Here is a 144,179-nt window from a genome sequence, read left to right as displayed (position 1 = left end):
TTTACACCTGGTATTAAGATGTGTTTTGGTGGATCGGATCACAAGTGGACGACGCTAAATCCAGGTGTAAACGATGCCTAAAACCACAGGTGGAAAGAGTAACAAAATATTCTACTCAAGTAAAAGTACTGTTACATCAATGAAATTTTACTTTTAAGTACAAGTAAAATTACTGGTCTAAAAATGTACTCAAGGAAAAGTAAAAAGTAGCTAATTTAAAATGTACTCAGAGTAAAAGTTACTTAGTTACTTTTTTTAACAGTGGGGTGGGGGACTCTCCCCTGTAGGGTTGGGATAGAATGTGATTTTCACGATATGACAACTATCTCAGAAAACATCACAGTATTAAACAATTATTTAATAAATGAACTGTACCTATTATTAAAATATGGTTATATTACTAGTTAAAATGATGTTAAATGAATGAAGATGATTGGTCTTTTGGGGAGGGGGGGGGGTGAACAAATGCTTTAACAAACTTAAAACTATTTGTTTGTTTTGTTCATTAAAATTTCAATAAAACATGCCTAATAAACTAAATTCAATAAATGATTATGAATAAGATTAACAACTTATTTTTATCATTAATTGGTTACATTTTTTAAGAATAGTGTCCATGTGTATAGTAGACGGAGCAGCTCATTCACAGAGACAGAACAAGCAGATCATATTCATATAGCAATGTTTTGTGCTTTAATATTCACAGACCATGTCACGATTTGATTTATTCTAGGCCAGTGTTTCCAACCTTTTTTCAGTCATGGCACCCTTTGAAAATGTTAAAAATTTTGTGGCACCCCCTCGCATACAGATTGCTCACTGTTCGGTTTGTATAACGTTTTAGGTTCACGGTCATTCGGTATGTGCTATGTTCAGAGAATAAAGGACTAATAAAAATAAAGAAAATAAGAACAAATAACTTAAAGCTACACTGTGTAACTTTTTTAGTTTATTCTTAGCTAAAATCACTTAGTTCTTTCAAAAATATATGTGCTCATTAATGTATATTTACTTCTTTTAAGTAATAACGCATTCTCGTAATTTTATAATATACCATTGAAAATACATACGTGTTGAGGGTTCGGATGGCGGTCGCCATGTTGCTCCTCCATCTTGAAAGTACATTTGCCAAAGAGGGACATACCCGCAAATTCAAGCTTCGCTTTTCGCGTTTTTACACTCGATGGCACCGTGTCGAATGTGAAGAGGGGGATTGCTTGAGGCTGCTTTATGATGATGGAGGATCACTCTTAAGCCCCTTTCACACTGCACGTCGGACCCGCAATATTCCCGGAACATTGCCGGGTCACCTTCTGTGTGAAAGCAACCACGTCCCGGAATTGATTACCGAATTCGACCCGGGTCGGGGGCCTAGTAACATTGCGGGATATGTATCAGAGTCGCCAAGGAAGCGGAAAAGAGAATTAAGACGGCAACGCGACAGGCAAATCAACAAGACAAAAGTAAGGAAATAGATAAAGATAAAGAGCTCATGAGGAGCAACGATTTTAAAAAGGACGCCGACGTTGCCTGCTTTCTTCTCGACAGGTAATATTAATTCAGCCTATTTGTGTATATTGTAAGTTTTATTGTTGCTTGGCTAATTCTATCATGGTGTGCTGTGCATAACACTAGAACGACGTCTAGGATAGTTTTCCTCGCGCCAATGATGAAAAAGTATTGTTTACCTTATAACATAAATCCGTGTTCTATGACGGATAACATGAGATTAATATTTTAATTGCATTATAATTTGTTTGCCTTACGCTAGTGATGTCGTACCAGAATAACGATAGCACTGATAAAAGTTACTTTACGAAGATTAGCTTGCATTCGTCTGGGAACCTGATAGCTGATGTTAGCAATGAACTGGTTAAAAATAACGAAAACGTAAAACTATTATTCATTTTACATAGATTAATTTGATCATAGATCATTTGGTAAATTAAATAACTGCAAATTATAATAGCTTTCAAAAATTAGCTCATCACTTGAGTTGAAGCAACACTCACCGAGGTCGAACTGGAAGCCATGACTAAATCGGCCACCGTAGGAGTTGAAACGAAATCGAAATTGAGAGGAGCAGAAACTATTATTCACTGGATGGTCATATACCTTTACACCACTAGATGGGGGAAAATATCACACAGTGTAGCTTTAAATACAAGCAGCCGCACAAATAAATACTATTGAGCAAAGATACTGATAAAATTAACAATGCATTTCATGTTTTTTAGGTCGGTCTAACATTAGTTTTTAGGTAGAGAAATTGAATAAATAATCAAATGTAAAATAACTGCATATTTAACTGTTTAAATTAAAGATTAATCCTTATTAAACTTACACAAGCTATTCAATCAAGAGCAGTGAGTGATGTGCTGATATTTTCTTTGACATTAAAGGTTGCTGCCCTTTAAGACCTAATACAGGGATATGTGTCGTCTTTCTCAACTGTATAAAGTTCTCTTAAGGCATATTCAAAATATGTCTGCTTGGATTCTCAACAAGATGGACATGTTGACATACTTTTTGTGTGAGTTTGTCCATTTAAGCGCAAGACTTGAAAGAGAACTCAATATTTGCACGCTGTGAGACGTGTGCGCGCTCTCGGATGAGTGCAGAGACAGATCTTCACACAGCGCGCGCACTCTCATTCGTGTCTTCTGGCGAATATAACTTACCCGGGTGAGGACGGCAAAATGACTAGTCATACGGCAGTACTCGCATGCATTGAACACAGTTTACAAAGAGAGACCGTTTTGCCCGTTTTTCTTTTATTATCGCTGTTGTAGTGTAGCCTATCACTGAGGAGCCAGCAAGTGTATCCATCGACAGAAACATACATAAAAGCATTATTTCCAAGTTACAACCCATATTAAAGACGCGTCATCATCAGATGTGAGATGAACTGCGGTGCAAGTGCGTACCGGCACCTTTTTCCGTTTTTTCCGAACGTTTTCCGTTCATCCAGTTTGCGTGTATTACGTGAATTCTACGTTTTAATGTAAAGTTAATGTTCATGACTGGATACCGGGATTCCCTCTGCGTCACAGATATCAATCGGCCTTAAGTTATAAACATAGGTCTACCTTTATCTGCACAGAGGGATGTGTTCCCGAACATGTTCTATTTGTTTCTTCATTTGCATCCATATTTTGTGCAAATTTGATATCCTCCAGGACAACACCACATTATTTTTTTTCTATATCCAAAGTATTTCCATACTAGCCAGGGGTTAACGACGGCGTTTTGCTTTCACCCATAGCTTCCACCTGGGTCTGTGTCACTGACGTCGGTCTTGTTCGTCTCCATCTGATATTTGCGCTCTTGTTTCTCTCCCGCATCCCGCGCCCTCTATTCAATATAGTCGTTTCAAAGATCGCGTTTTTTTCCCTCCCCTCTTTGCAATAATGATTTATTTTTACTCAGTAACGGGTGTGGTTTAAAATGTAGCGAACTACAATACTTTAATCAAAATGTACTTAAGTAAAATTACAGATTTTTAAGTACGTACACAGAAAACCTACTCAATTACGATAACGCGAGTAAATATAATTCGTTACTTTCCACCTCTGCCTAAAACATATTTGAGCTTGTCCACTTTCGGCAGGACTGCTTTCGTAGTGTAAACGCTCAGGAGGTTGAATGCATTCAAACAGCCTGACCACCTTCTCTCCACATACTGACCTGATGCGTAAACATTAGAAGAAGTGCTCTGGCCAGACGGGATTTAAACTTTGTCGTCTGAAGACCCACATTTGGTTTGAAGGTGAAAAATGAACAACGCACAATTTTCTCTCAACATTTCTGAATTCTATTACGCACTCTCAGTGTTCAGCACGGCCTGTGGCTTTTAGAGCACAAACGAAAGCTAATGCTCTCAGTATGTTTTTCTGATGTTTCCGGACCTATAAGTAAATTGCATGAGCTTAGATTGAAAGATCTGGAAAAAACACATCGATTAACCTACCCATAGACCCTCCACTCGAAGAAATCTGGACAAAAGTGGTTGAAAGTGGACAAAAGAGATAGATTAAAACACCAGGTGCAAAGGAGCATGTCTCCCTTGTCTACTTGTGTTCTGATTGACCAAAATGCATCTTAATACCAGGTGTAAACATGGCGACAGACAGACAGACAGACAGACAGACAGACAGACAGACAGACAGACAGATAGATAGATAGATAGATAGATAGATAGATAGATAGATAGATAGATAGATATAGACAGACAGACAGACAGACAGACAGACAGACAGACAGATATATAGATAGATAGATAGATAGATAGATAGATAGATAGATAGATAGATAGATAGATAGATAGATAGATAGATAGATAGATAGATAGATAGATAGATAGATAGATAGATAGATAGATAGATAGATTACCGTGAGGTACTCTATGGTTCCCGCTCAGAGGACACATCTCCGTCGGCGCCGCTGCTGGCGCTGGGATCTGCTTTAGAGCGCACCGCTGCCTTCTCTCTGCTGGACTCTGAGGGACCTTTTGACCGGGTTTTTTCTTTTCGCTGCTGTTGCTTCTCTTGTTTGGAGAGCTAAAGCATGCAAGAAGGAAGAGAGGCAAACTGTTTTATGGGTTCATAAAGTCCCAAAATAAGTCATGCAGTATTAGTATATAACTACTAAAGAATTTACAATTTATCAAGGAGATAATATTAAGGCATTCGTTGCAGCAAAAATCAAAGCTAGATACCTGTTTAGGGTCTTTGGGGCCCGGAGGAGACTCCAGCTGAATGGTCACTGGCCCATCATTCTGAATGAGTACCTGCATTTTAGCACCAAACTGTCCATCTACAAGACAAAGCTGCCTGTTTTTAACCTATTTTCAACCTATTTGTTGGAGCCATTTATTTATTTATTTATTTATGGTGTTTATTCCTTTTAATTTAAGTAATATATTTAACTTTTTTTTAAATGAATATCTTTATTTAATTAATCTTTTGTTTTTATAACAATTTATGTTGATTTGAGTTTGTGCTCCCTCTGTAGGTGAACTCTATATGGTAATGACGCACAGGTGCACTATGAGTTAATGAAGGAGTTCAGATCAAGCAGCCGGGAGGGAGCGAGCAGAAACAATCATTGACCGTGCTTGCACTCAAATGAACACATGGACTTTGTTTTCAATTTATTTTGGCAAGTTTTCATGTATTGTTTTGTTCAAAGTAAAGAGAAACTTTAAAGGAACAAAACGGGGTGGTGTGATCATGAGTCAAGAGGAAGCTCCCGACCGTCTCGTATTTGAAGTTTGCCAGAACAATAGTATTGGTATATTAATTAACAGCAATTTATTTTGGGATTCCAGAAATTTCAAAAACTGCATATAATTTTTTTTTTTTAAATCACTACTTATTGGCAATATAGTTGTCACATTAGTTATTGAGGGGGAAAAAGTAATTTCTGTTCACATTTTGAGTGCAATTTGAATGGTTTTACTTTTCAGCGTTTCAATTAAGTGGATGATTATACTTAATACTTAAATGATTTGTTATTATTTAAAACATTTCTTATTAAGTAACAAAGCAGAAATACTAACACTGAAAGAAAAATAAATTAAGCTTAAATAAAGCAATATTTTTAAATTACAAAAAAAACATAAAATTACAAAAATAGACATAAAGATAACAAAATGATTAAAAATCAAACATATATTTTATATAGCTTTTATTATATATGAAATAATTTAGCACTTTTAATGATTAATACAATTATTAAATCAATTAATGATATATTTGTTTATTAAATGTATCATTATAATAAAAGAATAAATGAATTACTGCTCTACCACTGCTCCGTCCTTTTACAGTAAAATTGCAATATCTGAGTTATGGGTTGATTATTTATTCAGTGACATAGAATTAAAGGAAAAGTACATTTTTCATAATTTACTCACCCCAAAACAGTTAAAACATTCTTCAGCGGAAGGTAAAATAGGTTTGGAATGACATGCCAGTAATGTAAATGTACTTTTTAAGGTGAACTATCCCTTTAATGCAGCAAAAACCTTAAACAACAAGCTAATCTGGAGCAGAAGAATAACATCTTCAAGGTCTGGCAGGTCTAGTCTCACCTTTGATGAGTTCTGGTTTATATGCTTCCCTCATTTGCTCCAGCATTCTGTTGTAGAAGGGCTGAGCCAGTTCGGCCGGCATGGCAGAGTGGAAGTCAGGTTTATTTGCCTTGAGGATACACTGCAGAGTGAACTGACTCACACACAACACCTCCAGCCCTTCGTCCATCACGCTGCGGCTCCAAGCACGGCCGTTCTCATCCTCAAACAGACGTAAGTTAAGAATCTTACGTACCCTGATAACCAACATTACACTGATCATTCCCTGGTCACTGTAGGCTAAAATGGCAAAGAGCAGCATGAATGTGCATTAAAACAACATTAGTGTTCTAAGGAAGAAGGAAACCAATTTAAAAAACAGGGTGAGATAATGGCAAACATTTTTGGCCCAATTGTTCCTTTAAGGCACACATTTGTTTCTATTTTTGACCCCCAAAAGGAGAGTAAAGAAGTGCATTTACTCAAGTATTATTTTGGGGTTTGTACTATACTACTATTGATACTATTGCACACTTTTACTCAATTACATAACATTACAAAAGTTTGGAGTCAGTAATTAATGAATATGTTTATTCAGCAAGGATGATCAAAACTGATCGAAAGTGACAGTAAAGCACTTATAATGTTACAAAAGATTTCTATTTTCAATAAACGCTGTTCTTTTGAGCTTTATATTTATTTAAAACTCTTGCAAAAAATCTATCATGCTTTTCAACATTTGATTATAATATTATTATCAGCAGAAAATAAACATTAGAATAATTTCTGAAGCATCATGTCTCTAATGATGCTGAGAATTCAGCGGTGCCATCACAGGAATAATGGCAGTTTAAAATATTAACAAAAACATTTTAAAAAATCTAATCCACCCCAAAACTTTTAACTATATTTTTTACTCTTTTTTTTGCCTCTCAAAGTTAAGTTTTTGCAGGTCATCATGACTTAAATCTTTCCTCCTTTTGTCAATTTTTACTGAGCTTACATGTCAATCAAATTACACTCCCTGCAGAACATTTGGTTTATGGTCATGTGTTGCATTAGCCACAGCAACACAATCATTGCCCTAAAGCTTTTATGTATTGATGGATGCTGAGCAGAACACAGCTGTCAATACAAACAACAACAGTCAAGATCAGGTAACACATATCAGGACAAAAGTGTCAATGTAACCTTTGGGATACAGCAAAAACATCAGATCTATTATTATTAGATATGATCTCATTTTGACCAGACTTCAGTACTTACATGTATTCAGCATCCTTCTGTGTGTCCTCCACTGAGAGGCCAAGTAAGACACAGAGTCCTCTGCCTATGGAGCTGATCTGCTCCTCCCCAACTGTTTCATAAAGTGCATGAATGACGTCACCGTACAGTAAAGTGAAGGCAACACGAGCTGCGTCCTAAAAATAATACTTGGTGCAAATAAGAACAGTTCTATCTAACGCACATGGATACAGATTTAAATGTCTGTGTATAGTTGTTATTAAGTTACTAACGTTAAGTTGGGCACACAGTGTATGGTGTACATCTTTCAGTTTCATTTCAATAAATTAACCTAATTTTTTTTTTTTTACAAGGAGCGTCTAGCTGACAACAGCACTCGCAATGAAATAAGGAGCTTTGTGCCGTACCTGTCACGCTTGCCTTCGTTACTCTTTGAATGATCGCCTTCATTGTTTAGGTCTCCAATCATGTGTAACACTCGTTCGCTTTTGCTCTTCCGGTTTCTACGAAGCCCCGCCCCTCTGAGCGGCTGCGCGCACTGACGCTTCTGTCCATAGATATCTATGCTTCTGTCCCCCTGTGGACTAAAAGCGCAACGCCTTGAATTATTTCAGTTATACAGGCGTTAGACAAGCATTTGGCATTATTGCTTTTGAACACCTAAAGGATTATTAGGAACAACCTACTAATACTGTGTTTGACCCTCTTTTGCCTTCAGAACTGCCTTAATTCTACGTGGCATTGATTCAACAAGGTGCTGAAAGCATTCTTTAGAAATGTTGGCCCATATTGATAGGATAGCATCTTGCAGTTGATGGAGATTTGTGGGATGCACGTGCAGGGCACGAAGCCCCCGTTCCACCACATCCCAAAGATGCTCTATTGGGTTGAGATCCGGTGACTGTGGGGGCCATTTTAGTACAGTGAACTCATTGTAATTTGAAATGATTCAAGCTTTGTGACATGATGCATTACCCTGCTGGAAGCAGCCATCAGAGGATGGGTACATGGTGGTCATAAAGGGATGGACATGGCCAGAAACAATGCTCAGGTATTTAAACGGTGCGTAATTTGCACTAAGGTGCCTAAAGTGTGGCAAGAAAACATTCCTCACACCATTACACCACCACCACCTGCCGGCACACTGGTAACAAGGCATGATGGATCCATGTTCTCATTCTGTTTACGCCAAACTCTGACTCTACCAACTGAATGTCGCAACAGAAATCAAGACTCATCACACCATGCAACATTTTTACAGTCTTCAACTGTTCAAGTTTGGTGAGCTCACGCAAATTGCAGCCTCTGTTTCCTATTTTAAGAGATGAGTGGTACCCGGTGGGGTCTTCTGCTGTTGTATCCCATCTGCCTCAAGGTTGTGTGTGTTGTGGCTTTGGGAAAATCGTGCTTTGGAAATGCATGATTCGTCAAATAGGTGTCACGTTTGTAAATGCAGCATATTATTATGAAAAACGGCTTTTTGAAAAAGCACTTGTTATTTTTAAACATAATAGTGTGTGTGGAAGAGGTAATTGTGAAATATATTAAACAATAAATGTTGTTTTCATGTAATTTTACAAAATAAATAGACATTTATTTATTTAATAATGTAATTAATATTTAATTAAATTATTAAATTAATAAATTATTTAATTATTTCAGAATAAACTGGTACATTTAATTGTTGTTTTATATTAAATACAAAATTAAATAATTTATTTAATTATTTAATTTTGAGTATCTTTCTGACATTCAGTTTGGAGTTCAGGCGATTGTCTTGACCAGGACCACACCCTAAATGCATTTAAGCAACTGCCATGTGATTGGTTGATTAGATAATTGCATTAATGAGACATGGAAATGGTGTTCCTAATAATCCTTTAGGTGAATATATATCTATATATATATTGTGCCTTTTAATCTTGCTTTTTTTTCTGTGCATCTTGAGACAAAACAATGGCACTGACATATTTTTAGATATGTCAGTCCAATTAGCTTTCAGTTAAAGGTGTAGTTACCTTGAAATAAAATGTAAATATGTAAATAAGTAAAATGAAAATAACTCCTATGATTTACTCACTCTCAAGTCCTCCTAGGTGTATATGACTTTTTTTTCTTTCTGAAGAACACAATCTGAGTTATATTAACAAGTATCCTGATGCTTCCAAATTGATAATCACAGTGACTGGGTCCGTTGAGCTCAAAAAAGTGCATCCATCCATCATAAACGTACTCCAGGCTCAAGGGGGTTAATAAAGGCCTTCTGAAGTGAATCGGTGGGGTTTTGTAAGAAAAATATAAATAATTAAAACTTTATTTAAAAAAATAAAAAAAAAGTTAAAAAAATATCAAGCTCCTGCCAGACCAGTTTCTGTATTCAACTTATGAAAAATTGTAACTGACACTACATATTTTGAACTGCGAGATGAGCAAAACTTGGGGCAATTTTCATTTTAAAGTGAACTAACATTGTCTTCCATGATGTTCAACACACATACTTCAGTTAAAATCTCAGAAAATTCGGTTTAGGGTTTCATGACCCTTTAAGACTGCTTAAACGTGCATTTTAGTCTGGGACTAGATCTAGATTTACGGATTGAAAACAAACATGGAAGAGAAGACAATGCTGAATAAAGTCGTAGTTTTTATTTTTGGACCAAAATGTATTTTCGATGCTTCTAAAGATTCCAATTAACCAACTGATGTCACATATGGACTACTTTGAAGATGTTTGTTTTTAATACCTTTCTGGACATGGACATAAGGGTGAATCATTAATGACAATTAACATTATTGGGTGAACTAACCCTTTAAAGGGATAGTTAACCCAAAAATGGGGGGACAAATACTATTGAATATGTTGTGTTCAACAGAAGAAAGAAACTTATACAGGTTTGGAACAACATGACATTTTCCTTTTTGGGTGAACTATCCATTTAAATCTCATCTGTGAAACCAAACATGCATCAAAGTTAAAACCAAAACACAGCCCAAGCATAAGCTTGTTTTGCTCTCTGTTAGTAAGTGCAAATCACCATCACGCAAAATCAAAATCCCACTAATAGAACATAAACTGAAAATACATTTCAATAAACACACCAACAAATGTTTAGAAAAAAGTTTATCATCCATTGTTTTCTAGTTTCTGCAAAGTTTTATATTCCAACTATATTTCCAGCATTTTTTTTATTTTTATTAACTTGGGATTTTGTGTGACAGTTAACAGATGTTGTGAACATTTATTCCTGTAGAGGTGTTTGACTGATCCAAAAGATGACCAATGCATAGGCATGGTTGCCAGTTTGGTTGCCGGGGAGCTTGATTGTCTTCATTTGAGCTGCAGTTGCATTGAATTGTTCCAAAATTATCTCATTTTAAAACATGACAGTTAAAAAATGGACAGGGAAAAAATGCCAGTTTATTTTTCTTCTTCATGTTTATCACTTTCATTTGTAGGTCTGAAGAGGTTTAAAAACCTTGTGGAAAATGGCACAAAATTCTCCTTATGGACAATTTTGGTTTTCGAGTGTGTCGTTTCATATATTTTCACATTAGGTCTTTTGTCTTCCTCTTCAACGGGCACTTCAACTTCAACTAAAACAACAACAGTATATTATGATTATGCGCAATAACATGCAGTTTTGAAATTGACTCAACGTTGTAATTTCTTCAGTATAATAATGCCCGTGATTATTTAGCTTATAATAATAATAATAATAATAATAAAAGAGAACAACATGTACATTACTGAAACATAAGTAAACATGTCTGTAGATGAATTTAATACTCTGATGTAAATGACAGCTGATCTATAAGTTAACACTCTAGTGTCCTGTTATATTCACCTGGAAGATCGGTTCTGAACGTGTATTTGTAATATCCGTAACCAAACAGGGTCCAAATGCCAACAGCATAGATAATCGACGCACGTCGGTTCCATAATACAGGATCCATCTGCAATAATGTCAATTTTTTAAATTCAAGCTACTGGTAACATTTACAAGGACGCTGCCATATTAAAACACGCTACGCCTGCGTGTTGTCACTTCCCTGGAAAATGGCCAATCAGAACGAGTGCCTTACAACGGGCGGGGTTGAAGGCTTTAACGCTTGCTGACGTTTTTTAAAACTGAATTAATTAAACTATTATTTAAAAGCGCAATCCAATGTAAATTATTGTACAGACCCCTTGCATAAGTAGCTAAATAAATAAATAAACAAATAAAAGCAATTCCACGTGGTATCTGTTACTTTTCTCCGCTCTTACAAGGAGGACCCAATCGCAGCTGTTGGTGGTTAATGTTTAAACAGATTTTCATACAGATTTATTTGCATGTCAAATATCAAAAAATAGTAACCAAAACGTCTTTAGATTTGCATGTAATATTCTAATATTCCGTTTGATAGCAGGCCACGCGACCCCTTGAGGGCGCTAGATTCCACTAATCGGCCTGGAGCAAAGAAGTTTTGTGTCATGAAAGGAAATAAAAAAGCAGTTAAAATTGACCAGATATTAAATAAGATAAAAGTAATCTGTAACAAGATACAATGTTTAGTTGAGATTTTTCTATCCCCTCCACCTGATTAAAAAAAGCTAAAGCATACATAGATACATTTGTCATAGCTGTCTCTATGCGTTTTTAATACTCTGTTGAATCATTGTTAGATTACCTTTTTACCTGCAAAATGTTATTAATAAAAAAAAACCTCTCCTGTCCATTAGCCTAAAACATTTTATAATGCAGAATATGGCATTGTTATATAATAACAATGGTAATAATTATTGAACAATTAAAAAAAAGGTTTAGAACTAATTGATATGCCAAATTATCAAGAAATCGTTAAAGTTAAATGAACGATATGCAGTACAGTGATTTTTTATTATTATTTTAATGCCACATTTCATAAGTACGGATGCCTCAGTCATGTTGATTTGTAATGTTTTATTGTACATGAAGATAAGAGTTTGAACATTCAAGGTGCTCAAATTCATCTTTATCTTTTGAAATGAAATAAACCTAAAATATATTCTCACTATAAATATTATGCATAGCATTAGTTCATAATTGTTGATCAAGGAAAAACTGGAATGTGGGTCACAGGTCAGTTCAATTCTTTACATACAACAGTCATTTAATTACAGAACTAGAGGAACAAGACTATAAAACACTGTTTCTCCTCACACATGAGATCACAGGTACAGTGAATGAGAAGCCCATCGATATGTGCAACACAAAAAACAAAAACAAACAAACAAGAGGACACTCGCAAACAAGCCTTAATAAATTTCAGTCTGAACATGCTTGGAAAAGATAACACAAGCAACATGATGGCAGAAGACATCCACTCTTGTGCGAAAATCAGAGGTTACAGAGGGAACAAATGAAGCGTAACACTTTCTGTTTTAAACAAAAAACAAACTAAATTAATTAAATAAGCAAACAAACATGACAGACAATTCATAATTACTTGTGTAGATGAGAATTAGAAAACAGCTAAAAACCGTTTCTCTGGAGGAACAAACAGAAACAGAAGTATCAGGGTTGGATACGGAAGTTTCTCCAGATAATTGGGTCAAAAGTTCTTCGCCACTCTAAATGTACATCCTTAATTTATCCTCAGCAGAAAGTTTAGGCTGAACTCGAAACAGCCAGTTTCTTGAGATGGTCCATGAAAACCTGCAGACTGACGTCATCTGTGAGGATGGGTGCTCCGGACTCCTACAAGAAAGATGAGCAATATTAGAGGTCAGACATTCTTGAAAGACCATTTATTTCAAGCATCTAAGAGAAGAACATGAAAGGGAGTGTACCTGGCCCCAGGCGTAAAGGTTGTTGTGTGTCTGGGAAGGGTTGACTTTAGAGAGGAGGAAGCGGGCCTGTGAACCTCCGTGCTCGGTGTCGATGTATCTGGGCATTGGGAAGCGTGTCTGCAGAATCTCCTGAGCGTCGTCCAGAGGAGCTTGAAGAAGCTGCTTAAAGTTCTCATACTCTGGCATCTCCTGGTATCCAGCCTTCCTCCACTGAGCAATGGTCTGTGAAGATGACAATAACATCATTACTAAACTGAACCATTAACCAACACTGCAAAGCCTGACATATGAAATAGTATTTTTTTTTTTTTAAATGCAACAATTTATTGAATCTTAAGACATAACCTAAAAAAATTCTGCATGTGTGTTTTTTTAAATCAAGCTTTTATGGCTCAAGTAGTATGATATAGCAGAATATGGAGCACATATTGAGAAAAAAAAAAACAATATTATTTAGAGGCCCAAAAATATGTAATTTGGTGCAGTTGCTGATATATACAGCCCAAAACAAAAAGCCAAAGATGACCTTCTGATTCTGCTTGTAATGTAAATCAATGAGATATCTATAACAGTATAGAGGCTACTGACTGAAATAAAATACATATACATATCAGTTACCACTCTATATCTCCCAATAATATGCCTTAAGATGAGATTTAAATACATAGTTTCATGTTCAAAGCTCTGTAGTTTTTATTTTGGGGGCAAAAGTTATAATGCAACACAACATCATGATGATCGAGAGATGAAGAGATTCCTCTAAAGCTTGATGCATCATATTTTATCACAATTTAACAAGTGTAAGCCCAAGTGTTCATCTTGAAATATTGCTAACAATAAGTCATTCTTGCATTTACTTCATAAAAATCAAAGATTCCACAGCTGAAGACACGTGTACCACAACCTAAAGGTAGACGTGTTTTGAATGATAGAAAATGGCCTTCTACTTGCTAAAAAAAGTTTCACTACCAATCAGTCAGCAGAAGCCCTGATCAGGCTTTTCAACAAAGTTTTGATCATGTTGATAATTTAGCAGCTTTAGACATTGCACTTTATAGGGTCAACTTTTGAGAAACCTCCTAAAACTAGTAAGCTGCCTACAAAGACAGCATCATACGTGCAATTCCAACAGGAAATGACATGACATTTTGCCCAGATTCTGATGTAGCATGTTTCAGGAATACACTGCAACTGGCTCAGTTTTTTTGGACAGAGACACTGATTTTTCAAGAAATCATTATCTAAAGAGTCTTGACATTATGCAAGCGTTTGAATTTGTACCTCTCCATGGTAAATCACCAACTGGAAGAAGGTGTCCATCAACAGAATGCGATCAGGAAGGATGCTGCTGCTGTCCAGAAGCACAGGCTACAAAACCAAACACACAGAGGATGAGTACAAGCTGAACTGCACTGCTCCATTGTTTCTGCTCTATAACACTGCATGGAGGGATTTATAATTACCTCTGGAGGGCCGTAGAAAGAGTAAGAGTAGAGGATGGGCTGTATCATTATGAGAGACTGTGTCAGATCCTGACGCACAAAATGATGTCTGTAGTAGGACGACTCGTCCGGACTGTTGTTGAACACCTGCAGGAATGGGGATCTCCTCAAGTGGAACATGAACTGTCAAGAGAAAATTGACAACTTTTAATATCAGAAATGTGATATCCTCCAATAATTTCTCTATATCTGCAGAGTTTAAAAAAAAATCAAATTCAACACCAAGACCTGCACCAGTAAAAATAAACATGTATTAACAGTAACCTAAACAGGCAAACATTCAACTACAAAACTGCCCATTTAAAACACTCACGTCATGTTTTCTTCGATAATATACGTACTGAAATTGGGTTATGTACTAATATATCAAAACATACAAAGAACTGAGAACTTCATATTGCTGAACTGTCCCAGCATGCATAGCAGCATTGTAGGGTTTACTCTTATGGGGATTATTGTTACGCTGACTTCATTTGCATTGTTCATGTTATTTTGTCACTATTGTTAGTTATTGCTTTTTTTTTTTTTGCATCATTTGCTGATTGTCAGCATTATTGAGGTTGTGTCACATGTGTGAGGTTGTCACATGTTGAGGCCTACAGATTTGAACCATTTAAAACTACATTCTGGACATATTTGTTTTGTACGATAATTGTTCCTTTACAAATAAATATATAATAGTTCACCAAGCAGATTAAATGTTTATAAGACTGTATATACACAATTTCAAAATAATACAATTACTGAATTAGAATTTGCTAAACAAGAAATCTGTTGTTGTCTTGATGAATTAATTGGCTGAATGAGGAATTTTGCATTTAGTGAACAAACAAATTAAATTTGACAAAATTTTACTAAGTAACATTATTTTAAGACAATAGTTGAGAGAACTTAAAAATCCAAAGCAACTTGATGCGGTCAGGTTTAAGTTCAACATTTTTTTTTTACAGTGAATAAACTCCATAATAATCCATTTTTATATATGCTTTACTACATCCCATTAAAATATGACAATGATAGTTGGGAGAGTGCATAATTTATTATGTAAGCAATCGCTTGGCATAAATGCACAGTATTCATCAATTGCAAACTTTTGCCGCATTTTGACTTTGAACATGCAACGTCAAATCAACCAATTTAAATCATCGTATCCCTTTTTCCTGTTCTTAAAATTAGGGGTGGAAAAAAATAAATTATTTTGAAACCATTTAAGACTTTTTTTTAAGCCTTCAACAAATTGACTTTTTAAGCATCCGTGTAAACATCTATCGCAAATATAAGTCTAACCGAAGGATTCACCGAAGGAGTGTTTTACCTGTGGGTAGAGTGAGAGGCATTCAGACAGTTTGAAGGAGTTTGGATCATCTTTACTGAACTGGCCAAACTTCTGACACTGAAACCAAAAAACAAACACAAAACTTGAATGTGACGCAAATTTTACATTCATAATTATAACAACGGCTTATGATTTGTCATACTGCTGGTTATGAATGGAGGCATTGACCTAGATTTCCTTCTGAATAGCTGTGACACTCACCAAGCGGATGAGCTGCCTGTCCAGCCAGCGGAGAACGTCAGGCCCCTCCTCTGACTCCGCCCTGAAAACGCCGAGCCGGGCCATGAGAACGGCAGAGGCTTCCTGATCAAATGACGACTCAATGTGTTGGATCTGGGACTGTGCGTCAGCCCAACTGGGTGTGACAAAAGAAAGAACCGGTTTGTTGAGAACGAATGACGCACAAATAGAGCACGCAATAATTTGGCCATTTGAAGAGCTATTCAGGGCTTAAACTACAAATGTTAAGTCTATTTTGAGCCGCAGCAAATACAAATAGCACATGGAAACATGATATATGCTGATTGTAGATAACACCTCAAACGAATATATCAACAAAAGAAACAACCAAGTCACTGATAATACGATATTGACTGATATCAGAATTTCATGAGGTTGTAAGCTGAAACCCAGACTCACTTCCTGGCAATGGTGGTGACACGGATCCGCCGCTGTGTGTTTGAGTGCTGGTACTGCGTGACAAACTGAATAGCTCCTCTTCCACCCTGAGGAATAGGGGCGTTGTGCTATAAAAATATAACATACCAGTGTTATTTTAACATCAATGTAAATTTAAGCTATCACGCCTAAGTGCATATACAATAGATAGCAATTATATAATAACATACCTGATTTACTACTTCAAAGTACATGGCCAGGGTGGTGGCAGGCGTCAGACTACAAATCTTCCACTGACATGTTCCTCCGACGCCCATTTCCTGTGAAAAAAAAAAAAGACATATCTTACATATCTTACAATGTATACATGGGTGAAGTCTTATTGGAATGCATTGCAAAATTAGCATGTCTCATTTCATGCAAGCTTGTTTCATTGTTGTGACTTACAGTGTCTGAAACACAAGGTCCTTTGGAGTTCAGAGACACACATGGCCCAATCGCACCTGATACCTTCAGCTCTCTTGAGGTCTGATAAGGAAAAGGTAAATAGGTTTAAGAGGTTGAAAAAACAAGGAAGCATTACCTAATAGAATAAATTACTGTTCAAAAGTTTGGGGTTGGCTAGATTTTTTTGAAAGAATAAATTTTGTGTGCTCACCAAGGCTGGATTTATTTGTTTAGTAAGAACAGTAAAATTGTGAAATGATTACAATTTTAAAATGTAATTTATTAAAATGTAATTTATTGATACAAAGATTAATTTTCAGCATCACTACTCCAGTCTTCAGTGTCGCATGATCACAGAAATCATTCTAATATATTTTGGTGCTCAAGAAACATTACTTATTTATATCCATGTTAAAATTAGTTAAAAAAGATTATTTAATGAATAGAAAGTGCGAAAGAACAGTATTTATTTTAAATTTATACATACATATATTTTTAACATTATAATGTCTTTACTGTCAATTTGGATCAATTTAATGCACCATAGCTAAATAAAAGTATGAATTTATTTTAGAGAAAATTCTCTCTTACAGGCCCCAAAACATTTAAACAGTAGTTTAAGGCCAACTATGCTACCTTCACTTCCAAAGTACCGCCAAAAGCCATGCGGAACTCTCCGTTGTAGTCTTTGCTGAAGACTCTTTGGAAGGTCTGCTTGAACAGAGATGTGTTGAAGGAATCACCCATGACAATGTGGCCCCTAAAACAAAACAAGAAATTATTTCAGCCATATATTACATTTCACTGGAACTGTCTGGCTTTAAAGAAAGAATCTGCTGATATTGAGGGCAATAATGACATGTAAGATTATTAAGATCAATAATCTTCAATCAATGCTCACCCTGTGAGGTTGGACAGACATTTCATCTCTAGCAGCCCCGTCTGATCCAGCGCACAGGCGTAGATATCGACGCTGTGTCCGTTTACTGCTGTGCGGTTAGCCAGAGTCTCGTAATACTAAATAGATGACAACAGAAATACTTATTTAACTTTTGAGGAATAAAACAGATATATACATACACATACACACATTATACATTACTATATATCCTTTAAAATCTGTAAGCACCTTGGTGGCCTTCTTCAGATGGCGAGCGTTGTCTTTTTGGATGTCGTGCCAGGAGCGGATAGGAGTCTTCAGTTCATCTCCCACCACCATGCCAGGCCCCTGTGTTGGGGGGCCACCGGTGAACAGCATCACACGGGCCCCTGTGTTAGGAAAAGTTCCCTACAAGCAGAATGATAGCGAGAGCCAATGAATGAAATGCATACTTATTTTTAATGTTTTTAAAACTGAATCTTAGGGCGCGTTCACACATGGTTCATTTGGTCCGGACAAAAAAAATACAATTATACATTTAGTCTATGTTCGCTTAGCGTTCACACTGTCATTTTTAACACTGAACCCTAAGATCGTAAACAAAAAAAAGCATCTTTTGAGAGATATTTTGTGAAGGAACTTAACGAACATCCACAAAAATGCTTTGTGCTAGGCTAAATGAGTTCTTCGCGTGCGTCCATATGGCGGAGTTTCCAACCTGCTGAAATCATGTGACATTGGCAATCCAAATCTTTGATCGATTCTCTGATTCATGGCCGTTTGAATCTTTATTTGAGGTTTGAAAAGAAGACTGATGCTGAATAAAGTTGTAGTTTTTGTTATTTTTGGACCAAAATGTATTTTCGATGCTTCAAGAGATTCTAATCAACCAACTGATGTTACATTTGGACTACTTTGATGATGGTTTTATTACCTTTCTGGACATGGACAGTACAGCGTGCATAGACTGCATATGCTCTGGGACTAAAATATAAAATATCTTAAAATGTGTTCTGAAGATGAACGGAGGTCTTACGGCTGTGGAACAACATTAGGGTGAGTCATTAATGACATCAATTTCATTTTTGGGTGGACTAATCCTTTAAGCATTCGATCCTTTATAGGGTTGCATTTTGGTTTGTTTAGATGTCTTTGGTCTGAACCGCAACAGAGATAAAGTGGATCAAGACCCCCTGAAAATATCTCAATCCATTATTTGGTGCACACCAAGGCTCGGATGACAACGTTTACACTAGTTCAAATTAACTGCAATAACAGAGCAAATCGCACAAGATTTAGTTTTAATCGAACCAAACCTGTCATGTGTGAACAGACCCTAAATAGATTCAATGAATTGTCACAGTATATGCATTCTAGTCTAAACTATTTTAAGCAACATTTTTCACACATTACACACACTATTGTTGTCTTTCAAAGAGAAATAATGAATGCTAAAGTTAAATCTGTCATGCTAGATGTATTATCAAACAAACCCAGAAGTGCAGTTGGTAGTCTGAATCTTATCTTGAGAGTTATGTAAGAATAATGATTGGGTTGAGTACAAGTACAACTGTTCTGATATGACATGACAGCTGAAGTAGACTTTGAACCTCACAGCCAGCATTACTGATAACTCACAGCTAGAACAGTTACAAATTACAATACAAGGGGAAAAAATCTCTGCAGGACATCTCTCCCACACAGTAGTGAACGTTAGTTCAGTGACGACGTGCAAATGCAGCAGGGACCCATTTCTGAATATAAATCAACTAAAACATACTGAACATTCTACATTTTTACATTCAATCTCTTTTCGGTCAAATAAAGATTTTATTATGCCATACAAGATGAGCTTTTTAAATAATAATGTGCTGGCTGTACCTCTAATAGTCCAATAGCAATGGAAAGGGCGATGCCTGTGGAACGCAGAGGTCTCTTCCCCTGAGGAACAGGCCATGGGTCTCTCTGTAACTCCCCAAGAAGGTCGGTCAGGTTCATGTCGACCGCTTGCACAGGCTGAAGAAATCTAAAACAGATGAAAAGAAAATAGAAAATGAGCACAACTATTTTCATATACATGGTTTTCTTGCATGCTGAGGAGAGTGCTGGGTTTCACAAAGTAAAATGATGATAATCATCTCATACCTGCAGGAAGCAGCAGCGTCGTGAGGGGCTAGTGGTTTGCCTTGCTGTCCAGAGGTGGCTGGCTTCATCAGTCCCAGCATCTCCTACACAACACATGACGCACCTGATAAATTTCACTGACAACTCTACTTTTATACACTCGCTTGTTGGCTCAATAAATCAAACAAAAATAAAGAAAGATCTCTGACCTGTATCTGTTTAGGTGTTAGCTCCTTTGTGCCACGAAAGACGAAGCTCTTGGCAATACCTTCACAACTGAGCTCATGGACCTGAACCATACGGCCGAAGGTGATGAGACCCACCAGGGCGTTGGGTGGCAAGAGACTCAGAGACATCTGTAGGGATTCTTTCAAGGCCTGAAGGTCTTCCTCCTCCAGACATGTGTCCACCACATACAGGAAGATGAGAGGGGTTGGAGGTCCACGCTAAAGAGAAATGCATCAGTGACTATTTGTAATAATTATGAAACCTACATATTGTTATTAGTGCTGTCAAATCGAATAAATCGCATATAACTCAGCACATGCTCACACACACCATATGTTTTTATATATAAAACACACATACATTATAAAAACACAAACTTTTATGTTAGATGTGACTGAGATTTGACAGTACTAATCATAATTTATAAATAAATTATTTGATTTAATTCATTATTTTACTTTACATTACATTATAATGTACATTATATTACTCATAATAATATACACTATTTAAAGTTCAAAAGTTTGGGCTCAGTAAGATTTAAAAATAATAATAATAATAATAATAATAATAATAGCTTAACTCAGAAAGGACAAACACAACTGGTGAAAAGTGAGCATTTTCAATTTTACAAAAGATTTCCATTTCAAATAAATGCTTTTCTGATTAACTTTCTATTAATTAAAGTATACTGAAAAAAAGTATCACGATTCCACAAAACAAAAATGATTACGCTGCATAACCATCAACAACACTGATAATAATACGAAATGTTTCTTAAGCAGAAAATCAGCATATTAGAATTATTTCTAAAGGATCATATGACAGTGAAGATTGGCATAATGATGCTGAAAATTCAGTTTCAATACATAGACATAGAAAACACTATTAATTGGTAATAATAAATGCACAGTATTACTGTTTCACTATATTTCTGATCAAATAAATGCATGAGACTTCCTTCAAAAACATTTAACACAACTTACTTGACCCCAAACTTTTAAACTGTGTGTATACATTGACAGGAATTTTTAAATTCACAATCGTTTATAATTCAGTATCGTCACACAGAACGACAACGTGGCTTTTGACAAGCAGCTGTCTGTGAGCTAAAGGAGTTGTAGTTAATCTATATGTTTGTACAGTGCAGATGTCTGTGTACAGTACAGAGTACACGGAGTAAATGTAAATTTACCTGCACTATGTACTCAATGGTGGAGAACTGAGGCATTAGTTCTGCGGGCTGATTCACTTCAGAAATGCCGGCGTATGATGGAGGAAACTGTGAAGAAACATGAATATTAACTTGCAGTGTTCGGTGTGACTGATGTTAGAGAATCACACGGAGCAAAGATTGAGATGAAAATGAGTATATTCAGTAATGTACACTTACAGAGTTTCTCTGGAAGCAGAAGTTGCAGGCCCATATCTTAGCTCTAAAGTCCACTTGACTACAAAAAGAAATCAAGTGTTAAAGTTGTCAATGACAACCTTTCATAAGTCATTAGCACACGAATAGAAACAATTGGCTTCCTTTATTCACAGCAATTAGCAGTTCACTAACCTGACCCAATTAACATACACGGTGACAATGTGAGTAAATAACTCTAAGGTCTTTTAATATTTAAAAAAAAGGTCTGGAATAATGTAATTAGCGAGTCTGTGGAAACCTAGAGGAAAGGACAAAATCTCCACTTGAGCAAAGCACTATTTTACTAGCCCTAAATTAAAAAAGAAAAATTCAATCTAATCCAGGCAACATCAGGTTCAACTTAATAAAATCCCCAAAACCATGTTATGTTATGATTTATTGTGTTGGCAAACAGAGTATGATAAGACACCATGTTCATTTAACAAAATCAGAATGAAATGTTCTTCTGCTTACTGTAAGCTTAATTCATACCAACTCCACCAACTAATTAGATATCATAATTCAGATATCATAAAGAAATGTTCCCAAGATAGGCCTATCTATCTGTAATGGCCACACACAGCACAAACAAACAGAACTGAACGCTGTTTGGAAAAGTGATTCATTCCTTACCAGAGTGGGTTGAGAACGGCTTTGCAATTGGCACGGCTGCACAATACTGGCTCGTACTGGACGGGAGGCAGGTCCGGTTTCTCTTTGAGAGGAGTGTAAAGGCAGGACACAGGAACCACGAGCCGTGTGGCCTCCAGGCGGCTGGAAGGCCAGAGGTTCCAACTGCAGCGTATTCCATCCCGATCTTCGTTCTGTTGGATAAACTCTTGGAAGGTCGCCATGACAGTGTGTACAACTGTGAACGACCAGAAATAGTGAAATTAGCAAACAGTGAGCAGTGAAGTCTTTTTAACCCTAAACCACACCTAATGGGATGTGTCTTTAAACTAGACGAGTAGGATGCCAGAGCCTAAAATTAAACGCAAATACCTGAGTGACAAGTGTGATTTCGCCCATGTCAGCAATGTGAACGCAAATGGCATTCTTTTATATTCTTCCGACAGAAGGAATTCTTTCACGCAACTGTCACTTGACACGAGTGGTTATCGTTGCCAAACCCAAAACGTCATCAAGAACATGTTGATCAGAGATCTGCGTAGATAATTTGAGGAGCAAAACCAGATGCTATTTTTAAGCTATGTGTACTATTATGAGGACACACCTGTCCCAGAATACCTACACTCTCAGAATTTTTCAAAAGGTAGCCAACTAATATGTACCATTTAGGTATGCATCATTAAGGGGTAAATAAAGAAGAAAGGTGTACCCAACATGTCCCAGAGAATTACTTGCATACTTCCCAGAATACCTACACCCTTTATTTATTTTTGTACAAAAGCTAAGGAATAAAGTTGTACCCAACTCAAGCCACATGTTTGCTGACTAAACACAAAACCAAGTATTAGAAAAGACTTTACCCTCTGATAACCCTAAACCAGAGATCACTGGAAATGCCTGTCCTCAAGACTAAATCATGGTCCAATTCCTGTATTGACTGTTTGGTTACACAATGATAGAGTTTCCAGCCAGGCATTAACCCAATGTTCCATGACACTAGACATGTCAAAAATCACAAAATAAATAAATAAAACAACTAATAGTATACAATACTAAACGAGTACAACAAATGTTCAGCAAACCAGACACATTAATAACGACTGGTCGGAGGTTCTTAAATGTATTGTACTGGTATTACTATTTTACAATATTTGAGTAACAATATTGAAACAATATAACAATATTTGAAACAAAAACATATGCATGTTGTCAGGCGTGCACTTTAGTGGTCAAGCTCGCGCTAAATAATTCCATCACACTTTCATTAAACCACGTAAAACGGAAAATCAAGATTTATACCAGCAATATAATTTAAAAAATAGCTTATCCTGAACATTAATGTCGAAACACACTGCTAAATGTATCCGTATAGCCGGTTAACACACTAACATTACTGACTTCCGCTACCCTAATCCGGGGTCTGCGATTTAAATCGAACACATCAACGGGCCCCGATTCCATTGGTAAAACACAGCGACAGACGTACCTTATTAATAGACGAAGATTTTGATCCAGGCTGTAATAAATAATATATAATAACCGCGATCACACCACCATTGACAAGTGAAAATGACTTCGTCGAGTAGGATTCGCCCCGGCCGGTGTTCCTGGAGCTCAGAAGAGTGACGTGTTACTACACACTCGGGGCGCCACGATTGGCTGCTTCCACATGACGTCAGGAGAACGTTTCCGCCGCAGTGTCGCATTTCTGTGCGTAAATGCGCCGGCCGGTAGCGTTGGATGCAAATAAGTTCTGCGTAAACACCTGTGACCACAAATTTCTCGCATACTTTCAATACCATGAAATAAAAAGGGCTAGGCAATGTTTTGAGGGTTTGTGAGGCATAACAATGTTTATTGTATAAGGAACATTATAATAGGCTATAATAGGCTATAATAGGCTATAATATAATATAATATAATATAATATAATATAATATAATATAATATAATATAATATAATATAATATAATATAATATAATATAATATAATATAATATAATGTAATGTTATGTTATGTTATGTTATGTTATGTTATGTTATGTTATGTTATGTTATGTTATGTTATGTTAGGCTATATTAGGCTATGTTATATTATTATTTAATTAGGCTTGAATATCTATTTATGAATACTAAATTTAAGAATACAATATGCAAAACATGTGCATTTTAATTAGATGTGCCTAATTTTATTGTTTTAGAAGTTTCGCTGGATAAAGCCATGATACAAATAATCTTGTGTAATGTGTAATTTAATAGCCTATAGTTTTGATTAATATGTTTTTTCCATCAGTTAATATTAGTATAGGCCTAATCTTTTCTTTCTTAATCTTTTCTTTTCTATTCTATTTTCTATTGAGTAATTCTATATATAATATAGCAATATGAACTAGTTAAAAAAAAAAAACATACAAATCATCTTTGAAAACACACTCTAAAAACTAAAACTATGTACTGCATATTTAAGTGAAATATTTTTACACTTAAAAATATTTTGTGTAAACAAGTGTGACCAAAACATTCTCATTTACTTTCAATGCTAAGAAATAAAAAGGTATAGGCAATGTTTTGATGGTTTGTGAGTTGTAACAAAGTTTGTAGGAACACTTTATTATATTATATTATATTATATTATATTATATTATATTATATTATATTATATTATATTATATTATATTATATTATATTATATTATATTATATTATATTATATTATATTAGGCCTATATCATATTATAGGCTATTGTATTATGCTATAGGCTAATAATATAAAAACTAGTAATAATTGCTGAATTCTGTTTATGAATATTGATGGCTTCATATAATATACAACTATGTCCATCCAACTCAAACAATCACTTGATATTTAGAGGTTTTATTAAGGTCGCATAGATAAATATTATTGTCACATTTACAAAGCCATAACATTATTTTATAAAGTGCACTGAATGCAAAAAATAAAAACATAAACAAAATAGCCTATATGAAATCTAAAAGGTTTACATCAAAATATACAATAAAGTTAGACAGTAGATGTGTATTATCGTACATAACTGTTCTAAGTTATGGCCTAAAAGTAATTACATAATTCTTTCATAATTTCTGACACTGTTTCAAAGAAAGGACCATAATCTGTAGTACACCAATGTGTCCATAGATGGCGTGTAGATACAAGCTGAAATGAAACATTAACAACAGCATCGCCTCTTGGCAACTCACACACACAGACAGAGAGAGAGAGAGAGAGAGAGAGAGAGAGAGAGAGAGAGAGAGAGAGAGAGAGAGAGAGAGAGAGAGAGAGAGAGAGAGAGAGAGAGAGAGAGAGAGAGAGAGAGAGAGAGAGAGAGAGAGAGAGAGAGAGAGAGAGAGAGAGAGAGAGAGAGAGATTTACCCAGTCTCTGCAGTCACGCTCATTTCTCCGGAGCTCTGGCTGAGGATGCTGCCGTCTCTCCTCCATCCTCCATCTCCATGAGGATGGTGAAGCGCGCAGAGGCAGACGAAGGCGAGCGCATCGGGCCGCCTGAAACCGCCCACATCTCTCCGGCTATCCTATATCGTTACTTTTCTAAACTTACAAGAACTATGAAAAGGAGTCGATGCTGAATAATCTGGGCGGACTTGTTCTGTATGCCGCCCTTCCTTCCACTCGTCAGCTGCATCAGCTGTTGCTTTGGGAAAAGTCGAGGCGACTCCCACTCTAAGGGCATCGGATACGGGCATCACTCCACGATGCGTCCTCTGTCTCCCTGACTCCTCCTAACACAGCGGATGCTGCCTGCCTCATTAATATTTGATCAGCACCTGCTACCACAGCAGCAGCTCACCTCTTCTGATGGAGAAAGCGCAATTTTTACAAGCACAGCCTGGATCTAAGGCGTCAGAAAGTCCAGCGGAAGACATCTCCAACCTCACGGATGAAGAGCTCCTCCAATGGAGTAAAGATGAGCTGGTGCAGCGACTCCGAAGGTCTGAAGCCGATAAAATGAGCGTCATTCTGGATCACAGTAATCTGATTCGGGAGGTGAACCGCAGCCTCCAGCTGCATCTGAACGAGATCCGGGGGCTGAAGGTGAGCAGATGAGATCATGGGTGTCTGGAGCACACCTGCGCTCTCCGAGGATGCGCAAGAACCCCTTAGGTGCACATCATTCTTGTAGGAATATATTCTCTAACTTCTGATTAAAACAACTTTGCAAAAAAGCCCTGATATAAGCAAAGCAATGAGAAACGTCTTCGTTTCTTTGCCAAACCAGAATCATATTTTCGTTAGGGTTACCTGTTATATGCAAATGTGAGCATTTCCCAAATAATATGAACAGATTATAAAAAATAAAAAAAAAATCTATATTTTTTTCACTATATTATTAAACTGTCTTTTCAAAAGAGTACACTGTTGTTGTTTTTCTGTAAAACACAAAATGGGAACTTTTAAAGATTTTTTTTAGCTTCATTCCACAATTCATCATAAGTGACCCTAGACACAAAACCACGGGTCACTTTTTTTTTAAACTGAGATTTACATCACATTAATTTTGAATAAATAATATACTGATGTATGGTAATACATCAGTACATTAATGGACAATATTTGGCTGAGATTAAATAATTTGAAAATCTGGTATCTGAGGGTGCAAAAAAATTGAAATATTGAGAAAATCACCTAATATTGAAAATCGCCTAACATATTACTAATAAATAATACATTTTCGATATATTTACAGTACAAAATATCTTAATGGAACATGATCTTTATTTAATATCTTGATCTTTTTTGGGATAAAAGTTATTTGTAAAAGGACATTGTATTTATTGGTGTAACTTATGTGTAACTTATGACTGCATGGTTTTGTGGTGCAGGGTCACATATGGAGGATTCCATACAACAACAATTCCACATTTTTATGGAGCTTGACCACATATGTCAAGCTCCATAAAAATAGTAGGCTACACACAACACTTGCACTAAGTCTTTTGAAGCCATATGATATCTTAGTTGTCATTCATTACAAATATTTGTAAATCTTAGTTAATCAAGTTCAATCATCACTCGAGAAAAAAAATGTAACACTTCAGTTTGTGAAACACATTACCATTTACCTACAACTTTTGCCTCAATTAACTCCTAATTTACTGTTTTTAAATAGTTACTAAGGGCATTTTTACTGTTTAATTTAGGTATTGGGTATAAATTGAGAGATGTAGAATATGGTCATGCAAAATAAGGCATTAATATGTGCTGTATTAGTATAATAAAGAGCCAGTATTAGTAATAAGCATGCTAATAAGCAAGAGAATTAACCCATAAAATAAAGTGTTACCATACTTCTCATGTGTGTTGGGTGAACTATTGCTTTAATTGAACTCAGGCAGATGTTTGTCAAATGTGGCACCTAAGAAGATCATACCTTTAGACTGTTCTATCTATGAATGATGAACTTTGCTTGAACAAATCCTTTCAACCACACTTCTGAACTCGTAATAATGATTGATTAAATCAGAGTTTGTGTGGCCTCAAAATGTCCATATCTTTTATTCTTTGTCTTTAAATCGAAACTTTCTATGTTCAAACTCTTTGTAAACACTTTATTTTGTGTTCCCTATCATGATAAAGGAGGTAAACCAAAAGCTGCAGGACGACAATCGGGAACTGCGAGACCTTTGCTGTTTCCTGGACGATGACCGGCAGAAGGGCAAGCGAGTTTCGCGTGAGTGGCAGCGTCTGGGCCGTTTCAGTGCCAGTGTCATGCGTAAAGAGGTGGCACTGTACCTTCAGAAGCTGACAGAACTAGAGCGCAAGCAGGAGGAGGTCGTTCGGGAGAACCTGGAGCTTAGGGAACTTTGTCTTCTGATAGATGACGGGAAAGTTGGCAGTGGAGGGGAAGGAGTCCAAGGTGGGGCAGGGTCTATCGGATGTCGCAATTCCATTGACAGCCAGAGTGGGCTCCTGGTACCTGGCTCGATGCGGGATGTGGGCGATGGAAGCAGCACTTCTAGTGCTGGAAGTGCTGACAGCTCTGAGCATCCGCACCATAAGCAGCCGCAGCCACCATCTAGTGGAGGAATTGGGAATAAAAGCCCGGATCTCCAGAAGTCTCGCCCTGGAAAAAGAGGGGATGAGGAACGGGGGGAGATCTCCAGCCCTGACCCTCCTGTCCGGCACAGAAGCACCAGCCTGGAGTATCCCTTCATTCTGCCCCAGCCCTGCCGACCTCGCTGTGGCTCCATATCTGTGCCTGACCATCGGCTGATTAGAGGGCTAAGTCCAGAAAAGTACAGTCGATCTCTGGGCCACCGGAGTCCGGAGACTCATCCGAAGCACCATCTGGCTCCGGGGCAGCTCATGAATCCCGAGCTGTATATCCAGAGGCACAGGGGCAGCTTAGGAAGTGGCCCGGGGAGTCCAGAGTCTAGACACATGCTGCTAGGAACGTCAGAGCTCCACCATGACAAAAGCAAGCTGGGAGGAAGTAGTCCGGAGATGCTGAGGCACCAGTACAGCATGAGCCCTGACCATGGGAAGTTTGGCAGTCCTGGTAGAGAGACGTCACCACGTAGACTGGCAGGAGACGAGTTGTCACCACACCATCGGAGCCTTTACAACGGTGTGAATGGTGGGTCTGACTTTGAAACATTGAATGTGTGTTTTTATGCCTTTATCTTGTTTTCACCTAGCTTAGTATTTGCCAAATATGATATGTTCTGATAAATGGCATAATGAGAAACATTAGGAGATCCGATCAAATCATGTACATTCTTTTGCTGCCTTCATGTGCTATTCAAATTTTCATAATTCTCACTGCTTAAGTCGTTATTACGAGTTCATCGCGTTTAAGTGCTTTATTGTTGAAAATAATAGGAATCATCCAGGTTTATTCTTGCCTATTTCTTGGGGAAATGGAATTAAGCCAAAATGCATTGCTATTTAGTTAATATCCAATGGATTTTAAAGGAAGTGTATGTAAGATTGTGGCCAAACTGCAATTACTTTGCAATGACTGTAGAGCGGTGTATCCCCTCTCACCCTCCCCCTGACTCAAGGTTGGCAGATAGGCTGCAGGATCCAGCAGGAACTTTTGTAGCTGCAGCTGTGGTATCTAGATCAGATCTAGCAACCTGGATGTGGAAAAACGACTGACTTTGTGATTGGTCGACAGGTGGAGGGCGGAGCTTCAGGCCAAAACACAACATTACAACAACAACATCAGTTGAGGGCTGCAACAACAACTTTTAAATGACAATATCCTGGCCGGACTACTGTCAGTACTACTGGCCAGACTACTGTCAGTAATATAAGTATTTGAAATTAACATGTATTTCTCAATATCTAGTGATATATCACAGTCATTGTATGATTAATTGAAATACATTTCTTACATACAGTTCCTTTAAATAAAATGTTGCATCCCATTTTTTTTGGCAACCATCTAAACATTACCCATATCTAGATCAAGAGTGTCCAGTCCTGCACTGTCCTGAAGAGTTTAATTAAGCACTTCTATTGTTAATATACATACTGCAAGTATACATGAGTGTAATTGCAAAAGAGAGCAATATAGATAGGAAGGGAAGTAGGAAAAAACAAAAGAGAAATAACATTTAGCAATCACCATAATACAATGGGTCTCTCCTCTATATTTAAAGTTTATAGCCTACCCAACTCTGAAACTTTGGTATAAAAAACATTTCTGAGGTTCCCAATCGTATATATACGATTTGAAAGGCCTTTCACGATCAATTTCTGACTAGGAAACTCATATTTATGATAATTCTGATAGCATATGAAGACTGAAAATAACACTTTTTTGTCACCTGTTGCTGTTGTCGAGGTCTATACAGTTTCCTTTAAACTAGCCTACCACCCACAGTCAGATTGCCAAGGACAATATTTGTGCAAATTAACACATAGCCCTATTTATTACAAAAATATTCTATAGCATGATATTAGCATTGTTATTACTAACACAACTAACACAAACAAGGGCGTAGGTTTGGTCTCAGCTTTGGTGGGGACATCCCACCAGGTTTGCCCAGATTATATAGTCTATTATTTACTACTGAGTATGGAAATGCACCATAGTTTAGGAATGAATACGATTATTAATTTATGAGGCTTTTCGGCCCAATCCAGTACCATAATAATAATAAAACAAAATACTCTTTACTTGTCAAGTTCTTAAATGATTTTCAAAACTGATTTGGAAAAAAACACAACATGCACACAAAATTACTTATTTTCAATATAAAAAATGATTGTGGACTGGATATTTTTTTTACCTCATCACATTATTGAGCATGTCAAAGATTAGTAACAACTTTAGATTTGATGCATTGTTAGTTTTTGTACAGGATCAGTTTTTGTTTTTCCCTCATTTACTGTTCGTGGCTGTTTTTGCCCCATTGACTTCCATTATAACCACAATTTTTGATTGTAAAGCCATAATGCTATATAATCATGCACAATCACTTTTTATATTGAAAATAAGTTATTTTGTGTGTAAGTTTTTTTTTTTTCAAAATCAGTTTTGAATCAGTTTTTGAAAATCATTTATGAACTTGGCATTTAAAGAGTGATAGTAGTGATAAGAGTGACAATTAAACAATGACAACAGCTCAACAATAAACATGGAATCAAGTAGGCCTATGCAAGCTTGCAACAGAACACATTTTATATTATTTTACATTTGATTATTTTATTTATTTCTAAATAACTCTTTAGTAGCCTATATTGGTGCACTTTAAAGGGATGGCTCGCCCACAAATAAAAATCCTGTCATCATTTACTCTCCATCATGATGTTCCAAACCTGTATGAGTTTCTTTGTTCTGCTGAACACAAAAGAAGATATTTTGAAGAAATTTTGTAACCAGGCTGCTTTGGGGGCACCATTTCCTTCCATGGTAGGAATTCAACATAACAGAAATGCATACAGGTTTGGAACAACTTGAGGGTGAGGAAATTGACAGATTTTTAGTTTTTTGGTGCACTGTCTCTTTAAGCAGTCATTTTGAACAAGTAACCACTTTACTGACAAAAATGTTCTGAAATTCAAAAATTAAATTAGATTTTCTTTAATAATTTACTATTATGACTATATTATTATGCAATTATTTGTCCCATTTTTATCTAAATATTTTTTAAAATGTCAAACTTTATATGACAGGATTATTTATAATTAATATAGCCTATAGCTAAATGATAAAAATTAATAACATTAATTAGGCTATAATCTATTAATTAACCGGTCTAATGTCTAGAAAAATAAGTCTGCCAAGCTTTGATAATGTATGGAATATTATATTAATATATTATCTATTAAATGGCCTACCTAGAAGCACGGATGTGTCCGTCATCAGTCAGACAGTCTGAGACACTGAAATGCTTCTCTGCAAAGGGGACAGACCCACTGATACCTTTGTTTTCTATTCAGCCCTATATCTGGAAATCCTCTTGCGTCTAAACGTTGGACGCGAGATCGACATGTTTTTTTAAAAAACGCGCAAGTTTACAGCGCATGTTCTCGAGACTCCGTCGCTATGCAGCAGCAAAGCCGCTAAAACCCAATCTTGTGCATCGCGTCCCGGTTTGATACGGCGGGACGCGTCGTTTTGCTTGTAAATACGGGACCATATATAGCAGCACAAAGGAGTTTCCTAAAATATTGGTGGGGACAATTTTGCCGTCTTAAAATGTTGATTGGGACTAGTACCTAGCGTCCCCCCCTAAACCTACGCCCATGAACACAAACACCTCACACTATAAACCTGAATGTGGGCAAAACAACCAATTTTAAGTTAAGACATTCAAAGTTTAAGTAGCCTAAGCAGAACTGGCAGATTTTTATTTTGTACTCATGCTATTTAATTGTTTTTGAGAATATTTGAGTAAGATAACATACATTTCACAAAAAAGTATCATGCCAACTTAAATATTTTTAGTAGTGGAAACTTAGCTAATTTAATAAATGCTAACTTGTTTATTGGTAACACAATGCTTTGATAACATTAGCATAGCTTAGCAATTGAAGAATGAGGACTGAAATTTAGAACGTTCAACTTACCTGTTCTCAAACTAAGCTCATGCTCCACCTGTCACCATGACTCTAACCCTCCAAAAATCCCCAAATAACTGAAACTCTTCTAAAATAGCATAGCTAAAGATTAAACACTTCCAAATCTCCCAATAATCTTGCAAAAAAACAAAAACATTATAACTGCTAATTTTAGCATTTACTCTCCCTTCCGAGTGTCATGACAAAGCATGCTGGGAAATGGAAATCCCAGCCCAATTGCAGTTTAATTTAAAGGGGTACTTCAGCGCTGGTAAGATGAATCTGTATTTAAACTGGGTCATCAATGTAGTAGAAATGTGAAATTATTTTTGAATTTGGCGCCTTCTAGACTGAGAAAAGACAGAAAATGTATTTTTGTCTCACGGGGATGAAAGATTACAATTCCCAGAATGCTTTGCTGCCCTGTGAGGCCATTCCCAAAGCCACCGACTGGATTACTGTGACTGAGTTGGAGAAGACACTACGATTAAAAACTGAACGTGTCTGTTCAATATAATGAGTGAGTCACCGCGCGAGTATCACAGCACTGAGCACTAACTGCAGGAGTCAGATAAATGAGCTGATAATCTCTCGTGATGAGAGCTGAGGTAATCGCGACTACACTCGTGGCATACATTCACAACGCGAGTTCAGTCTGGCGCGTTTCAGTTCATACCTTTGCAAGCTTAACTTTCTTAGAAATTAATTTGAGAAGTTAAAAGACTTACATTGCTCAACATAGCTCAGTTTAAATGAGTGCCTGTAGCTGCGAGCTGAGCTCTGAGTGTGATCTCCATCCCCCATGCGCGGGTTCAAAACATGCAGAAATGGCTCCCTCTGCTGGCTGTAGTCTTTAGCCTTTGGCCAAACATTCCTCCTATGATGCAAATATCGTCAATTTGCATCATAAGAGGAATTTTTCCAGAAATAAAATGCATAAATCTCTTGTCTCAGGGGGATATGAGGGGGGAAAGCAATCATTTGAATACACTCCAGGGTTTCTACTGATACAAAGCCATATGCTAATCGCTGAAGTAACCCTTTAAGTTAGTCTAAAGCCAGGTGCACACTGTGCGATTTTGGCCACGATTTGGCCGTCTGAGACAAATTTAGCAAATCCTAAAAGATTCCTCTGATCCTACGCTATAATCTGACGTCTTTGGTCGTTAGTTTGACATGTTCACCGGCAGCCGATTAATGAGCACTGCGATCAAATTTTACCTCAGACGAAATTCTGAATATACTCCAGGGTTTCTACTGATACAAAGCCATATGCTAATCGCTGAAGTAACCCTTTAAGTTAGTCTAAGTTAAAAGAAAAACATTCATAAAACTCAAAACAATTAAACAATTCAGATGACATAAAATGTGTTTGCTTTGTGAACTCAAAAGAGAAATTAAGTTCTAAATATTCATAAAAGTTAATATGACTGAACTAATTTGTTTAATTTAAGTTTACCCTACTTGATCCAATTAATTATTTTGAGAATTAGGGTTCACAGTGCAGCACACAAAAAAATAATATAGGCTAGTGAAATGCTAAAAAAAAGAAATGATAAGTCAAATTCTGTCTGAAATCGCATAGGGTACAACGAGGCTTAAAGTACACCCTAAGAAGACTGTTAATATTTGTTGAAAACAATCACTTTAGCAAAGTTTGCACTCTTTTCAGTTTATTCTGTTAAATAAAATAATATTTTTTTTGTTCGATAAATATACAGTACAAGTAACAATAGAGAAACAAAGTTATTTAAAAAAAGTAAAGATTCTTAATACATTGAATGAGATAGTAACAAATAAATGTGACATTTTATTGTATGATATCAATCAATCAATCAATCAACTTTTATTTATATAGCGCTTTTACAATGATGATTGTTTCACAGCTTCACAGTGTTCAACAGGACAATACTGCAACAAAATCTGATTCGGCTGTACAGTTGTTCTGGAGAAAACGGTGATGTTATTATCAGCTTATTTTAATTTATCATATAGAGACAATGTTGGCAGATCAGTATTATAGCTTATAGAATTATATAAGACCTAATTAATTAATTTTATTTGTATATTTAGTTGAATAACTTGGATCATAATTTTAGTGTCCCCAACTGAGCAAGCCAAGCCAAAGGCGACAGTGGCAAGGAACCAAAACTCCATCAGGGCATGATGGAGAAAAATAAACCTTGGGAGAAACCAGACTCAGTCGGGTGCCAGTTCTCCTTTGGCCTATTAACACACATTATTCTGGCAACCTTACAGGGCAGAAATCATATTAGATTGGAACATTCAAAATTTCTTGGTATCACGCAAGAGACAGGTTTATTTAGGATGGTGCGTTGATTACACAAGAGTATGAATACTTGAAAGATCTGAGTTATTGCGCCGTAGACAGGTTTATTGAGGATGACGAGCCAGTGAGGCAAATTCAGAGACACCAATTGACACGGCTCAGCAGACACTCCAGGATGTATTGGTCATGTCCAGGCGTAGGTCCACCATCCGATCCAGACACGGCCCGGCCGACTGCAGTAAACCTCGGGATAAACAGAGAGAATAACGTTAGTGTGGATGCCACTCTTTTTATGATGTAATGAGTACATCAGGTGTTATGGGAAGTGTTCCCAATTCCGGCAGAACAATCAGTCATTCTTCAAATTGATTTGAAGAATGAAAGTTGCTTTGTAAGTAATAAGCAAGATTTTAAAATGTATGCAATGTTTAATAGGGAGCCAGTGCAGTGTTGAACTGGGCTAATATGATTGTACTTCCTGGTTCTAGTAAGAACTCGAGCTGCTGCATTTTGGACTAGCTGGAGTTTATTTATTAAGCGAGCAGGGCAACCACCCAGTAGAGCATTACAATCATCTAGCCTTGAGCTCATGAACGCATGTACTAACTGTTCAGCATTTTGCATTGAAAGCATGTGCCGTAATTTAGATACATTTTTAAGATGGTAGAATGCGGTTTTACAGATGCTAGAAACATGGCTTTCAAATGAAAGATTGGTATCAAAGAGCACACCCAGGTTCCTCACTGACAACGAGGGCTTGACAGAGCAATCATCAAGTGTTAGACAGTATTCTAGGTTACTACTTGTGGAGCTTTTCTGTCCAATAATTAAAAAATCAGTTGCAGGAAATTACTATTCATCCAATATTTTTATATCAGCTATGCATTCCGTTAATCTTGTGAATTGGTACGTTTTGTCAGGGCGTGAAGAAATATTAAGCTGAGTATTGTCAGCATAACAATGAAAACTAACGCCATGTTTCCTAATGATATCTCCCAGTGGTAGCATATTCAGGGTAAAAAGCAACGGTCCTAACACTGAGCCTTGCTGTACTCCATACTGAACTTGTGATCGGTGTGACATCTCTTCATTTACTGCTACATACTAATAACAGTCAGATAAGTACGATTTAAACCCTGCCAATGCAATTCCACTAATGCCAAAATAATTTTCATGTCTATTCAGAAAAGAATATTGTGATCAATAGCATTGAATGCAGCGCTAAGATTGAGTAACACTAATAGAGAGATAAAACCACGATCAGATGATAAGAGTAAATCATTTGTAACTAATTAGAGCAGTCTCAGTACTACAGTCTAAATCCTGACTGGAAATCCTCACATATACCATTTTTTTTCTAAAAAGGAACATAATTATGAAGACACAGCCTTTTCTAGTATTTTTGATAAAAAAGGGTAGATTTAAAATTTGGCCTGTAATTGACTAATTCTTAAGGATCAAGTTGAGTTTTTAAAAATAAGTGGTTTAATTAGAGCTAACTTAAAAGTTTTCGGTACATATCCTAATGTCAAAGATGAATTAATAATATTAAGCAGAGGATCTATAACCTCTGGAACATCTCTTTTAATAGCCTAGCCCTAGTCGGTATAGGGTCAAGCATACATGTTGTTGATTTTGATGATTTAACAAGTTTAGCCAATTCTTCTCCTCCTATAGTAGTGAATGAGTGTATTTTTTCCTCAGTGACACTACAATGCTCTGTCTGAAGGGATACTGTAGTAGATTGCTGCATTGTTATAATTTTATTCCTAATATTATCAATCTTACTAGTAAAGAAGTTCATAAAGTCATTACTGCTGTGCTGTTTACAAATGTCAGAAGTTGAAGCTTTATTTTTTGTTAATTTAGACACATTATCGAATAAATACCTAGGGTTGTGTTTGTTTTCTTCTAAAAGAGTTGAGAAATAAGCAGATCTAGCAGTTTTCATGGCCTTTCTGTATGCAATCATGCTCTCTTTCCACAAATTGCGAAAAACCTCCAGTTTTGTTTTCCTCTGGCTCGGCTCCATTTTTCTGGCTGCTGTTTCAAGGGCTCGAGTGTGCTCGTTGTCCCACGGCGTTGGATTATTTTCTTTAAATATGTCTTAAATTAATCTAATATGATTAATATCATATTTCTAAATATGGTTTCATTATAAATATGGTGATTATCTCCATCTGATTATCTGAACCATGTAATTTCAACAAATAAAAAGTCCCCTGCTGTTTATTATCATGTTAATTAGTGTGTCTTTCACCCCAACAGCAGGGGTGCCTTTTACCCCAAAAACCATACTTTGACATATTCTTCCGTTATTGAACAAAACTGTTACAAAAGTGTGTTCCATGTAGTAAGATTAATGTGTGTGTATGAATGAATAATCTACTGCCGGTATGTTGGTTTCCCTCATTCAGTGTTCTTAGTAGGACATAGAAGGCCATTTAAGTACTTTTCACCTAGTGTTTTCGATGTGTTTTTGGACACACCGTGCCGTATTGCACTATGAGGTATAGGCTCATTCAGTTGCAGCTCATGTTTTGTGTTTTTACTACTTTACGGAAGTTCTTTATGAAATAGTATAGCTTATGAGATGAAAGACGTATGCACTGTAAAAAATCCTACATGAATTTGAATAAACACACACAAAAACGCATATATGTAACTTAGCTTATAAGAAATGGTGCAAATCAAAGGCGTTAGGCAGCTATGTGCATATCCCACAGCTGCAGATAACGATTTCTACAGGAGAACATGCTGAGTAGCCTTTAGTTCACACCGCCCATAAAACACTCACCTCAAGGTGAAAGATGTGACTCACTTTGCATTCATTAGCTTCAAGAAATGCCCCCTTAAGATGAAATAAGAACCACGAAAGACCAGATGGATGTCCTAATTTAAATAACTCAAAATACCAGAACTTCTTTCGCTGACTTTTGACGGTGTTGAATTAGCTTCCCTCATCTTTGCAGATGAGATTTATTTGTTGCGTTTAAGATGGAAACCTCCCTCTTGGCGAAATAGCATTGTCTCATTTGACAAGGTCAAAAGGAAATCAATAATAGTCATTGAAAGATGTTAGCTTTACAAATTGCAAAAACACTCAAGAATGGCTTTCAGCTATGCACCAACAATGAAAGGTAATTGCTAACAAGATGACCGTTGTTGTCGGATGTTGTGGTTTCAGCACTGTTCTACGTGTCTGTCAGGCTGCTGTAGACATTTGTCACTGTCACAGCCTGTTCTGGTGTTGGTCCCAAAGGGAAAACCAATGTCTACTGACCCTGTACACATCCAGATCATCCCTATCTTCCCCTAGTCAACCCTAATGTTGCTCTGAAATGCTCTGTGGGTCCCTATTTTAACAATCTGAGCGCATCGTCTGAAGCACATGGCGCAGGTGCCCTGCAGGTGTGTCCAAATCCACTTTTTCTAATTTAATGACAGAAAAAACGGTTGCCGCAGGCGCATGGAGCAAAAGGGTCGTACCGAGTCATTGGTGTGTTTTGGGCGTAACATGCAATGTCTCATCTCCCATTCCCTTTAAAAGCCAGTTGCTCTTTCACCATAGTGGATTCGTTATTTACATGGCGGAATTTACGACCAGAATGACTGAACACTTCTACAGAGAGGAATCCTTTTATTTTTAAAATAAACAAATGTTTGTTTGCTGCTGCGCATCTCTGCGCGTGTAATGAGCAGAGTTTACATGCATTGTGCCCCCATATAAGTGCATATTACTAGCCTGACGTGGTCATACTCAATTCTAGTCAGAATATGAGTCTGAAACTGCTCCATTGGGCTGTGATTATGGGGTGTATTTCAACCGAACCAGGAAAGACATCAATTGGATAAACCAACAACCAATCAGAGCAACGAAGCGATGCATTGTCAAACGTCAACATAGTTCAACCGCACTGTGTTGCCAAGTCTGCGTTGTTTTTTATTTTATGTCTGCGGGTCGAAGTGACTATTATGTGATATATAGACCCATGAGTGCGAATTTTAGCAGGCAACCTTGCCAAAATAACACACATTTTACCTCCCAAACACCATTTTTCCCCGGAGAACCCCCCGAGAAGCTATTGTTTAGGGCTAGTAGTTGGCGGGTTTTGTTGTAAAAACTTGGCAACCCTATGTGCACGCGCACTGGAATACACAATCTTTGCCGGTGTTGTAAAACAATAAAATAATTTAATGATATACAGAGTACTTATCCAACATGATCATCATTTCTGCGAGAAATTGTGAAGGTAAATGCAAATACAAACAAGCCCTCCGTTTAGGATTCGAAAAAATATAATCCAAGCCCATTTGATGACGTGCATGATTACATTACTGTTGATCATCTGTCCGTCATCGTCTAAAGCCCGCCCTGATGATTTCTTTGGTCCGAACAGTTTCTGTTCGGGGATAATTACTCCTCTGTGGAACAAGGACAGACCGAACTGCCCGACCTAAAAAATGTGTGGGCGGGGCTAAGTTCGGCTGGCATCCAGGCTAGCATATTACTAACGCGCCTTTAAATAACACAAAATACTGTCTATTGACTTTAGACCAGGATTTGTCTAAAACAACATGAAAATGATAACTGCGTCTGGCTGAAATTAGCAAAAAGCACTTGCATCACGCCTGGAGTCGGATTGCACCGGGTGTATTATAGGGCCTGTGGTGTTGATGAACTAATACAGTATGTGTAAAGTATTGTGTTTCAAGGGAAATTTCACCCCCAAAATGAAACTTGGTCAACATTTACTCACCCTCATGTCAAACCTTCAGAACATGTCCATACAGTAATAGTCAATGGGGTCCAATGTAGTTTGGACCCTGATGTTTCGTATTTCACAAATGAAAGAAATGCACAGGTTTGAAATAACATGAGGATGACTAAGATCATTTTTGATGGAACAATCCCTTTAAAGTCAATCCGTTTACTTTAGAATCTGTGTTTATTGCAGAGAATCTATATATCAGCATATACTATCGCAGTCATGGAGCCTTGTTTTTTCACTCAACAGCGCTAGCTGTAGTGAATATAAAGTTAACTTTATAAACTGAGTTATATCATAGTTATATCACAGTTTAACCAGGATTATATCACAATTTGTCACATAAGAGATTTGGTTGTCTATTTGCAGACCAGCATGATGGGAATGGTTCCGGTTGACAGTATTGAATTGTGTAGCTATTAAAAGAAATAATACAGTGTTAGCAGTCACTACAACTCATAAATGTAGCATTTGTTGTGGGAATTAAAGTTCTGCATAGATGTAGACTAGGGATGTAGTGAGGTTGGAGCTCTGGATAATCCTAAGAGGTTTTCAGAGAATTATTATTTTTGAGCTTTCTTAGCGTGTGGCTCTTATTCAAAAAGCCGAATCACATGATTATAAACATCACAGTGCTTTAGTCAACAAAGTTCAGATAAATGAGCATCTAAATAATAATGGCGTCACAATACAATCCCTCAGCTTTTTTCAGTGAAATCCAGCATGAAAACAAGCATCATGTTGCTGTTTTTTTTTTTCTGGTTAAGATGCAGGGAGGTTTTATTTAGATTTTGCATTAGAATCACGTTGTACAGTAGCTAATGCTGTCAGCTCATTCCAGAAACTAGGTTTGGTTTTGGATTTTTTCATGAAAGCTATTTTCATATGCAGCACAGTATGGGGCTACATGAGCTGACAATGACTGTTAATATAAGAAAACGTGTCTTGAAAATATGTCCACACTAAAATGAGGACATTGTTGGATAGGCAGAGAAAAATGGGCACTCTGTTCTCTGTCTCGCTCTCTATCTCTTGGCTCAGATTTGTATTTTTTTTATTTTTTGCTGACCCCGCACTGTGAGCAGATGGAGGTACCAAAGTGTTTTTTTTTAACAGTGCAAGGTTAAATGACCAGTTCATCCAAAAATAAAAAATCCGTCATTTACTCACCAATATGTCATGTCAACCCCTTATGTCCTGGAGAAATACATTTTTAATAAGGCAGTGGCTATTTAAGTGCAAATTCTAATGCAGATACAATTTGCGCCTCAGTGTTGTTGCACATTAAACAGTATGCCAATTAATATATTTGTTAAAATTACTAAATGAATGCTATCCTATTGGCACAATAAAGCCACCCCTAAACATGATAAACACATTATACACTTTATTTCGACGTTTCAAATATTTTCTTCATTTTTATTGAAAATAAATACCTTTCTGATCTGATATGTGATGGGAAAAGGGATCAGAGAAAATTCAGCAAAATGCGGATTTGAACTTTGGGTCTACACTGCTGCGGCTGTACGCAAACCCCAGTCTTCTGTCATCCGACGTCAAAACAGACGCGGGTCAATCTTTTCCATCCAACTGCAATGAATAAGGACTGGCACATTCAAACTTCTAATGGACATTAAAGGTGCTGTATGGATGTTTTTGTCTGTACTAAAGCATACAAATACTATAATATGTTTGCAGATATTTTGGAAACATGCTGATTTCACATACTCGTTTCTCTGAAAAACAATACTACTGCCAGTCATTTTACTTTGAAATGTGCGTTCCGTGTCAGAATATCCATTTTTTGTTTTGGTCTGTGTGATAACGCACGCTGCCAGTTTACCCAATAGAGTTCTGACACCACAGGTTGCCAGTTGGCGGAAAACACAGCGTATTGCTGCCATGGAAGCCAGCGAACAAACCGGGTGAGAGATTGCAGATTCTACCTGACCTAAAAAGCGTCGGCATCCATCTAAAAATCCCTATGAACAGGAGCATATTAAACCGCGGATAAATCAACTCATCAACTTACAGTGCGTAAGTTTCCTCGCCTTCAATTGTGAATTGCGCTCGTTCCTGTTGGATGTCCTCAAAACGGCAACCTGCGTGAGGAGGAGGGGGCGGGGCAAACAATAGTTTGAATTTGGGCTGCAGTATCTATTTCAACCACTAGCTGTCATTCTTACATACTGCATCTTTAAAGCGTCATAAAAATATAAAAGTAATCCATGTGACTATATTCCAGGTCTTAAAGCCATACAATGGCACTGTGTGATTGTGACAGAAGGCTGAATTTGACTGATAATCTTACCCTTCATTGAGTCAGAAATGTATTAACCAAATCAGTTTACAAACGAAAAAATCCTGATTTTGTTCTTGAATTTACTTCTCATTATCATGTTTTTTAGCATGTTAAATGACATTAAACATGCGGGTCTAAGTTCTTTTCTTAAAAACTGAAACTCTTGAGCATGTGAGATTTTTTTCTCAGGTACTTTCACTTTAGTTTAAACCGTGGCAAATCTGGGACCTTCCTAATACCACTGATAAAGGCTTTTAGAGAGGAGACAAAGCGGCCATTACACAACTCCTGAAAAAAAAAGCCATTTCCTGATAATACAGAAGTCAGACCTCTTCAGACTCAAACTCTCCAGGGAGGCCTTTGGTTTAGGTATGTGTGTGTCTCAATTGCTGTATATGTGTGGGTGTGTGTTAGTGTGAGCATGAATGGTGTTGTGTGCTCCTCTGTGACCTTGGGAGATACCCCCCTCTGACTCCAGCTCTAAATTTAGCCCTGAAGCTGATGCTTTCTCAGTGTTTACCTCCCCACATACAGTAGGCAATACCTTTCCCCTACTTCCATTAATACAGTCTTACAAGTGTCCTGCTGAATCATATTATTATAATATATATATATAAAAAAAAAAAAAATCAGAATAAGTTGTATACTGAAGCATACATTTAAGTTTGTTTTATGTTATTTTATTTTAATAAAGCTTTGTAAAGTTTATACTCTTTAACAAATTACTGTACATATGCATTTAATTTTGTATTATTTTATTGTATGTACTTTATTATTTTATTTTAGTCAAATTTACACTAACAAAAGTCCTGTATACTGAAGCCTATTTTAATTTTAATTTGAGTTAAGTTTAGTAGAGTTTACACTACACAAATGGCTGTAAATATGCATTTTATTTTATTTGAGTAAAATTTAAAATGTTCAAAAAATCTGATAAAATGTTAGTAGAGTTTGCACTTTTCAACAAATTACAGTATATATATATATATATATATATATATATATATATATATATATATATATATATATATATATATATATATACTGTAATGCATTTTATTTTAATTTACTTTATTTTAAATTCAAGTTACACTAATACAATTATTAGTTTTTAACATTTTAGTTTTTTAAAATAAAGTTTACACTCTTTAAGAGATTACTGTATATGTGCATTTTATTTAATAATTTATTTTAGTAAAATTTTACAATAAAACAAAACTATATTATCGTACTGAAGCCTACATTTTAGTTTATATTTTATTTTGTGGTATTTTATTTTAATACAATTTTAGTGAAATTTAATAAAGTTTGGTAGCCTAAAGTTTACACAAGGTTTACAATTACTGTATATATGCATTTTAGTTTATTTTTTATGTTATTTTTATTATTTTATTTTAATACAATTTTTACTATCAAAATTCTTTTACTGAAGGTTACAATTTATATATATATATATTTTTTTTTTCTTTTCTTTAAATTGTTAAATATTGTAAACTCAACAATTTAAAGAAAAAAAAGATATATAATTTTATTTTGGGACTAAATAAAAATAGAAAACAAGGGAAAAAATAGGCAATAACAAATTATCTGCATTTTAACAAAAATATCAGTTACAAATATAAGTGATAAAAATATGTTAATATGGGGTACCTTTTGCGTCTTTATTGTGACGCGGAAGGCACTTGACCATGCTTCGGTTTTTGACGCCTTGGGAGTGAGAATGGGTTGGAACTGATCACATGTGAAATGTATTGAATGATATGTGGCTTCCTTGTACCTTGCAGTGTTTGACCAGTGCACAAAAATGCTATAAAGATGAACTGAACAAAAACAGGATCTGGCAAGTGAGAAAATGTTCTTTAATTCTTGCCCTGTGCACCATTTGAGTATTTTTATTTCCCTGAGAAAGAATATTAAAGTGAGCTCTTAGTCACGGGCCCCCTAATGGATTTTCATGACGGGCTCAGCTTAGAGTGTTGAGTCATGGCTTTATGTGAGGATTGTGCGTTTCACAAAAAAAAAAAAAAAAAAAAAAAAAAACCCTGCTTTGCATTTTTATCTCTATTTTTTTTCATCTTGCATTGCTGAATGAAATTCCAAAAATAACTGTTTTCGAACAGGTTTCCCAAACACAGAACCTATATCATTGCAGTGTTTAAATGGTCTTTTTAAAAGCCTTAGTCATATTACCCCAACCCTTAAAATCCCCAAAGAATGAATGAATGCCTTTAAATGTTGTGTTTATTGAAAATTATAAGCAATGCGTGATATTAAGACAACAAACTCTGCACTACAATGAGGCCAGCAGCTGGGTGAAGCAGGCTGAGCCGAGCATGACTCTGCCTGAAGGGATATGGGTTAACACTGGCATGAGATGCACAAATGTGCAGTGAGCTTCATTAGGCGATGACCTTCAGTTAGCATGCTCTGTGAGGGGCATTGTGGGTATTCTTTAGATCATACAGTATGACAGCATATAAAGACATTATTTTAATGTGTTTAAAGGTGTTGGAAGCTGTTCTTTTAACTTCAACTGTTTAAATAGCAAATGCACTCGCTCCCATCTGTTCACCCATCCGGTCTGAAAACGAAGTGTGTTCAGGCGCATTGTTCGCGTGTTGCTATTTTGAGGCAACTGAAAACGACTGAGCCATTGACCAACAAAAACCTTGTCTAAAGTCAGTAGTGCAGTATTTTTAGTGCTATTTAAAGAGTACGTTATTAATTTGTTCTATAGATGGGTGCAAAATGAGTGTACACTATTATTATACTTATTACACACACAGGGACACGCAGCAGCACACAAACACACACCAACTGTTTTTTCCGCCGTTAACAAAATGGAATTCAGACACGCCCTGAGTGCACCCGCTCCATGTGCTTCAGACCATACGCTCAGAATGTTAAAATAGGGCCCTAAGACTTTATTCAGACTTGCAGCAAAAAAACTAAAAAAAAACTAAAATTAGATTTTGGTCGTTTTTTTGGTTTCTGTTTGTCTGGCTATCACCAGACCAAGCTCAATTTAAAGCTACACTGTGTGATATTTTCCCTCATCTAGTGGTGTAAAGGTATATGACAATCCAGTGAATATTAGTTTCTGTTCCTCTCGATTCCGATTTCGTTTTAACTCCTACGGTTGATTGAACATTGGTCTGGGGAGTCTGCTCTGTATTTTTTACTGCACAAGAGGCATGATCAATGAGCATTATTTGATGTTCTCTGTATGCAATTGGATAGTCCTTCAACCAATCAGACCACAGGAGATGATCAACGGGCAACGACCCATCGTTTCTCTATCCGTCATCGTGTTAAAGGGTTAGTTCACCCAAAAATGAAAATTATGTCCCTAATGTCACATGATTTCAGCAGTTTGGCAGTTTGACACACGATCCGAATCATGAATCGATACGCTGATTCATAACGTTTCAAAACTTTGTTTTGAAATCGGCAAGTCGGCCCATCACTATATAAGTCGTTATTTTGTTTTTTTGCCCACAAAATCTATTTTCGTCGCTTCATAAAATGATTGTAGAAACCCTGTAGTGAGATGGGCTTTTTAGCGACGTCTTCAGTGCCTTTATGGGTCTTGAGAGAGGAAATGACATTGGTGTCAATGAAGGCCTGTCTGAGCCATCAGATTTTACCAAAAGTATCTTCATTTGTGTTCCAAAGATGAACGGAGGTCTTACGGGTGTCGAACGGCATTAGGGTAAGTAATTAATGAGAGAATTTTTGGGTGAACTAACCCTTTAAACCCGCCAATAGCGTGCCAGGTGGATAAGCCAGTCTGTGATTGGTTCCCGCAAAGGTGTAACAGCAGCAGTAGAAATTAATGTACTGGTTTCCAGACTGAGTTGCCGGGCAAAATCAAATCAGGCTGAGTTCAGTCTAGGTTTCTGTTACATCTATTGATAAAGTCTTACAAATTGTGAATGAGCATTTGCATCGTTACTATAACATCAAATGTGGAACTGCAAGCACAATTGACTTCCAAAATCCATATCTGACCACATAGAACTTTTAGTTTTTAGTCTACGAAATTAGATTAGAAGACAAAAAAAATAAAAATAATCTTTCCTCTGTAGTGTGAACAGAGCCCAAGGCTGTCAGAAAGGTGATTTTTTCAGCTATACTGTATCTTGTAGGTAGTAAGATACTTTATACATGGTATTAAAAATATTTAGGGCAGGGATAAGCTGTATTTTTATAGTACAGAATCTACAACTAGGAGTGCAGATGTGTGAAAATGATAAACTGACTACATAAAAGACAACATCTGTGTTTTTATAGGCAAGCATTTAATAAACTACTTGGAATTACAAATATGATGCAGGGAGATGTCATTGTATGACAGTTGTGATCATGGACTTTGTTTGCGAAAAGAACACAAAGGTGAACATTTACATAACGGCGATGTTTACAGACGCTTGCATCTATTTAACTAGATCTAACTATTTAATTAATAATTCCAAACAACTCAGAGGAGAGCAGGTTGATGCTCTTCTCCCCGAAAAGAGAATTTTGTGGCCTCCTCCCCCTGTCAGAGCTTAAGCGTTCCCATGATCTCTGAAATATAGGACATTCTCTTGTAATCCCTGTTTTACGATGATGGAAATGTGTAAGTCTGTCTGCGTCTGTGGTAGCTGTGTGTGTGTGTTATAAAGGAGGACAAAAACAGATATTCATCTTGACAAATGTTTTGAACTTGCACAAATATGAAATCACACATCTTGACCTTAGCACCGCTCCTCTCAGGATAGTCTGTATCTGACAGATCTGAGTCGCCACACATGGCATAAATATCTGACCGTGAGCTCTCAGGGCAAATTGAATGTTATAAGCTACCAGCCAAGAAGCAGAGTGACATTATAAAAGCCTACACAATGCAATTTCAATATTCAAGCTCAAGAGCTAAAAGCATGCTTAGGCTATTATTATAATGTAAAGCCTATGATTGTTAATGTTAATGGTAGGATACAACAAGAGATTTAGATCTCCTGCCATGTTTCAAATGACTGATCTAAGAATTCAGTAACCCATGTAAAATAACGTTTTATTTTAACCCTATACTTTATCGTTTTAGTCGTTATACTGTTGTAAAGATTTTACTGATTTACATGACAAGCTATTAATGTTACTTTTTGACCATATTTTCAGTGAAGCAACTGCACGAACAGTTCTAAGAATGAAAAGTTCACTTGTTCAGTTGGCAGGAAGGACTGAGGTGTGAGCGTTGTCTATAGGAAATAAAAGGCTCCCAACATAAATGGTTATTTTCTTTGTTTATGTTTTAGTTGCACACTGGAGTCCACAGGCAAATCCTCATTTAATTGTTTTACTGAGCCCAGCAACATTTTCTCCAGACTAAAGCAACTGTGAACCTTCCTGCTTTTCTCATATGCCACCCTGTTAAGAACACACAAACACTAGGAGACACAGACTCTGTTTACACCTGTATTAAGATTTTGGTCAGTTGGATCAAAAGTGGACAATGCTAAGTACAGGTGTAAACGGGGTCTAAAATGAACGTGTCCACTTTAAACCACTTCCAGAGGGCTGATATCAGTATAGAAAAAAATTTATTTTATTTCTAAATTATGACATTTTTTGATGTAAAAACCATACTAACAATATAAGCACACCCCAGGAAACATTATAAAACAATAAAACAACCCATGCCATGGGACCTTTAATTAATTTGCGTTAAAACTACATGAAATATTTATGCTGACATAACTAACTGGACAGTGGATCAGTAGTTCCCAGCATGCTTTGCAAGTGACGGCGCTAGGAGAGAAAATGTATTAAATGTGTTATTTTATGTGTTTTTCAGTAAAGGGAAAGATGTTATTAGTTTATGTTAGTGTTTAATGTTCAGTTATGTTGGACATTGAGGAGTTTCTGTAATTTTGTGGTTACCATTATGCAGAAGTGTGTGTGTGTGTGTGTGTGTGTGTGTGTGTGTGTGTGTGTGTGTGTGTGTGTGTGTGTGTGTGTGTGTGTGTGTGTGTGTGTGTGTGTGTGTGTGTGTGTGTGTGTGTGTGTGTGTGTGTGTGTGTGTGTGTGTGTGTGTGTGTGTGTGTGTGTGTGTGTGTGTGTGTGTGTGTGTGTGTGTGTGTGTGTTTGTGTTTGTGTTTAGGCTTCGGACACTTATATACAAATTCATTGGATGGAATTCCTGACCTCAATTAAATATTTTTAGTTTGTATAATGAGTTATTTTTGCATTTTATTTTTAAAAATATGCTTGTTGTTATTTAAAAGTTTTAAAGGCAAAGTAAATGAATAACAGTGTTCACCTCGATCATCCCAAGGAACTGGTGAAGAACCGCTGAAGAACCACTGAATCACCAAGATTTGGTTCTATAGAGCACTTAAAGTGGTTCCCCTATGATTACAAGCCAAGTCCCCACTTTTAGTACTATATAGCACAGTTTCTTTTGAAAGTGTAGATGCTCATACTCATGTTGAAACACCTAACTCTCCACCTACTGACTTAATACGTAAACATCATGGGAAGCACGCTAGCAAGAAAGGATTTAAACTTTGTCGGCTGAAGACCCAAGATTGGTTTGAAGATGAAAAACGTACCAAGCACAATGTTCTCTCACCTTTCCTATTTTTTATTTATTTTGTCCATTAGATCGAAAGATCTAAAATAAAACAACAACATACATTTACCTGCCCATAGACCCTTCCCTTGAAGAAATCAGGACACAAGCGGTTGAAAGTAGACAAAAGAGATGTATTAAAACACCAGGTGTAAACAGGAATGTGTCTCCTTCGTCTACTCATGATCTGGTCAACATTCGGAAATACATTTCGACATTCGGACAGTGGGCTTTAGTAATTATTTGCAAAAAGCAAACGTAAAGTCTGCACACTTTGAAGACCTGTTGGTCGAAACATTACAGCAATCAACCCTTTCTGAAACAGTCATATCAGTGTGTGGACATTACGAGTGTTTTTAGCTTCAGTGTGTCTCCTTTGTCCTGCACCTGAGCTGTGTTTGAGTTTGAGGATTGTGCACACCTTTTTTGTGTTTTTTGACATAAAGTAATTATTACCAGAGATTCTCAGTGATTTTAGCCCTTCAGTAAAAATCACCTGTAATGCCAATCCCATGCGAATAAACCAGTTGTAAATATGTATGTAAATATTGCATAATTTCCTGCTGAAAAGTAGTTTTCTACGTTTTTTTTTCCAAGTATGGAGTTTTTTTTTGTTGTTGTCATGATTTGAGCATTTAGAAACAAGATTTATGAGACAGTTGTTGTCAGATTTTATTGGTGATTTCAAATATGAAATTTAATCGTAATCACGGCGAACAGATTTGGAGAATTTGATGTTGCCCCATTCAAGGAGATATAGGAGCATGCCAGAGAGGTGTTTCAAAGATGGCCGCCAAGTGAAATGATTCAAGGAAGTGGGACAAGTCTATGGCAAACTTAAAGTTAAAAAAGTTTTAAAAAATTTAAAAAAAAAAATTGTCAAAAGCACTTTTTAGAGGCACAAAACGTCTCAGGTTACGTATGTAACCCTAGTTCCCTGAGGGAACGAGACGCTGCGTCGAAACGCTGTGAGAACGCCTCTGTTTAAATGCGTCGTGAAGCGCCTGTAGAACCATTCCATCGGAAAAAAGATCGATCGTCGGCGTGATGACGTCATCGACCGGAAGCTATAAAACGTCCGTGAAAACAAACAGGAACTAACTTCTGATAAAGCCTGAAGTAAGTGATCACGGACACGCCGGGAGTATGGCAAAGCGACGCAGCGTCTCGTTCCCTCAGGGAACTAGGGTTACATACGTAACCTGAGACGTTCCCTTTCGGGGAACTCGAGCTGCGTCGAAACGCTTTGAGAACGCTTATACCCACATCGCCATAGGACCAAGTGTCTCGTATGTGTGAAGCCGAAGCGCACACGGTTACGAGAGTACCTGTGCCCCTACTGTAGATGCCAGGTCTAGTTCGTAGAACCTGACGAAGGTAGAAGGAGACGACCAACCGGCCGCGTTACAGATATCATGGAGGGAAGCCCCCGACAAAAGTGCTTTAGAAGCAGCCATACCCCTGGTTGAGTGCGCCCGGACAGCCAGTGGAGATGGCTGCCCGGTAGCTTCATAAGCAAGTGAGATGGCCTCGACCACCCACTTGCTCATCCTCTGCTTGGATACTGGGGCCCCCTTCTTAGGGGGTCCAAAGCAAACAAACAATTGTTCAGTTTTTCTCCACAGGGCAGCTCTGTGGACATAAGTATCCAGTGCCCTCACAGGACACAGCAGATTTAATCTTTCCTGGTCTGACGTCATAAATGGAGGAGGACAGAACGCCTGAAGAGTGATGGGGCCCCGTGGGCTCGTAGGAACCTTGGGGACATAACCCGGCCTGGGATGCAGAAATGCTTTCACCATCCCTGGCGCAAACTCTAGACATGAGGGCTCTACCGACAGAGACTGAATATCTCCTATCCTTTTAAGAGATGATATGGCCAAAAGGAAGATGGTTTTTAGAGTGAGGAACTTATCCGAAACCTCCTCCAGAGGTTCGAACGGAGGTCCGGACAAGCCCCTCAAAACAATGGCCAAGTCCCATGCCGGGACCCTCGAGTGCATAACTGGCCTCAACCTTAATGTGCCACGAAGGAAGCGTGTAATTAGAGGGTGTCTTCCCAAAGACACTCCACTGCAAGGGACGTGGACAGCACCCAAGGCCGCCACGTACACCTTAAGTGTGGAGGGGGTCAACCCTGCAGAGAACCTCTCCTGCAGGAACTCCAGCACTGTACCAACCGGGCAGTTAACTGGATCCCACTGGCGTTCTCTGCACCATGCTGAGAAAAGTCTCCATTTCAAAGCGTACAGCTTCCTTGTGGACGGAGCTCTGGAGTGTAGGATGGTCTCTACGACCTCGGCCGAGAGACCCTCCTCTATGAGCCTAGCCCCCTCAGAGGCCAGGCCCACAGTTTCCACATCTCTGGGCGTGGGTGCAGGAATCTCCCGCCCGCCTGAGAGAGTAGATCCCTCCTGGTCGGAATCTCCATCGGAGAGCCTTCCAGGAGAGATATCAGGTCCGAAAACCATACTCGGGTCGGCCAGTTCGGAGCCACTAGAAGTACCTGGGCCCCGTCCCGGCGTACCCTCTCCAGAACTCCTGGAAGCAGGACAATCGGGGGGAAGGCGTACAGAGGCAGCCTCGGCCACTCCTGTACCATGGCATCCAGCCCCAGCGGGGCCGGATGGGTCAGAGAAAACCACTGCGGGCAGTGAGAATTCTCCACCGAAGCGAACAGGTCTATCTCTGCCTTCCCATAAACCTTCCAAAGGAGCTCCACCACCTCTGGGTGGAGTCTCCATTCCCCGGGCCTCGGCCCCTGTCTCGACAGGCTGTCTGCTTCCTGATTCAGGGCCCCCGGGATATATACTGCCCTGACTGACAGCAATTTCCCTTGGGCCCACAGGAGGATCCGATGTGCCAATTTGTCCAACGGACGAGACTTCAGACCCCCCTGGTGGTTTATGTAGGCCACCACGGACGTGTTGTCTGTTCTGACTAGTACATGGTGGCCCCTGAGGTCGGGCAGGAACTGTTTCAATGCAAGAAACACTGCGAGCATCTCTAGCCGATTTATGTGCCAGTGCCGCTGATGCTCCTGCCATAGACCCTGGGACGAGCGACCACTCATGGTCTCCCCCCAGCCCGTGAGAGAGGCGTCTGTCGTTAGCGTTACGCGACGAACATGAGCCCCCAACACGGGACCCTGAGATAAAAACCCCGGGTTTTTCCACATGACCAGAGCACGTAGGCATCGCCGCGTGACTTTGATCGTGCGGAGCGGATTTCCCCTCGGGGAGAACCCTTTTGTCTTGAGCCACCACTGCAGTGGCCTCATGTACAGTAGGCCAAAAGGTATCACGTTGGACGCTGCTGCCATGAGACCTAACAGTTTCTGGAACTGTTTCACAGTGACGGCTCAGCCCAGCTTCTGTTCTTTGGCGGCTGCCAGGATCGATGCTATGCGTGTTGGCGATAATTGCGCCCGCATAATTACCGAGTCCCAGTTCACACCCAGAAAAGTGGTTCTCTGAGCCGGAGAAAGCACACTCTTCTTGGCGTTCAGCCTCAACCCCAGCTTCGACATATGGGCGAGAACAGCATCTCGATGCTGAACCGCCATCTGCTCTGTATTCGCTAGAATCAGCCAGTCGTCGATATAGTTCAGTATGCGGATGCCCTGTAGACGCAGCGGCGCCAGAGCTGCATCCACACACTTGGTGAACGTGCGGGGTGACAGTGCTAGACCGAAGGGAAGTACACGATATCGGTATGCCTCTCCCCCGAAGGCAAACCTCAGGAACTTCCTGTGATGTGGAAGGATGGAGACATGAAAATACGCATCTTTGAGGTCTATGGTGACAAACCAATCCTCCGATTTGACCTGCGCTACAATCTGTCTGAGTGTAAGCATCTTGAATTTTAGCTTGGCCACCGAGCGATTCAATAGCCGCAGATCTAATATCGGGCGTAAGCCCCCATCCTTCTTCGGCACGATGAAGTAACGGCTGTAAAAGCCAGACTCCCTGCTGGGAGGGGGAACCCTCTCTATAGCCCCTTTTTGCAGGAGTGTCTCTACTTCCTGTGCCATTACCAGAGCCTGCTCCGGGCCCACCTCTGTAGGCAGGACACCGCAGAAAGGAGGTGGCCGACTTCTGAATTGAATGGCGTACCCCCTTTCTATTATCTGCAGGACCCAACGAGATATATTTGGTAGACGTTTCCACTCGTCTAGAAAATCTACTAAGGGAACCAGCCTCTCGAGGCTGGCCTCTGGTGTACTTTGAGCAACAAGCGCAGTGCCCTGAAGCGGCGGACCGGCAGGGAACAACTGACTTGACTGCTCGGGGACCCCCCGAAGGGGGTGCGGACCACCCTCGGGTGGCCCGCGGAGACCGACTGCGCCCCGGCATTGCGGCAGGGTTGGCAGCGCGGCCCCCCGAGGGTGCCGTAGGGAAACGGGTACCGTAGGCAGGGGTAAGCACCGTTTCCCTACGGGGGGAACCACCCTCAGCGTCCTGATGCTTCTGGCGTCAGGAACGCTTCGACGAGGCCTTCTTGGTCCTTTTTTTCGAAGGCCTCGTCTGAGAGCGCCGCCCCTCGTCCCCACGCTGAGGGGGAGCTCGGGCAGCGACGCTCTGTTTCTGCTGAGCCCTGTAGGAGGAGCTCGTACTCGGCCTGGGCTGCTTGGTGGTATCAGCAGCAGCCCCAGGGACCTGGACCCGGAGAGGGAGGAACTGCTTGAGCGCCGCAGCTTGCTTTTTCGACTCCTGGAACCTCTCGGTGACAGTGTGAACTGCGTCACCGAAGAGGCCTCCAGGAGAAAGCGGCGCATCAAGCAGAAAGGCTTTCTCCCTCTCCTTGATGTCTGTGGGGTTTAACCATAAATGCATCTCCGTAGCCACCAATGCTGCCATGGAGCGGCCAACACATCTGGCCGTCTCCTTGGTGGCCCGGAGAGCTAGATCGGCTGATGATCTTAATTCAGCGATAATATCACCCCCCACAGCATCACTACCGTCCAAATCCCTTAGCAGGTCAGCCTGGTATGCCTGCACGATAGCCATCGTGTGCAGGCATGCAGCCGCTTGACCCGCCGCCGAGTACGCTTTACCCACCATCGCCGACGTTGTTTTTAGAGGTCTGGTGGGTAAAGTCGGGGCCTTCAGGGACGATGCCGAGGAAGGCGAGAGATGGCTCGCAAGCGTCTCTTCAACCTTTGGCATCGCCCCATAACCATACTGTCTCAGCCCGCAAATGTTGCTGTAGACCGAAGTCTGCGGGCTGAAGACACGATATGAAGCCGGTCTCTTCCACGATCTTGCCACCTCGGTGTGCAAATCGTGGAAGAACGGCAGGCCCCGTCGCTGAGGTTCTGAAGCGCGAGACGGCAGGAAGCGTTCGTCTAGCTTACTATGACGTTTTCTTCCTGCCTCAGATCTTTCAGTGGGCCAGTCGATGTTTAATCTGGCCACTGCTCGCGTCAAAACCTCAACTAGCTCCTCACTAGCAGGGGACTGAAGTGGCGAATCTTCAGTATCGATACTTTCAACGTCCACCTCCTCAGAGCTGGACAGATGAAGTACCGGCGGCTCTCTCGGGGGGGAAGAAACCGCCATGCGTGCTTCCATGCCCCGAGAAGAACCGCTGGATGGAGCAGGTGAGGGCAGAGATAAGGCAGCGCCCGTCTCTAACCCCTCTGCAACATCCAATTGTGATCCCCACGACTGCAGCCTCCGCTCCGCCTCGGCGGCAGCGGGACCAGAGCCGCGGGGAACACGAGCCGAGGCACCCTCCTCGAAGAGTGCCCGGCGGGAGCGCAGCGTTCTCAGTGGCATACGCTCACAGTGCTCGCAAGCAGCCCCCTCGAGGGCTGCCTGGGCATGCTGCGCTCCCAAGCATGCAACACAGAGAAGATGTGTGTCCCCGCCCGTGATGTAGCGTGGGCAGGGAGGAACACACTTTCTGAAATTGCTGCTTTCACTCGCCATTTCTATCTATTTTATTTTCTCTTTTTTCTGTTAATATATGGAATATTTAACAAAAAGGGTGGAAAATCTCTGCTTTTTTTATATAATAGACAGACAAAACACCAAATAGACAGACAGGTTCACACAGATCGCTTGCTGAAGGCTCAGAAGCTAGTTCCTGTTTGTTTTCACGGACGTTTTATAGCTTCCGGTCGATGACGTCATCACGCCGACGATCGATCTTTTTTCCGATGGAATGGTTCTACAGGCGCTTCACGACGCATTTAAACAGAGGCGTTCTCACAGCGTTTCGACGCAGCTCGAGTTCCCCGAAAGGGAAATGCCTTTTAGCTTTACGTGGTATCAGGAAGCAACATAATACACATTAGGTCAAGGCATAAATCTAGGTAACTCTCCCCCTTCTGCCAGTTTTCTGAGATTTTTTATCCCATATGAATTAGCCATTAATATTGCAGATGTCATGTGGTGAAATTACATTACTCCATCTAAAATTGTTTAGGGCTTTAATACCGGGTGTAAACAGGGCCAGTCCCTGATAAACCTCATGCTGTATAGAGGATGTAATCTGCCAGTGTAACAACATAGAGTACTATTCACAGTGTCATGTCTACATTCTCAGATTGCTTTATGAGCAAAATCTGACATGCAACATACATGTACATGAACACACCTTTCATTGGCAGGCTAATCTTAGGTTATCCAGCTTTCCTGCACTCTGACTGTTCAGTCATTCGATATTCATTCAGATAGAGTGACGACACATTCTGTCTGAGCTCGCCTCCATTAAGCGGGCATCAATAGTGCTCTATGTTTCATTCACCCCTTCTCTTTTTTTCATCTCGTTATCATATTTGCTTCAGGCGTGCGCTCACAGTCGGCCATTAAAGATTCATGCTAGTCTGTGGACTTCTAAGAAACACTTTAGGAGGTTTTAGCAGACTTCCTGGCCGGTTTACCCGGCAACATTCACAACGTGAAAGCAGATAAAGCATGAAACAGTGCAGGAACAGCCATGAACACAAACTAAATCTGATGTCCAGGGGAGAGATAAGGCCTCTGCTTTGATCAAACAGCAGATAATAAGAACGACAAAGAGGTTTAGGAATCTGCTCCCCAAATGCTCAAAGGATGATCAAGGATAAGCATCCAATCAATATTTGTTGATGAAACAAATAATAAACAAGGATTCCCAATATCACATAATCAAGACTGAGATTTCCATCCATTTAAGCACAAGATGCTCTTTGAAACAATCTCAAATAATAAATGCAACTTCAGCTTTGGCATGAATTGAAAATGTATTTTACAGTGTCCTTGTTATAATTTTTTTTTACATTTTACTCTAGTACATTCACTGTAGTAATAACTAAATTATGCATAACATGCAACTAACCCTAAACCCTATACATGTAGTAATATTCAGTATTAAATATATAATTAAACAATGAAAACTTTAAATAAAGTGTAACCAAAACTCACTTTATTTTCTAAATGTATGTTAGAGATCTTATTGTGAAAAATTCGCTCTTGCATGCTTAATTTCTGAAAATAAGTTTAGACCATATCATTCTTCATCAAAAAGACATAACTGGATCTTCTGGTGAAAACAACCATCTCTCCGGGTTTGTAATAAACTTGTAATTAAAAAAATGTATTAGCATTTTCACTTCGAACTTTTCACATACATATTTTTCAACCTCAATCAATATAATTAACAATGTAAAGCCTGACACACACACACACACACACACACACACACACACACACACACACACACACACACACACACACACACACACACACACACACACACACACACACACACACACACACACACACACACACACACACACACACACACACACACACACACGTCGTGTTTCCATGTTTTATGGGGACTTTCCATAGGCGTAATGGATTTCATACTGTACAAACTGTACATCCTATCCCCTACACTGCCCCTGCCCCTAAACCTACCCATCACAGGAAACATTCAGCATTTTTACTTTCTCAAAAAAACTCCCTCTGTGTGATTTATAAGATGTTTTCCTCATGGGGACATAAAAATGTCCCCACAAGGACAAGGATTTCGGATATTGCCATCTTTGTGGGGACATTTTGTCCCCATAACATAGGGATTACCAGGCTACACACACACACACACACACACACACACACACACACACACACACACACACACACACACACACACACACACACACACACACACACACACACACACACACACACACACACACACACACACACACACACACACACACACACACACACACACACACACACTTTAATGGAACAGTTAATTTAATCTTAGACAAAATAAATAATACAAAAACAAAAAAATCCTTAAAAAGTGTTTTTTTGTTGAGTATCATATTTAATACATTAGGCTTTTATGGCTCATAGTAATTTCTTCTTCATTTAACCGAGACAAATCACCTTCGACTCATAGTACAAAAGTAGGTTTATAATGATGTAACTGGACCAGAAATGGTGGTACAATATTAAACTATTCAACAGATTGGTAATAAACGCAAAATCAATATATTTTCAGTATATTGCAAAATTTTCCATGGTAGCTTTTACAGAAACATATACTGTATCATTACTTAATGATCTCTAAGCCCTTTGTCTGTCTTGGAAAGTTTACACAATATTAAAAATAAAGAAAATTGTTTCCAGACCCGACTACTGTAAACTAAAATTCACAAGATTCTTCTTTATCTTCACAGCTTTGATATCAGCAGGATGTTGCAGCAACAACTGCAGAAATGTGAAGCTCTGGGACAGGTGAGTTCTGCTTCAGTGTCTTCGGCTCTGTTCCAAACCCTAATGAGCTGCCTACCTGGACAGCGTTTTCAGGCCTCACTGGTGTGCTCCTGTTTATTGCAAAACAGTAGGCAGCTAAATCATGCTGCCTTATAAGAAACCTTATTTTGAACAAGGCAGCATTATACTATGCAGATGCATCGCAACAAGCTTAGTGCAGAGTGTCGTCTAGCAACTCTCAATACCCTTCTGAGCTGTAAACGCCAAACTCTTGCCGGGCCAATCACATCATGTATAGAGTCGGTGGGCGGGGCCATAATGACGACGGCCGAGTTGCGTTTGCATGCTTCTAGTAAACACAGAAACTGGCGAACGGCGGTCTTTCGAATCAGCTTTGACCGCGACTCTAGAAGACTTGGAGTTAAGCTTTTCTCTGAGAAAAGAACAAAGAACGGCACTGAAGTCATTCTTAAAAAGGGAAGATGTGTTTGAAGTTTTGCCGACCGGATACGGCGAATGTTTAATCTATCAACGAGCTCTGTTTCCCCTTCGTTGCTCTGGTTGGTGTAGCGCTATCCTATCACGTGCAGAGGTAGTTTGAAAGACAACCGTTTATCCCGCCCCTCGGATTGAGCCCTGTCTATGGTGAGTTTCCAGACCAAACATCTTGATGTGGGTCTGGCTTGTCAGGCTAGTAAGATGTCCGTTCATCTTCAGAACACAAATGAAGACATTTTTGTTGAAATCGATGGCTCAGAAAGGCTTTGATTGACACCAATGTCATTTCCTCTCTCAAGACCCATAAAGGCACTAAAGATGTCGTTACAAAGCCCATCTCACTACAGTGACTCTATAATCATTTTATGAAGCGACGAGAATAGTTTTTGTGCGCAAAAAAACAACAACTAAATAACAACTTATATAGTGATGGGCCGATTTCAAAACAAAGATTTGAACCATTATGAATCAGTGTATCGATTCATGATTCGGATAGCCAATGTCACATGATTTCAGCAGTTTGACACGCGATCCGAATCATGAATCAGTATACGCTGATTCATAACGGTTCGAAACTTTGTTTTGAAATTGGCCCATCACTATATAAGTTATTTAGTTTTTTTGAGCACAAAAACTATTCTTGTCGCTTCATAAAATTATTGTAGAACAACTAGTGAGATAGTGAGCTTTGTAACAACATCTTTAGTGCCTTTTAAGAGAAGAAATGTCAGTGTTGCCAATGGAGGCCTTTTTGAGCCATCAGATTTCAACAAAGATCTCTTCATTTGTGTTCCGAAGATGAACGGAGGTCTTACGGGTGTCGAACGACATTAGCGTAAGTAATTAATGACATAATTTTCATTTTTGGGTGAACTAACCCTTTAAAACATGCAAGTGTCACCATTATCAATGCATGTATGCGTCCTTGTATGAATACAACAGTAGAGGTGACCCTGTCTATATGTGATCTCGTAAAGCTGCCCAGCAGGGGCAGAAAATGGCTTTGTTAATATTTAATAGCTCAAAGGCAGACATTTATCCTTAGGGATTACTTTACCAATCCCATCAAGATTTCACTACGGTCACAGGAATGCAGATTTTTTCCACCGTACGATTTTCTATTTATTGTTGTTTGTGGTTATTAAGGACACTAACTTCCATGCCAATACAAAGATTGTTTCTGTAATCCTCTCGTAACACCTGTGTTTAAAGGAAGAGTTTTGTCATTTTGCTAGAAAAAAACTTTGTCATCATTTACTCGCCTTCATGACATGTTAAGGTGCCTGTAGTATATTCTTTCCTCTGTAAAACAAAAAAAATAATGATATAAACTGCTTAGCTCGGCAATTGTTCCCCTTTGCAGGAGTTCTAAAATCTTTTTTATGGTTGCATTCAACAACATGCGGTCAACAAAAGCAAGTTTGAAAAACACTGCACATGATATTTGTGAATTATGGTAGAGGTGAACAATACCGTAATGACTTCAGAAGATTTGAAATATAGAGCACAAGGAGCATGGACTGCATTTATGGTGCTATGGTGCCTTTATATATATCCATTTATTTATGGTGCCTTTATATATATCCACCATCCATTTTTACTTGTTTCAATAAAGCTCTCCTGAAGATATCTCTTTTTTTTTGTTTCACAGAAGAAAGAAAATAATACAGGGTTGGAACAAAACAGAGGTTAGTAAGTGATGACACATTTATGGGTGAACTGTTTAAAATCGCTCAATAGGCACAGTTTTAAATTCAAATTGGCTATCTGTGAACCCATGAACCAGTGTCTGATTTTTACCTGATCTCAGATCAATTTTATAAATCTGTAGACATTTGATGACTCATTTTTATAATACAAAGTTGTAGTTGCAAGTCTCTTATCGGTCTGATTAACCAGGCTCCCCATAAAACAAACTAAATGTCACAGTTATCTGGACTTATTTATCTTTAGTTTCATATTCGTGGATTTTGAGTTTTGTTTTCAGTCACATGTGTTCCTTTGTTTGAGTTTTCCCACCAGTTTAAGTTCCCACGGACACTCATCCGATCATTATATCTCCTTATTATCACTGCCCATTTAAGCTACTCACCTTCACTTTGTTTGTCGGTTTTTGTTTGTGTGTGCATGTTACACACGTGCTGTTCCATTTCCATTAAAAAACCTTTTTGAGCTCTCCTTCAGCCACATGTTGTGACACAAAAGCCTTATGACTTAATAAATAACATATTATAAAGACACTTCATATTTAATGCTATCAGATGACTTGTTAATTGCATTTAATAAACTATACCTTCAATAAATCTTTTGCAACTGATTTGTAAAAGTTGTTTTAATGCATGTTTGGGCAATGTTCTGACCAGCCAGTGGCGTTTCAAATGCTTCGAAACATTAAATCATTCTGGCAAGCAATTGGTTGATTCAAAATTTCAAAAAGCTTAGCTTCTCCCAGAGCCATATAGAGAGAGAGTTGCGACAACTCCATAGACTCCAATGGAACGTTTTTTTACAGCAATGGTGGCTCGTGGAGACTCTCAATAGTTCCCGGAAGTAGCAGCCACGCCATTGAGTTACAGCAGAACAGACTGTTCGTGATGCACTTTTAAAGGGTAAGACGTTTAATTAGGAAGATTTTAAATTATCAGCACATCTTAATTCCGTTTCATTCATCGTTATGGAATTAGAGAAAAAAATATATATATTTTTTTGCAAGGTATGGAAAGTTACATATTAGTTAAGTATAACATGTCGATGTGTTCGAAAATTATTGAAAATCAATGCATTTATTGACTATTAATTACCAAAAATTGCAGTTCTGTCACTGTGACTGACAATTTGAATTGCCCGCCAAAGCACTTCCTGGAACTATTCGAGGTCTATACATGAATCACGTGACTATCAAGCGTTTTGAACCTCCGTTGTCGCAACTCACTTTCTGTATGGCTCTGGCTTCTCCCATCACTACAGCCAACAGGGTGGAAAAACAAACAAAAGACCCGTGTAGAGCAAAAACATTGAGGGATAACAAATATAGGTTTAACAAACCAACCAACAGGAACAAGAGAATTGTCACAAATAAATAGCACTCAAGGGATAGGAAATGAGGAGAGTATCAAGGGAAAAGCAGGTGGGGTAAATATAACAAGGAAGCGGGGAAAAGACATGAGACAAGAGAGCACATGGCACATTGAAAAAAACATGACTGGAAAGTAGCATATTGAAACAAAATAATAACTGTAAATCCACGTCTCGCTTCTGGAGTCATTTGTTTCTGTGAATTGCAGCGATCCATTTGCTCCTCTTTTCTGTAGCTTTCGGCAGTCTGTAAACATATACCTCAGATTTCTTGTCAAATCTATTTACACAGTCAATCTAAAAGCTCTTTCCAGTTCTAGATGTGTTTTTCGCGGCATTCACACTGAAAACCAGTGCTCACCAATTGCAAACCACAAACATCCAACCAATTCCTAAAGGACAAAATCAAGTCCCGCCCAACATCTTTTCTTGTTTGAGAAGCCGTTTCACTCAGATATACAGGAAAGAAAAGATCGCATCTTCCGTTTCATTCTGAATTTATTGGGTCAAAAAGCACTCCAACGTTCAATTAATTGCATTTAATTTAAACTATAATACATTTTCAGTTCATTGTATATAACATGCAATTAAAGGGATACTTCAGCGATTAGCATTAAGCTTTGTATCAGTAGAAATCCGGTAGTATATTCAAATGATCGTGCTTCCTCCCCTCATGTCCCCCTGAGATGAGAGATTTATGTATTTTATTTCTGGAAAAAATCCTCAGATTGGCCAGAGGCTACAGCCAGTAGAGGGAGATATTTCTGCATGTTTTCATCCTGTGCATGGGGGGTGGGATCACACTCACAGCACTCAGCTCACATCTGTGAGCATTCATGTAAATGGAGCGGCCGGCAGAGCAAAGTGAGTGTTTCAACAAATTAATTCCTATCAAAACTTAAGCTCCCATAGGCATGAACTGAAAACGCGCCAGAGCTCGTTGATAGATTAAACTTTCGCCGTATCCGGTCAGCAAAACTCCGAACACATCTTCCCTTTTTAAGAATGACTTCAGTGCCGCTCTTTGTTCTTTTCTCAGAGAAAAGCTTAACTCCAAGTCTTCCAGAGATGCGGCCAAAGCCGATTTGAAAGGCCGCCATTCGCCAGCTTCTGTGTTTACTTGTAGCCCGCAAGCGCAACTCTCCCGTCATTATGTTAAGTCCCGCCCACCGACTCTATACACAATGTTATTGTCCTGACCCAAGTTTGGTTTTTCTAGCTTAGAAGTCTATTGAGAGTTGCTAGACTTCACTCGCAGCAAAATAGATTTGCTGCCACTAGGGTGCGTCTAGATTTCTAGGCTAAGTCTAGAAGGCACCAAATTCAAAAATAATTTCACATTTCTACTACATAAATAAGCCAATTTAAATACACATTCGTCTTCCCAGTGCTGAAGTACCCCTTTAAGTATAGGTATATATAAGTATTAACTATAACATGCATTTTTTATTATTTTAAAGTAGATTTCTGTAATAAGTGTTACTTTTTAAAAGTATGCTCAAATGTACTTTTTCCCCAAAGGTGGTCATCAGTATTTTAATGAAAGGCTGAATAATGTAATTGTGCATGGGCTAAAAGTTTATTTTGTCCATTTTAAAGAATATGCAGATGCTTCAAACACTAAATGCTGCAAAACTTTATTTTAAAAATAAAATAAAATAAAATCAGCATAAAAAGGAAGTTGCGATAGTCTTATGTTCCATATTGCGACAGCTTCTAATGTAGGGCGGTGCATGATTATGTCCATTGGGAATTGATTGGATGGTTGTGGTTTGCTATTGGTGGATTTTATGTGAGTAAAAGTTTACCCCGTCCTCGCACCAGTAAATACCTCATCAGAGAAGTAATTGCAAGATGGAGGGGAAGTTACTTTGTTTAACGGTTAACATGGATTTAGCGCATGGATTTTTGATGTCATGATTTTTACTGCTTTAAATTGTAACCACTTAATGTAAAACTTCTGTCTCCACAGTTTTGATGGCTCCTCTTGACCACGCCCTTGCTTGGCGGTTTGGGGTGACGCAGAGGCCCCTGGAGCCCCACTCTCACCAGGCAGAGATTCCATCCTTTCACCTTGTACGCGATGGGCCGAGCAGTCTTGCCCCATTTCAGTTGTCATAACAGCACTTCGCTTTGTGGACCCTCTGGTGCAATCATTTCAAAGGGGACTAGAAGTGAGACGCAGGATGTTTTCCCCACCCGTTCTGGTGTAAGAAGACGCTCACACAAACCACAGAAACAGACACACCCACACACAGCTATGAGAATCGAAATGTCTCCTGTGGTTTTCAGATGTTTAACAGCACTGCATTTGGGTAATCAAACACTCGAGCCGTCCCTCTCTCTATATCGGTGTCTCTCTGTATCATTCTGAGTAGCAATAGGACACATGAAACACGACGCTGTGGCTTCTCTGAAGGTGCTTCCCTGTCCTTGATGTTTATTTATGCAGTTTTTTTGTCAACCAAAGCTATTTGAAATATCTTTAATGTTCATTTTTCATCCAGGCATCCATGAAGGAATATCAGTATCATGTTTGCTAGTTTTTCCGTATCTTGGATTGTTTTTTATTACATGACTGACACCAGTGCAAGATGTTTGTGTACGGTTCATGGTCATCAACGAAAGCAGAATGGACTCTGTACATGTTGTCAGTGACTGAATAACCTTATCAGTGTTTTGCACTGATTCCGTGTGTGTATGTATGCGTGATTATTGGCTTTATTATTCCTTCCCTCCAAGCTCCTGTATATAAGCTAATGAGGTGTTTCTTCATGTTGTTTTATATACAGAAGTACAGCATAGTATAGTAAATTAATGGATTAGTTTTATATGCATATAATGACTATTATTTTTGACTTACAGTTATTACTATAACAATAATAATATGAATATATCTATGTGCAAAATATTAAAGGATTTTCATTATGTATGCATGCATGGAATTTATTATTTACTAATACTAAAGCACAAAGCTTTAATCAGCAATCTGCAGGAGCAGCTAGATTCCCAGGTTGCCAATTGAGTTTAACCATCCAATCTGTTTTAACATCAAACATCTCTATATGAAGCAGAACTCTTTATTGTGCCATAACATCAGTGAGGACTTTATTACAAGCCTTTATTTTTGTGTGTCATGAATAAATTCATATTTTCTCAACTGTTATACCATGAAATCAGAAGCTTTTCGCTTTGGGTTTGAGATCCGGCTTCTGAGCCGACCTCAATCCGTTTCATCATTGCTCAAGCAGGGAGGCTCCGGACGGATTTTAGTTTCTGAGTATTTGCCTGTGATGAAATCAATTGATCCTCTTATCGACGACAGAAACACTGTTTAGATAAGAACTGGTGCTTTAAGGTCCCTTAAAAAGGCCCTTTATCATAGCGCTGCATATACCTTTGTGTTTTCTGCAGATACTTTCTCTTAGTTTCTTTGAGTTTCTCAAATTACAGCTAAAATCAAATCCCTTGTACACTAGTTTTGGCTAGGAAATGTAGTTAAATATTCACTGAATATTATGCAGTACATGCTGCCTATTCTTTAGTGCAAACGTGCATCAAGCCATGATAAATATTTCAAACAGCAGTATGCTATGCTGTTGTCAAATTTGCGTATGGGAATTGTTTTTATTTTTGCGTTTTTAATTTTAGTTTTGTTTAAATGAACTGTATGTAAGAAATTTATTTCAATGAATCATAAAAGGGCCCTGATATGTCACTAGACATTGAGAAATCATGTTAATTTCAAATATTTATATCACTGACAACAGTAGTCCGGCCAGGATATTGTCATTTAAAAGTTGTTGTTGCAGCCCTCAACTGATGTTGATGTTGACATGATGTGTGTTGGCCTGTAGCTCCGCCCTCCACCTATCGACCAATCACAGAGTCAGAATTAACCATCCAGGTTGCCAGATCTGCTCTAGTTACCACAGCTGCAGCTACAAATATTTCTGCTGGATCCTGCAGCCTATCTGGCAACCTCGAGTCAGGGGGGAGGGGGAGAGGGATACACCTGCAGCACCTGTTTCGGCCACAATCTAAGGGTGCTTTCACATCTCTAGTTCGGTTCGTTGGGTCCGAACCAAGGGCAAACAATTGTACATTGTTGCATTTTTCAGATTTTTTGGTTCCTTTTCACACCACACTGATTGCTTTGGTCCGAACCAGTTGAAACGAACCAAAACGCAGGCAGGTGACAACATCCACATCACTCATTGGCCATGGCGTATTTCCTAAACTGCTTTTCGATTGGTCAGAATTTACATGTGGGAAAATTCCAACAGGCGAGGCAAAGCCAGCAAACTATAATAACACTATGGAGAGACGACTGCGCGGGCCAGTTTTGTCCCTGGCCATAATCTACTAAACGGTGTGTATTTACCACAGTATGCAAACAAAACATTTCTATAATGAAGCGCGGAGGTCACTTCAAGAGGAGGCGTGCATTAATTATTAACTCTTGACATGCTTCCATCTTCCGAAAAAATTGCCAACGATCTATCAGGTAATAATATCATGCACACAATGTCAGCGCAGCTAACTACGGCAGCTGGTTCAGTCCAAAAATGATCAGTACTTTTGCAGTTGGTTCTGTTCGAGGTCGGATCACGTTCTCACCACAAACAAACCGCTCCAGAGTTCGTTTGAAATCGTACCGAGACCACCTCTTTAAGGAGGTCTCGGTACGCTTGTTTGGTCCGATTTTAGTGCGCACCCGAGTGCGATTGCTGCTTTCAGACCTGACCAAACGAACCGCACCAAAGAGGGAAACGAACTCTAGTACACTGTAAAAAAAATACCCGTAAAAAAACGGAAATATTCCGGCAGCTGGGGCGCCAGAAAAAAACTGTAAAATAACAGAAAATAACCAACACGTAAAAAAACGGAAATATTCCGGCAGCTGGGGCGCCAGAAAAAAACTGTAAAATAACAGAAAATAACCAACACGTAAAAAAACGGAAATATTCCGGCAGCTGGGGCGCCAGAAAAAAACTGTAAAATAACAGAAAATAACCAACACGTAAAAAAACGGAAATATTCCGGCAGCTGGGGCGCCAGAAAAAAACTGTAAAATAACAGAAAATAACCAACCCGTAAAAAAACGGAAATATTCCGGCAGCTGGGGCGCCAGAAAAAAACTGTAAAATAACAGAAAATAACCAACCCGTAAAAAAACGGAAATATTCCGGCAGCTAGGGCGCCAGAAAAAAACTGTGTAAAATAACAGAAAATAACCAACCCGTAAAAAAACGGAAATATTCCAGCAGCTGGGGCGCCAGAAAAAAACTGTAATATAACAGAAAATAACCAACACGTAAAAAAACGGAAATATTCCGGCAGCTGGGGCGCCAGAAAAAAACTGTAAAATAACCAACACGTAAAATTACAGTAATTTTCCATAGTTCAAAATACAGGTTTTATCTGTCATTTATATGAGTTTCTATATTTAAACAAGAAAATTATGTAAAAAAATAAGGATTACAAATTGTGGAAAATTATGTAAAAACTATGAAATTACCAATTAGATTGAACATTGCTACAACTCAAATAACCACCCTAGAGTGCAAAAGATTGTTTTTGTAGTTTTTATTTAAAAAATTGAACTTTAAAGTTGTTTTAAAATAGTAATGTGATCACAATATAGTTTGTTCATAATGACCACAATATACCTATATAAAAAGTTATATCATAACTGCAAAAATATTAAAAAAAACAAAGCAGCATACCAATAATAAAATTAGTTCATGACTTCAACACTTTAACAATATAACAATTAGTTCATAACTACAACAATACAATTTTTTTTATAATAACTGCAACAATGTAAGATATTGTACAATAGCAATTTGTTATACACATATATGGCGAAAAAGTGGATTTGTCTCATCAACAGATGAGTCATGAAAATAAAATAATTAAATCACGAAAACAAAGTCTGTAACACTCAAGAATTTCTCTATTGTAATAAAGAGAGATTTGACACGCTTACGAAAGTTTTTACTCCATCCATCCATAATCCACAATTTTGCTCATCAACGAAAGAACCTTTAGACTGACTGCCAGTTCCTTTCTTGGCGTGTTCTTCTATCTCGACTTTTGATCCCGTCTCGGGGTTTATCTTGAAAAGGCATCTGTGAGAGAGAAAAGAAACCTCAGTAATAAATCATTGAGTGTATGTGAGGATGCGCGAGTCTAAGTGAGGATGCGCATGTGAGTGTATGTGAGGATGCGGGTGAGTGTATGTGAGGATGCGCGTGTGAGTGTATGTGAGGATGCGCCTGAGTGTAAGTGAGGATGCGCGGGAGTGTATGTGAGGATGCGCGTGAGTGTATGTGAGGATGCGGGTGAGTGTAAGTGAGGATGCGCATGTGAGTGTATGTGAGGATGCGGGTGAGTGTATGTGAGGATGCGCGTGAGTGTAAGTGAGGATGCGCGTGAGTAAGTGAGGATGCGTATGAGTGTAAGTGAGGATGCGCGTGAGTAAGTGAGGATGCGTATGAGTGTAAGTGAGGATGCGTGTGAGTAAGTGAGGATGCGTATGAGTGTAAGTGAGGATGCGCGAGCCTAAGTGAGGATGCGCATGTGAGTGTATGTGAGGATGCGCGTGTGAGTGTATGTGAGGATGCGCGAGTCTAAGTGAGGATACGCATGTGAGTGTATGTGAGGATGCGGGTGAGTGTATGTGAGGATGCGCGTGAGTGTAAGTGAGGATGCGCGAGTCTAAGTGAGGATGCGCATGTGAGTGTATGTGAGGATGCGGGTGAGTGTATGTGAGGATGCGCATGTGAGTGTATGTGAGGATGCGCATGTGAGTGTATGTGAGGATGCGGGTGAGTGTATGTGAAGATGCGCGAGTCTAAGTGAGGATGCGCGTGTGAGTGTATGTGAGGATGCACGTGAGTGTAAGTGAGGATGCGCGTGTGAGTGTATGTGAGGATGCATGTGAGTGTAAGTGAGGATGCGTATGAGTGTAAGTGAGGATGCGTATGAGTGTAAGTGAGGATGCGCGAGTCTAAGTGAGGATGCGCGTGTGAGTGTATGTGAGGATGCGCGAGTCTAAGTGAGGATGCGCATATGAGTGTATGTGAGGATGCGCGTGTGAGTGTATGTGAGGATGCGCGTGAGTGTAAGTGAGGATGCGCACGTGAGTCTAAGTGAGGATGCGCACGTGAGTCTAAGTGAGGATGCGCACGTGAGTCTAAGTGAGGATGCGCGCGTGAGTGTAAGTGAGGATGCGCGTGAGTGTAAGTGAGGATGCGCGTGAGTGTAAGTGAGGATGCGCGTGAGTGAGGATGCGCGTGAGTGTAAGTGAGGATGCGCGTGAGTAAGTGAGGATGCGCGTGTGAGTGTATGTGAGGATGCGCGTGTGAGTGTATGTGAGGATGCGTATGAGTGTAAGTGAGGATGCGCGTGAGTGTAAGTGAGGATCCACGTGAGTGTAAGTGAAGATGCGCGTGAGTAAGTGAGGATGCGCGTGTGAGTGTATGTGAGGATGCGCGTGTGAGTGTATGTGAGGATGCGTATGAGTGTAAGTGAGGATGCGCGAGTCTAAGTGAGGATGCGCGTGTGAGTGTATGTGAAGATGCGCGTGTGAGTGTATGTGAGGATGCGTATGAGTGTAAGTGAGGATGCGCGAGTCTAAGTGAGGATGCGCATGTGAGTGTATGTGAGGATGCGCGTGTGAGTGTATGTGAGGATGCGCGTGTGAGTGTATGTGAGGATGCGCGTGTGAGTGTATGTGAGGGTACGCGTGTGAGTGTATGTGAGGATACGCGTGTGAGTGTATGTGAGGATGCGCGTGTGAGTGTTTGTGAGGATGCGCGTGTGAGTGTATGTGAGGATGCGCATGAGTGTATATGAGGATGCGCGTGTGAGTGTAAGTGAGGATGCGCGTGTGAGTGTAAGTGAGGATGCGCGTGAGTGTATATGAGGATGCGCGTGTGAGTGTTTGTGAGGATGCGCGTGTGAGTGTATGTGAGGATGCGCGTGTGAGTGTATGTGAGGATGCGCGTGTGAGTGTATGTGAGGATGCGCGTGTGAGTGTATGTGAGGATGCGCGTGTGAGTGTTTGTGAGGATGCGCGTGTGAGTGTATGTGAGGATGCGCGTGTGAGTGTATGTGAGGGTACGCGTGTGAGTGTATGTGAGGATACGCGTGTGAGTGTATGTGAGGATGCGCGTGTGAGTGTTTGTGAGGATGCGCGTGTGAGTGTATGTGAGGATGCGCATGAGTGTATATGAGGATGCGCGTGTGAGTGTTTGTGAGGATGCGCGTGTGAGTGTATGTGAGGATGCGCGTGTGAGTGTATTTGAGGATGCGCGTGTGAGTGTTTGTGAGGATGCGCGTGTGAGTGTATATGAGGATGCGCGTGTGAGTGTATGTGAGGATGCGCGTGTGAGTGTATGTGAGGATGCGCATGTGAGTGTTTGTGAGGATGCGCGTGTGAGTGTATGTGAGGATGCGCGTGTGAGTGTATGTGAGGATACGCGTGTGAGTGTATGTGAGGATACGCGTGTGAGTGTTTGTCAGGATGCGCGTGAGAGTATGTGAGGATGCCCGTGTGAGTGTATGTGAGGATGGCCGTGTGAGTGTATGTGAGGATGCGCGTGTGAGTGTTTGTCAGGATGCGCGTGTTTGTGAGGATACGCGTGTGAGTGTTTGTCAGGATGCGCGTGAGAGTGTATGTGAGGATGCGCGTGTGAGTGTATGTGAGGATGGCCGTGTGAGTGTATGTGAGGATGCGCGTGTGAGTGTTTGTCAGGATGCGCGTGTTTGTGAGGATGGCCGTGTAAGTGTATGTGAGGATGCGCGTGTGAGTGTATGTGAGGATACGCGTGAGTGTTTGTCAGGATGCGCGTGTTTGTGAGGATGCGCGTGTGAGTGTTTGTGAGGATACGCGTGTGAGTGTTTGTCAGGATGCGCGTGTTTGTGAGGATGCGCGTGTGAGTGTAAGTGAGGATGCGGACCCTACAAATTCTTTACATTTAAATGCAATGAATGTAAATTGTATAAATTAATACAATAAATGTATTATGACATCATAATTTCCCAAAAATTACTATATAGTACACCATGTACTCACCAGAAAGGGACATTCTATCAAGAATGCCACAGGCTGCATTTGAGTTGCTTGAAGGGCTATCAGACATCACTTTGACCTTAATAAAGCACATAATACAAGACTCATGTTGAGTAATATATTTTGCAAGAGTAATACACATCCGGTAAAAATCATATAAACAAAGAATTGATTGCTTAATTGATTGCTTATTTTCTTATTAAGGGTTAGTTAATACAAAAATTCAGTCATTAATTATTCCTGAACACAAAGGAAGATATTTTAAGAATATTTGTAACCAAGCAGATCCATGCAGCCATAGTATTTTTTCAGAGACTTATTGATGAAGATGACTGCCTACGCGCTGTAATTTCTGAAGCATGACATGCAACATGCATATAAGTTAGGTAAAGTGGCTCATTTCTGTGTAGTGCTTGATGTTAACGTTACATAACCTTTTAGAGTTTTCACTGAAACACTACAACTATTACAAGTGTAATCTGCAAACATATTTACATGGTGCAACAACGATCACCTTTCTTCCTGATCTTGACTCTGGCAGCTCTCAACTTATCTGCAGGGAGAGACAAAAACAAGCGTGTAACGTTAAGTGTATGGGACATGTCGACGAAACAGCGAGATTTTTTCCGTTGACGGCTTTTTGTCAAATAATTTTTCCCTTAGGTGAAAAACTGCATTTTTGAGCTTAGACGACGTCTACAACTGACTACTTGTAAGTTATATAGTCGGATGTATGCGTCGTCTAAGCTTAAAAAATGCCGTTTTTCACCTGAGGTAAACTTATTGCCAAACAGCCGTCGACGGAAAAAAAGAAAAGAAAAAATCGCCCTATTTCGTCGACGGCATTTTTGAGCTTTTAGACGACGGAAAAATAGCATTTGGTAACAAAATGCAACAGAAAGCTAAAACTAAAACTATAAAGTAAGTTAAGATACAAAAATAACGTTACACGGTACCATCACCTGAAGCCTTAACATTATAAAGTTTAAACATTATAAAGAATTTAAATCATTAACTTAACGGGCTGAGCCCAAGTTTAATATAAACACAGTCAACACGATTCAAAGCGGTAAAACATTTTTTTTTTTAAATTAAAATACATGCACTTTACCTGTTTATTTGCGCCTCACATCATCCAAGATTGACGGGCCACGGCAAAGCTGAAGGTCAAGTGAATCCTGTCGCACGCGCAGTTGCCCCACTGTGTGCTTAGAAGGGAATGTATCCTTGCGCCAAGGCGGGAATTCCTTCGGTTCGAATATTTAAAATCTTTATGACTGTCATTTAAATATCATCGTACTTAAAGTAAGAAAGTGTTATTATATTATTTTATTTTACGATATTATGAAAATAAATGCGTAATAAAACACCAAACGCAGCAGACATAGGCTTACTTTTGACAAGCGGAACAAGATGTGATCAGTTGCAGTAGTGATGGAAGTCTGTTAACTTCAAAGACTGATTTACCCGATTTACCAGCTCTTTTACGCAAACACGAAATGACGTGCATACACACATTATTATATTATTAAATAATCTTATAATTATTTAAAAAGCAAATAATTAAACTAAAAGACAAATTCCATAAACCTTTTTTTTCATTTCTATAAAAGGTAGGCTACATATATACTCATCTATTAATTAATGTTATGTAAATATACATTATTTTTGAATGTATTAAAATGTGTTTTATTAATTATAAAATATTATACAAATATTAAACTATATAATATAAAAATATTATTTCTGAAGTGTTGATACATTTGCATATGTAGGCCAATTCCAGTGTTTATGTGAAAAACTATATATATATATATATATATTTCTATACATTAATTTCCTTTTTTCTATTTTTACAGAAAAAAATCTGTAAAATATAAATCAAACTTATGTAAAAATACAGACATTTCCTCTTAAAAAAAGGAAATTTGATGTAATACCAAAATACAAGCAATTTCCGTAAATTTAATAGTCAAAATATAAATTACAGCAAATATCTGTAAAACAACAGGCATTTCACTGTATGAAAAACAGGAAAATTCTGTAAAAAAACAGACAATTACTGTAAAATTACGTTTTTTTACAGTATACATTAATTTCCTTTTTTCTATTTTTACAGAAAAAAATCTGTAAAATATTAATCAAACTTATGTAAAAATACAGAAATTTCCTCTTAAAAAACGGAAATTTGATGTAATACCAAAATACAAGGAATTCCCGTAAATTTAATAGTCAGAATATAAATTACAGCAAATATCTGTAAAACAACAGGCATTTCACTGTATAATGAAAAAACAGGAAAATTCTGTAAAAAAAAACAGACTATTACCGTAAAATTACGTTTTTTTTTACAGTATACATTAATTTCCTGTTTTCTATTTTTACAGAAAAAATCTGTAAAATATTAATCAAACTTATGTAAAAATACAGAAATTTCCTCTTAAAAAACGGAAATTTGATGTAATACCAAAATACAAGGAATTCCCGTATAAATTTTATAGTCAAAATATAAATTACAGCAAATATCTGTAAAACAACAGGCATTTCACTGTATAATGAAAAAACAGGAAAATTCTGTAAAAAAATACAGACTATTACCGTAAAATTACGTGTTTTTTTTACAGTGTACGATTCAACCGAACTAAATGAGGCAGGTGTGAAAGCACCCTTACATACACTTCCTTTAAAAATGAAGTTACACTTTCTTCAGATAGTCCACTTTAAATATAGCAAAAGCACACAGTACATTTGCAACTACATGTCAACTCTCATTAGATTGGGTAAGGGTTAGTAGAATAAGTTGACATGTAGTTGCAAAGTTACTTAGTCAGCAGAATGTCTAATGCTAAAAGTTATCAGCCCAATCAAATCATGAATCAAATTAGACATTTCACAAATTGAGATGAATTAATTAATTATTTCCAGTTAATTCATAACTCTGTAAACATAGTCATGTGTATTGCATTGTGGAATACAGTATTTGACACGTGTAAGCAGTAAGTCCCTATGGATACAGAACACACAGACACAGACACACGCACGCACGCACGCACGCACGCACGCACGCACGCACACACCCCACACACACACACACACACACACACACACACACACACACACACACACACACACACACACACACACACACACACACACACACACACACACACACACACACACTACAGTCTACAGTCTCCATACAGAATTTGCTAGACGATTCCTATCTGCCACTGTGTAAAAGTATCTGAATTTTGTGGAAGCATCCTTTTATGGAGCAATGGATGCACATATCTATGAATCAATATCAGTCTCAATTTCAGACACACTCCTCCAGTTTAGACCGTATGTCTGATGTGGAGAGAATACGGGTGAGAAAGGCAGTGCAGTGTGATTAAGACGCATCCTTGCCAGTGCAGGCGAGCTGACAGAGGGCTGGTCTCTCAGGTTCCCTGAGCTGCGCCCAGTTCCGCTCTGCTGCATTGCAGTACAGTAAAGAGACGTGAATGGTAGAAAAGTGAGGAGAAAAGGAGGTAAGTAGAGATGGCAGAGATATGCAGAGGAAAAAATGGAGAGGAGATGAAGTTGGAGGCCAGTGGGCAATTAGATGTGGCACAGAAAAGTTATGATTAAAGGTGTCATGAACTGTCTTTAAATTAAAAGCTATTTTCTACACTGGTTTTGAGGCTCTCTCCAAAACTCTGGGTTTTGGTGAATGTGCCAAACTGTAGACTTGGAAGTAAACGCCCACGGCTAGGATTGGATAAGATTTGCATATTTAATCAGCTTAAGCTCCACTGTCAGTTTACGAAGGAGATGAGAGAGTGAGGGAGAAGCGGCAACTAGAATGATTCTCTCGACCCCAGGGGTCGTAAACGTCTTTATCAAACAAACACAATGATTTATTTCTCATTGACCCGTGATTGATTGGACTATTATTTTTATATTACACATAGCCCGCAAGATCGCAAACCGCGCGCACACACATACACACACACACACACACGTTCGACGCTCGTGCCGCCCTTTAGATGTCAAACTCGAGAGAGAGAGAATAGCAGAACAAGAACAGAATATAACGAGATTCATCGGCCTGCCGGGCTTTGTGAGGCCTGGCCCATGTGTGTCTGAGTCCAGCGTGCTAAAGGTATGCTCTGTTAGACACGTACACATAAGCAAAACGATCTATAACAATGCAGTACTATTACATATAAAAACACGTTTTACTCACATAGGTGTGTTGCACCATTCCTGTCGGATCCAAATCCAGCATCGACTGGAGATTAGTTTACAAACGATCCCGCAGTGAACTGAAGTGAACAGAACACCACTGTCTTCCACATTTCCACCATTGTGTTCTTCCACAATATCTTGCTTGCTATCTTCCACATGCTTATTGCTGCTGGCTTGTGATCGACCGAACAGCTCCATGAGTCGGAGGGCGGGGCTACTAAATTACACGCGCTGTAGAGGTGTGTGTTTCGTTGCGCAGTGACGTAAGTATGAAGCACAGGACCGTTTGCTGAGCCTGGTGTCTATAAAAGCTTTTCTTTGACTAACAAGGAAGATTTTAGCTCTGAAACTTAGAGGATATTCTTATATTACCTTGACCTTTTATATATCAAAAGCTCAAGGGAAAGTTGATTTCTCAATTCATCACCCCTTTAAAGGAAAGGAGATGAAGTAGAAGAGTTATATTAGATTGTGTTTATGTAACAGGAATTTCAATTTGTAGAAAGGAGGGGCAGTAACGAAGTTAAAGGTTCAGAGAAGAGGGGAATATATCATTATAGAAAAGAAAAGGTATGATCAGAGGGCAGGAGGTGCAATAGATGAATTAGGTTTAGAGGGAAGGGATACAGTAAAATAAATGACATTAGAAGGAAGGAGGTGCAGTTAAGAGGAGGAGGTATAACAACAGAAAGAAGTGCAGTATAAGAGTTATAAAAGGACAAATGTACAGTAGAGGAGGTAAAATGGAAGGGGGCGTAAAAAGTTATGATTTGTGGGAGGTGCTGTACAGAAGTTAGGATTTAAGAGAATGAAGAGCAGTTGATAAGTTATGATAAAAGAAAAGTAGGAGCAATACAGGAGTTATGATTAGAGAGAAGGAGGTGCACAGTACAATCAATCTAAAGAAAGAGGTGAAGCAGCTGAGTTACATTAGAGAGGATGTGCAGTGGAGGAGAGGAGATAATGATTTTAAAGAAGGAGGTGTTGATGAGGGGTAACGCTATAAAGGAGGAGGAGCATAAGAGGAGTTATGATACACTCACACAAAAGGTTCTATAATGACAAGAAATAACCGTTTTGTCACAAAGGTACTTTAGGCTCTTATTTAGTCATTAATTACATTATTCTGCAACATTTTGTAGTTGTAATTCAATTATTTTTTATTAAACTGTTAATATAGTAACTTAATATCACATTTTAATCATGCTGATTTTTGGAGGAGAAAAACTGAAATGGCACTCTTTGTGTGATATTGATTAAAGGGGTACTTCAGCGCTGGGAAGATGAATCTGTATTTAAACTGTGTCATCAATGTTGTAGAAATGTGAAATTATTTTTGAATTTGGTGCTTTCTAGACTGAGAAAAGACAGAAAATGTATTGTCTCATGGGAATGAAAGACTACAATTCCCAGAATGCTTCGCTGCCCTGTGAGGGCATTCCCAAAGCCACTGCTACTGGATCACAGTGACTGAGTTGGAGAAGACACTACAATTAAAAACTGAACGTGTCTGTTCAATATAATGAGTGAGTCACCGTGCGAGTATCACAGCACTGAGCACTAACTGCAGGAGTCAGATAAATGAGCTGATAATCTCTCGTGATGAGAGCTGAGGTAATCGCGACTACACTCACGGCATACATTCACAGCGCGAGTTCAGTCTGGCGCGTTTCAGTTCATGCCTTTGCAAGCTTAACTTTCATAGAAATTAATTTGAGAAGTTAAAAGACTTACATTGCTCACCATAGCTCCGTTTAAATGAGTGCCTGTAGCTGCAAGCTGAGCCATCCCCCATGCGCGGGTTCAAAACATGCGGAAATGGCTCCCTCTGCTGGCTGTAGTCTTTAGCCTTTGGCCAAACATTCCTCCTATGATGCAAATATCGTCAATTTGCATCATAGGAAGAATTTTTCCAGAAATAAAATGCAATAATCTCTTGTCTCAGCGGGATATCCAAGCACAATCATTTGAATACACCCCAACCCCCCCAACCCCCCCCCCCCCCCCCAAAAGTGGTAAAAATATATACAATAGTATTTACAGTTGTATATACAGGGTCTTGGCAAACAAATCCGATTCAGTGTTCACAATCTCTCTGGCATGACACTCTCAAACAAACCATGACGAAACGAACGGTATAATCAGAAAGTCACTGGAAGCGAAGAACGAGGGCGACATAGAACAAAGTCAACGAGGCACAAGGCAAAGGCTGAGTGTTTGGGGCGGTCCTTAAGTACTGGTCAGGTGTTTAGAGGGACCAATCCGTGTTTCCCCAGCGGTAAGTGGAAACCACGCCCACCTGGAACACAGACACAACTATACATACAGAAAGAGTATATACAAAGACAAATGACAGATTAAAACAGACAAGATACCTTGGGTTCTTAACAATTTTCTAACCCCCATATCTTGAATTTTGTGAATGTTTACATGCATTCATAAATGCATTTGAATACATTGAATAATGCAGTGAAATGTTTGTCAATAATATGAAATATTTAATCCTGGAAAGGACAAAACAAATGATAATGAAAGAACCCCTAAAAGGTTCCATATAGAACATTTTTACTGGTTACAAAGAACCCTAAAGGGTCCTTTTGATTGAACCCTTAAAAGGGTTCTATTTAGAACCTTTTAGAGGTTCCAAATATGTAGCGCCTGATAGAACCTTTTAAGCTTCTATATAAAACCCTTTCTTCTAAGAGTGTAGAAAGAAGGGGGTGCAGTAGAGCAGTTACAATCAAAAGCAGTACAAATGAGTTGTGAGAGAAGGAGGTGGAACAATAGAGGTGTTATAATTAGAGGGAAGGTGGTGCAGAAGAGGAGTAATCATAAAGATGGAGGTGAAGCAGCTGAGCTACAATTAGAGCAGAGGTGCAGCAGATGCCGTATCTGAGGTATCCAGGACCTTGGTGCAGGTTGTCACTGTGGGCTACTTGAAATCATGTATGGGGGGTTTGGGTCCCCCTCGGCTGAAATCGTGGAGCTCCCTAAGGCCGAGGGTTCACTAACATTGACCCCACTAGGGAAGAACCTGGCAGTAGAGGAGAAGAGCTAATCATTTTCAAGAAGGAGGTGTAGTTGAGGAGTAATGGCTGTAGAGGAGGAGGAGCATAAGATGAGTTTTGATCATAAAGAAGGAAGTATAGAAGAGCAGCTGTGACCAGAAATGCAATTGAGGAGTTGTGAAAAAAGAGAAGGAGGTGCTGTGAAGGAAAGGAGATAATGATTATAAAGAAGGAGGTGTAGTTGAGGAGGAATGGTTATAGAGGAGGAACATAAGGGGAGCTATAAGAAACAAGAGGGTGCTGTAGTTATGAATAAAGGAAGTACAGTTGAGCAGTTGTGAGAAAGGAGAAGGAGGTGCAATATAGGGATGACTAGAGGGAAGGTGGTGCAGTAGAGGTTTAACGATTCTAATGGAGGTGAATCCGCAAAGTTAGGATTAAAGAGAAGGAGATGCAGTAGAGGAGAGGAGTTAATGATTATAAAAACAGAGGTGTAGTTAAAGAGTTAGGTTAGGGATGAGGTTTAACATAGGAGTTCTGATTTGTAGAAAGGTGCAGCAAAGTAGTTATAATTAGATGGAGAAAGGTGCATAGTTTATGATTAAGTAGGTGAAGTAGAAAAGAGGCATGATGAAAGGGCAGCAGGTGCAAAAGAGTAATTATAGTTAGAGGAAAGATGGCAGTAGAAGAAATACAATTAAAACGAAGGAGGTGCAGTAAAAGAGAGGCACTATGAAAATAGAGAAAGAGGTGTAGTATAAGAGTTATAATCGGGTGAGTGTGCAAAAAGGGAAGATGGTGTAATGGTTATAAAGAAGGAGGTGCATAAGAGGAGTTATGATTAGAGGGAAGGACGGACATAGTACAATCAATCTAAAGAAAGAAGTGACGCAGCTGAGTTACAAATAGAGAGGATGTGCAGTGAAGGAGAGGAGATAATGATTATAAAGAGGAGGTGTATTTGAGGAGTCATGGCTATAGGGGAAGAGGAGCATAAGAGGAGTTTTGATAAGGACGATGGGGCGCAGTAGAGTAGTTATGATTAAAGGAAGTACAGTTGAGGAGTTGTGAGAAAAGGAGGTGGCGCAATAGAGGTGTTATTATTAGATGGAAGATGGTGCAGTAGAGGAGTAATCATAAAGATGAAGGTGAAGCAGCTGAGCTACAATTAGAAAGAAGGAGGTGCAGCAGATGCCGTAGCTGAGGTATCCAGGACCCCGTGGAGCTACCTGGGTAATGGCTGTAGAAGAGGAGCATAAGAGGAGTTTGTATTATAAAGAAGGAGGTTGCAGTAGAGCAGTTATGATTAATAGAAGTGCAATTGAGGGGTTGTGATAGAGGAGGTGCTGTGAAGGAAATGAGAAAATGATCATAAAAAGGAGGTGCAGTAGAAGTGTCATCATTCTAAAGGAGGTGAAGCTAAGTTAAGATTAGAAAGAAGAAGATTCAGCAGAGAACTGAAGTTAATGATAAAACAGATGGAGGTGTGGTTGAGGAGTAATAGCTATAGAGGAGGAGAAGCATAATACGAGTTAAAATTAGAAATAAGAGAGTGCATTAGAGCAGTTATGATTAAAGGACACAGTTGAGGAGTTTCGAGAAAAGGAGGCGGAAAGGAAGTCCATAGGAAGTGCATAAAGGTGCATTCACACCGAACACGAATAGAGCGTCTGGAGCGAATGATTTCCATGTTAAGTCAATGGAAATGCGCGTCTGGAGGTCCTGCGGCGCGATGGCCTTATTCCCGCGTCCAGTTTGCGCAAATAATGCAAATTTGAAGCGAACTGAGCATACTGTGCAATACCCGCGAGTGGTGCTTTTTGTGCATTCATGCATTTGAAGCGAATTCGCGTCTCCGCCCAATTGAAAATTTGAACTTTGCCGTCAATTCGCGTCACGTTAACCAATTATGAGCCTGCTTGCTGCTGTCACATAGTAAAGTGACGTGATGAGAAACCCTGCATATAATTAAAAAATACTGTTATTTTGTCACTAAATTGTGCCAGCCCTTTCCTCGGCTAGTCCTTCCGGCGTTTGCCGCTGGCTCGGACGTCTCTGTGTTGCTGTTAATGCTTAATATATATATTTTTGAAAATGAAAAGAGGCAGAGTGGTTGTGGCAAGCAGCGGGGCGAGGGACCGCGAGAGCGGGCCGGTGACGAGTGCTAATGAGTGCCAGCTGCGCGCCACACCGGTCTCGTCTCGCAGCCGAGTGACGGGAGCATAAAAGGAGGAACGAAGACAGGGGAAGACGAGAGAGAACCAAGCCTGGATTTTACGTTGAGTTTTGTTTAGGTTTTGTGCCCGTGTGTGTGCGGGCAGTCGTCCGTGAGGGGCTGCCCTCGTTTTATTATGTATGTGTGTGCGGGCAGTCGTCCGTTAGAGGCTGCCCTCGTTTTATTATGTTTGTGTGTGCGGGCAGTCGTCCGTGAGGGGGTGCCCGTGTTTTATTATGTATGTGTGTGCGGGCAGTCGTCCGTTAGGGGCTGCCCTCGTTTTATTATGTTTGTGTGTGCGGGCAGTCGTCCGTGAGGGGGTGCCCGTGTTTTATTATGTATGTGTGTGCGGGCAGTCGTCCGTTAGAGGCTGCCCTTGTTTTATTATGTTTGTGTGTGCGGGCAGTCGTCCGTGAGGGGGTGCCCGTGTTTTATTATGTATGTGTGTGCGGGCAGTTGTCCGTTAGGGGCTGCCCTCGTTTTATTATGTTTGTGTGTGCGGGCAGTCGTCCGTGAGGGGCTGCCCTCGTTTTATTATGTATGTGTGTGCGGGCAGTCGTCCGTGAGGGGCTGCCCGTGTTACTTTTGTTTTTTTTGTTTATTTTGAAGTAAAAGTCTTTGTTGAACGTTCGCCGGTTCCCGCCTCCTTCCTTCCCATCTACGAACTCCGTTTCAGTGGTGTTTTAGGACATATTTCACCTGGAGCGTCTTTAACGCGCGTCTATTTCGTTTCAAATGCTCGATTTCTACGCGCATCCAATTTGCTGCGGACACACGAATGGATTCAAAATGTTCACACGTCACACTAGACGCGGTAGACACGATTTTGATGCTCAATTCGCGTTTGGTGTGAACGCAGCTTAAGGGTTATCATTAGAGGGAAAGAGGTGCAGTACAGGAGTAAAGATGGAGATGCAACAATGATTATATATAGAAGATGTAGTTGAGGAGTCATGGCTATAAAGAAGGAGGTGCATAAGAGAAGCTATGGTTAGAGGGAAGGGGGCTTAGGAGCTGCAGTTGAGGAGTTAATTATATGGAAAAAGATGCATAGGAACAGTTGAGTGCAAAGAAAAAGAGAATCACAGAGACAGAGTATCAGAAATGTAAAGGAACCCGTCATTGCTCCAGGGAAGGGCATCAGTGCATTCCGGGCATCCTAACAAGGTTGAAGCAGGTCAATTGCTCAATCTGCATATGGAGCCCAGCACAGAATCTATAAATACAGAACACATGCACATGATGAAGGTGGACTGACTGCTCAAGGTCTTATGGCATGATGAAGACGTCAGTCTGTGAGCAGATAGCAGATACATTGCCACAACTCGACATTTGTCATAGTAATACAATTTGTCATTTGAACTTAATTGAATAAATATAAATATATAGTTCAAAGGTCACTTTTTTTTTTATAGCTGAGAGCTAATTTTCATAAAATGTACACAAGGCGGTTTATAAAAGTCTTTTTGAAGGTCAGAATCAATTATCTGTGCCTATTTAAAACAAAACAAAAAAACTTGACTAGATTTGTTGGTGACTAAATATATAAGTGCATGGTGAATGAGGAGACTAAAGGTCTCGATAGAGATCAAAGGCAGAGATAATGCACTTAGGAGCTGTTCTATAAGCACTGTGTGAATGATAGTCTTTAGCCTGAATGGGGTCTAATTTACCAGCTCTAATTACTGACTGCTAGTTCTCAAAGAGCAGAGAGATAGCATCAGTCATTAAACCTTTCCTAATTTCCCAGCCTGTCCATTTTCTACCCTACCAGCCTTTATATTATCTGCTCTGTGCAAGCAGCCAAGAATAGAACAGAGAAATAGTGTTTTTGGCTTTGTGAATGCAGTTGCATTCATCTGTGCTTCTCTCACTCATGTACTGAGAAGGGAAGAAGTTAGAGCAGATGAATGTTGGAGATTGTTTGTTGCAAGCTCTCAGCCATAAGGATCCTGCACAGTATCCTGGGCAACTAAAGTGAATTACTACATTGATGGCATGACTTTGGTGCAGGAATGCCTGTTTGTTTAACCAATGTGCGCTGTAACCACACTATGTAGTCCACTGGGAAAAGGGAAGCTCTTTGAGAGGTTTAGGAGTAGTTTAGAGGATGTTTTTGAAGTGTTGTAGTGTGATAGATGTTGACAGCTATAAAGGAGTACAGCACAAAGTTTTGCAGGTCACTGCACAGTCATGCTGTACAGAGACAAAATCTGAATGCTACTCACTCACAAACTAAAGCATAATACTATCAAAGAGCCCGTCAAACTCAATGCATCACTAGCCATGTATCCATCTACTTATTTTAGTATATTGCATTTAAAAAACACTGGATGGACCCACAAAGATGTGGATAAATTAAAAAAATGCTCAATTGAGTCAGAATTTTTTTTACACATTTACCGAATAAATCCTTTGTGCAACAACAACAAAAACTCACGTTACTTTGCCTCAACAGAGGATGTGTTTGGATAAAGCAGCGAATCAGTTTCATTGCACAGCATCTCAAATGTTGTTTTAATTATACACTGTAAAAAAATACCCATCAAATTTACGGTAAAAAACCGGCAGCTCTGGTTGCCAGAACTTTTCCGTAAAAAATACGGCAGGAACGTTTTAGGTTTTACGGGACAACAGCATATAATTTAAAGGTTTATAATGCGGTAATTACGGTTAAAACTGGTTTATTTTACAGTTAAAAACCCTATAATTTGAAAGTTTATATAGAAATAATTATGTGTACACAGTACACTATAAAACAATAATGGTAAAAAAAAAAAATATTGAACCGAAATATTAAATGACCAACTTTCAATTGAAACAATTGAAATGCTAATATCTGTTATTTTCCTTTTATTTAATTTGACAATCACCAATTATAGTGGTGATGAGAATCACATGATGAATCAAAGCTCATCACACGCAGCTTTTGGAGGGACAATATTAACATATAGAAGGTGCACACACAAACACTAAACACCAAACACCATCATGGTAACAGACATGATGTTTTAAAAATGCAATAAACATTAATTTAACAACATTAGATGTAACATAAAACCTTAATGTACATAAGTGATTAGAAAAAACTAAGAAGAAACATAGTTAATTCAATGAAAATGCATCAAATGCGAAGTGTCACGTGGGGAATTCTGGGAATGTCAACTTACGTTTTTTCACTGTTAATTACACAATGACCTGTTCTTTTTCACTTCGAAAAATTGTAAATTTAACGGTATTTTACTGTAAAATAAAATAAAATGTATAAACCTTCAAATTATACTGTTTTGAACTGTAAAATAAATGTTTTTTAACCGTAATTATTACATTATAAACCTTTAAATTATATGCTGCTGTCCCGTAAAACCTTAAACGTTACTGCCGTATTTTTTACGGTAAAGTTCTGGCAACCACAGCTGCCGGTTTTTTACCGTAAATTTTATGGGGATCTTTTTTACAGTGTACACTGTAAAAAAAACTACAAAAAAATGTTATTTTTACAGGAAAATGCTGGCAGCTGTGGTTACCAGAGAAATATGAAACTATGCGCACTATGAAATTCAAAATTAAGTCTGTGGTTAGAGGAGGCACAGTTTTTTTTTCCATTTTTATTAAAAATAAATAGAAAACCAGTAAGTATTACATTAAAATGTAAAGCATAAAATTTATGTATGTAAACTGCATATACATTTTCAATGCATTTGGATTATTTTTACATAGACAAATTAATAAACTAAAGATGATTAATATATGCCAGTTATACGTAAATGAAACAGTTAGGAATTATGTAAAAGTATACAGAAAAACACCCATGTTAAATTGACACTTCCTAGTGTTTATGTGTGTGCTCACTACTGAGTTAAAGTACCATTGAAGCAGTGTTGAAGTTAATGAGATAATTAATTGATGATTGAACATTAATGATGAACACCTGATGATAATGAGCAGAATCACTGAAGGAAAGAGAAACACGAGAACTACAGCTGACTTCAGCCACAGCTTTAGATGAAATCAACTGAAGATAAAAGAAGACATTAAATCTCTGAAGATCCCATCAGAGGATTAAACAACTCCACAAACAACATTACCAGCTTCATGCATTACTAACCAAACTGATTTTATTGTTGTAATTTATGTTTTAATTAAAATAATAGTTTTATATGAAGTCACCATGATGGTGAGCAGTGTTTGCTTTAGTTGGGCTCTTGACCCTTGACTCTCCAACATTAGTTTTCTGGCTGCTTTAACTGTGTTTGTAAAGCACTTTTGTTATGGCATGGAAAGTCAAAAAACCATGGCCAGGTGATTTGGCTCTTTAATGATGATTATATTAATCATCATGTAGTGGCTGAATCGCTAAACTCATTCAGATTCTAATGCTCTGGTTATGGAGGTAATGTGTTAATTGTGTAGCATGCGTAATAAAAGCCATGTGGTTTACATTATAAACTCATGCATTGTTGTGGCAATCAAACAACTTGCAGGACCAAAAAAAAGGTTTAATCTATGGCATTATTTAGACAAACACAGACATCAAGAATCAGTGTGTGCATCTCTACAATGGTGACAAAAAAAAAAAAAACCACAATTCAGATGCATAATTTATTCATGCCGCAATGCATGCTGGGACTCATTGGAGAGTTTTGATTGGTGGTACCCAGCATGCACTGCAGCATTAAGCTTTTCATTGATTGTCACCATTGTTGAGATTCATACACTGATTCTTGATATCTGTTTGTGTCTAATGTTTGCTATAGATTAAAACCTTTTGTGCACTATTTTTTTTAAATTCTGCATATTAGATTGCCACGACAGCGCTCATGCTATAGAATCAACTGGCCACTATTATGATTAAACAAAATTAATAACACATAAACAGAGTCTTAGACTCTGAACAAGACCAGTGATCACTAGATGATGATTATAAAATCATGAACAAAAAGACAAATCATCTGACCATGTGTTTTCTTGGCTTTCCATGCTGTAACTAAAGTGCTTTATAAACACAGTTAAAGCAGCCAGAAAACTAATGTTGGAGAGTCAAGGGTCAAGAGCCCAACTAAAGCAAACACTTCTCACCATCATGGTGACTTCAAATAAAACTATTATTTTCAATCAAACATCAACATCCACAGAAATAAAATCAGTCTGGTTGGTAATGTGTGAAGCTGGTAATGCTGTTTGTGGAGTTGTTTAATCCTCCTCTGATGAGATCTTCAGAGATTTAATGCCTTCTTTTATCTTCAGTTGATTTCATCTACAGCTGTGGCTGAAGTCAGTCGTAGTTCTTGTGTTTCTCTTTCCTTCAGTGATTGTGCTTATTATCATCAGGTGTTCATCATTAATGCTCAATCATCTCTTAATTATCTCATTAACTTCAACACTGCTTCAATGGTACTTTAACTCATTAGTGAGCACACACATGAACACTAGGAAGTGTTCATTTAACGTTTCATTTATAAATGATTTACAAATAAGATTTTTATTACTGATTCTTAGATAGTGATTCTTAGTAAGTTGATTAATTTGTTTGTTAAAATTACATAATCCAAATGCATGGAACATTTATATGCAATACAAATCCATGTTTAGACATTTTTTAAATGCATAAACGTGTAAAGTGACATTTTTAAGATTAACAAAAATTGTCAACAATATTTGCATGTCAAATTAACAAACTAGTTTTTACAGTATTTTCTCAAAAAACGTACAGGTTTTTAATACCAATATTTGTAGTTTTATCAAATAAAATTTTATTATAATCACATGTTGTAAATATAACAAAATATTCTGTTTAATAGTTTACAAAATGTCACTGTGATTCAAACAAAAAATATATATGCTTTTGGGTTTTCTATAATTTTCTTTTGGGATTTTACATTGTTTTTCTGTAAATTTCACGGGCATAAGGTTAGATCTATTGCAGTTATTCACCGTATATAGTAAGGAAACTTTGTGTTAACCAAATAACAGTTTTTAACTGTAGCATTTTTACAACCTTTGACCGTTAAAATCACGATCATTTTTTACAGTGTACTGGAATTCCTGAGCCAAAGACATCAAAATGAATTGGTGTAACGACCTCTCACAAGCCTCTCACGATCGCGTTCGCAAACACCAGGTATCATGACAGCGTTTATTGCATTTTGTCCAACATGATCACAAGGTAATGCGTATCAATAGTACAGGTGTGTGCAATGTCGTGGAATGTATACGGCAAAATCAATGTTGGCATGCATATGATACACAGTTTTTCACTTGCATATGATCCGCACTTTATGGCATGACGCGCTCTTAGGTCGGATGGGGGTGGTGGGTTTGTGCGTATAATACGCCATAAAGTGCGTATCATATGCACGTGAAAAACTGCGTATTGCCCAAAACTATTTTTTCCGTAGCCTATACGTTCCACGACATTGCACACTTCCATTATTTATATGCATTTTTCGTGAGATCGGGCTCTTTTGTCTACATGCTCTGAGGCGCAATAGATATATATGTAGGAAAAAAGCTTCCCCGATAGAGTGGTGCAGGTATGACATCAGTTTGCTTACCAAAACACAGATTAGCAATTTAGCACTTTTAGTTCCATCAACCTGAGGTCAAAGGGTTTTTAGAATGGGGTTTTGGTTAGATGGCTGAAATGAGGTCTGGTGAAAACAATCTCAAGACAATATCACGTTTTATTCTACAACATAAAATACATCAGTATTACTCATGATTTTTTTAAAGTTGTTACATGAGAGATAATGTTAAAAAAGGTGGTTGCTAGCAAGTGGCTAAATGACTACAGAGGCTGATGAGGAGATTAAACATCATCATGCCTAACAGGTAAGCTCTGTCTGCTTTCACATAATCATTATGCTTATAATTGTGCTCTTATAAAAGTATTCAATCTCAAACGTTCTGGGAAAATGTTTTTAGATAAAAACTGAAAGAGTTGTCGGAAGCGCTACGTTGAATATGTTGGACCGTGGTGCAGTCCGCTTATAGCCTAGCTTAAGCTTTTACCATCAGCGGCAACTGCATTTTAGGCTTCGGAATCTATAAAAGTTGAAAGTTGTGTTCATCTGTGATAATTATCTTGATGGACAAAACGTGCACGTATCATAAACTTTTGTTGATCACAAAGCTTGTTTTTAGCGAAAATACAAAAGGCTTTTTTGTTGAAGGAACCAACTGTGATGCCAACTGCCAATTGGTCTACAAAGTGACATCATATACCTGCACCACTTTATTGCAGCAACTTCTATTATTATTACAGATGTTTTGTGCCAGTTTCCCACAAAGTGATGATATTTGTTTTATATGATATTCCGATTTTGCGCACAAGTTAAATTTGTAACTTTGGATGTAAACTATAGCTACTGACTGAATATGAATTAAATTATAATAACTTATAATGTGCGATTTCCTTTAGCCTACATCGGTTAGTCGTTATCTCTGGAATGATTAAACCACACTGCTGTTTCTGTGTTTTATCTGTAGCTAGTACCGAGAACATAAAACCTGACAGTGCAAGAAAAAAAGTCAAAATAAAGTAAATACCAATCAATTAGAGGCTCTTTACCACATCCCAGACAAGACAGACTGTTGTAAATGAGAGAAATATGTTCCAGGCAGTCAAATGAGTGTCTTTCAGTAATGCAGAGTTTGCTAAAAATACTAGGTAGGCTACTGTAAGCTAATTCTGGGCTGGATATTGAATAAATACATAAAGAGAAATGCATTACACTGGACCCCATTGTCTATTATGAGTATGATTCTGAACATGAGGCTTTTTATGCTAATTTGCTGAATCTGTAGGGATTTCTTTGGCCAGTAGTCCATATAATCAGACAGAATTAGTCACGCAGTCATTGCCAAGCAGACTTTTGTTCTAATGAGAAGAGAGAAACTTCTCTGAGTAATTTTTTTGCAAATACTTTTTTGTTATTGGATATATGAAGTTAGTTTTCCTCAAGGTGTCCTAGCTAAAAATACCTATAATATCTGGAAAAATCATACGAATCAGTTCATTTCAATGGCCAACTTAACTGTACAAATTGAAAATTTTCTAGCGACTGATCACATTTAAAATTTTCAGTTGGCCAAATTAAATTTTTGTGAACTGATTCAATTTAATTTAATTTAATTTAGATGTGATCGGCCACTAAATTATTATTATTATTTTTTTACAGTGTAGGTATTCGTACAAAAAAGTGATAAAAAACACATTTGCATAGACACCGAATAATGAATTATTGACAGCGTCTAAAATGTAAGCATTTACATACACCGATCAGGCATAACATTATATGCAAATATTGTGTTGGTCCTAGCCTAGAAATCTAGACGCACCCTAGCAGCAGCAAATCTAATTGTTCCCGCGAGTGTCGTCTAGCAACTCTCAATACCCTTCTGAGCTGTAAACGCCAAACTCTTGCCTGGCCAATCACATCGTGTATAGAATCGGTGGGCGGGGCCATAATGACGAAGGCCGGTGTTGCGTTTGCGTGCTTCTAGTAAACACAGAAACTGGCGAACAGCGGCGGTCTTACGAATCAGCTTTGACCGCGACTCTGGAGCTCTGTTTCACCTTCGTTGCTCTGGTTGGTTGTAGCGCTATCCTATCGTAAGATTTGTACATTTTAAAGATGTGCGAAAATTAAAAAGATCTATATTGTGTGTATACATTTAAGTACAGACGGATATTAATTGAATGCAATGTTGCTCTGCTTGCTTGCTGCCAGTTCAGCCAATCACATGAGCTGTAAATGCCCTGTGATAAATCACTCTGGAACCACAGGAAAAAGTTGTCAAACTTCTATCATTAACTATAGTTATGCTCTATAATGTTTGACATTGTTACCTAAGTCTATCTTCCATCACACGTCCTGATTTTGCGAAGTCAGATGCGGTCATGGGTAAACATATTTTGTTGATCCTGGAACAACATTCCTGTCAAAACATTTAGTCCTCCTTATATCCCTACCCCTAAAACGAACCCAGTCATCCCTAAAACCAGAGGGAAAGGATAGTTAAACACTGATGTAGAATCACCTAGCTCTGGTTGTAAGCCTAAACTTGACATAAACTGTGAACTTGTCCTTCGAATCTGATTGGTTGATTAGAATGTTGGACGTTGGTACATGTTGTACCTGGTGAAATCAGGTTATGCGTCTTCACACCAATAAATGCAATAACACTTTATAAGATCCCGATTGCTAACATTACTAGCAAAGGGCAATACATGTGTTGCAGTTTTTATTAATCTTCATTAGTAACTTATTAAAAATAATTTTTGTTGTTAGTTCATGTTAGTTGAGGTCCACTAAAAACTAACTTAAATTGTGAATTTAACAATAAACCAAGATTAATAAATGCATTAGAAACATTTTTCACTGTTAAACAAGAAACAATGTTAATAAATGGTACCCTTATTGTAAAGTGTTACCATAACTGCTGCCTGGTTTTATATCTAATCCATTCACAGTGTAGTTTTACTCTCACCAGTGTTCTGTGATCTTTGTCCTCTCACACTCTATCATTACTGTCAGTCAGGGGTATGAGATACAACAGATTAATGGACTTTATCTTTACACAAGCTCACTACATATATACCACTCACCGGCAGTCTGTTGTACAAATCCATCTCCTCATATTCCCAGTAGACCTTCATACACTCATTACAGCTTCCTGTTAAACAAACAGATCAGGGAGCCAGTGCTATCTTACAACATTTATCACGAGTAACTGTTCACTCATCAAACATGCAGCGGCTCGTTCTGTCTGCAGAGTGAAACGTGTATAATGCATAGAGACACTGGCTCCCGGTGCTCTTTCATTGGCCAATCTGAATCAGGCTCACTGTCAGAGGGAATGATTGATTCTGTGCAGGAGCGTTGCACTTCCTGAGTGCACAGCAAGTATTAGATGAACATCAGATGAGCTGAATCACTGGCATGGCTTTGAAACAGAGCTGAGAGACTGTGCTGTGCTTGTCTGAAGCAAAGTTAAATGAATATTCTTTCTGAACCTGTACTTAGCACATAACATTGCCACAGACAATGATTCATTTTGAATCACTCATTTTGAATGTGATTGACCTTTAGTTGTTTTTGCAGATCTGTACGAATGGGGATCATTTTGACAACGTTGTTGTCTGTACGCTTTTCCGTTTTTGTACATTGTTGCTGTGTAAACATACCCTTAAACACATTGAAATATATCTGTGACACTATGGGAGTTTTCTTAAAGGAACATGCCGACATTTTGGGACTTTATAGCTTATTCAACATATCCCCCAGAGTTAGATAAGTCCATACATACCATTCTCATCTCCATACGTGCCATAACTCTGTCTGATGCACTCACCGCTAGCCTAGCTTAGCACAAAGACTGGAGGTAAACGGCTCTATCTAGCCTACTGCTCAATAAGTGACAAAATAATGCCAACATTTTCCTATTTACATTTTGTGATGTGTATAGTTACATAGTGTACTAAGGCCAACGGAAAAGGAAAAGTTGTGATTTGCTGCCAAACCATGGGTGCAGCAGGCGCGATGATATTACGCAGTGCCTGAAAACAGTCCCCAGCATGCTCTCTGTGCAGGTTGCCATGTCGGTTATATTGACAGAAGTTGGACTATTTTCAGCGCACTTTTATCATTGGGCCACTGCACTCATGGTACAGCAACCCTGATTACCCTGCAGGAATGAGACAATAGTTCCTAGCCATATTGGTCTAGAATATCGCAACTTTTCATTTTCCATCGTTTTAGTACACGATGTAACTATATACGTCACAACAACATGTAAATAGGAAAATGCTGCCGTGGAATCATGAATTGTTTCGCTGATTCATAATGCTCCGAAGCTTCACAAAGCGGTGTTTTGAACTTTTGTTGTTATTTCGTTTTTTGCCATTTTTTTTTTTTTGTCGCTTCATAAAATTCTTGTAGAACTACAGTAGTGAGATATGCCTCACTGCAGGGCCGTGAACAAACATTTTGAGGGGCAGTGGCCTAAACCAAAAAAAGGGGCACTATTAGGGGGTTGAGTATGAATAACAAACCTTTTACAATCATACTGTAAATACAGTTGTTAGGCTTTAGTGCTAATTATTCTTCCAAAAAGTTGATTCTGGGCTAATTTGATCTCTTTTCTATTATTTTTTTTTATTGGAGATTTAAGTAGCAAATAAGAATCACTAAAATTATTGAATATATTTTGAGACAAGGGTCTTGCTTATGATTTATGTAAACCCTACACAACAGTTTTTTAATAACATAATATGTAAAAGTATGGTATTTGGAGTAAAAGGCATATTTAACATGATAATAAACAGCTGACTGATTTCCATTTGTTGACATGACATGGTTAAGATTCAGCTGGTAAATATCTTAAGTTGGGTGTCCATCTGGTAATATCATATTTATAATAAAAATATGATAATAATCATATCATATACAAATATAATTAGTTGTTACAATGATAAAACTTTATTAAATTATTTTGGGATCTCACTTAAAAATTGTTTTTGTATTTTAAAAATATTTTTATATTAACTTTTTAATATTTACTGAACAATAATTCATTATTTTATTCATCAAAATAAACAGAAAATACTGCAAACGTTGCAAAATATTTTTTTTGTTGAAAAATGAGCACAATTTTCTTAGGGTGTGCTTTAGCCCCATTTTACACTGATACAACTCATTTATATTTATAATAACCTTTATTAGCCTACCTTTAAAAAAATGTGTACGATTAATATGGTCTAAATAAAATATCATAAATATGACATAGGCCTATGTTATAGAGACTACACTGTAAAAAATTGTGTCGTAAAATAACGGTAATCTACTGGCAGCTGTGGTTCCAGCAATGTACTGTTAATTTACAGCCCTCAACTGTTTATATACAGCTCTCATTTTTTACAGTATTTTACCGTAATAATACCATGAAAGGTAACTTTTAATTTGGAAAACTGATCGCTTCAAACAGTTCTCATTTTAAAACTAGTATTTATAGGTGTTTGTATCGTAAACTTGTTTCATTTGAGTCATTTCACACGTGTAAGCTGTAGTAGTAAAATTATTTAGAAACATGACTTTAACTTCAATCTTTGCGGTTCGTTGTGAGCAATAGCACACACGTATGTGATAAATTACTCAACAAACGGCTCATAACTGCATCAGCAAACACAGTCACTGCCGATAAAAAAAAGCATCAGGCAGCATATCATCAATGTTTCTCTGCTCATCCTGGACTGAAGCACAGGCTCTACTCTTCACAGCAATGGTAACCCACAAAACTAATGAATTCAACTAAAAAATCTCTTCTATATCATCTTGTGCAACAACACATAAACACAGGTCATTTTAATATTTACTCTCCTTATCAGTTACTGACTTTGCACAACTTTTTTCTATTAACTTTCACTAATATTTCAGTGAAAATATCTTGATTCATCTGGTAAATCTGACTGTTACGTTTTACAGTATATTACTGTTTTTCCTTGATTTAACGGTAATCTACTGGCAGCTCTGGTTCCAGTAAAGTGCCGTTTTTACAGTACTTTTCCGTAAATGAATTTACAGTTTCTTACTGTTAATTTACGGTTCCCACTGTGGGTTTTTTCATCTAACCCCTTTAACCCTTTTAACCCCACAGCAAAATCTTCAGTTTTAAATGAACACTGAAGAGTGTACACACTACAGAGTGTTAGAGTAATTGAAGCATTGATGAAGTTAATGAGATAATTAAGAGATTAATTAAGTGATAATTGAGAACATCTGTTAACAAGAATCACTGAAGGACAGAGAAACACAAGAACTACAACTGACTTCAGCCACAGCTTTACATGAATTCAACTGAAGATAAAAGAAGACATTAAATCTCTGAAGATCTCAGCAGAGGATTAAACAACTCCACAAACAGCATTACCAGCTTCACACATTACTAACCAGACTGACTTTATTTCTGTCAGACGTCTACAGAAGCTCTTATTGAGAATTATCAGATCTTTAGGTGTTGATGTTTAATAGAAAATATTTGGTCACCCTTATCGTGATCAGTGTTTGCTTCAGTTGGGCTCTTGGCCCTTGACTTTGTAATGATAGTTTTTCTTTGTCTGCTATAACTGTGTGTTTCTTAAAGGGATCCCCTGGTGTTGAGACTTGTATGGCTTAATATAACATAAATGATGTCTCTTACTGAATTATGTAGTAGAAAACCCATGAAAGATCTACGTTATTTTAAAAATCGATTTTATATTTGGACCATGGGCGGCGCCATTTTGTTTGCGTTCTAGGTTGATGACGTAGAGTGGTTGAACTCCTCAATCAGCTGGCATTACCCGTAGCTATTTTTACCACAACGCAACTCGAAAATTGTTTCAGAGTTAAACAAAACCAATGAATTCCTTTGTAATTATACTTAAAACACACTCAAACATACATGTGCACACAAACTCACCTACACAAGTCACAAACAGATCGGCGGGCGCGCACACGACAGGCTCTGTCTCAATCGAGATGTTGGGCTGCTCAGTCTCCACGACAGGGGCTGAATCTGAAATCGACCCTATACCCTTAAATAGGGCATTATTTGAAGGGACGGACATTTGTAGTGTTGTCCAACACCATAGTGGACATGTTCGAGTGCAGTCATTCAGTCTCACGTTCCACCGCAATAACGAGTAAAGCCGATTTACAAACAGCTGTCCGACTTCACGCACCCAAACATACATGTGCACACAAACTCTCTCTCTCACACAGACTCTCACACACACCCCAACAGATCGGCGCGAACACACACACACACACACACCCCAACAGATCGGCGCGAACACACACACACCCCAACAGATCGGCGCGAACACACACACACACGCACGCACTGCGCGCGCATACATAACCCTCAATCTATTCCCTGTGTTGATATCCTGTTCAACACATCCTGTTCCCTAGATAGACTGTTGATAGTAGATTAACTATAATGCCTAATGTGACCAGCAGAGGGAAATATCTAGGTAGGACGATGGGATAAAGTAACGTGAGGAAGAGAGGCAGGATGTTTTGGTGATGATGCATGCGATTGAGACAGAGCAGTCAGGTGTGTGTGTGCGCGCCCGCCGATCTGTTTGTGACTTGTGTAGGTGAGTTTGTGTGCACATGTATGTTTGAGTGTGTTTTAAGTACAATTACAAAGCAATTCATTGGTTTTGTTTAACTCTGAAACAATTTTCGAGTTGCGTTGTGGTAAAAAATAGCAACGGGTAACGCCAGCTGATTGAGGAGTTCAACCACTCTACGTCATCAACCTAGAACGCAAACAAAATGGCGCCGCCCATGGTCCAAATATAAAATCGATTTTTTAAATAACGTAGATCTTTCATGGGTTTTCTACCACATAATTCAGTAAGAGACATCATTTATGTTATATTAAGCCATACAAGTCTCAACACCAGGGGATCCCTTTAAACACATTTATTGTAGCAAAAAAGCCAAGAAAAAAAAATGGTCAGAAATGATTGACTATGTTTTGCTATAATTGTAATAGGATGTTTAGTTTGTTAATCTTGTCCAGTGTTTTTCCCTAAACAAACCCATACTTTTAAAAACACATATCGACTCTTATTTTACGTTATTGAACTGGGACCCTTCTGAATTTATCAACCACTGATTAGGAATTAGTTATGAATGATTTATAAAGTCATGATTTTAACAAATTGTTTGCTCTCTGCTGTCATTTAGACTCGCATAGACATGAAGAATCAGCGTATGAATCTCAACAATGGTGACAATCAATAAAACAAATGAACAGATCAACTCTGAACATCACAAAACACTACTTAAAGTCAACACAACAGCAGCAGCAAAATAAAGGCAAATAATAAGAATTAAAGACAATAACCACATTCAGCAGCATAATTTATTCGTGCCGCAATGCATGCTGGGAGTTTTGAGTGTCACCACGGCTGAGATTCATACGTCGATTCTTGATGTCTATGTGAGTCAGATTGATTCAGATGTTTTGACCACAAGCTGTTTCCGTGCTCTTCAAATTATCTGGTTGTTGCAATACTGATGTTATAAAATTATAGGGTTCAAGTTTTACAAAAAATTAAGCATCAGCTATATGTTTATAGATAAGACTAGTAAATTATTAGTGAATTAAACCATTATTAAATAGTCAACATAACCAACTCATGTTTTTTTCTCAGCTTTGCTTGCTAAATCAAATGTATTGAAAACACACCGTTACAGCAGCGAGAGAAAAACGAATGTTATTGTGTCACTGTTCAAGAGCCCAACTAAAGCAAACACTGATCACCATAATGGTAACGTCAGAAGAAACAATAAAACATCATCTGTTAATTCTCAATAAGAGCTTCTGTAGTCATCTGACAGAAATAAAGTCAGTCTGGTTAGTAATGTGTGACGCTGGTAATGCTGTTTGTGGAGTTGTTTAATCCTCTGATGAGATCTTCACAGATTTAATGTCTTCTCTTTATCTTCAGTTGATGAAATCAACTTTCTTCTGTTGATGTTTCTCTTTCCTTCAGTGATAACAGCAGGTGTTCATCAGTGTCTGAATTCACTCTCTTCTTTCGTCTCTCTCTGTCGAGTGGTCTATATCAGTGAACTAGTGTAGGGAATAGTGAATAAGGGGATAGGGAGTGATTTTGAACACAGCCTCTGAGTGTCGACTTTAAGTGTGTTAATTCACAGTATATTACTGTTGGCTATTTTCTCGAAAATGACAAATATTACCCAGAATGCATTGTTTTCTACAGTATATTACTGTTTTAATGGAAAACAGCATTTTACTGTCAAAATGTGGCCGTTTTTTTACAGCATTTTTTTACAGTGTAGTATTAACTCGTACAATTGATTATAATCAGAAATCTATTTTACAGGAGTTAAAGAGTGACAAACTGTCAGCTAAATATTCAGTAGGTTATGACGATTTACCCGCTGGCATGCTGGAGCTTTGAATCTATGTTTGCACTGTTGAAACAAAACAAACTACTAATTCCGCGGATCAACTAACTTAATGTCTGTAATGTGGATTGTAGTTTGTAATATAGCCTAACGTTACCTGTTACTGAGACGACATTCTTTAACTGCCGTGAAAGAGTGGACACAGCAACAGACTTTGAGTGATGCTGCGGGGCGAGCGGGAAAACACGGAATGGATTAGCGGATTTTTAGCGGATCAGAGCGCTTTTATGGGAATCCTCTGAGCGTGAGGGACGGAAGGGGGCAAGAGGGGCACTTTAGCCGATGAGGACAAAGAGGCAGATGCTCTAGCCACCGCACCGGGCCACCCCCCTGTGCACGAACCTGCCTCACTGTATAGTCTTTAGTGCCTTTAGGTCTTGAGAGAGGAAATGTCATTGCTGCCAATGGAGGCCTTTCTGAGTCTTCAGATTTCAACAAAAATATCTTCATTTGTGTTCTGAAGATGAGCGGAGGTCTTATGGGGAACTGCATGAGGGTGAGTAATTAATGACAGCATTTTCATTTTTGGGTGAGCTAACCCTTTAAATACAGAAAAAACTTAATTAAGAGGAATTAATTCCTCTCCATCACTACAAAATAAAACAATACTGTAAGTTTTATCAACATAATAATGCACATTATCCTGTAATAATAAAACTTGCAGCAAATACCTGAAGTGAAGCTGTTGTCTATCCTGCTTAAAGCCATTCAAATATATAGACAGGTTTGAATTTCATATTAAAGCTGAGATTTGTTTCATATCAAAAGCAGGGTTGCCAATTTTGGATTTACTTGGACAGAGTAAGAGCGTTAGACAGAGCATGAAAGTGTGTGTCTCACACCAAATGCTTGAGAGTTGGCAACCCTGCAGATGTAAGTGAGTGAGACCGCGCTCTGAACAAAACTCCATGACTAATCATGCCTCTGATTATTAAACATTGTATTCAATGTATAAGCTCAAATGAATCCTATGTGATTGGTTATAATGCACAATGCATTTTTAACAGATGCCTTTTGAGAAGACTACAATAAAATTCAACATGCCAAAGTGGGATTGACTGTGTTAACCGCCACAGCTGAAATCCTCCCTCAAATGGGTGTTAATGTCAAGCCTTAGGTTTCAACCCAAGTAAATAATGAACATACAGTATTGTTCAAAATAATAGCAGTACAATGTGACTAACCAGAATAATCAAGGTTTTTAGTATATTTTTTATTGCTCCGTGGCAAACAAGTTACCAGTAGGTTCAGTAGATTGTCAGAAAACAAACAAGACCCAGCATTCATGATATGCACGCTCTTAAGGCTGTGCAATTGGGCAATTAGTTGAAAGGGGTGTGTTCAAAAAAATAGCAGTGTCTACCTTTGACTGTACAAACTCAAAACTATTTTGTACAAACATTTTTTTTTCTGGGATTTAGCAATCCTGTGAATCACTAAACTAATATTTAGTTGTATGACCACAGTTTTTTAAAACTGCTTGACATCTGTGTGGCATGGAGTCAACCAACTTCTGGCACCTCTCAGCTGTTATTCCACTCCATGATTCTTTAACAACATTCCACAATTCATTCACATTTCTTGGTTTTGCTTCAGAAACAGCATTTTTTATATCACCCCACAAGTTCTCAATTGGATTAAGGTCTGGAGATTGGGCTGGCCACTCCATAACATTAATTTTGTTGGTTTGGAACCAAGACTTTGCCCGTTTACTAGTGTGTTTTGGGTCATTGTCTTGTTGAAACAACCATTTCAAGGGCATGTCCTCTTCAGCATAGGGCAACATGACCTCTTCAAGTATTTTAACATATGCAAACTGATCCATGATCCCTGGTATGCGATAAATAGGCCCAACACCATAGTAGGAGAAACATGCCCATATCATGATGCTTGCACCTCCATGCTTCACTGTCTTCACTGTGTACTGTGGCTTGAATTCAGAGTTTCGGGGTCGTCTCACAAACTGCCTGTGGCCCTTGGACCCAAAAAGAACAATTTTACTCTCATCAGTCCACAAAATGTTCCTCCATTTCTCTTTAGGCCAGTTGATGTGTTCTTTGGCAAATTGTAACCTCTTCTGCACATGCCTTTTTTTTAACAGAGGGACTTTGCGGGGGATTCTTGAAAATAGATTAGCTTCACACAGATGTCTTCTAACTGTCACAGTACTTACAGGTAACTCCAGACTGTCTTTGATCATCCTGGAGGTGATCATTGGCTGAGCCTTTGCCATTCTGGTTATTCTTCTATCCATTTTGATGGTTGTCTTCCGTTTTCTTCCACGTCTCTCTGGTTTTGCTCTCCATTTTAAGGCATTGGAGATCATTTTAGCTGAACAGCCTATAATTTTTTGCACCTCTTTATAGGTTTTCCCCTCTCTAATCAACTTTTTAATCAAAGTACGCTGTTCTTCTGAACAATGTCTTGAACGACCCATTTTCCTCAGCTTTCAAATGCATGTTCAACAAGTGTTGGCTTCATCCTTAAATAGGGGCCACCTGATTCACACTTGTTTCTTCACAAAATTGATGACCTCAGTGATTGAATGCCACACTGCTATTTTTTTGAACACACCCCTTTCAACTAATTCAACTAATTGCCCAATTGCACAGCCTTAAGAGCGTGCATATCATGAATGCTGGGTCTCGTTTGTTTTCTGAGAATCTACTGAACCTACTGGTAACTTGTTTGCCACGTTGCAATAAAAAAATATATACGAAAAACCTTGATTATTCTGGTTAGTCACATTGTACTGCTATTATTTTGAACAATACTGTATTTATCATCATCATGATTTCTTACCAGAGGTGGGGAAAAGCCCTAGCCTAGAAATCTAGACGCACCCTAGGGGCAGCAAATTTTACCTGCCCGCAAGTGTCGTCTAGGAACTCTCAATACCCTTCTGAGCTGTATTCCCCTAACTCTTACCCGGACCAATCACATCGTGTATAGAGTCGGTGGGCGGGGCCATAATGACGACAGCCGAGTTGCGTTTGCGTGCTTCTAGTAAACACAGAAACTGGCGAACGGCGGCGGTCTTTCGATTCAGCTTTGACCGCAACTCTGGAAGATTTGGAGTTAAGCTTTTCTCTGAGAAAAGAACAAAGAACGGCACTGAAGTCATTCTTAAAAAGGGAAGATGCGTTCGGGGTTTTGCTGACCGGATACGGCGAATGTTTAATCTGTCAACAATCTCTGTTTCACCTTCGTTGCTCTGGTTGGTTGTAGCGCTATCCTATCGCGTGCAGAGGGAGTTTGAAAGACAACCGTTTATCCCGCCCCTCGGATTGAGCCCTGTCTATGGTGAGTTTCCAGACCAAACATCTTGATGTGGGTCTGGCTTGTCAGGCTAGAAAAGCCCTTCTCCAGTAAGTAAATGTGTCCCTGTCTCAAAAAATGCCAAAAAAAAAAAAAATTTGGTACTCAAAATTTGCATCTGGTTTAAGCATGTTTTTTGGCTAGTAAATAATGGCGCTATTGACTAGTGCAAACCTTAGTAAATCACCTTGCATGATTTATTTCATACTCTCCTCCCATGAAGTTTGTGTCTAAAAGGGAAACTCCTAAAAATGCATAAGAAATAAGGTTTTCACTGCATCTAAATCCAGAATGTAGTATATTAACGCCGGGGTTCACTGGCATAAGCTATAAGTAAATCTGGCCCTTAAGCTTTAAATGTAATGGTTTTGTTTTATTGTTGCATATATGAAGTGTTTGTGGTACTGCCCATTTCCCTGATAAGCTTCCATTTCAAATGTATTCCTGTAAACATGTTTCCTGTTTGTTCATTTGAAGGGACAAGTCGATATTATTGCCAGTGCTAATCGACAACAAGACACGGATGTGGTACATGGACATTAGGTTGGAAATAACCCAGAAACGTCCTTTACCCATGCACAGTAGAAATTGCCTTGGAAAACTAGACCACTGTGATTTGCTTTCTAGACAAACTGCCGCCCACCATGACCCAAAACTCCCACAGTGAACGTAAGAATCTAAATGACCTTTCTCTCTGTCTTTCTGCCTCCTCATTTCCCCTCTCTCTCTCTCTCTCTCTCTCTCTCTCTCTCTCTCTCTCTCTCTCTCTCTCTCTCTCTCTCTCTCTCTCTCTCTCTCTCTCTCTCTCTCTCTCTCTCTCTCTCTCTCTCTCTCTCTCTCTCTCTCACACACACATCTCTGGCTCTGATTTTTAATTACTTTGAGGTGCCTCCCTTGAGTGTGCTCCCCTTGGCTCAGGCTGTTCAGTGTTGACTCGAATCTGAGATCTGATCCCTCTCATCATCATACAAGACAGTCACATCTCAGCGCCACTCCAGAGGCCGTCACACAATGTGCTGATTCATTCTCTCATCATTCTCAGCCACACAACTTTGTCTCAGTGTTACTGCAGCCAACGTGCATCAGATTAAAACTGTAATGAATTTAAAATGTCTTAACGGGTGGAGCTGAGCAAGCAATGAATATGAGCAGATAAATATATCATTTCACCAAAGCAATCAACGTCAGTGTCCGTAATACCCATATATCCTTCCTGTTTTGCACTGCCTTTCCCCCAATCCATCTCTCCTCCTCATCAGAATCAGGCACCTTGTTTGTCTGAGGATCTGTTTGTTAGGCTCTTTTCTATGCCGCTATGGCTGCTCATCGATCTTACCAGGTATCTATATGGGCCGATCAAGAGAGAGGCAGGTGGTGAGAGATGTAGCAGAGAGAGAAAAGAAAGAAAATAAACAGAAGGAGACTGAGAGAAGGAAAAGATATATCAATACAGGTAACACTTTATTTCAGTGTTCCACTTTAGACATTCTACTAGCTATCTAAGTAACTTTGCAACTGCATGTCAACTAGCAGTCATTAGAGTAGGCCTATTAGTAGACTTAATATCTGCTTAAAAATATTTTATTTGATGGTCCCCCAGCAGACATTATCCTAAGTAACTTCACAACTACATGTTAGCTTACTAACCCTAACCTAACAGTCCTAATACTCTAATGAGAGTCAGTTGACATGTAGTTGCAATATTGGTAACACTTTATTTTAGGGTTCAATTATTAACTAGTCGCTTATAAGCATGAATATTACTAGGATATTGGCTGTTTATTAGTACTTACAAAATCACATATTAATGCCTTATTCTTCATGACCTTATTCTACATCCCTTAATCCTACCCAATACCTAAACTTAAATGCTACAAAAAATGCTAACCTAACTAACTATTAATAAGCAGTAAATTAGGAGTTTATTGAGGTAAAAGTCGTAGTTAATAGTGAATGTGAAAAGAGCGGTAAAAATAAACAGACACCTTTTACTGTTCCTCCCGAACCAAAATGATGATCTTATCATACGGCATGTCATATAACTGTAATCAGGAGACGTTTTACTTGGAACTGTTCACGTCCTCAGACATAGATTCATGCTTTTCTATCAAAACTATCAATGCCAGCATGAAACTGTTGCAGTCAGGTGGTTTAAGTAAGAGCGTAACTCACTGCTTAACTACCATAGTACAATGCATTGTTGAAGAAATCAACTAGCTATAGTCACAACTATTTCCCCAACCTTACTGTCGCAAATCTGTCGTTCAACTACGTTGGTTAAAGCTGCACTATGTAATTTTTTCGTCCGCTAGAGGGCGCCTATTCAAAACAAAGGCGTAGTTTGATGACGCCAAGTTTGAGTGCAGAATTGTGGGACATGTGGTCTTCACCTCACAGCCGGTGGGAAATTGGACTTGGGCAGAAATCATGTTGATGGATGCAGTTATTAACAGTGCTGGGAGTAACGCATTACAAAAGTAATAGCCTACATTACAGTAACTTATTACTTTTTGTTGTAACGCAGTAGTGTAAGGCATTACTAATCAATTTTCAGTAATATTTTACTCGGTACATTTTCAGTAACACTTGCGTTACCTCCCCCCCCCCCCCATTAAAATACAATAAAAAGAAAAAGGAAAAGAAAACAAAAAGCGCGATACATTAACAAATGAAAAATGCAAGTTATTAGGCTACCTGTTCGTGGTCATTCAATAGCCGTGTGTGGTGTCCAGGTTAGTAATTAAAAACTAAATGGCATCTTCTGATATATTTTTGTATAGCGATTTACATTTTCCTTCAATTCATCTCCCTCTTGCTGGTGTAGGCTACATTTGGATATTGTGTGACATAGTTCAATGAAGGCGTGTTTAGTGCAGATTTTACAGAAGTGCCGCAGGCATGATTTCAGCCTCTGTGCTAGCGCTGGCCAGTGGAAAAGTGGCTAAAGAAGGTTAACGGCTCTGTCGTTTCAAAGAATAGCACAACGGCAGGCACATCGAAGAACGGACGAGAGACGAGGCATGTGCTGCTGATCGAGCCAAACTAAAGTATTTAGGTGAAGATGACAGAATAAGACTAGGCCTGTAAAATTGAAGGTCTGTTGGAAGGTCTGCTAAGCATGATCCGAACGTGTCGCAGTAAACGCAGCAGGAGTCAGATCTTGAGCTGACAGATGATCGCGGAAGATTTGGTTTCCAAGTGAAATGTAAAAGCGCCCATCGGTGTTGTCACATCACACTAGATTAACCGATGGGAAAATGTCCACACCGTCACATCCCTACTGTACATTCGCGAGATGGATGCGCATCGCTTAGTTTATCAGAGATAAGGACAAGAACGTAGCTAGTCAAATGCAACCTTTGTCTAAAACCGAAATAACTATCGATGTCGCACAATAAGAAAATAACAAATGTGCATATTGTCATAAGAGTTTACACACAGTTCTGTTGTGTCTATGAACAGACCTAAGCTATTCCCAGATATTGCCAGATAATCACTTTACCTCTACAATAGCCTACTTATAACAGAATTGGATCGTCATTATTTCTCGCATTGTCTTGAGCATTCACTTTGCTTTATTGTTAGCCTGGATAGCCCAGGGTCATTATGGTTCATCATATCACCTTCTACTGGATGTAAAATGCTCTCTGGTAGCCTACATTTTAGAATGTTAAGAGCTACTTCTGTAGTTATTTTGGTGAAAGTAACTCAAAAGCAATACAGGAGTAATGTAACGCATTACAATTCTGAGACAGTAATATTGTAATGTAAAGAATTACTTTTAAATAGCAGTAATAAGTAATCTATAATATATTACAGTTTGGAAGTAACTTGCACAACACTGGTTCTTAACATTACTTTAGTATGAAGTAGAGCAGGACCAAGTATTGTGGAGCTGAGCAAGGCTGGCGGAGTGATTGTTAATAAGATGAACAACACACGCCTCGCGAGCAACGGGACTTTTATTATGTCGCGGGCGGCATTTCCGTTTTTCCAGTCATGAGTATGAGGTAACGCAGCTCTCTTTATCAAATTAGATACATTTAAATGTGTTTAAAATGATGTTATATGACATTACTCTGTGCGTTCGCACAGTGTAAAGCGTTTCTGCCTAATTAAACCGGAAACCGAGGGTAACGTAGATATGACGCAATTGACAGTTATAACAAAGAAAAATATATTTTTCACTACTTCCCTTTCATTGCAACTTTAATAGTGTGTTAAAGAATTAACTGAATACATGAATTTAACTACATGGCTTGTATTATCTTAGAGCCATATGGACATTATTTTGACACAGCTACCAATCACATGATACTTCTTGATTGTAAAATTAAAATGTGAATTTCAATTTGAAAGTAAATGTGACTGTGAACTGGCTGTGACTGTGAACTGCACATTTTAGCAAATCTATAGCATGTCATCTCTGTTGTGCGGTGAATCAAAAGCTTTGAACAACATTTCCCTATCTTTTGTGTCTTTTGTGACTTTTGTGTTATGGTGGGTTATAAGGAGTGTGCCAACCTCCTGAGTGAGTACCATCTTTTTCCTTAGGAGAGGAAATGCTTAGCAGCGGGATGTAAAAAAAAACAAACAAGAAAAAAACAGGCCAAGCGGGCCTTAAAACCAGGGCCAGGAAAGAGATTGATTACATTTCACCTCCTTGGATAAAAACAGCACATTTATGCCTGAATTTTCAAATCGAGGAGCGCTATCTTATTTTAGCTAGGCTTGCATTCCAGGATGTCAGGATGTAGGCTACATCCCACAGATCAGTTTAGAAATAAACTATGCTTACTGTGTGGTGGGAGGTTATTATGTTAGGCTATCAAAGCCAGCATACAGCATTCCATTTAAGCTTATTATCATTATTTGAGCAAAACTTTCATACATCCACTAAATTCAGCACACACCCCTGGACTGTTCAGAATGTTCTTTTCAAACCGCTAGCTCTGTAGAGCGTTTTTTCCTTTTCTCCAAACCAGTTAAGTGCAAACCTTTTTTTGGTGGAATCAATCATGCAATACCCTGCCAGGAAGAGTTCAGACTAGATCACATCTGCTAAAATATTGTTTAGGTTTAGTGTGTGGAAAGTTATCTTCAAACAGGAATAGAGAATTAACCTTTTACCGCCACCTGATATTTCATTTCCAAACCGCCACTGTCCATAATATGAAAATCAATGGTAACCAAAACTGGTGTGGTTACCAACATTCTTCTAAATATCTTCTTTTGTGATTCATACGTTAGGTATGGAAAATGAAGGTGAGTAAATGAAGACGGAATCCATCTTTATCTCTTTAAATAACAGTACAAATGAATGACCTTTGAAACAATCCAATGTCAGCATATGCTTTTGTAAGGTAAGATAATAGCAAAAAGGGTCCAATATTGACTCTAACAGTGGTTCTTCAGATGATTGCAAGAAAGGTAGTATTTATCTGTGTGCATGTGGGCATTCTCCCTGTTCCTGTCTCAGATCAATGCTGTGATCGGATTTGGCTGGAGCTGTGTGTTCAGCGTTGGTGTCTGGCAGAAAGAATAGGCTGGGAGGTGTGGGACAATCCATCTGCTGATCTGCATCAATTGCTTCCAGCACTGACTTGCAAATTGAAGAAAGTACACAGCACGCACGCACGCGCACACGCGCGCGCACACACACACACACACACACACCTTCCTCTGATGGGATTCTAAACAGACCCGTAAGGTTTTTTAGACTTTCCATGAGTGTATTTTTACGTTTACTAAACATTATCTTTAAAAATGTTAATGACCAATCCTACTTTGGCAGCTGTTGCCATCAACCATTTATCAAACAAGTTTTTGCTTCTTTTTTTTCTTTTTTAAAGAGGACCCATTAAACTAAATTTACTTTTACATAGTGTTTGTGTGTCGTGAGTGTGTGTACACAACCACCCTGTAATGGTAAATATCCACCCACTTCTTTTTTTAATCCCCATAAATCAAAAGCAGTGTCTAACAATAAGCCATTTGCAGTTTATGCAATATGATGTCCCATTGCACAGGCCCTGAATTCTACTGCTTTCAGACTTTGTACTGTCCTATTAGCATAGAATCTGTCCTGAGTGATCTGTACACGGTCCACCATGTTTATCTAATTCGCCAGACCATTATATTATATATAATAATATTATATTATATTATATTATATTATATTATATTATATGTTTATTTCTGACAACTAAGGAAAATCCCAAATTCAGTATCTCAGAAAATTAGAATATCACTTAAGACCAATACAAAGAAAGGATTTTTAGAAATCTTGGCCAACTAAAAAGTATGAACATATAAAGTATGAGCATGTACAGCACTCAATATTTAGTTGGGGCTCCTTTTGCCTGAATTACTACAGCAAAGCGCCGTATCATGGAGTCGATCAGTCTGTGGCTCTGCTCAGGTGTTATTAGAGCACAGGTTGCTCTGATAGTGGCCTTCAGCTCTTCTGCATTATTGGGTCTGGCATCTCTCATCTTTCTCTTCACAATAACACATAGATTTTCTATGGGGTTAAGGGAAGGCGAGTTTGCTGGCCAATTAAGAACAGGGATATCATGGTCCCTAAACCAGGTACTGGTTTCTTTGGCACTGTGTGCAGGTTCCTGTTGGAAATGAAATCTACATCTCCATAAAGTTGGTCAGCAGCAGGAAGCATGAAGTGCTCTAAAACTTCCTGGTGTATGGCTACGTTGACCTTGGACCTCAAAAAACACAGTGGACCAACACCAGCAGATGACATGGCACCCCAAATTATCACTGATTGTGGAAACTTTACACTTGACCTCAAGCAACGTGGATTGTGTGCCTCTCCTCTCTTCCTCCAGACTCTGGGACCCTGATTTCCAAAGAAAATGCAAAATTTACTTTCATCAGAGAACATAACTTTGGACCACTCAGCAGTCCTTTTTGTGTTTAGCCAAGGCGAGAAGTTTTTGATGCTGTCTGTTTTTCAAGAGTGGCTTGACACAAGGAATGCGACAGCTGAAACCCATGTCTTGCATACGTCTGTGTGTAGTGGTTCTTTGTGCAATCCAGCTGTAGTCCACTCTTTGTGAGTCTCCCCCACATTTTTGAATGGGTTTTGTTTTACAATCCTCTCCAGGGTGCGGTTATCTCTATTGCTACACTTTTTTCTACCACATCTTTTCCTTCTCTTTGCATCTCTATTAATGTGCTTGGACACAGAGCTCTGTGAACAGCCAGCCTCTTTTGCAATGACCGTTTGTGTCTTGCCCTCCTTGTGCAAGGTGTCAATGGTCATTTTATGGACAACTGTCAAGTCAGCAGTCTTCCCCATGATTGTGTAGCCTACAGAACGAGACTGAGAGATCATTTAAAGGCATTTGCAGGTGTTTTGAGTGAATTAGATGATCAGAGTGTGGCACCAGGTGTCTTCAATATTGAACCTTTTCACAATATTCTAATTTTCTGAGATACTGAATTTTGGATTTTCCTTAGTTGTCTGTTATAATCAGTAAGATAAAAAAAAACAACATTTGAAATATATCAGTCTGTGTGTAATGAATGAATATAATATACTTTTTGAATGGAATTAGTGAAATAAATCAACTTTTTGATGATATTCTAATTATATGACCAGCACCTGTATATTATGCTGCTTTTACTTTACACAGATCTAAAATACACATGTGATTTCTTTACATGTTGTTTATGTTCACAGACATAACCGACTGTGTTTATGTGAACTTTGTGTGTTTTTGACATAACCATGTGAGTATTTGACAGTTTAAGTGTAATTAGATATGAAAATGAATTTAGTTTAATTTTCACAGGATGCGCCGCCGGACATTCAGCATTTTTTTCTGATGTGTGCACTCAGAAAACTCATATACCAGAAGTTTAGAAATTTGGCTTTAAAACGCATGCATATAAAAAAAAACTATCATGATGATAAAGAATTGCAATGCCATATGAGTGTGACAGTGATAGAGATGAACCAATCATACACCAATCCCATGTTTTAGTTTTTGCTAGAGTATTCACTGCATGAGCTAAAAAAAGGCTCTGCCCTCTTCTGGAAGGCTGCTGGTCTAGGCTGATTTAGCATGTGGACCACCATTTTTAAGCCTTTGTCAGAAAAAAAAAACTGGAGCTGGTTGTGCTGGTTCACCATCATGGTCTTGCAGGGTTGAGTATGAGTAGACTAGCAAGCAGTGTTTTGGGGACAAACATTGTTTTTGCTTGAATATTTCTATATTTACCACATTAATGATCTAAAGGAACAACAACCATCCGCTAAAAGTAGAACTGAAAAATGTAATTGTTTTAGTTATGATTACATTAGTAATTAATAATGTGTCTAATAAATGTGTCTACAAATCTATACACAAATTAGTTTAAAAGAGCTTGTGTACTCTGCAAAACAATAAAATATTTAGAGATAGGAGAACCAAGAAAAATGCCTAATAAAAGCATAATCATACGCAATTTGTTCAATAACAGCAGTTATGAGACGAGATCTTTCAGTGGGACAGTTAATTAATGACTTGATAATGAAAGTTCAAAACTGAACATTGCTGTTTTTAAAGACTTATACTCGTTTGGGAATTCACATTTGTCAAAATCCAGCTGTCATTTACTGATTCCAAAGAGTGCACATTATATAATGTATGTCATTGCAGTCAGGAGCATGAAATATTGTCGACAATAGTGATAGAATGCACTTTCAACAATTGCTGAAAAATAATTAATTCAACCAAAGGCAATGCCAAGGTGCCGAATAAAGCCAAACTGGTTTCTAATAAGTGAATATGGTTATGCTGTTTTTGGACTTCTGTTGTGTTTCTGCCCATCTCTGCTTTTTTAAGTTCTTGTTGCTCCTCTTATCTTCCGTGATTCTGCGTATTAACCGCAGGAGCCATCACTAATGCTCAATAATCACTTGTGAAGTTAAACTACAGTACCCAAAATACATCATATGCCATCCACCAGCACACCAGTATCGCATTCTGGGTATCAGCAAAAAAAAAAAAAAAAAAAAAAAACAAGGCTCTCATGATGGTCCCAGCGTGCAAAACATACACTGGTGACCAATGCTGGATTTTTCTGCAGGGCATTATTTTGATTCTTTGGGGAAGTGTATTTTTGTCCTCCTTTATGTTTCTCTGAGGTGAGAGAGTTTTATTCCCATTCGTACGCAAATGCTCCAGATACTGGGTTTGAGACGAAGAGAGAAACGAGGAAGGAATTCTCTCACTCTGACTTTGCACTTTTCTCCTTGTTAAAACAGCTTTTTTTCCAGACTGTCTGAGGCAGCGCTCTTGAGAGTGTCTGGGGAATATATAATGAGATCTAAAGTATGATAATTGTTGGGAATTTTAATTGGCACCTCAACAGTGAGGAATGATTGATCATTTTGTGAACAAAGTGAAAGAAGGTGAAATAGCCTTTAAATGAGAAAAATGAAATTCCTTGAAGGGATATTTTCTGGTCTCTATAAGGAAAACAGCTTATAAATAAAGTGTTTTAGTTCCCTTTATCGAGGGAACTCGCACTGCGTCATCGTAGATGACACATCGGGGAACGCCCACGGCGTGACGCTGCTGAGTTCATATCAAAAAAGTCCAATCTTGATTGGTGTTGCGTAATGATGTAACGAGTGACGGCATACCCGGAGGTATAAAGGGACGCCGGCACAAGCAAACGCAGCTTCCTGCTTTCAGCGGTCGCGCTCTGTGTTCTGTCTGTCTATTTGGTGTTGTTTGTCCCGTAGGGCTTATTATATCAGTAGAAATGGCGAGCGAGCAGTTCAGACGGTGTGTGCCTCCCTGTCCGCGCTTTATTTCGGGCACGGACACACACCAGCTCTGTGTGCAGTGTCTCGGCGTGCAGCACGCCCGGGCCGCTCTCGAGGGAGCGGCTTGCGGCGAATGTGATAAGCTGCCGCTGAGAGTACTGCGCTCGCGGCTGGCGGTCTTTGACGAGGCCGGTCAGCCTCGCGAGCCTCGCGGTTCTGGGCCCGCTGTTGCCGAGGCAGAGCGGCGCCGCAGGTCGTGGGGCTCGCAGCTGGATCTGTCAGCGGGATTAGGGAATGTTGAGGCATCTCTCTCTTCCTCTGACGATTCAGAGGATCTTCCGCCACGTGTGGAAGCCCGCGCTGCGGCTTCTTCCCGCGAGGCGGAGGATCAGGTGCTCATGCTGTCCGATTCCGAGGGATCGTTGACAATGAGCACCGAAGCAGGCGCAGTGGGGCAGTCGCCACCCCACTCGCAGGCTATGGAGGAGCTCGTGGAGGTCTTGACTCGCGCTGTGGCCAAGCTGAGTTTAGATTGGCCACAAGAGGAAGTGCACGTCCAGCCGCCAAGCAAGCTGGACGAGCGCTTCTTCAAGCGTCGAGCCCAGCCTCCACGCCGGGGTCTGCCGTTTTTCCCCGACCTGCACAGTGAGCTGTGCAGGGCGTGGGAGAAACCCTTCTCAGCACGTTTGACTACGCCCCCTGCACTTGACTTCGCTAACGTGCTGGGGGCGTCTGAGAAGGGATATGTTGCGCTGCCGAGGGTAGAAGAGGCGCTCGCGGGCCACCTCTCTCCCGAGACAGCAGCTTCATTGAAGACCCCGGCATTGCCCTCGAAACCATGCCGAGAGACTTCGAAGCTGGTGGCGAGGGCATATAGTGCGGCTGGTCGCGCTGGTGGGTGCCTGCACACTCTTGCGGTTCTGCAGGCCTACCAAGCGGACTTGCTGAAGGAGCTCGATGAGGGCGAGGGTCCTTCTCCGGAGGATGTGACTGAGCTGAGGAAGGCAGCGGATTTGTCTCTTCGTGTCACCAAACAGGCGGCCCGTGATATCGGCCGCTCCATGGCGGGTTTGGTGTGCGCGGAGAGGCATCTCTGGCTGAACCTGTCGGGGATCAGGGAGAGAGACAGACACTTTCTCCTTGATTCCCCGGTTTCGCCTTCTGGCCTTTTCGGCGGCGCTGTGAGCACCGTCGTCGAGAGGTTTCAGGAGGTGAAAAAGCAGGCTGCCGCTCTCAGCCAGTTCATCCCTCGCCGCTGGGGCTCCTCCAGCAAGGCTGCCTCGAGCGGGCAGTCTCGGCCAGCAGAGGGCTCCTCGCACCGTGAGGTGCAGAAGCAGAGCGTCGCTTCTCGTGCCCCTCCTGAGGGAGCTTGGCAGAAGAAGCGACGCTCTCGCGGGAAGTCTTCAAAGCCGAAGACCGACCTGAGGGAGGTTATTCAGGCCAAGAAGGCTTCCAAGCGGTCCTAGCTGCGGCAAGACCGCTGAGAGCTGTCCCCCACGGGGCGGAGCGACCGAGGTCGTTCTCCCCCCGAGGCTCTCGGGAAATCGATGTTGTGCTCTCGCAGTCAAAAGGGCTCCGGACCACGTCGTTTCCCCATGTTCGCGCGCGGCTCTGGCCAGCACATATAAAATCTGCGGCAGAGCAGCGACTGCGTTCACACACCGAAAATCTACCTCGATTAGTCCCTGCCGGTTATCCGCTTCAGGGGGTCGAGGCAGAGGTTCGATTGATACCCCAGACCAGCCTCGAGAGGCTGGTCCCCTTATCAGAGTATCTCGGCGCATGGTCATGCCTTCCGAATATCTCTGTGTGGGCCCTGCGCACTGTAGAACGGGGATACAGACTGCAGTTCAGAGTTCCCCCCCCGAAATTTGGGGGGATAGTCTGGACAGTGGTCGGTCCCGAGCAGGTGGGGGTAATGGGGCAGGAAGTACACTCTCTGCTGGAAAAAGGGGCGATAGAAAGGGTCCCCCCGCCAGAAAGGGAGGTCGGGTTCTACAGCCGGTACTTCATAGTCCCCAAGAAGGATGGGGGGTTGCGTCCAATATTAGATCTCAGGCTTCTGAATCGGTCTCTGAGGAGATACAGGTTCAGGATGCTAACCATTCCTGTTATCGTGAGTCAGATCCAGTTCGAGGACTGGTTCGTCACGATAGATCTAAAGGACGCTTACTTCCATATTTCCATCCTTCCCAGTCACAGGAAGTTCCTGAGGTTCGCTTTCGGGGGCGAAGCGTTCCAATATCGGGTCCTTCCCTTTGGCCTAGCCTTGTCACCTCGCACCTTCACAAAGTGCATGGATGCAGCCCTGGCTCCGCTAAGACTCCAGGGCATCCGGGTACTGAATTATATCGACGACTGGTTGATCATGGCCAGGTCGTACGATATGGCAGTTCAGCATCGAGATGCTGTTCTAGCACACATGAGGTGTTTGGGGTTGAGACTCAACGCGAAAAAGAGCGCGTTGACGCCCTCCCAGAGAATTACGTTCCTGGGAATAGTGTGGGACTCGGTAACGATGCGGGCACACATGTCACCCGCACGTATCGAGACCATACGGGCGGAGGTCTCAAGTATAAGGTTGGGCCACAGCATCACTGTCAAACAGTTCCAGAGACTGGTGGGTCTCATGGCAGCAGCGTCCAGTGTGATTCCGCTCGGCCTGCTCCACATGAGACCGCTACAGTGGTGGCTGAGAACCAAGGGGTTTTCTCCGAAGGGGAATCCCTTCCGTATGATCAGGGTAACGCGCAAATGCATTCGTTCCCTGGTTATATGGAAGAAACCTTGGTTTCTGTCCCTGGGGCTAGTATTGGGAGCATCGTGTTGCCGGAAAACCGTTTCAACAGATGCATCCCTTACTGGTTGGGGCGCGGTCATGGAAGGCCGAGGGGCGAGAGGTCCTTGGACAGCCCAGCATGCTTCATGGCACATCAACTGCCTAGAGATGCTGGCTGTCTGGAAAGCTCTGAGGAGTTTTCTCGAGGACCTTCGCGGCCACCATGTCCTGATACGATCCGACAACACTGCCGTGGTATCGTATCTAAATCATCAGGGGGGTCTGAGATCGCGCCCTCTGTACAGACTGGCGCATCAGGTCCTCCTGTGGTCCCACGGGAAACTGTCTTCTCTCAGGGCAGTTTATATCCCGGGGGACCAGAACCAGGGAGCAGACATCCTGTCAAGGCAGGGGCTGAGGCCCGGGGAGTGGCGTCTCCATCCAGAGGTGGTGGAGGCCATATGCGAGAGGTTTGGCCGAATGGAAGTGGATTTGTTTGCGTCTCGAGAGACGACCCACTGTCCACTTTGGTTCTCCCTCAGGCATCCGGCTCCGTTGGGCCTGGATGCCATGTCACAGGCGTGGCCGAGGCTGCGTCTGTACGCATTTCCCCCGATTGCTCTGCTCCCGGGAGTTCTGGAGCGGGTTCGCCGGGAAGGCATTCGCCTGCTTCTGATAGCACCCCGGTGGCCGACCAGGGTATGGTTCTCCGACATTATGGACCTGCTAGACGACCTTCCATGGCAGATTCCTCTGAGGAGGGATCTGTTGACTCAGGCGGGGGGCTCGATATTTCACCCCCAGCCAGAGTTATGGAACCTGTGGGTTTGGCCCCTGAGGGGGCAGAGCTCATAGAAGAAGGGCTGTCAGCAGGTGTCGTGGAGACTATACTCAGCTCCAGGGCTCCTTCCACCAGGAAGCTGTACAACTTGAAGTGGAGAGTGTTCTCCATATGGTGTAGAGACCGTGAAGTAGACCCAGTGAACTGCGCTGTGGCTTCAGTACTGGAGTTTCTGCAAGATCGGTTTTCCGCCGGGCTTACCCCGTCCACACTTAAGGTGTATGTGGCAGCGATAGGAGCTTTCCACGCACCATTAGGTGAAGGACCTCTGGGGAGGCACCATCTGGTTGTACGGTTCCTCCGAGGAGCGCGGAGGATGAGACCTGTGGCTCGTTCTAGGATCCCTGCGTGGGATCTGGCAGTGGTTCTCGAAGGGTTGGTTGAGGCCCCCTTCGAACCGCTGGAGTTGGCTGAGGCCAAGAACCTCACGCTTAAGGTAGCTTTTCTCTTAGCCATCACCTCTCTGAGGAGGGTGGGGGACCTTCAGGCATTGGCAGTAACACCCAATTGCTTGGAGTTTGCCCCAGGCAACGTGAAAGCTATCTTGCGGCCGACCCCGGGATACGTCCCCAAGGTACCGTCTAATGCGGTACGGTCGGTGGTTCTCCAGGCTTTTCATCCCCCGCCTCATGTGACGGCAGATGAGGGCAGGCTTCACCTCCTCTGCCCGGTGCGGGCATTGAGGATTTATTTGGAGAGGTCTGCCCAGTGGAGGAAGTCAGACCAGTTGTTAGTGTGCTTTGGTCCACCTAGGAAAGGGCTGCCTGCAGCGAAACAGACAATTAGTAACTGGATTGTCCAGGCAATAGCCACGGCCTATCAGGTGCGCAACTTGCCTTCACCTATAGCCGTGAGGGCTCATTCTACCAGGGGCATGGCCTCCTCGGTAGCCCTCCTTTCCGGAGCTTCTTTGCAAGAGATTTGCGAGGCGGCTGGGTGGGCCACACCGCATACCTTCGTGAGGTATTATAGTCTCCACCTCCCGGCGACGCCAGGCGCTAGGGTGCTCGCCCCCTGATTATGCACTCCGGTTCATGTCATGGGGTGCAAGATAGGCGAGGACTAGTGGGTACTCGTTCCCCGATGTGTCATCTACGATGACGCAGTGCGAGTTCCCTCGATAAAGGGAACGTCTCGGGTTATGAATATAACCCATGTTCCCTGAGAGGGAACGAGACACTGCGTCTCGTAGCCCCGCCTATCTACAGAGCGGCCCGCTTCATAGCAGTAAGCTGCGTTTGCTTGTGCCGGCGTCCCTTTATACCTCCGGGTATGCCGTCACTCGTTACGTCATTACGCAACACCAATCAAGATTGGACTTTTTTGATATGAACTCAGCAGCGTCACGCCGTGGGCGTTCCCCGATGTGTCATCTACGATGACGCAGTGTCTCGTTCCCTCTCAGGGAACATGGGTTATATTCATAACCCGAGACGTTTTTTTGAAAATGCAAAAATTCATAAAGTTTTCTGCGATGGGTAGGTTTACGGCTAGGGCTAGTGTAAGGGGATATAATATACAGTTTGTACAGTATAAAATCAGTATGTCTATGGAAACAAATAAAACATGTATACCCAGTGTGTGTGTGTGTGTGTGTGTGTGTGTGTGTGTGTGTGTGTGTGTGTGTGTGTGTAAACATCACTGCAACAAGTCTGTGTTCACACTGGGTTTCTGCAGCAGGTGAGTGATGAGAAAACAAGGTCCCTGAGATGCATATGCATTGGGACACAGTAGTAGACAGAGAGAGCAGCAGAGTTATCTGATCAGCCTTGCATGTGATAATGAATATAGACACACATACTATAACCACCCACTAAAATACACGCACACAAGCACATACAACAGTTCAGAGATACAAAACATGCTTCCTGTTCAAGCCTGCTAGGTTCCACCCACATGAGTTGTCAAACTCCTCATGGGAAATCTCATCCACACACAACAACTGCAATGGTGAAAGCTCCAAGGTTACATGTCCTTTATTCATTTGTCTTAAAGGAAGCCAGAGGCCTGTGTTTGTTTGTCCTCTGACCCGTTGATATCGTATTGTGATTGATTATGCTGTTTTAATGCTTTTTGATCTCTCCAGACTTTTTGACCAATCAATATAATAAGTATGATAAAGCCTGGCAGAGTCTGAGAACACCCAGCTCTGTGATGGACACTATTAAGCCTGTGAGTGTTGGTTTTATCTATATAAAATTGGGCTGCCTATCAAACAAAACACTCGGCCCACTGTTTCTCCTCTAAGCACTGGGTAATTAAGACTTTGAGAGGCTCTCAAGCTTCTAACGAAACCCAGCAATTACCATTAAATACCACAGGGCTTCAAACAGGGTGCTGTTCAGTGATTTGTTAGCTAGGATAACGGAATTGAAGGACCTTAGTCTTGTGAGCCAGACTAAAAATAGGCATAAAATAGCAAATTCCATGGCTTATTCTGGACTAGAGCCAACAGGAAGAGTATGTCTGACCGACATATAGAGCAATCATTTTGTTGTAGGTGGCTAAATTTGAATTCAAAGACGCCAAAAGGCATGTACAGTATGTGCAAGTACTAGTCCCTGATGTGAACAGCAATATATTATATCATGCAATTTAAAAAATATTAAACATGGACAAAATAATCATTTATATCTGTTGAGAAACAAGCAAATATTCTGAAACCTGGACATTTTTACTGAAAAAAAGTTACTAAAATTATTGTATTATTTTATTGATATAAGTGTTACCCTGGTAGCAGTGTTTTATTGCATTCATAACCCTGTGCATAATTTGAACGAGTAATGGTCATGTTTTATGAATGGTCATGTTTCATGTGATGTCTGTTGTGCAATCTGTATTATTATGGTTATCGGTACATTTTTATGTAAAAAAAGCTGATATTGTTGATTGGTATTTTAACATTAGATCACTTTGTAACAACAACGACTAATGAGTTTAATGTCTCGGGGAATAATTAACTCAAAAGGGATTTAATATTCAATATTCATGAATTTATGAATATGATTTGCCAGTTGTTCATTACGTATTAAAATTTTCCGATAGGGAAAATTGTTTAATTAAATACAAGTAACCCTTTACGGCATTGCTTGAAATTATCCTACTAAGTTTGTCCTGCAAATTAGTTATAGACTTTTCAAATCAATTCTCAATAAAGGGATTACTGCTTTACGAACGCATAAGAAACATTAACTTTACTGATCAGGATAAGTTCAATATTTCAAATGGTCATACAGTTTACTTTACTAACATAGTAGCATAAGCAGTTAGATAACGTTTAGATCGCAAGTTTCATTGACTTTGTGTATGTGGCAGAATAACAGATTCAACTCATTAAATGTCTTTTGAAGGTTTAATAAACACAGACTAAAAATAACACTACAATTCACACAGAAAGTACATACTAAATATGCATCAAGAGAGTAGAAGTATAGATATTAACGAAAGAATACATAAAAGAGAATAATGAATAGACTGAAGTTAGAGAGATAAAAGAGAGAGAGAGAGACCAAGAGAGAGGGAGAGAGAGAGACAAAGAGAGTGGGGGAGGGTAAGAAACAGCTTTCCTTCAGTTCAACCAAATACGACCTTCACGGAGTTAATTTATCCCAACGGGAGAATAACACATCCTCTTTACAGCAGTAAGAATAAGAATACTTGCATTCTTTTTGGTTTCGTTTTGGCTTCTCGCTTGTGTGCGTATGTGTCTCTGCGTGTCTCTGCGTGTCTCTGCGTGTCCGGCGGTCCTTTCCGAGGTTGGGAGGGAAGCGGCTGTTTGCTTTAGCGATGCTTCGTGTTCTTGAAGATCGGATTGTAGAAGAGAAGATTTTTGGAAGAGATGAGGCCTGCTTGGAGGGCCTGCATTGGTGGCATGGCTTGAGTGCCAGCCCAACCCCCCCCCCCCCCCCCCCCCCGTGGGTGTTGGCTCCCACAGGAGAGAGTTGAAGAAGAGCCAGAGAGTTTTTCCGAGAGAGAAGAGGAGTAAGAGGGAAGAGCCTGTCTTCACTGGTCTTTTTAAGGTCTGGAAATAGTCCCACCCTCCAGGGTTAGACTTAACCAATGAGAGTGTTGGGATTTCCCGGCAGGAAATTCCTCAGCAGGATTTATAGCTCTTTGTTTAAAAGTTGGACTCAGTGGGTCTCTGAGTTCTTCATACTATAATTAATGCAACAAACACACACTGCATTTTCTGAATAAGTGATATACATGGAAGTGTAAGTCGTGAAGTGAGCATTAATTTGATAGGAGACATGACATATATGAGGTTATCTGAACTAGTACTTTGTTAAGACAAAGACAAAAAGATGCAAAATACCATACAGAATAAACATTTTACAAGACAGTTATGTGTTTACATATAATGTCCTGGGGTGCATGTTCATTTATAGATGGTTTGTCTATAATTTGAGGCAAAAGCTCTGTGTCTTAAGCTCTTTGTGTATAAGACTTCATGTGGCCACATTCTTTCCGGCCATAAAAAGATCTTATCAGATGGTTTCCAGGGTGACTGAAGAATCTCCCTCTGTTGTGTTGGGGGAAGGTATGCTAGTGAGCACAACTTTCAAAACATATTTGTTAAATGTAACTGGCGATTGTGTGTTTGATTCGCCTGAGTCGCTACAACTTGATAAAGTTAGAAGTTGTAAAATATACAGGCACCAACCAATGTGACAATTTCAGTAATTGTCACATGTTTTAACAGTGAATTTTAATGTTTTTATCGACAGAATATTTCTTACAGTCTTGAATTCTCTCATACTTTATCTGCAAACTGCACCAACCAGGAATTTGAGACTTAATTGTGAAAAAAAAAAAGATCATCTTGTCACAATCACTTGAAAACAGGTCAAATTTTAACTCAGCCAGTTACTCATACTGTGTCAGTTCTCTCTTTGGCTCCATAAGAGCCCAGTTTAGACTAAAGGAGAACAAATCAATATGTGTGAAAGCTTTTATGTGCATTATGGATTCATATCCTCCTGTGCTGTATGTATACATAAACTACTGTAGATGCCATATGTATACATAAACCACCTGAAGGCCGAATGAGCATCAAGCCACGGGACATTGCTATCTTTTCATAGTCCCATCTAATAACTGGAATGTTTCCCAAGACTAATTAGCAGTACTAAATGATCATGGAGCCACGAGCACATTGGCTGACATTTGGAGGAACTGTGCGTATTAAGTGAACTATGACAGCAGTAAACATTTTGATTTCAAATCTCTGCAATAGAGATGTGAAGAAGCTCCCGGCTGCCTCCTGGTGAGGCAAAAGTTTTGCAGACAGAAGCCAAAAGACTGACTCATACTGGCTGAATAAAAACACCACAGTTCTCTTTTTCTGCATTGGATCCCTGCAAAAAAAAAAAAAAAAAAAACACACACACAAAAATCAGGCATAGCTGCATCACCAGCATGAATATACACTATATTGCCAAAAGTATTGGGACATGTCTCCAAATCATTGAAATCAGGTGTTCCAATCACTTCCATGGCCAAAGGTGCATACAATCAAGCAACTAGGTAGACTGGACTGCTTCTACAAACATTTGTGAAAGAACGGGTTGTTCACAGAAGCTCAGTGGGTTCACCTCCACCTGTGCAATATGTGCATTTGTGAAATTTCCTCACTTCTAAATATTCCTTGGTCAACTGTGGTAGTATAACAAAGTGCAAGCAGTTGGAATAACAACAACTCAGCCACAAAGTGGTAGGCCACAGAAAAATCACAGAACGGGGTCAGCGCATGCTGAGGCACACAGTGCGCAGAAGTTGACAACTTTCTGTAGTTGACTAAATCTTTTCTCGTCGCTTCGTAAAATGATTGTAGAGCCAATGTAGTCAGATGGGCTTTGTATGACGTCTTTAGTGCCTTTTATGGGTCTTGAGAGAGGAAATGACATTGGTGTCAATAAAAGCCTTTCTGAGCCATCAGATTCTAACAAAAATATCTTAATTTTTGTTCCAAAGATGAATGGGTCTTACGGGTGTCGAATGACATTGGGGTCAGTAATTAAATTTTCATTTTTGAGTGAACTAACCCTCTAAAGGGTAAGTTCACCCAAAAATGAAATTTATTTCATTAATGACTTACCCCAATGTTGTTCTGTTCATCCTCGGAACATAGTTTAAGATATTTTGCTAAATGATATCTGCTAAATGATTAAATGTGTAAATGTAATGTAAATTTTAGATTTAGTCCGAGGCCTTTCTGTCCTTTGAATGCAAGTGTAAGCACACCTTGCTGTCCACGTCCAGAAGGTAATGAAAACATAATCAAAGTAGTCCATATGTGATATCAATTGTTTAGTTAGACTCTTTTGAAGCATCGAAAATAAATTTTGGTACTAAAATAACAAAAACTATTACTTTATTCAGCATTGTCTTCTCTTCCGTGTTCCTTAAATAAAGAATCAAGCGGTTATGAATCAGCGTATTGATTCATGATTCGGATCACCAATGTCACGTGATTTCAGCAGTTTGCCATTTTGACACGCAATCCGAATCATGAACAAATACGCTGATTCATGAACGTTTGAATGCAAGACTAGTTCCAATTGAAAAGATCCTGGCAGCCTACTACATGATTATGATGAAAATGGATGGCCGACTAAGATGAAGTGTTGTCAATTTACACAAGCAAAAATCATTTAAATATGCTAACCAGTACTTATTGACAGCATGTCACATTGAAGGAATGCAACCCGGAAAGATAGACAGAATCATGGAACTTGTGTCTGTCTAAAAGTTAAATATAATCTCTGTTTGAAGTCTTAAGAACATCAGTTCAAACTAAAGCATCTCATAAGACTAAAAATATATATGTCTAAAAGTGCAGTCTAAAGCATATATAATAAACATCAAAGCATTTGACGGGCCAGCAGATATTTCCTCTTTTTCTTCATTCTTCTCTCTGCAGCTTGTGTAAGAGGGTGCAGAGAGAACTGAAGAACTGTATACCGGTATGTCCATTTCATTGGTCTTGAACACATATGGTTTGTAGTTGTAAATATTGTAGTTGTCAAGTCATTTGGATCCCACTGTTATACATTTACATTTGTATAATAGTGGGATCCAAACGACTGCACTGAAAATCAGTGAATAAATCAAGATTTTAATAGCAGATTCTACCCGACATAAAGAGGCTCGGAAATAAAAAGCTGATCAACGTTCAGTATGCACAACAAAAGTGAAGCAAATATTCCCATTGCGTAATAACTTGTGGGATAACTTGTTATTCACGTCACTTGAGCGGATAAAAAACATTGCATGACGTGGAGCGTTTTCACGCACACCAACATTTCTTTTAGCCATTTTTTTTCGGTCATCAAACATGTTGGAGATTACACCTATTGCTGCTCTGTATCTGTTGTGGAAATCCCAAATACGCCGGAAAGCCAGATGCCAACATGTCTGGGTTCACAACACAAACCAGAGGTGCACACAACTCTACCCCACTCCATAAACTGCGTCTGGATGACAGCCGCTTCAAGCCCTACTTGAGGATGACGGGTGCCCACTTTGATAACCTGTCAAACCGTAAGTGTCAATAAGATCTTTACTGATTGGTTTGTGCAACGTATCATGCAAATTTTCCCTCAAGTTGGAAAAAATGTCAAGTCAGCCGCCGATCAGTCTGCTCATCGCTGCATAAAGTCGAACAAGCCTATTGTTACACAAAAAGGTTTGTAAACGGTGAGTGAAACCGGAATTGTTTCGGCAGAATTGATTCTTTCCTTTAGGAGACAATAACTTGTCATGTACTTTGATCTTTAGAATTTGCAGACATTTTCCATTCACATACAGCTTTACTATAAAAAAGAGAGCTTTATTTGAAAATGCATAATAGGGGCACTTTAGGATGTTGTTTTATTAATATTAATATTTTTTCAATTTATATTAATAAGAAGTATTTCAGATGCTTCACTCTTTCTAGGTCACTAATCAAGAATTGAAGCCCAAGATTCTCTCTGGATCATTCTCAAATCATACGCCATTACATGATCATCATCATACCCATGTATGATGTCATTAAAGCAAAAGTGCACACCAAATACTTTTCACTCAAATTGTGATGCCGATAATTAAGTTTGTCATTTTGATGTAAAACCATACTAAAAATATAAGTACACCTCAGGAAACATTATAAAATAATAAAAAAATCCATGCAATGGGACGTTTTAATGCTGACGGTGAGGAATTACATTTGAAACATTACTAAGAAACGTGCTGCTCAAGGTTTAGGCTAAATAACTAGTTCTTTCTTTCTTTCATCATCGATTCAGACTCGTGCTGAGATCAACATCGCTACTGTCTTTACAGTATGTACAATCGCTCAGCTTTAAGAAGCCTCCGGATGTAGCTGGAGTTTATGGTAATGCGCATTTGTTTCCGTAACACGCACTGTACGCGGTAGACCAATCACAATAGACTGGCCGTCTGACCAATCAGAGCCAAGTAGGCTCAAGGAAAGGATGGATTTAGAGAGACTGATTCATCCATCAGTGATTTGAGAAACAGTGAGCATTGTGGTGATGTGCAGTGTATATTATGAGAAAATATACACTGTTTTCTGAACTTTGATGTAAACCTGTTCTAAGAGACGTCCTTAAGTAAATTAGCAAACTTTAAAATAACACAAAACGGTCTCTTTAAAAAAAAAAAACCAATGATTTCTTTTTTTATAATTTAATCTTTTCTTGGGCATGAAGCCATTTTTAACGTATGTACATTTAAGACTAGGCTCAACAGTTTTGTGCCATGGTCATCCCTTTTATGACAGTGTGACATCAGATTGACATCAAGAGAGACTCGGAGTCCCTAGATGGGGAAACATGGATCTTCTGCTACCGGAGAGAGAGCAAAGGGCCGCTCAAACCCAAAGAGGTTTTTATATCAGACCTTTCAGCATATTTTATGATCAAATTGCAATGCATGTAGATAACGTTAACATTTTCTCAAAACAATAATGCCAAAAATTTGCATGGCTATTTTGCAGCTGGTTGGTTTCTTACCGCGCATCAGAGCCGTGACAGCTGTCACAACTTAATTTGTCTCTATAGTGTCATGGAAGACGACAGGCAATGAGTTCTGGATGCGCTCGTAATGCTGTTGGACCAAGGCCAAGACACATATTACACAAATAAAACAAGAGCAGCCAATGGAAACTGGAGCCATTTTATCTGAGTAAGTTCATAACCTGCTGTCCTCCCTCACGCTGCCTCATATATCACAACAACGATTAGGTCATGCAGTAAACGAAGAGAAAAACCACAGGACAGCCGTGGGACATGACTAATTGAAAGACAGGGCTACTGTCACATTTTCAGTATTAAGATGGGAAAAATGTCTGTCTGATGATGTCTTACTTTGGTGTGGGCAACTCGGGTGGTTCACCCTAAAAATGTATGGCACAGTTGACAGCTTTCCAGCGTGGAAGGATTGAGTTTGTGCAGTGTGACAGTTCCAATCTGTCCGAACATCACGACTCAATTTGCAGACCCAGTACTGTGTCACACTGCCAGAGTGAATCCATTCATTATGTGCAACTAATGGCTGTCTGAGCCATGTCAGTCATAAATTATGAAACCCCCTTCTCACCTGTTCTCGCTGTATAAGGATATAAATGTCCACCAAGTTCTGTAAAAACAGGTCAGATATTGTTACATCTATGGCAGTTGTATAATGCAGTATATGGGATTTATTATTACTTATACTTGCAAAAATATGCAAATATTAATGCCTTATTTTGGATGACCATATGCAGCCCTTAATTATAATGTAGGCAGGTTTATAACTAGATCCGAGTTAGGGGAGTTCACTGAAAAAAAAAGAAAAAAAGAATTGTAATGCTTGTTCAAATTGCTTAATTAAAAGGAGCTAAAGCAAAACAATTGCTATACATGTTGTACTAACTTAATTTGTTTGTGTTCAATCCACTTAAATATAAGTCAAATGTAATGATTGGGAATGGTTGCATTAACTGAAACTGGGCGGGGCTTGTTAGTTCCCAGCTTGCTTTGCATATGGCTAAGATAGAATAAATGTTGTTATTTCACACGTAAAAGTGTTATTTTATGTATTTTTGAGCAAGTTGAGAAAGGGGGAGACTTGATTGTGTTTTATAGTGTATACTGAACATATATTTAGTGAGGTTGGAATTATTAGAACAATTTAAACGATTCAAATTAAATTACAATTTAAATTCTGGCGGGACAACTCCAATTTCTCAAATATTCATATTTGTGTGTTATCGACGCCCCATCCTCAATAAACCCATCTCTTGCGTGATAACCTATCATAGGGCGGCAGTGGCTCAGTGGTTCATGTAGATTGGTGGTTCGATCCCCGGTTCCACCTGACCAAGTGTCGAGGTGTCGATGAGCAAGACACCTAACCCCAACTGCTCCCGACGAGCTGGATGGTGCCTTACATGGCAGACATCACCATTAGTGTATGAATGGGTGAAGGGCGGCAAGATGTAAAGCGCTTTGGATGGCCATAGGGTCTGTTAAAAGCGCTATATAAATGCAGTCCATTTACCCAGAAATTTTGAATATTCCAATATATTCTAATATGATTTCTGACCTGTAAGGTTGCCAGAATAATAACCATACACTGTTTGTTAATAGGCCAGAGGAGAACTGGCACCCTGACTTCCTTGCCACTGTCGTCTTTGGCTTAGCTTGCTCAGTTGGGGACACTAACAATTGAGGTCTTTCCTGGTTCGGTTGAAACACGCCCCATAATCACAGCCCAATGGAGCAGTATCAGACTCATATTCTGACCAGAATTGAGTATGACGACGTCAGACTAATGAAAACCTTTTCAGACTCCAAAACCAAAATGAACAGAGTGGTACTAGGGTGTATTCCAGAAAGCAGGGTTAACTTACCGTCACATATACCTTGAAGTCTTGGTTGATTAACCCAAACCTTGCTTACTCAAGGTATGCTGGTTCCAGAAACACGTCAAGTTCAGACAACTCAGAGTATGTTCCCAGTTAACAAACAAGACATTCTCAACAGAGCAACGAATCGATGATTCAACATGGAAACAAAGAGCGCGCCATTCAAACGCTCCAGAGCAGGTTATGTTCAGAGAGTGAGTCTTACATACCCTGAAACTCCGATTTTGGAACCGAAAGTTGAGGTTATCCACTAACTTACTTATAAACATAGCCGGGTATGTCACATAACCTGTTTTCTGGAATACCCCCCTGGGGTGCTTCAAATACATACAAATACTGAGACTGATTTGCCTGTTACTTGTTTTGCTTAAGAGTATCACAATACATAATCATCAAAATGGCAGAGGATTGTTTATAAAAAGGGGCAGGGACTCATTGTCTCCTTTGAAAGGCACCTCATCTGTCCTCTCTGAGATTGTTCTATAAGCATATTTGTGTCTTTCACTATCTCTCTGTCCATTCACAGCGCTGGACTTTGGGGGCACAATGTGAGAAGTGCTAAATGTATGTGCGTTTGATACAGCTGAGCTTCCTGTCCACCTCCATGCATTCTCAGCCAGCAGGATCATGTTACATTTTGCACATCCCCCACAACAACAGCACATGCTGAATTCACATCAGAATGGATTTTCTTTAGGAGTTTGGTAGCACTTTCTATACATATATAGAAGAAAGACGGACATACAGTTTAAAAAAAATAATAGTTCAGTTCAGTATGCAATGGCAGGATTTCAATTTTTGTATAAAACTTTTAAAGTTACAACTGAAGTAGTGACGGATCATCTATTTAGAATTGTCATACATCCAAATTAAATGGATTATTGAATAGGATTTTTTTTTTTTTGAAGAAAGAAAATGACAGTTTAAGCAGACTAAATGATGAAGAAAACCGACATACGTCCCTAGAGTGAAGTCTGTAAAAATTATATATTGAATTATGAATGAAGAAAAATTTATATTAATTAAATAAATGCAACATATGTAGATGAATCGTTCACAATAAGCTTAATAAGATGCATTTAGAAAATAGCAGATTGATTTTCACTGTATGCCGACTTTCAATCATCAGTATCAAGTAAAAGTCAGAATATATTGACCTTGAAGATTTGCTGTTTATAGGAATCTTAAATTACTCCCTAGTCCACAAAAAATGATCTTAGAATGAAATGTGCATCATAAATTATGCTAAAATTGCATAAGGTTATATCAAAACTGCTAAATGTGATTATGTCAAGCTGAATGGCACTATTAGAATTGTGTTCAAACTTTTACATTTGTAAGAACTTCGTTCAGTTGTTAAAGAGAACGGCTTAAGGAAATAAATGTTCTTGTGAATGATTGTTTATGCTTCGATTCATCTCTTGTCTTTATTTTTTCTTGTTCATCCCACCTAGCTTGTCCGATTTGTTGGAATCTTCTTGAAAACCAATCTGCCTCGCGTCAATCTCCATGCAACATGAAATAATGGCCAAAGCCAATTTATTAGAGCAAATGTCTCATTTCACCTGGAAAACCATGCACAGCCTACAGATTAACGCAGCTGCTGCAAAACCAGATCACAAGGAACAGAACGGATAGAGGTGGGAGATCAAGGGAAAAAGAGATAAAATCAGGATGTGATGAATGAGGGAGAGGAAATCAGAGGAGATGGATGGCGGTAAGCATAGATGAAAAGAGGAAGCGAGTGATATGCGTCCTCCAGGCATGTGCCTGAACAGCTGTTGTTCCTGCAGTGTTTGCTTTGTTGCCGTCACTTCATGTAGTTGTCCTACTCTAAATACCACCTATCCATTCATACACTTCAATGGTACATTACAATAAATTCTAAAATAAATGAATCTTCCTCCCTCACAGTTGACATGAAGGGCACAATTAGCTATATATACCAAAACCACAATTTGCTGCAAATATGTTTTTGTTCTGCTGTAAAGTTGGGCATTTTAACATGGGGCTCAATGAGATTCTGCTCTCTTCTGGAGCCTGTCCCTAGTGGCCAGTCGATGATTTGCAGTTTAAGTCACTTCCGTATTGGATTTAACAGAAACTGGGGGAGGTTACCGCTTGGTCGAATGTTCAATGAAAATGTCATCCCTTCCTTTTGACTTTTGAAAAGTCAAAAGTTTTTCATCACAAAAACACTAAACGCTTTCATGAACAACCCGACAGCACGAGCACGACAGACCAAACTAACGAACATATTACACTTATGACAAGAGAGTTATTGCGATCACAAAAACACAAACAGTTCTCATGAATAACCCGATAGCATGACAGTCTAACAAATGAACACAATTATGACCAGGTTAGAGTTTTATATAGATTATGAAAAGAGGAAACAAACATATATTTAGAGTGAGTATAGTATCTTGTCGGACACGAGCTGACGCCTGAAACAGAAAGTGAGGAGGTTTAGACGCTCCAGGCTTGTACAAATGAATAGGTCTTTTATAATCGCTGAACGACAATATGATTGCAAATGGACAAGCAAGCGAACATGACACACAAGCATATTCAAGCAAAAGCCAGCACATATTAGTTCTGTGAAACAAAACAAAATGTTACTCGCCTATCAAGAAGAAATAAAGCAGCCTCGGCGTTCGATTGCAGGCCTTTGTTCTCCTTGAGTTCTCTCCAGCGCTGGAACGCTGATACTTCTTGCCTGATCATAAACCTTCTTTTTTTCCACAGACATTTTCACCTTTTTTAAAATCTGTCATCTCTCTCTTTCTGACATTGCTCGGCTAATGTTCATCCAGTGTGTCGCGTCTTTTGAATAATGGCGTGCACTGAGAGATCTCTTCTCCCCGTCATTAGTAGACACGCCGATTACTGCTGATTGACTACAAGTTTGTTTAAGTACTCGGCCCAAGTCCATTTTCTAAAGCAGATTTGAAATAACACTTACCCCACCTTTAATTAAAAATCAAAATGTTATACACAGACACTGAGCATTCTGCATGAATACCCATATGGATTCATGTCATTAGTGGGAAGAAGGAATGGGGAGATATGGAGGGAAATAAATAAAGAGAGAAAAACTGAGAGATGGCTGACCCTGGACACTTAAAGGCAGGCTCTGCCATGCAGCTCAAATATATCACAGTTAGCCATCTGTGCTTCTGTCTCCCTCTTGCTCTAGGCTAATCAGCTTCACAAGGCAGACAAACTGAACAAAAGTCAGCAGGGACAGGATGTTAGTTCATATCAGCTCTATAGACTGTCATTCACCCTCTGCCCACATACGCCTTCATTCTGGGTGATTCGTGATCTCCTTCCACTGGCGAGGCCAGTATGTACAATGTTGTGTCAAGCAGGTAACACCAAACAAATAATCAAGGAATCTATCATGGTTTTCACAGAAGTATTAAGCAACACAACTTTTCTCAACCTTGATAATAATAAGAAAATTTTGAGCACCAAATCTGCATATTATAATGATTTATGAAGAAACATGTTACACTGAAGTCTGGCAGCTGAAAATTCAACTTTGTCAAAGAGCTTTTTATTGTTAAATTGTAATATTTCACAATAGAACTGCTTTTACTGTATTTTTCATCATATAAATACAGCCTTGGTGAGCAGAGGAGACTATTTTCAAAAACTGTAAAAAAAGAGAAAAGAACAAAAGGAAAAAGATCCCAAACCTTTGAAAAGTAGTGATTATATTTTATTTCTATAAAATATATGGTTCAATAAAAAATGTTTTAAATGTAAAATGTATGATTTTCCTTATGCTTTACACTGTGAAAAAATAATGTTGGTTTAACATAAAATAAGTTACCTGGTTGCCCTAAATTTGAGTTCACTGAAATTAAAAATTTTGTTAATACAATGAAGAACATTGGTTTAATATAGAAACTCAAAATACTGTTCTAAACCACTTTAAATATCTAAGTTGATTTGACAAAAGTTGTGAAATATATATATTTTTTGATTACAATGTAGAGTGAAAATGTATATGCACTTTTATATGCAATTTATATGCATATAAATTAATATAAATAATTTTTATATATTTTTTTATTACATTTACTTTTTTATTACAGTGTAGTGAGTAAATTAATATAAATGCATATGCAATTTATATTACAAATAATCTAGACAACACATATCACTAAGCAAAAACTTGTCATTTTATTTATTATTCTGTCTGCTACAGTTCTTTGTAGCAGGGGTTTTCCCTGTTGCTAATAAATTACTAATTTGGGAATTAGGTCATACCTCCACATTCATTCTTCTCTGCCCCTACCTCTGTATGTACAGCAAATTCGATGAAACCAATTATATGCTGCTTTTCTTGATTAAACGTGACCCTATTAGAAAATATTGTGATTTTGTGTCTGGAAAATATGATACCGGCCTGTGACCTTGCATACCTCCCTCTGGCAGTGCTTCCTCCTACATTGATTTTCATTTCAGTGCCGTGTTATTTGGGCTCCTGCTTATAGTCTGGAGTCAATGGGAAAATGAGAAGGAGCCAAGACTCCACAGCTCACAGACCTCTATCATTCAGTATTTAAAAAGTAATGGAATAGGAAATAAGAGATTTAGAACAATCCAGTAACGCAGCAGCTTATCTACTTTTTTTTTTTTTTGTCATTAGAGCTGCACAAATGCATGGATAAATGGTGCAATATGATACAAATATGTGGCAGGTCATTAGATGTTATGTCTGAATTCTTCTCAAATCTAAAACTAGCAAAAAACCTAAATGTGTCAACAACAAAGAAACTAAATTATGCTATTATGCTAAATTATGCTGCCTCCTCTATTCAAAATCATTACTCATTTATTCAAGATGTAAATGCTCTTGATAAATTAACCAGAACTTGTCACAAATGTGCATGGAGATATGTCAGGGGTGTCCTGGTACTGGAGGGCCACTGTCCTGAAGAGTTCAGTTCCGACCCCAATCAACTTGCACCTGAACCAGCTAATCAAGCTCTTACTATGCAGACTAGAAACTTCCAGACAAATGTGGTAACCCTCCAGGACTGAGTTTGGATACGCTCTATGTTATACTTAAGTGATACAACATGTTTTACAACTTCATCCTTTCGATTTAGCAACAATGGATGAGTTGTTCCCAGTGTTGTCTGCTCTAATAAGGGTTGGGATCTATGTTTAAAAATGAATGAAAGCTGTTTTGCTACAAATACATTTAATTCCTCAGATTTAAAAGAGCTTCTAGAATCTCAATGTAATATTCAAATAGCTGAAATATTAGTTTCTGGTTTAGAAATAAAGGTATAGGCTATATTAACCTGTTAAATGACTGTGTTTTGGAATAAATCTTAAACAGATAGATAAGTATATACTGCCACCCAATGGCCAGTGCCTCTGTCAAGTGTGTCAACAAGCTTTGCCTCATTTGTACTCCTAAAATGAATTTATCACAACATGTTTTAATTGGTCAGACAGTACAAGGCTGCTTAACCACATATAAAACTACTTGGGTATGTCTTCCAGCAAACATTTCCATTCTCTAATCATTTATTGAACTAATAACTCGCAAGTTTACAGCAGGGAGCATTTAAAGGTGCACTCAGTATTGTTTACACATAAAACAATGACTATAAAACAATGAAAAAAGATGATTTCTTTAGATGATTTAAAGTATGATTTTATAAATACTTCCATGAGATGCATGTTGCACATGTTAGGCTATGCTACATGAAGCAGGTTGCCACATCACCGGAGACACTAGTCAGTAATTTGACATTTTGCGTGACGTTGCATCCAAGTAGTTCAAAACGTCTAAAAGCTTAAAACATAAAAAATGACAGCGCGTGTTTAAATAACCATTTACAACAAAGACCTGTTCAATATGTCTGTTTGCTTACGTAGTTTGCTGGTCCACATCAAGGAATTTCTGACCCGAAAGATTCATTCACTCCTGACCATGGCCGCCTATCTTCTACATTCAGTGAGGTTTTGGCCATTTCAAATGAGCCTAAGGATAAACAGGGCTGGAGTAATTATGGCTGTGCAAAAATGACTGATGTCTCAGTCAGTCTACACAATTAAAATAGGCTTTATGCGAGTATACACCACATCATATAGCCTACAAATAGGAAAACAGGTCTCATTGCATCCGCTTGTATGAGAAAGTGCTAAAGGCAGTTATGAATGATAGGCTATCTATGGACCTTAAATGTAATCAGCTAACCTAGTTAGTTCTTATTTTTTCTGCTTTATTCAATTTAAATATGTTAATGTAAGTGGGAAGAAGAAAATTATAAAACTTTCAGAAATCTATCTACATATGCAATGAAACATTGGTTATGCTCGTCTTTGCTTGTTCCTTTGAAGGAGGCTCTATAAAACAGCTCTAATAAAGCACAAAAGACCTCAACTGGAAGCAATGAGCAGATGGAAGTTTTTGCTCATAACCTCCATTACAGTGATCATCCGTTGTCAATGACTTGGTGTTGTTAACGAATCGGTTTAGTTAAAAATTCAATGACTAGCTCACAACACACCTCATTTGTTGCTCCCTACTGGTGAGATGCTGTAATCTTCATAAAACGCCACGGGATTGATCGTTTTAGTGAACACATTTAAAATACTTAGTCTGAGATGATTCAAACTCCCAACTACTCGAGGATTTGGGATGACAGTGCATTAGAGCCGCTTGGAGGGCTCAATTGCTCTGAACTGGCCACAACCATCAGCCACCTCGAGAAACCAGAACAAATAATGCCAGGGGGCGGGACAATTTGACGTCACCAGGAAACATTTTCAAAACCAGTCTTTGTAGCTGTGTAGGCTATATCATAGACTGGAGGCGCAGTGCCTTTATTTATCCATCACACAAAATGTCGGAAAACAAAAGCGTACAGCAGTGGTCTTCAGAAGAAACCAGCGTGCTGCTCGCGATATGGTCTTCTTCAGAGATCCAGGAGAAATTGGAGAGGTCGAAAATGAAGAAGAGAGTGTATGACGAAATGAGCCAAGAAATGCTGAACGGCGGCTTCAGTCGCTCGACCGACCAAATAATAAACAAATTAAAAAAGCTTAGGAAGGAGTACAGGGACCAGAAAAGAAAACCAAGTAAACGCGGCAGTGTACATATCAATACAAACTTCGACCATGACTTTTTGGAGTCTGTGCTTGGACAACGGCCAGCCAGTCAACCTACCGGGGCCTTGAATTCAGCGACGGTCACACTCGAGACAAGCGACGACTCACCTGTGTTCTCTGTAGCTGATCTAGGTAAGTTTATCTGAAGGCCTATGCAGTGTTACTGTAAGGTTATGTTAGTTAGTAGGGGTATACAATTACACTAACACGCATGTAAAAGTAGAAATATCGACAGAAATAGTGTAATAATGAAATCAAGTTTGTAAAATATTTTTAGGTCGACTTTGCTCAATGAATGATGTAAAATGCATTATCGCCCAGGTCCAATCTGCTAAAATGACTAAGTTATAGATATTACAAATATGAACATCAAAATCCACACACAATTAAAACTTCAGACTTCAGTTGACCCAAAACATAAAGGTGGGACAACATTTTTTTCTCCCATTAACTAAGATACACTTTGAATTTAAAAAGAAATTAGCTTTATCTCTCTATTTTTTTATTTAGTCCATTTTTGGTTCTTCTGAAATAGGTCTGACTTTGGTTCTTTTTTCTGTTTTTATAAGCAGTAGAGTGAAACACCTTGACTCACTTCAGAGAGAAAGAAACATTACTTTTTAGTTTTTGCATGCATTTTTGAGCATGATAGCTATTACTGTGTTAAATTGTTATATTATGTCTTTGTTTTAGCATTGATAACCAAGCAATAAGACAAGTGTCAATCGAAAGTGGCTTGACACCGTGTCACAATTAAGGCAGAAAAATAAATCTGACTTAACGTTCACTTTGAATTCACAAATAGGTTATTTTTTATTCAGTCCATTTTTGTGTCTGCTAAAAGGTCTGACTTGAGCTTATAATAGGCTTAACTTTGAAGAATAACTTTAATTAATAGTGTGGAAACTTTGACTAACTTATGATTAACCTATGATCATGAGACCTACGTAAACATTTTTTTTGACAAGCATCTGCAACAAGATGTTAAATGTTTAGCACAATTCCTATCATAACCACAAACCATATATCCGTATGAACAAAGTTACTTAATAAAGTATTTCTTTGTTTGTAGGTAGCCGAATAGCTGAGTACAAAACTAAACAGCAGTGGACTTCAGAGGAAACCAGTGCACTACTTGCGATATGGTCTTCCACAGAGATTCAGGAGAGGTTGGAGAACTCGAAAAGAAAGAAAAGAGTGTATGATGACATTTGCCAAGAGATGGTAAATGTTGGATTTACCCGTACAACTGACCAAATCATAAACAAACTAAAAAAACTTAAGAAAGAGTTCAGGGACCAAAAGAAGGAGCCAAGTAAAAGCAGCAGCCAGCTGAGCAATAAATCTACCAGCCATGTTGTTATGGATGCTGTGCTGGAACAACTACCAGTGAGTCAATTTACTGAGGCCTTAAATTCAGCGACCGCCATGCTTGAATCAAACACTGAATCGCTGTCTTCTGCAGCTGATCTTGGTAAGTTTTTATCTAACTTGGTTGTACTCTTTTATGCTTCCTGTTCTAAAGTGTACTGTGAAAGAATCATATAGCTAAACTCATAGGTTTGGCAAGATTAGCAAGTAGATGCACTATATGCTACTTTTTTTGGTCTTCAAGTAATGTGCTTCTGTTATTATATTGCATACAGAATGTTCAGTCAACAAGGTGCTGGACCAAGCTGAATCGTCCTTTAACTCCTCTCAAACCCAACCAAGAAAGTCTCTAGAAACAACCAGAATAAAGAGGAAAGATTCAAACCAGGAGCTGCTGGAATACTTGCAAACTGCTGATGAACGGTTTATGGCACACGCCAAAGAGCTTAATACTGCCATTCTTAATAAAATGGACGAAGCTACAAATTCTATACTGGGATTATTGGGACGCATGGTGACGCTAATGGAGAGACAGCAGGGAAACAAGCCATGAACTCAGGATTGCTTTTGCACACTTTATTCTCATTTGCACACTTCTGTCATTAAAATATTCTAATTGTCTCTCTCCCTGAAATTACGATTCTTTTTGACATGGGTACCAATTATCTCCACATGGAATTAGTGTAGCTAACTACCCGAAAGTGAAGAGATCTTAAACCTTGTTCCCTATTCCCAAATGGTCCTGGTTTCTGGTCCAGTGGAAGGAGGATCAGAAAATATTGACTGCCAGTGCTTTGCTGCATCTATGAAAAGTGTTTGACAGAAGGTAACGTTATAGGCTTCTAAAGGCAAGCTCACACTACACAACTATGAGACTACATAAATCACCATGGTGCTTACACTACACAAGATTTCTTGTCGTCTTAGCAGTGCTAGTACTACACAAAGCCGATTAGGTGCACAAACTACAAGAACTTTGGCCAAACGACAACCCTAGACTTATGCTTATGCTTGGTGCCCAAGACATATGTGCAGAAAAAATGAGACAAAAAATAAAATTGGACATGGATTGTCCATGTATGTTCTGCAAAAAATTATGCAAAATAAAATATATCATTACTTTAAGTATAGAGCAAAGTCCACTTATTTAAATATTTTTCATGTTTATTTGTATAAAACTGATCAAATTGTCACACTGCTACACGCTGCTATCATGTAAATTATGATAAATGAGCAGTTTACCATGTCATCTCATCACTCACACTACAAGATCATGTGGCGATAATATCAAACAGGTTTGAAAATAATCACGTCATTCTCATATTTGACGAGCGTCAGTGACTGCAATGAGCCACGATTTGGCGATAATTCTGGAGTTTATTGAAGTCTGTCCGCGAGAGCAAAATCCAGCCAAAAGTTGTGTAGTGTGAGCCTGGCTTGTAACTTGTAGCTACATCACATTAATGATGAACCGTATTCAACATAATTGATTTTTATTTGTAGTGATCATTTTGGGATGCACTTTGTGGCCAGCCTCAAACCTCTCTTCGTGACAGATTCAATGGCCCCACTTGGAAGACAACACTGTTGATGTCAATGAGGGTTCATCATGCGCCATAATGGAACCGTAAGTTCAAGAAAACAATGACAATTAAGTACATCCTGCTGTTGTAGGCAGTAAGTATGCTGGCATTATCGATAAATGCTTTTCCCAGGATTGAATCTCAGTTGCATTAGAGGTTGTGTTGGGTTATGTTTTGGAGGAGCTACCATGAAATTAGTAGTTGTATTTTATTGTATGGTTCTGTATGCACATTATCAGTAAAGCTAGATATCAAACAGCACAGTATAGCAGTATGGTTAAGTTTACATTGCTAATGATTGACATGATAAAAAAAGGCTAGGAAAAAAATATTGTTGTAAATCACTGATCTTTTTACATTAACACACTTCTGTCCTGGCTTTTTGTTTATGTCATACAGGCACAAGAACTTGACCTGGTGCAAAGGATGACTCTTGAAGGACTGAGGCATCAGCAGACTTCTTGGATTAAAGGCTGTGATATTGCCCACTATTGAAGTTTACTTCAAGAACATGGCATTCTTTTGCATTCAATAGCTTCTACATGCATCCATTATGTAATTCACGAGTTTGTGTGCCCATATAATCTTGGTGAACGTGGTAAAACAGATTTGGCTTGCTGTCTGCTATAGAATGCTGCAGGAACTAGAAAGGGGAAGAGGTAAGCTGCTGGTTTTATACCTTGGTATTAATTGAAAGATTAGATGGGCGTACTTCCTCCCGAAATTACGTTTATTAACTTCACTTTATCTACATTCTAAATGACATCCTAAAAAAAAATTACTGCATTGTAGTTGAGCCAGTTCCCTATCTGTTACATTTGTTGTTAAATTTAAACAGTTGTTAATGTGTTGTTGCTTAATTTTTTGTTCCTAAAGTTTGCTGTTGTCTACTTTTTTGTACTTTATTAATCAACACTTTTCACATTTAAAATTAAATCATTTGATATTGCAATTCATTTTTGTAATAACTCATATACATTTCATTTATTTGAATATTCAAACCATAAGCAAGTAAAGGATCAGACAAGGGTAAAAAAAAACTATAAAAATGGTAATAAAATGAAGCTGCTACTTGAATAGTTCATCTTCCTGTCTGCTAAAGTAGTTTAATAATGCTGCTTGTACATCCGTCCCTTCTGGTTGTCCGTGTTCTGTTTATGCCTGAACAGGAGGCTGCACGTTCACATGGATGGCTGAAAGGTCCTCACTGAAGTGGTCTCCGCGTTCTTCACAAATATTGTGCAGCACACAGCAGGTCAAAGCCATCTTCTTTATCAGCTCCAGTTTACAGTCATTCCTTTTTAAGAGACACCTCCACCTTGCCTTTAGCCTCCCAAAACTCAAGTCCACAACTGACCTTGCACTACTCATCCTGGAATTGAACTTTTGCTGCTGTGGGGTTAATCTGCCAGAGTCAGAAAATGGCTTCATGAGCCAGTTTTTCATAGGATAGGCTGAATCTCCGATCAGGTAGTATCCAACATCACAGCCAGAGATGTCTACTTTATTATGGTTCAACAGTTGTCCATCATTCAATATATTCCACAAATAAGACTGTCTTAGGACCCGTGCGTCATGTACGCTTCCAGGATAACCAACACACAAATCCCAGAAGAACCCTTTTCCATCCACTACTGCTTGCAGTACTATTGAATGCCACCCTTTTCTGTTAAAATAGTCACGAGTGTATTTTTCAGGTGCTATTATGGGGATGTGGCTTCCATCTATTGCACCAATACATTGTGGTACATTCCAGCGTTTTTCAAAAACATCTGCCATCTCCTTCAACTTCACAGAATCTGGGAATTTGATGTGTACAGGCAGAAGAACTTTAATTGCAGCGTTGCAGAAGTCCTGCACACAGTTGAATACTGTACTCACGCCAACCCCGAAAAGCTGACTGACACTTCTGTACTCACTGCCAGTGGCAAGTTTCCAAAGGGCGATGGCAATTCGTTTTCTTACAGGTACACACAAACGGAAATTGGTGTTCCTTCGTTCAAGCACATGTCTGAGCCGACCACATATGTACTCAAAAGACTCCCGCGAGACTCTGAAATTCTGGAGGAACTGTTCTGGTGTGAAATCAGGTACAATGGCATCCCACCACTTGTGCTCTCGTGGATATGACCACACGGTAGACGTCCGTCTTCTCATGATCGCCAACGATATCTGTTAAGTAAAATGAAGGTGTAGAGTTTATTTAATGCCAGCTTTAATACATCTTTCTGCTATGGCAATAGAAAAAAAGCTTGAAGTAACAATAAACCATGTCAGGGTTCTTACTCTTCTCACTCAGCTATACGGTATAGCTGAGTGAATTGTATTCTCAAACAATAATTATTTTAGGGCACTGGGTATTGATTAAATTGTGGTTTCCTATGTGATTGACAGTTTGCGCCTCCTGACATTAAATAGTCATCAGAGAAGATATGTCATTGTAAAAGTGAGATGTTTTTTTTTTTTTTAATTATTATTAAAAAAAGATATGCACAGATAAAACACTGCAATATAACCCATCAAAAAAATTAAATTTAAAGTTAACATGAATTGTCAGATCTTGACTCTACTCCCAACTCTTATCTTTCAAAAATCAACTATATGTTTTATGTTTTTTAATTGCACATTTACATTCCAAGAGAAAATAGCATCTTACAAAATTGTAAGGCACACTTAGGCCTACTAAGGAGACAAAATTGAGCAAGATTGAGTATAATAGAATGGAATGACTAATTAACAAAAATGTACATCGGAACAGCACTAAAATATATATTTTTGACACAGAGGAGCGCGAGTTTTCCGACTTTCACAAAATCATGAAGAACTAAAGTAAAGTTGCTAGGGTTTGCATTAACTTACATTTATTTACATGTGTGAATATGATACCCATCAAATTACCATGTTCGCAAGGTCAAAAATCCGGGCCTTCAATATATTTTGCCACTGATGGCAGAATTAATTCGATTTATTTAGTGTAATAATTCCAATTTATTTAGTAACAACTTAGTTACGATGTCTCGCTCCCAATTTAAATTAGAAATATGACTGGTTTGAAAATATCCTACCCCAGGTGTGTGCCACATTTAACTAGCCTCGATCTTGCTCCGAAGTTTAAATATAACGTCACACTATCTGACTTTTGTTCCAGTGCACTGAGGTAATTTCTCCATTGTGTATTCAGGACGTGAGGGAACCCTGCACGTTCATTTCACAAAATATAATAACTGGGTTACCTGACGTCTTGATCGTAGACGGTGTCTATGACACTGTCTTTGAACTGCGTGAAGACGTTGAATTAAATTACTTTGGATGTTAAGATACGTTCTCAAAACTAGTAGACAGACCTGTAAACAATGACTACGGTGCGCCATGTTTGTGTGTGGGCGTTTTGTATTTACGTAGCAAATACGTCATCACGTTACTACGTAAATAAATACCTCTAAAACATAACCCTAAAATTGTAATGTACCCACACATTTTTTTTAACCAAATTCTGTGAATCTTGAATTTGTCAATAAGAAAAAGGAATATATATATTGTATATATATGTCTGATAGTGAGAAAATGTGCTAGGTGGGTATAGTAACATTCAATTAATGCCCTGAACAATGTCCTGTTTAGTTTATTCATCAGATGAGGACAGGTGGAAAAAATAAAAATAAATAATAATAATAAAAAAAGCTGCATAAAATATAAAAATAAAACTTTTTTTTATTATAATGAAGGAATTAATAAATAAATAAACACACACACACACACACACACACACACACACACACACACACACACACACACACACTCTTCAATGCTGCATTGCACCGCGTGTATATCACCAGTGGAGGGCGGCAACACACCATCCTTCACCTAATAAAAAAAAAAAACAAAAAAAAAAAACTGGTTGTCAAGGCCTGGTATGATTGGTCAAAAAACTTTTTTTCCCCACTTATTAAAACTCATATTTACAAATATTTCAATAAATAGGCGGTTAGGATGGATGAAAGAAACTCGTATTTGATCTGCCAGCAATAATTTCACAATATTGTATACCATTTAGGAATAACTTTGTATACATACAAAAGCTGTTTGCTTTTTTTGTTTCACTGGCAGCTTTCAGCAGCTCTATGCAGACCGTGATGTTCATGATAAACACAAGAATGAACCTTGAGAAAAGGTGGGGATGGTCACAGGTGACTGTCATTACTGATGGTAATTATCATCCGTCTGCACCTGCTGCCATGCACTCATTAAGTCTTTATATGCAAACTAGACGTCTGCTGCCCAGTAAAAGAAACCCGCCTTGTTATGTTAGTTTTAATTAAGTTAATGACCAACCAGAATGCCGAGACTGTCTTAAAGAAGTGACTCACAAGTTTAGTGGAGGTGCATGGATTTTGCTTTGTTTGTGAAAATATCTCAAATTAAGCAGAACAGAAAAAAGAGAAAATAAATGCAGACTAAAACACAAAGAAATTGCGGACATTGCATATTAGTCTATAGCTATATAAGTAATTCCAGTATCCTCACTTTATATCAGATTAATGACCATCAGGAAATATATATTTTAGTCTTACTGTAAAAAAAAAAAAAAATGTTTTAATTTTTTTTTTTTTAAGTAGGCTACCTGAGTTTAGGGAACTTTGCTTGCAGTCATGATGGGGATACAGTATTGCTTTAAATTCTTTAAAGGCGCAAGTAAAGGGCTAAAGCAATAATTAACCAAAGAGCAATATTTTAGGAATGTGTTTGCTTTTTGCATTAAATTCTGCATTATCAAATTCCGTCCAAGTTCTTATTTAATTTTTTCTGTTTTGAAAAATTATATACTATGGCAAATAATTAAAATGGAACTAGAAAAAAATAAATGTATTTTAGCTGAGGTACTGTCTGAGCATTGTTGTGGGCGTGGCCAAACATTCTTTGACATGAATATTGAATTGTGTATAGGTATTGGAGTTTTGTTTTTATTTGAGATTAGAGTTTCTTATGACACCTTGAAGTAAAGTTATTTGTGTGAGTTTTGAGACTGGTTTCATACTATTGTGCTTGTTTTACAGTTGTTTAGTATGATCAATGCAATTGCCATTGTTATTTTTTATTTTGAAATCATAGTCATGGTGATTAGTGTTCCTTGTAAGTGGGTTCTTATTCAATTTGAAGGTTTGTTCCAGGATATTATGTCATGGTTGTGGGTCTTATAGTGTGACTTAATATCATATTTAGTTATCATCTTAAAGGGGTACTTCAGCGCTGGGAAGATGAATCTGTATTTAAACTGTGTCATCAATGTAGTAGAAATGTGAAATAATTTTTGAATTTGGTGCCTTCTAGACTGAGAAAAGACAGAAAATGTATTTTTGTCTCATGGGAATGAAAGACTACAATTCCCAGAATGCTTCACTGCCCTGTGAGGCCATTCCCAAAGCCACCTACTGGATAACAGTGACTGAGTTGGAGAAGACACTACAATTAAAAACTGAACGTGTCTGTTCAATATAATGAGTGAGTCACCGCGCGAGTATCACAGCACTGAGAACTAACTGCAGGAGTCAGATAAATGAGCTGATGAGCTCTCGTGATGAGAGCTGAGGTAATCGCGACTTCACTCGCGGCATACATTCACAACGCGAGTTCAGTCTGGCGCGTTCCAGTTCATGCATTTGCAAGCTTAACTTTCATAGAAATTAATTTGAGAAGTTAAAAGACTTACATTGCTCACCATAGCTCCGTTTAAATGAGTGCCTGTAGCTGCGAGCTGAGCTCTGAGTGTGATCTCCATCCCCCATGCGCGGGTTCAAAACATGCGGAAATGGCTCCCTCTGCTGGCTGTAGTCTTTAGCCTTTGGCCAAACATTCCTCCTATGATGCAAATATCGTCAGTTTGCATCATAGGAAGATTTTTCCAGAAATAAAATGCAATAATCTCTTGTCTCAGCGGGATATGAGGGGGGAAAGCACAATCATTTGAATACACTCCAGGGTTTCTACTGATACAAAGCCATATGCTAATCGCTGAAGTAACCCTTTAATTATATCATATTTAGTTATCATCTTAATTAATTAGCAGCCTCATATACACAGCTCACAGTATAAACAAGATCAAATTTGGTTGGTATTACTCGCATTACTCTGCATTACTCATTTTTATCTATTTCAGCTACAGAGGCTATGTTTAATACATACTTGAAGACAAATAAACCGGTTTACTGCATCGTACCTGTTAATGAGCTGTAATAAAAAGGCTATTTTAAGTGTTTTTTTAAAGGTTTTTATGTGTTTGTGTGCGTGTGCGTGTGTGTGTGTGTGTGTGTGTGAGAGAGAGAAAGAGAGAGAGAGAGAGAGAGAGAGAGAGAGAGAGAGAGAGAGAGAGAGAGAGAGAGAGAGAGAGAGAGAGAGAGAGAGAAACCAGGCAAGTGTCCTGGCAGAGGAGGGTCCCGTTCTGAAGATTTGTACCATGAGACTCTGCAGCCTTTAGGAACATGTGGAAGCAATTCCTTTGTTTTACAGCCAGCCAGAGTGTACGGGCAGAAAGAGCCCAGACTGGACTGCTGCATGTCAGGAGGCCTTAGGATCAGGTTACTGTGACAACCCTGACATGGATTGTGTGTGTGTGTGTGTGTGTGTGTGTGTATGAGCTCTGCTGGGTAAGTGGTTAGGCTCAGGGAAAACTGATCCCCTCTTCTAGATTCTGGTCCTTTTCATAGTTGGTGATCTGTTTGTGTGAAGTCAGGCCAAAGAGGCAGAGTCACCGCGAGAGGACAAACCTTTCACCCTTTCCTCTGCTGTTCTCATCTATCACACTCTCTTGACGTTTTGGACTTGCAGAATTGCTACAAAGAAAAACAAAAAACATCTAAAATGGCAAATGTCTACAATACAGTATGTGATCTGGTAAATAATTGGTTAAACTTTCCAAACCCATATTGCATTGCTCTAGTGAAACACTAATGGACAATATTTGAAGAATAAGCTGGCCAGTCCTCATAATATAATGAAAGTTAAAGGGATAGTTCACCCAAAAATGTAAATTTTATGTTTATCTGCTTACCCCCAGTGCATCTAACAGGTAGGTGTGTTTGTTTCTTCAGTAGAACGCAAATGAAGATCTGTTTGTATGTATAATACGCCATAAAATATACATATGCACACGCAAAAAACGAAATGAGTTTTGGCGTATACCCACGACATTGCACACTCGTACTATATATACGCATTTTTGTGAGAATAGCCTGTCCAGGCTGTTAGATATAGCATTGTATTTGAGGTAAAATGTTATAAATACGGCTCGATTTCTCACACAAACTGATCGTTTTGTGTCTTAAGATATCAATGTGTCGTCATGAGCCACAGGGCTCTTTATGCATGTTGTCTAAGCATTTTGCTCTCATAGAATTGTTACCCATTCACATGCATTATATGACCGGCACACAGCAACGGTTGGAGTTAAAAATCTTAATTTGTGTTCTAGTGAAGAAACTAAGACAATTACATTTAGGATGCATTGATGGTAAGCAGATAAACATCACATTTTCATTTTTGGGTGAACTATCCCTTTAAGGGGCATTTGGACTGTTAAGCGCTAAATGACAAAAACCTATTATTTAAAGGGTTAGTTCACCCAAAATTAAAATTTCTTTAATTAATGACTCACCCCAATGTCGTTCCACACCCGTAAGACCTCTGTTCATCCTCGGAATATAGTTTAAGATATTTTAGATTTAGTCCGAGGGCTTTCTGTCCTTTGAACGTAAGTGTATGCCCACTTGCTCCAGAAGTTAATGAAAACATCATCAAAGTTGTCCATATGTGACATCAGTTGGTTAGTTAGACTCTTTTGAATACATTTTGGTCCAAAAATAACAAAAAATACGATTTTATTCAGCATTGTCTTCTCTTCCGTGTTCCTCAAATAAAGAATCAAACGGTCATGATTCAAGATTCGAGTCGCATATCCAACTGGCAAACTGCTGAAATCACGTGACATTGGTGATATGATTCACGAATCAATCTGCTGATTCGCGACCATTTGAATCTTTATTTGAGGTTTGAAAACAAACGTGGAAGAGAAGACAATGCTGAATAAGGTCGTATTTTTTTGTTATTGTTGGACCAAAATGTATTGTCGACGCTTCAAAAGAGTCTAACTAACCAACTGATGTCACAGATGGACTACTTTGAGGATGAACAGAGGTCTTACGGGTGTGGAACGACATTGGGGTGAGTCATTACTAAAAGAAATTTCGGTTTTGGGTGAACTAACCCTTGAAGTACTTAATACAAGCTGTGTGTGATATTCAGTCATAAAAATAAAGGTTCCAGAAAGGTTTTTTTTTAAAGTGATGCCCGAAGAACCTCTTAAAAGAACCATCCTTTCTTAGTGTAAAGAATAGTTTAATAACCAAAATAACTTTTTTTTTCCACTATAAAGGATCATTTGTGCAATGAAAGATTCCAAGGTTCTTCATGGAACCACTAATGCCAATACAAAACTTTTTTTTCAAGAGTGCAATTCTTTATGAGGCAATATGGTAGCTTTGTGCGTATTATTTGAAAGCTACAGTGGAAGGGAAGATTCTCACTGAATAGATTTCCCCCCCCATCATAATATGGAATATTGTGGAAGAGTCATGACATTTTAATGATCATTTTTTAGGCTTTACAGGCCTGGTTCCACGTCCAGTATATGAAAAAGAGTAGACATACATCAACATTTCTCCTTTTTAATCATAGCAATTGTTTTTCTGTGCAGCATAGGTTATACTTTTTTAGTTTTTTTCTTACTAAAGGGCAATAGTATGAATTTCCTCAAGTGGACTAATACAGTGCAGCCTCTGTTATTAATGCAATAATTATGCATCAGGGTGTAGAGCTGAGGGAATTTGCGTAAGATTAATGAAGGTCACTACTATTCCCAGATGTTTTCTCGTAATTAAAGCTTTGTTTATCACGAAACCCAGCCACATAAAGAGCAAAATATGCATGGTAATTATTCATAATGCTTACTAATTCAAGTGTAGCCACCTCGGTTTGCACCTAATTAATCATGCTAATGTCTTGAATAAATCTGCATAATTACTCGTGGTCACCTGTTGCAATTGGTGACCGCCACAAAGTTCATGCGTGTCAATGATATTAAAGTGACAATTTGAATATTCATAGGTTATTGAATGTTGTGCTGTTGAATGCAACCTGTCCTTACGCTCTCAACAGAAGCTCTGAGTGTCCACAAAACAGTGTTCGGTCAATTTCCCAGGGTGCTTGCACTTAGGACCGCGATGCTATTGGAATAATGTGTGCATATGAACACGCACATTAACATTTACTTGGGAAATGCTTATCCTTAGAGGCTCAATGAAAACAACAGCATGATAATAGAAAATGGAGCTAGAGCTTTATTCTGTTCTCTTCAGTATGATGCTGTACTGTAACATAACCATGTGAATTGATATAAATGGCTAAAATACACATGCCCCATGTCAAAAGAAAATCAAGACTGAACCCGATGACGTTCTTAAAGGGTAGGCCTAATTCTTCGCTGGTAAAATTGTATTTCATTAAAAATGTTTAACATTTTTGAAATTGGTGCTACCTGACTTGAGAAAACTATGGAAGCTTATTTCTGCCACAGAATAAAAAAAAAAAAAACAATAAATAAAAAAAAAAAAAACATGCAAACTCGCAAATGCAGGAAATAAAGTCAGAATAGTGAGACATAAACTCGTAAATCTGAGATAAATAGTTCCTCTTATCTTTTTCCTCCTCAGAATTGGACCTTATAACTGCGAGATATAAACTCACATTTCAGACTTTTTTTCTCGCAATTGCGAGTTTATATCTTGCAAATTCGGACTTTTTTCCCTCACAATATCTCACTATTCTGAGGAAAAAAGTACAAATTGTGAGTTCATATCTTGCCATGCAATTGCGAGTTTATACCATGCAAACTGACTTTATAACTTGCCAATGCGAGTTTATAAAACAATTCTGAGATAAAAAGTCGCAGTTATCTTTGAAAATGTTTTATTCTTTGGCGGAAGCTTCCATAGTAAACAGAGCAAAACGGGCTGTTATCTTTGAAGAAAGGTAGAAAAACTTCAAGAAAGACCCATAATGCACTGGGCATGTTGCCATCCAAGGCCATTCAGGTTTGACCACAATAGAATTCCACCTTGCTTTAGAAGGAAATTCTTTTTAGCAAAAAGTCACAATGTCGTTAACTTGTATTTTTCCCAAGGGCAAGAATTCAAAGAGTAAACATTTAGCAGGACCAGTGTGGCTTAAGGCTTTAGATAATTATAAATATGGAGAGAACATTGCTATGGAAAATCTCAAAAACCTCTACAGGTCCTTCTCAAAAAATTAGCATATGTGATAAAAGTTCATTATTTTCCATAATGTAATGATAAAAATTAAACTTTTATATATTTTTGATTCATTGCAAACCAACTTAAATATTTCAGGTCTTTTATTGTTTTAATACTGATGATTTTGGCATACAGCTCATGAAAACCCAAAATTCTCAAAAAATTTGCATATCATGAAAAAGTTCTCTAAACGAGCTATTAACCTAATCATCTGAATCAACTAATGAACTCTAAACACCTGCAGAAGATTCCTGAGGCTTTTAAAAACTCCCAGCCTGGTTCATTACTCAAAACCACAATCATGGGTAAGACTGCCGACCTGACTGCTGTCCAGAAGGCCATCATTGACACCCTCAAGCGAGAGGGTAAGACACAGAAAGAAATTTCTGAATGAATAGGCTGATCCCAGAGTGCTGTACCAAGGCACTTCAGTGGGAAGTCTGTGGGTAGGAAAAAGTGTGGCAAAAAACGCTGCACAACGAGAAGAGGTGACCGGACCCTGAGGAAGATTGTGGAGAAGGACCGATTCCAGACTTTGGGGGACCTGCGGAAGAAGTGGACTGAGTCTGGAGTAGAAACATCCAGAGCCACCATGCACAGGCGTGTGCAGGAAATAGGCTACAGAGAAGCAGCACTGGACTGTTGGTCCAAAGTACTTTTTTCGGATGAAAGCAAATTTTGCATGTCATTCGGAAATGAAGGTGCCAGAGTCTGGAGGAAGACTGGGGACAAGGAAATGCCCAAATGCCTGAAGTCCAGTGTCAAGTGCCCACAGTCAGTGATGGTCTGGGGTGCCATGTCAGCTGCTGGTGTTGGTCCACTGTGTTTTATCAAGGGCAGGGTCAATGCAGCTAGCTATCAGGACATTTTGGATCACTTCATGCTTCCATCTGCTGAAAAGCTTTATGGAGATGAAGATTTCGTTTTTCAGCACGGCATGGCACCT

The 144,179-nt window shown here is 39.0% G+C and overlaps 5 protein-coding genes and 2 long non-coding RNA genes across 13 annotated transcripts in view; 2 read left to right on the top strand and 5 right to left on the bottom strand.

The window, feature by feature from the left end:
- dtd1 (D-aminoacyl-tRNA deacylase 1) overlaps positions 1 to 7,866 on the bottom strand; it is an 8,737-nt gene extending 871 nt beyond the window's left edge. For 2 of the 3 annotated variants that reach the window (XM_067458953.1, XM_067458954.1), the window contains exons 1-5: positions 7,726 to 7,866; positions 7,340 to 7,430; positions 6,095 to 6,330; positions 4,718 to 4,815; positions 4,393 to 4,559 (exon numbers count right to left, since the gene is read on the bottom strand). In XM_067458953.1, coding sequence (XP_067315054.1) covers positions 4,404 to 4,559; positions 4,718 to 4,815; positions 6,095 to 6,330; positions 7,340 to 7,430; positions 7,726 to 7,768 — 624 coding nt within the window. In that variant the 5' untranslated portion in view covers positions 7,769 to 7,866 and the 3' untranslated portion in view covers positions 4,393 to 4,403. Of the gene's footprint in view, positions 1 to 3,970; positions 4,010 to 4,392; positions 4,560 to 4,717; positions 4,816 to 6,094; positions 6,331 to 7,339; positions 7,431 to 7,725 lie in introns of all 3 variants that reach the window. The other variant, XR_010908574.1, reaches the window with a different exon arrangement.
- A 4,992-nt stretch (positions 7,867 to 12,858) lies between these two features.
- On the bottom strand, positions 12,859 to 23,955 carry sec23b (SEC23 homolog B, coat complex II component). Its single transcript, XM_067458952.1, has 19 exons — positions 23,793 to 23,955; positions 22,310 to 22,544; positions 21,659 to 21,716; positions 21,461 to 21,547; positions 20,247 to 20,483; positions 20,059 to 20,141; positions 19,795 to 19,939; positions 18,163 to 18,321; positions 17,935 to 18,050; positions 17,670 to 17,793; positions 17,034 to 17,114; positions 16,817 to 16,906; positions 16,608 to 16,714; positions 16,170 to 16,323; positions 15,948 to 16,025; positions 14,594 to 14,755; positions 14,412 to 14,498; positions 13,131 to 13,352; positions 12,859 to 13,038 (listed from the first exon to the last, which is right to left on the bottom strand). Exons 2-19 carry the CDS (start codon positions 22,528 to 22,530, stop codon positions 12,949 to 12,951), a joined length of 2,301 nt encoding a protein of 766 aa, XP_067315053.1. The 5' UTR covers positions 22,531 to 22,544; positions 23,793 to 23,955; the 3' UTR covers positions 12,859 to 12,948.
- Positions 23,956 to 25,712: 1,757 nt separating this feature from the next.
- On the top strand, positions 25,713 to 63,786 carry ccdc85al (coiled-coil domain containing 85A, like). Of its 2 annotated transcripts, XM_067458949.1 has the most exons (5): positions 25,713 to 26,374; positions 27,917 to 28,916; positions 57,011 to 57,068; positions 59,197 to 59,233; positions 62,593 to 63,786. In XM_067458949.1, the coding sequence occupies exons 1-5, from the start codon at positions 26,138 to 26,140 to the stop codon at positions 62,596 to 62,598; spliced, it is 1,338 nt and encodes a 445-aa protein (XP_067315050.1). In that variant the 5' UTR covers positions 25,713 to 26,137; the 3' UTR covers positions 62,599 to 63,786. The 2 variants fall into 2 exon arrangements, with proteins under 2 accessions (XP_067315050.1, XP_067315051.1); XM_067458950.1 differs by lacking the exon at positions 59,197 to 59,233 and having other exon boundaries at positions 25,714 to 26,374.
- A 2,630-nt stretch (positions 63,787 to 66,416) lies between these two features.
- On the bottom strand, positions 66,417 to 71,230 carry LOC137093460 (uncharacterized). Of its 2 annotated transcripts, none has more exons than XR_010908465.1 (4): positions 70,814 to 71,230; positions 70,198 to 70,255; positions 69,706 to 69,781; positions 66,417 to 66,754 (listed from the first exon to the last, which is right to left on the bottom strand). It is a non-coding gene; the product is annotated as an uncharacterized lncRNA (long non-coding RNA). The 2 variants fall into 2 exon arrangements; XR_010908466.1 differs by having other exon boundaries at positions 70,217 to 70,255.
- Positions 71,231 to 129,549: 58,319 nt separating this feature from the next.
- On the top strand, positions 129,550 to 131,910 carry si:dkey-261j15.2 (uncharacterized protein LOC794828 homolog). The gene is made up of 3 exons (XM_067458270.1): positions 129,550 to 130,050; positions 130,991 to 131,392; positions 131,565 to 131,910. The coding sequence occupies exons 1-3, from the start codon at positions 129,654 to 129,656 to the stop codon at positions 131,840 to 131,842; spliced, it is 1,077 nt and encodes a 358-aa protein (XP_067314371.1). The 5' UTR covers positions 129,550 to 129,653; the 3' UTR covers positions 131,843 to 131,910.
- Positions 131,911 to 133,261: 1,351 nt separating this feature from the next.
- Positions 133,262 to 136,250, bottom strand: zgc:113227 (uncharacterized protein LOC541506 homolog). Of its 3 annotated transcripts, none has more exons than XM_067458266.1 (2): positions 136,106 to 136,250; positions 133,262 to 135,044 (listed from the first exon to the last, which is right to left on the bottom strand). In XM_067458266.1, exons 1-2 carry the CDS (start codon positions 136,241 to 136,243, stop codon positions 134,028 to 134,030), a joined length of 1,155 nt encoding a protein of 384 aa, XP_067314367.1. In that variant the 5' UTR covers positions 136,244 to 136,250; the 3' UTR covers positions 133,262 to 134,027. The 3 variants fall into 3 exon arrangements, with proteins under 3 accessions (XP_067314367.1, XP_067314368.1, XP_067314370.1); XM_067458267.1 differs by having other exon boundaries at positions 136,217 to 136,250; XM_067458269.1 differs by lacking the exon at positions 136,106 to 136,250 and adding an exon at positions 135,938 to 136,072.
- A 1,995-nt stretch (positions 136,251 to 138,245) lies between these two features.
- LOC137093457 (uncharacterized) lies at positions 138,246 to 140,665 on the bottom strand. The gene is made up of 3 exons (XR_010908464.1): positions 140,521 to 140,665; positions 139,634 to 139,699; positions 138,246 to 138,728 (listed from the first exon to the last, which is right to left on the bottom strand). It is a non-coding gene; the product is annotated as an uncharacterized lncRNA (long non-coding RNA).
- Between the last annotated feature and the right edge of the window lie 3,514 nt (positions 140,666 to 144,179).

The sequence above is a fragment of the Pseudorasbora parva genome, chromosome 12 (genome assembly GCF_024679245.1).
Source record: "Pseudorasbora parva isolate DD20220531a chromosome 12, ASM2467924v1, whole genome shotgun sequence".
NCBI lineage: Eukaryota > Metazoa > Chordata > Actinopteri > Cypriniformes > Gobionidae > Pseudorasbora > Pseudorasbora parva.
Note: the sequence above shows the minus strand (reverse complement) of the source record. Positions and strands in the feature narration are given on the sequence as shown.

What these genes read in the sequence shown, in the direction of transcription:
- sec23b (XM_067458952.1), bottom strand. Translation starts at nt 22,530, where the DNA reads ATGGCGACCTTCCAAGAGTTTATCCAACAGAACGAAGATCGGGATGGA. An exon ending in TGTCTGTCCAACCTCACAGG is followed by an intron (nt 17,794 to 17,934) that starts GTGAGCATTGAT and finishes GTTTTGTTTTAG; the next exon opens with GGGCCACATTGTCATGGGTG. An exon ending in GTCACCACCATTGCCAGGAA is followed by an intron (nt 16,324 to 16,607) that starts GTGAGTCTGGGT and finishes TGTCACACCCAG; the next exon opens with TTGGGCTGACGCACAGTCCC.
- ccdc85al (XM_067458949.1), top strand. Translation starts at nt 26,138, where the DNA reads ATGGAGAAAGCGCAATTTTTACAAGCACAGCCTGGATCTAAGGCGTCA. An exon ending in ACGAGATCCGGGGGCTGAAG is followed by an intron (nt 26,375 to 27,916) that starts GTGAGCAGATGA and finishes ATCATGATAAAG; the next exon opens with GAGGTAAACCAAAAGCTGCA. An exon ending in AATGTGAAGCTCTGGGACAG is followed by an intron (nt 57,069 to 59,196) that starts GTGAGTTCTGCT and finishes TTTGTTTCACAG; the next exon opens with AAGAAAGAAAATAATACAGG.
- si:dkey-261j15.2 (XM_067458270.1), top strand. Translation starts at nt 129,654, where the DNA reads ATGTCGGAAAACAAAAGCGTACAGCAGTGGTCTTCAGAAGAAACCAGC. An exon ending in GTTCTCTGTAGCTGATCTAG is followed by an intron (nt 130,051 to 130,990) that starts GTAAGTTTATCT and finishes CTTTGTTTGTAG; the next exon opens with GTAGCCGAATAGCTGAGTAC. An exon ending in GTCTTCTGCAGCTGATCTTG is followed by an intron (nt 131,393 to 131,564) that starts GTAAGTTTTTAT and finishes TATTGCATACAG; the next exon opens with AATGTTCAGTCAACAAGGTG.
- zgc:113227 (XM_067458266.1), bottom strand. Translation starts at nt 136,243, where the DNA reads ATGGCGCACCGTAGTCATTGTTTACAGGTCTGTCTACTAGTTTTGAGA. An exon ending in GTCTACGATCAAGACGTCAG is followed by an intron (nt 135,045 to 136,105) that starts GTAACCCAGTTA and finishes TTTACTTAACAG; the next exon opens with ATATCGTTGGCGATCATGAG.